Source organism: Hydractinia symbiolongicarpus, chromosome 9, assembly GCF_029227915.1.
Source record: "Hydractinia symbiolongicarpus strain clone_291-10 chromosome 9, HSymV2.1, whole genome shotgun sequence".
In the NCBI taxonomy this organism is placed as follows: domain Eukaryota; kingdom Metazoa; phylum Cnidaria; class Hydrozoa; order Anthoathecata; family Hydractiniidae; genus Hydractinia; species Hydractinia symbiolongicarpus.
In genome coordinates, this window is record NC_079883.1 from 28,409,252 (window position 1) to 28,553,430 (window position 144,179).

At 35.4% G+C, this 144,179-nt stretch overlaps 7 protein-coding genes across 10 annotated transcripts; 4 read left to right on the forward strand and 3 right to left on the reverse strand.

Annotated features, from left to right (window-relative positions):
- Positions 1 to 4,528: 4,528 nt before the first annotated feature.
- LOC130656189 (2-oxoadipate dehydrogenase complex component E1-like) lies at positions 4,529 to 21,222 on the reverse strand. Its single transcript, XM_057459017.1, has 23 exons — positions 21,026 to 21,222; positions 20,050 to 20,164; positions 19,728 to 19,801; positions 18,225 to 18,331; positions 14,972 to 15,079; positions 14,737 to 14,848; positions 14,489 to 14,586; positions 13,449 to 13,512; positions 12,756 to 12,964; positions 12,404 to 12,519; positions 12,088 to 12,163; positions 11,881 to 11,969; positions 11,314 to 11,591; positions 10,796 to 10,978; positions 10,256 to 10,392; positions 9,825 to 9,981; positions 9,333 to 9,433; positions 8,905 to 9,006; positions 8,370 to 8,432; positions 7,977 to 8,156; positions 7,131 to 7,194; positions 6,791 to 6,876; positions 4,529 to 5,704 (listed from the first exon to the last, which is right to left on the reverse strand). The coding sequence occupies exons 1-23, from the start codon at positions 21,153 to 21,155 to the stop codon at positions 5,603 to 5,605; spliced, it is 2,751 nt and encodes a 916-aa protein (XP_057315000.1). The 5' UTR covers positions 21,156 to 21,222; the 3' UTR covers positions 4,529 to 5,602.
- A 2,141-nt stretch (positions 21,223 to 23,363) lies between these two features.
- Positions 23,364 to 31,737, forward strand: LOC130656197 (uncharacterized). Its single transcript, XM_057459025.1, has 9 exons — positions 23,364 to 23,476; positions 25,909 to 26,120; positions 26,402 to 26,449; positions 29,332 to 29,445; positions 29,611 to 29,700; positions 30,111 to 30,209; positions 30,289 to 30,397; positions 30,746 to 30,795; positions 31,367 to 31,737. Exons 2-9 carry the CDS (start codon positions 25,987 to 25,989, stop codon positions 31,413 to 31,415), a joined length of 693 nt encoding a protein of 230 aa, XP_057315008.1. The 5' UTR covers positions 23,364 to 23,476; positions 25,909 to 25,986; the 3' UTR covers positions 31,416 to 31,737.
- Positions 31,738 to 31,871: 134 nt separating this feature from the next.
- On the forward strand, positions 31,872 to 34,581 carry LOC130656192 (probable NADH dehydrogenase). Its single transcript, XM_057459020.1, has 4 exons — positions 31,872 to 32,580; positions 32,739 to 32,942; positions 33,435 to 33,587; positions 33,980 to 34,581. Exons 1-4 carry the CDS (start codon positions 31,872 to 31,874, stop codon positions 34,255 to 34,257), a joined length of 1,344 nt encoding a protein of 447 aa, XP_057315003.1. The 3' UTR covers positions 34,258 to 34,581.
- A 1,652-nt stretch (positions 34,582 to 36,233) lies between these two features.
- Positions 36,234 to 39,825, forward strand: LOC130656200 (rRNA-processing protein FCF1 homolog). Its single transcript, XM_057459029.1, has 9 exons — positions 36,234 to 36,304; positions 36,709 to 36,776; positions 36,893 to 36,958; positions 37,517 to 37,665; positions 38,211 to 38,283; positions 38,843 to 38,930; positions 39,202 to 39,296; positions 39,440 to 39,474; positions 39,674 to 39,825. The coding sequence occupies exons 1-9, from the start codon at positions 36,302 to 36,304 to the stop codon at positions 39,685 to 39,687; spliced, it is 591 nt and encodes a 196-aa protein (XP_057315012.1). The 5' UTR covers positions 36,234 to 36,301; the 3' UTR covers positions 39,688 to 39,825.
- Positions 39,826 to 41,079: 1,254 nt separating this feature from the next.
- LOC130656194 (transcriptional adapter 2-beta-like) lies at positions 41,080 to 74,060 on the forward strand. Of its 2 annotated transcripts, XM_057459021.1 has the most exons (20): positions 41,080 to 41,236; positions 46,333 to 46,424; positions 47,482 to 47,541; positions 66,530 to 66,624; positions 67,174 to 67,214; positions 68,201 to 68,251; positions 68,420 to 68,473; positions 68,607 to 68,710; positions 69,002 to 69,074; positions 69,318 to 69,381; positions 70,043 to 70,089; positions 70,758 to 70,788; positions 71,378 to 71,457; positions 71,751 to 71,822; positions 72,082 to 72,146; positions 72,226 to 72,290; positions 72,521 to 72,552; positions 72,815 to 72,900; positions 73,187 to 73,249; positions 73,829 to 74,060. In XM_057459021.1, exons 1-20 carry the CDS (start codon positions 41,194 to 41,196, stop codon positions 73,946 to 73,948), a joined length of 1,338 nt encoding a protein of 445 aa, XP_057315004.1. In that variant the 5' UTR covers positions 41,080 to 41,193; the 3' UTR covers positions 73,949 to 74,060. The 2 variants fall into 2 exon arrangements, with proteins under 2 accessions (XP_057315004.1, XP_057315005.1); XM_057459022.1 differs by lacking the exons at positions 41,080 to 41,236; positions 46,333 to 46,424 and adding an exon at positions 46,993 to 47,179.
- LOC130656195 (homeobox protein ceh-33-like) lies at positions 63,394 to 65,708 on the reverse strand. Its single transcript, XM_057459023.1, has 2 exons — positions 64,832 to 65,708; positions 63,394 to 64,471 (listed from the first exon to the last, which is right to left on the reverse strand). The coding sequence occupies exons 1-2, from the start codon at positions 65,395 to 65,397 to the stop codon at positions 64,117 to 64,119; spliced, it is 921 nt and encodes a 306-aa protein (XP_057315006.1). The 5' UTR covers positions 65,398 to 65,708; the 3' UTR covers positions 63,394 to 64,116.
- Positions 74,061 to 77,769: 3,709 nt separating the features above from the next.
- Positions 77,770 to 101,548, reverse strand: LOC130656188 (E3 ubiquitin-protein ligase HECTD1-like). Of its 3 annotated transcripts, none has more exons than XM_057459016.1 (39): positions 101,201 to 101,548; positions 100,191 to 100,425; positions 99,731 to 99,958; positions 98,961 to 99,221; positions 98,251 to 98,521; positions 98,043 to 98,122; positions 97,410 to 97,508; positions 96,773 to 96,896; positions 95,967 to 96,346; positions 95,384 to 95,560; positions 93,986 to 94,478; positions 93,665 to 93,867; positions 92,839 to 92,979; positions 92,591 to 92,700; positions 92,273 to 92,375; positions 91,916 to 92,050; positions 91,533 to 91,675; positions 90,592 to 90,735; positions 90,416 to 90,496; positions 89,841 to 89,939; positions 89,591 to 89,766; positions 89,335 to 89,502; positions 87,192 to 89,211; positions 86,897 to 87,038; positions 85,977 to 86,133; positions 85,668 to 85,878; positions 85,517 to 85,586; positions 84,841 to 85,023; positions 84,022 to 84,202; positions 83,625 to 83,701; positions 82,841 to 82,968; positions 82,589 to 82,727; positions 82,293 to 82,352; positions 81,828 to 81,953; positions 81,025 to 81,569; positions 80,799 to 80,877; positions 79,558 to 79,651; positions 78,973 to 79,181; positions 77,770 to 78,646 (listed from the first exon to the last, which is right to left on the reverse strand). In XM_057459016.1, the coding sequence occupies exons 1-39, from the start codon at positions 101,338 to 101,340 to the stop codon at positions 78,422 to 78,424; spliced, it is 8,637 nt and encodes a 2,878-aa protein (XP_057314999.1). In that variant the 5' UTR covers positions 101,341 to 101,548; the 3' UTR covers positions 77,770 to 78,421. The 3 variants fall into 3 exon arrangements, with proteins under 3 accessions (XP_057314999.1, XP_057314998.1, XP_057314997.1); XM_057459015.1 differs by having other exon boundaries at positions 86,897 to 87,035; positions 92,273 to 92,390; positions 101,201 to 101,547; XM_057459014.1 differs by having other exon boundaries at positions 92,273 to 92,390; positions 101,201 to 101,545.
- Between the last annotated feature and the right edge of the window lie 42,631 nt (positions 101,549 to 144,179).

Genomic DNA, 144,179 nt, shown 5'->3' on the forward strand with positions numbered 1-144,179 from the left:
TCTTAAATGACAATCCTCGTAAAGTAAAGAACAAAAAACCTTTTTTAGTCAAAAAACTCTATAAAGAAGACAATTTATTTTGCACCGATGATTTCTGCTTTAGAGAGATTCCATGAGATTTTGTAAACACCAAATAAATTTGATCTCGATCATTTTCACTTTTACAATTTTTTTTTTTTTTAGTATGTTTTTTTTGGCAATATGAGTCTCAGCAATATGCTCTTATATATTCACTGGTCACTCTTTAACGCTGGATAGGACATCAATTAATACCTTATCAACCGAAACATTGTAGTCAAAATTTCGTCACTTACAACGACTTAAAAAATTGCCATCACTATCTGAATCTAACAACACTATTAAAAGTGTGTCAAAGTGGAAAATCAAACATGGTGACTGCGAGCCAAATTCGCTGCCTCGGCATCTTCTCCACAATGTGCCAATTAATCAATTTTAAGAGTGAGCGCTGCTATGTTCTGATATGAAGATTCGTGTGCATATGCATGTTAAAAGTAACATTTCAACCGACTGATAGCCTTGTGGTAGAGCGTTCGCTTTCAGTGCGGGAGGTCTTGGGTTCAAACCCCGGCCGAGTCATGCCAGAGACTATAAAAGTGTGAATCTATCCTTTCTGCTTAGCGCTCAGCATGAGAATAGGATTGATATCTTAGGCGGTTGTCTAGTTGAGCGATTGCTGTGCTTCCACGACTTTCGTAGCTCAAGTGGGAGCTTTAAATGCGCTAGGACCCCCTTCGCAGGACCCTCGTTGATAGCAGTACCAATAGGAACTGAAGAGGCTATCCTGGGTAAATAATAGTAATAATAATAAATAATTGATTGAAAGTTGTTCCTTAGGTCCCAAAATAGCTTATACGCAAATTTAGGCTTAGATAGGGAAATTTTCAAGCTTATGGTAAGCAAATTGCCCAGTCTTAATTAAGTTAATTCTTCTGGTGTGTTTTTTTCCCTGTGGTTTGGGTATTATGATTAGACACGTACTAATTTCTTCTAAACACTATACTGTATACACATTATCACTATACTGTCTGAACTTGCTTCGTGTATTTATAGTAGTTTTGTCGCTGTTCTAACGTAAAAACGACACTATTTCATCTCATCTGATAAGGCAAAGTTTAAGCTAAAAATTTATTATTTAAAAAAACATCGTAAGCATACTATTATGTTTTTTTCGCATCAGCATATTCCAGGCTGATTAGGAAATTCACTTGCTTATAAAAAAACATGACAGCATTTACTGATTCTTAAATTTATCATTCACTAAAAAGTAAATGGTTTACGTAACTAAATTTCTTCTTTTTATGCAAACACAGCATTTATTGAGACTTTGAAACCATGACGACAAGCTGTGTCAATGAGTTTAACACGCAGTGTCGTCAGAATAAAAATATTTACAATTCTGTGTAACTCTGTGATGGAGAGAGAATTTGTCAGATTTTTTTATATAAAAGGATATCTGCAATTCGATCAGACATAATAGTCGTTGGAAGAAGAAATAATGGCAATAAGTCCAAGTGGAAGAAGCGATGTGTATTGGGTGGATGGCAAATTACAAGTTGGGGATGACATCTGTCCACCATTATCGCCGAAGCACAAAGACAAGACATATAAACTATCCCAAGCTACCACATTAATCGTAAGAAAAGATCGCGTGGTAATAATACATTTTAATAAAAACCGATGGAATGAATTAAGTGAAAATAACAAAGTAACAATAGAACTTAATTCGGAATAGTTGGATTGCGTCAAAACTCTTCTAGATGTTGTGGCAGATGAATTAAAAAACGTGAAAAACAAAAATGTTTTCCAGCATCTTCTTCCTGATAATGTTCTACTTCGTGTTGGTGAGTTTGAACACGATGATAAGACTAAAGGTACCTATAAAGGAGTAAGTATTGGAAAGTCTCAAGATGTAAAGCAGAACGGAGAAGCAACTCCATTAAAAGAGGGAGTAACACTTACAGAAGAGGAATGGAAAAAGTTTTCCAGATCAATAAGAGAGTAAAATGGACAAAAAAACAAATTGTTTCCAGCAACCTCGTTACCATTGCTTTTATACTTACTACATATGAGATTGCATAGGGTTCAATCTATTTTTTAAGAATTAAAATCCTAAAAGAAAATTAAGATTTGTAATAGTTTTGTAGATTTTGACGATAAAAAGAACTTTTTATTTTCTTCCAAATCAGAATAATCCAATCCTATAAATCGACCTAACCAGGAAACATCCCTTCTCGTTATGTTTCTTCACACGAGAACAAAACACGCAAGTTTTTGTAATAGTTCCATTAATTAATTTCCAATTTGATTTAAAACACAGCCTATAAAATTACAAGTTATAAAATTTATTGTGGCAGGCACAGGATATTTCTCATTGAGTGGATAAACTTGATTTTTAACAAAAATGTTTAACAACCTACAATCATAGACAATTATAATAAGGCAACACTTCTTATTTTTAATGTAGCCGCCACATTGTTTACAGCGGACTTATTGATCAAATCCATACACTTGAAATATGCTGATTACTGCTGACATCAGCACGGCTACTTACTAGAGAATTTTATATGCTCTCTACCTAGCTTAAATGTGCGCAAAAGCGGCAACTTTGTGGACTGGCGGCTGCAGAGTAGTAACCATTTCACGGTTTTCCGCGTTTGAAAAACGACTAAAAAACTACCTATGTTTCATTAACTTTGTTCACTATAGTAACTTTCCATGTTGTAACTGCATTTAACATTGTTGTAGCCAACTGTACTTCGCTACTTTCACTTCCATTAATCGATATAACTTCATGTTGTATTCATTAAACGAACAGGTCACAAAGCGGACACACAAATATCGTAATCAAAATGGTGTATTAAAAAATAGCGATTTCCAATTAACCTCCCCCATGTTTCCACTTTGCCACAAAATATGGCGATTATTAAAACGGAGAAGATACCAACGATACTCCCACGAAGTGTCGTATTAGTATTTTCTCTGACTGCATTTTGTTATGCACGAAATACCCTGGCTACCTCAACCTTGTCCCCAGGGTCGCTTGGGGTTATTACAACGCAGTAATAAGTTAATCAAACAGGCAAAACGAAAGAGGTGGGCCTTACCCATTAGTCGATTCATAGTCGAGTCTGTTTATTATATCGGCTAGTCGCGTTTCCACGTGGGCTAACTCTGTTGTCAGTGTGCAATCTTGGTAAAAATATGTTGAGGCCAGACAGCATTCTCATCTCTAGACCTCTTTGAGATGGCAAGACAGCTAATTTTGAAGTTCGCCATCACAAATAATTGCGTAGACTATTTTTTATTTTAGATTCATACATTTTGAACTTGTCAAAGTTTACAGTGAACTTAGGACATAAGTTATTTGGTAAAGTCTAAATTGTTGCTGACGTCAGCATGGCCATTTTTTACGATTTTTGTGGTCTTCGCGGGCCCCGACATGGAATATTCAGTAAACGCGCGTGCCTAGAGAATGTGACCATCAACTTTTCAACGCTGTCTGCATCGCCTACGCGTGTGCACAAGTAGCGACTTCGCAGCCACTCCACGTTTGACATCTTTGTCCAAATTGGAGTTTAAGTCTGATTTATTTCAAATGCTTTCCTGGGTGTGTGTGTACTCGCCGATTAGCACGAACCCTCCGCCTTGTTCGATGTTTGCTGCTCACAGACTTGGCATTACTTCATTAGCCCGGGGCGCAGTTGTTTTCTCAACCATCATTTTATATCATTTTTTCAGGTCCAATTTACCTAGCAATTATAATTTAGCTTACAGTCACGTGATTTAGTAACTTACTTGGATGATGAATAAACACTTTTTTTTTCTTATTTAACTTCGCCACTGACCACACGTCAATTCTATTAGAAGCAAATCCGTTACGGCCGACAACAAACAAATTGATAAAAAATATTGGTAATTCTTTATCAAATTCTTTTTCCCTATTTCCTAGAAACATCATCAAATTTCCATACATTTTTCCCCTGACCGCATGGACTTCTTTTTCTTAGACAATATCTGCGATGGCCTTCGGCAATACTTCTATAGTCAGTTTTATGCCTATCCAACCGCAACAACGAAACGGAGGGAGTGCGATTCAGCCACCAGTTTTGAGAGCCCCTAAATAGCCTAGCATTACTTACTAAATCGCTCCGAAAATAACATTTATTTTCTAAACTTCATGCGAGACAATAATAACACGGTATTTAGTAGTGTAGTCTTCCTAGTTGGAGCGAATCAGCCCCTAGCATTAAGAGCCCCCAAATAGGCCAGCAGAAATAGGATTAAAGGATTTCTTCACTGCGTTGAGTAGTAGCACGTGTCTAATAATTCCTACATAACGATTGGATGCAATTTAAAAGCGGAGTTTTTAATCAATTATTGATTTGTTTCATAAATAATGAATGTAAATATATGATAAACATTTGTATATTTAACATGTAGAACATTAAAAGAAGTTTGGATCCAAAGTTTATGTAACGACAACAACGAGTTCCATATAAATTTTCATATAAAATTTAAAAAAAAAAAAAAAAAAAAAAAAAAACAGTAAAATTTGGTTCGTAGTCTAAATTTTTAATACCTTACAGGAATTAATTTCCGCGAAAATTAATTCCCTTAAATTAGGACAAAGTTTATTCTAGGTATGCGCAGTATGCACATGGTAAATTTCCAGATCGCCAGAAATTGTAAAAATTTAGTGACCACACACATGCGCCACACGAATTTTAATGGACGAAGTTATGTTTCGCCTAATCTTCATATAAAATATATATTATTGACATAATAACAGACACAGAAACACATTAATGCAATTTCAATGATTACTGAAGATTTCATGAAAATGAAATAAAATGACCGCCTCTCTCCAGAGAGAGATTTTTATGTAATGGTGATATATTCTCTATCACTTTAAAAACATGCTTAGAAACATTTCAGATGCATTCACAAACGTTTTTTTATAAGCTACCCATTTTTGGAGTCATGCCTTAGGTTCCTAAGAAAAAATACCTTTTTGCACCTAGAGTTGCTCAGTAAGTTGCATGGCACCTAATGCTTTTACCGATACTGTACTGGTACCGTGCAACTAAAAATGTCTTATATGACTTTTGAGGTGTTTTATATTGTAATGAAAATTTCAAAGTTTTTCAACAAAGGTGTTGAAGCAAATAGATTCCTGAAAAAACTACACAATTATCTATAAAATTATTCCGAATTAAAAATTGTTTTTAATAAACTTTCTGTTTTGTTGATAAACGAAATATAAACATCTAAAAGATACACTTTGCCGTAAAAACAGAAAAATTTTCATACAAAAATTTTCATCACAAAAATTGAAATTTTTTCGAATGTTATCATCGATGTTTCCGGTATTAGTAGTACTCAACAGTACTTTCGTTGGCGAGAAATTACATCAGCCAACCAAAGCGATCAAAATGTTTTCGCGAGAAATCACATCTGCCACTCAAAACGTTTAAAACGTTTCTGCGGAAACTACATCAACCAACCAAAGCGCTTTAAATGTTTTTTCTGCGGGAAATTACATCAGCCAATCAAATATTTAAATGTTTCCGCCAAAAATTGATCAACTGAAAATATCTTTGATGAGTTGTTCGCACTCCATAGTATGCCATTTACCAACCCCAATTGCTGACGTTGCAAGAACCTCGCGACCAGAGTAGGTAAGCTAAATAAATATAAAACGACTTCTAGTATAAAACGCATTAGAAGTCTTAACATTAGATTACTCGCAGATCAGCTTTGTTGGACTCACTATAGCTTCCCTTACTTTATGAAGAAAAAAGCTCATGCGGAGTGAACAAGTACGAGATTCACTAATAGCATTTGATCCATAACGGTGGTATGGAATGGAGTGTTATTGTTCTGCCCGGATAATAAACGCTGCCCTGATTATGTACGGCAGCTGTCCCCGATTAAGAACAGGGCAGAAAATACATAATCAGGGCAACAAAATAAGGACAGGCCGGCTTATTACTTACCACAGTTCAAAAAATATTATTAATATTAAATTATCTATATTATAATACCCGTATACGTCCGTCTGTCTGTCACGCAAAATGGTAGCTTAGCTTCGCGAGTAGCAAGACGCACACAATGCAGTATAAAAAGGACGGGCGAACCCGTGGATTTTCCACGGGCTAACGACTAGTTAATATTAAATGGCACTTATAAAAGGAAAATAACCAGGACATTTGGTATAGGTGTTTAAAAACATAAAATAAACTTCTTCGGGTACATAAAGCACGAAATCCGTCATTCTGTGACAATAATTCGTGAATGTTTCATTTACAAAAGTTCGAAGAAAATGTCAATCACAGTCTGCCGGGCCAGCGTTCATAATCCGGTTGCAACAACATAATCAGGACAAAAAAACATAATTGGGCCATGCGTACATAATCCGGCCGTCCTGTTTATAACCAGGCCTTTTTTGCAATCCGGGCAGAACATTATTAGGTGCAATAATTTCAAGGCGGAGTTGATTAACGAAACGCTCGCGTGCTTTCGCATAACTGCCAGCAGGGACGCTTGGTGATAAAATGTAGGTAAGATGAATGTGCAAAATCAAACTTAACGATTGAATTTTCCAAAATAACACACGAGATCGTGTTTAGCGTTCTAAGAAAAGTGTATGCGCTCATTAACTGGTTTTATCCAACAACACTAAGTTACCGAAACACCCATTCAGTGAAACTACTTTTTCGAGCAGAGCTATCACAAGTATGTAACAAAAAAGTAAGAATAAAATTGGTACATTGACGTTGAGAAGATTTTTAAACCGTGGGTTTACAAATGACCAAGCTCCTTGATTACGTTGTTCTTCCTGACACCAGATGAAATCTAAAACATGAAACGATAGCGTGATGTAATCTATTGTTAATATATCAGGAAGCTGAAAGTTGAGTGAAACGACATCGGTAGCGAAGGGATGTTTCAACTTAATTTTAAGAGTTTCGATATAATGAAGGGGAGAAAAAAGCAAAATATTTTGAATTGAACGAATACACCTTCTATCAAGCGTCTTATATAGTTAGCAAGATATAATAAATTTCTTTCCGATGGAATGAAGATCTCATGTTGAAATACAATCTTACCTTTTGCATTTTGATATTTTTGTAGTTCTTCTTTTAATTCTTCTGCAGGGAAAGGTACAAGAGACTAAGAATAAGAAAAAAAACAACTTCCAATATACAATCAATGAATTTATATGCGTTGCAAAAAGCTTAAAAGGTGATGCTTGTTCAGTTCTCTCATACAAAGTTTTGGTTGATGGCGATGCTAAATTGCATGCAACAATATGTGAAAAACCTTTTGTATCAGACAAACTGAAGACACACTTCTCGCTTTTTTTATGCTTCAACAGGGTGACCACTAATAAAATGAGAACAAAAGTAAGGATATTAAGGAGAATGAAGGAGACAAATTGACATTTTTAAGGATATTTTGCTGCGAACGAGAATAAAAAAATAAGGATAATTAAGGAAAAAACCAATTTTAGTTCTCTATCTTAATGTTACATACTATGTTCTATGATAAGAAAATTATACATATTATACAAATATACAGGTAAATTATGCCCTGAAAGAAAGAAAATATAGGATTTCAGGTAACAGAGAAATATGTCTTATTTCACTGATGATGAACAATCCATGAACACATTTCCAAAAAGTTACGATCAGAAAAATTAAGAAATAAGGAGAAATTTAGGAGAATAGCTAAAATTTCAATTTTTTTTAAGTATATTTAAGTACTTTTAAGGAGATTTTCTTTTTGCAAGGTTATATAGGGAATTTAAGGAGGAGTGATCACCCTGTTCAAGTGTTGTTCAAATAAGCGTCCAGATGTAGAGAGAAAGGGGCGCTTACTCTGAAAACATGGAAACGACCGACCGAACGAACGAAGGAACAAAATAATTGCATAAGTAAATAAAATACACTCACCTCCAGTCTAATAATAGCGATGTCGTCCCTCTTAATTTTTTCTCTATGTTTCTCCAATTCGTAGTAATGTTTTCCGGAACAAAATAATACTTTTTCAACCGTACTGGCTTCAACTTGAGCACCAATGACAGGTTGAAAGTACGTCCCGTTAGTCATTTCAGACAAAGATGAAGTAGCTTTCTAGAAATTTTAAAAATGGTAGCAATATGATATTTTACATATCAATTCGTCGTTTCCCTGCAATGCTGAGAAAAATGGGACGCTCAGAGGACTAAGTTTAGGACTTTAACCTTTACCATTCCTTCTAACCAACCATTCATTTTTACTAATTAGTCCACAAACTTGCCTTGATTGCAAGTTATAAGAAGAAAAATAGAACAAGCAATAACTTACAGACATCCTCAAGATTAGTTTCGGAGATGCAACTATTAGCGGTTTGCGGAAGTTTCGTACTTGCTGATAATATAAAAACAAAACATATGAAAACATAATAAAAAAATTATCAATGATATATCCTGCATCCTGTATGTATCCTGTATAGTATCCTGCTTAAACATGTACGAAGATGTGCTGTTTCTTAACAAATTGTGACAATGACTTGAAGAAAACCAGCAGTAGATGATTTCTTATAAGAAACTTGGTGAAGGGTCCAGTTCTAAAAGTTTCTTAATTTTGGTCTTAATTTAAAATGTTAGTTCTAAAAATTTCTTATTCGTTCTCTTTTTTTGCTGAAAATATATATTTAATGAATGATGTTCTAAATAAAGTAGCTTGCTTCATTTTCAAAAATAATTTGTAGCTTTTTAAATCATTCCTTTTATTTAACCTAAAAATAAAAACATTCGACCGATAAACAACGGACAAACAACCGATAAACAACGGACAAACAACCGATAAACAACAGAAAGGAAAATCACAATAAACTCACTTGTCTTCTAAGCACGTGGAAATACTGCGCAGGCGTGGTTGGATTCACAATCTGCATGTTTACATCGTCACCATCAATCAAGGTTTCACTGCTATCTGATAACTAAAAAAAATGTATTAGATTCTACAAACACGCCTTTTACATTTACCTCAAGAAGAAGTTATAGTTAAGTTACATTTAAGTTGAATTTTTACGGAATTTCTTTTTATGATGTTGGATTTTATTTGAGAAATGAAGTTCTCATAACTGCAGTTTTTAAACTTGATATTTTACAGGAAGATAATAATACAGGAAGATAATAATACCTATGATCTATGAACTCGTGATTATAGACATATTTTCCTGTATCAATTCTCTCTAAGTACTGAGATGCAAAAATTCTCACGCGCTACAGAAAGGTTATCGTTTCTAATGTAATGAAGTTTTACCTGTAGGAATCTTTCAATTTTACATGTCGAGTGATCAGGTCCAGCTCCGTCCATACCATGAGGTAACAACATAACCAACCCGCTTTGAAGAAGCCATTTTGCTACAAAACATTGTACACGATGCAAGACATGTGACAAAAGCGTGTTACTTCAATGACCAGCATATCAATGCAAGTCAAGGTAAAACATTATTTTACAAGCATCATATCACCAGTCAAAAGAAATATTATAGACCCTGGAAACGCTTAGTAGTGGGACTTGTTAGAGAAAAAAAGGGAATTATCTGGTTTAGGTCCGGGAAAGGTGACCCAATGCCGGAAAGATTGACAGAGTATTTCGCACACCCTTTTCTTAGTTTTATTAGTTATGTTACAGTCACCAAAACAATGCTATGTCCACCAAAAAAATAGATTTAAAATTCTAATTAATTATACCAAAGTTGAAAACTTAACTGTTAATTTTATTCCAACTTCAACAAAAAGTAAAACATACCTTCACCATTACATACGAAGGTATCAATTATAATTTGTGCGCCATTGAAAAAATCTCCAAACTGAGCCTCCCATATCACCATGTTATTCGGATTCTCAATACTCATTCCATATTCATAAGCAAGCACAGCCTCTTCAGAGAGTGGACTGTTTACAACCTGTGGAGTTATGAGATCTCATTCAATGAAAAAATGTACATAAGAAAAATGCATTGAAGTTGAATCAACCCCGTGCACATTGAGATTTACTTCATCCGACAAGTTACAAATAATTTTTTTAAAGGATATTGTTGGCATAAATGCAAATCTCTTTACTGAAAACAAAATATTTAATCATACACTAAAAATTTAATGCAAGTGTAAGATTTTAATTACATCTGAAATTTGTTAGGAAAGAAATTTCAGATTTTTTAATGATTATAGCTTTGAATACCTCCAAAAGGTGTTGTTCATCTTTCATATGATTGAGAGGAATGTAGATTTCTTCAGTTTCTTGATCAATAAACATAGCATGGCGATGACTGAATGTACCTCGTCCAACATCCTGTCCACAAATTCTCACATGATTGCCTACACGATGGTTATATACAGAATCAGAATAACACATTCATATTTTAATAATGTCTATGTAAAAATTAAAAAAACTAATATAATAACAATATTAACAATTCATAAGTATATGAGAAGGAATGTAGTAAAACGTGGTTCAGTGGGATAAGCTTGGCCTATCTAAGCTTATTTGTAAATTAATTCCAAAAAAAGGTTCGTATTTGATTTTTGGTCTGAATTACGAAGTTTCAGTCATTATGAAAAGTTTATAAAATTGCAAAAACAATTTTTTTACACTTTTATTGCGTTTGCTAAAATTTTAAACATTTTGTTTTATTCACCCAACAGAATAAGATGGATTTATACCAAGAAAGCAGTAAACATTGACCACAAAAGCATCCATTAAAAAGCCAATATTTTATACCTTCTAACAATAGTGTACCGATTGCTAGAGCTTCAGCCGTCGCCCAATCAATGTTCAAGCCAGACTCTATTTTTTTCATGCGGCTTTGGCATTGAGTTTTCTCCAAATGTGGATGAACGCATACTTTTCCTGCTATGTCAACTGATTGTGCACCCACAAATTTCAACAGATCAATTTCACATCCTAAAGGAGAGAATGCAGTCATTTCATACTTTATGTATATTCGCTTGGTTATGGTTATCTGCTAATTATGTCACGAAAACTTAAAGGCGTGACAAATTTTAGTTAAGGGGGGTAATGTTATGAGAGAACATATCATTTTTAAACAGTATTTATTGCAAGTCATAGGTCATTGTTATACACACATGACACACATGACAAACAACATAACATCCGTGCAAATTCTCTGTCAACCATCGAAATAATGAACACACCCAATCGTATGTTAATATTTTTAACGTTAACCGACTGCATTGCTAGCTAAAACAAATCGCATTACATATGAATAGAATACAGACCTGTATCCCATAAAGTGGTGCTTTCATGATTTGCTTGCTTCATGTTACCCCAAACACCTTCAAATGGAGTCCAAGTTGGTTGAAAATTTTCAGACTTATTCATCTCTTCACTCAAGAACAGTTCATAAGCTGAGTTAATATTGTCCGATTCATTCAAATTCAAAACACCTTCTTGTGAGAGTCTCTCTTTAAAAGAATCAGTGACCGACTGCTTGTGATCAATAATCTTGTACATGGACGGATTGGTAAAAGTTGGATCATCCAGTTCATTATGTCCCCTGTAAAAAGGTAGCCAAATTGCTGTCAATTACATGCATACCTAAACTTACATTAAAAAAAATAGTTTTAGTCTTCAGAAATATTATTTTGCCAAATAAACATCGTCTTTTGTGAGTTATCATTAACTCAAAAGTAGTGACTTAGCGGCAGAACCTTGAGAGGGGTGAATTGATTAAATAGTGAAGTTTACATGTTGTGCAAATCAAATACACATATCACCCTATTTTCGATAAGCCACCATGGGGTTGCTAAATCTTAAATAAGTGTACCACAGAAATTCTTACTGACCAACGTCGGAAGCAGTGCATATTGATAAAGATGTCTTTATGATACAATTTTTTATAATCCAACGCTATTGTCGCTGCCATGGCAACTTCCTAGAATAACAACAATGGAAATGTTTTAGAGTCAATCAAAGGGATGAACCATTATTTTCTTCTAAAAAACAAAACACGATGATATACTAGAATAAAAGAAACTAAAAAACAACAAAACCTCAGGATAATCGCCATTCACATGAATTATTGGACATCCAATCATTTTGCCAACGTCACTGCAATGATCACACGTGCTAAAACAACAGGGAGGTTTAGCTTCACTCTGTTGTTATCTTATACGAATTCAATCAAGTTACGTTCTGCCAGGCAGCACGACTAAGCTAGCCTTGCTGCAAGCCTTAACAAGTTGACAAAAACTTAGTTTATATGCTTACCAAGCCAAACCAAAACAAATCTCAAATATTTTTATAGGGTTAGTTTGATTTTACTTAAAATACTACATACTACACACATATATATCCACTTTATTATACCTTGCACGCTCCTGTGGTGTGGTGAAACCAACTTGATTATTGACAATCAGATGAATGGTTCCACCAACATCAAAATGGGGCAGTGATGAAAATGCTAATGTTTCAGTTACAATACCCTAAAATTTACATAAAGTACTTAGTGCACTTGTGTAAGCTCTGATTTATTTTTTGTTCTCAATAACAACTATCTTTCATAGTTATAAGTTAAAAAGAGCTTTAAAGTAATATTGGACTCTTTGTCGTACTCTTTAAGATTGCCAATTCAAATATATTTAGAGATACAAAGATTCAACACCAGAAATATTCAAACAAAACAAAACAACAAAAACAATACAACAAAAAAAAACTGCACCTGTCCAGCTACAGCTGCGTCCCCATGCACATGAATATTTACAACCTTGTCAACATCATTCATTTCACCATAATGACCATAATTTTTTGATAACTGTCTACTCCTTGTTTTTCCTGACACCACAGGGTGACTAGCTTCTAAGTGTGAAGGATTTGGAACCATAGTTACATGTAGTGTTTTATCGTCAAAATAAAGATCTGTTGATTTAGCTAAAATAAATAATTATTATTAAAAGACAAACAAATTGTGACAGAAAATATACAGACCCAGAATATGCAACCAACTACTCAGTGAGTTATGCTAAACCAAATCACATTAATGATTGTATGGTATATCTTAAAAAAAACTCAACGCATTCACAAAATCAGTTATGGTTAAAGTGAATTGTAACACATTATGTAATATCATGCAGTCAGAAATATGTTAAAAGCACACTAAAAATGTTCTGGGTTAAATGTAAAAGAACAACTCATACACTTTAAAATTAAATTTATTTCTCAAGTCATTAGTCATTTTTACCTATCCTTGGGTACTTATCCATAAAAATATAAACTACTTTTTTAACCTTACGGTTAGTTTCGCATTTGCTACACAAAATGCAAGTGCAAAACTTTTGTACACATTGCTTACACGTGCACTTATATTAAACAAAATTCCGCCCTAGACTTCTCTAAATCAGTTAAAACAACTTACTTAAATGTGAGATCACATCGCCAACAAATTTGTATTCTGTTGAAAACTCTGGGTTCCCCTTGATCTGAACAATAAATCATTCACAATATGAACATGGTGCATATACCATATGATATAATTTAACGAATGTTTCCTGGTAATAAAAAAGGCCTGAGTAATAGATTGTGATGATTATAGTTACGCTCTTACCTTCTCTCAACCACCTCTCCCCAGTTTAGCTATTTTATTGTTGAACAATTTAATAGTTAAATTTAGCAAGGGATAGCTACATGACATTAAAGTTTAGCCAATCTTTGACAGGTAACTGACTGACAGGTGAATGACTGACAGGTGACTGACAAAGGTATGAATTTCTAGAGGAGCTTTGTACTTGAGGGGACCTAATATTTTCTAGGGGTGGCGAAGTTAGGCATTTAATCCCTTGACAAATTAAATTTTCTCCACTTTAAAAGCCCAAGATAAACCAACAGGTTCCTAAACCTTAATGTTCTATAAACAGAAATTTTACAGTTGGGGTTAAACTGCAATTTAATATTTCTACTATAGTCATTGCCTTTCAATGACATTGAATTAAGAAATTTTATTTGCATTTAGGATTGAGGCTGAATTATTTAGAAATTTAATTTCATTCCTCACAGCTGTTTTATTATAAAAGAACTGATTTCATTAATACTTATGTTTGTTTTATTTGGAGTAGGACAGATGAATTGGAACATTTTAGCAAAATTGAAATTAAATTGCTTGAAACCGCTGCAGAAGAGTGATTCAATACATATTTGAGGTAACCAGAACAGTATAAGTACCTACTTCTTCAGGGGTTTCTAATTCTTTAGATGTAAATAATTCTTTTTAGGCAACCTAAATTCTTAAGGGAACCTGGATCCCCTCTAGATACTACACATTTGATATACAAAGTGAGGCATAATACACAAAATAGTTGACAGTCGCAAAACAACTGCTTTAGAGCATTATCGACACAGAATGTGGATCAATAAAATAAATTTTCAAGCCATCGGAATAAAATTTGAATATAAAAATACCTTTCTAAACAATTGTGAGGGTTGGTAATTTAACATTCCTGTTAGTAAACTAAGTCTTCCACGATGTGGAATTGATATTAGCAAATCTTCTACATCACCTAAAATGAGCATAATTAATAATATAGTTCGTGTTTGCAATATATTTAAAGGCTGTGGTATGACATAACATGTCTTTACATCAATTCCGAAATCCTTAACTATCCTTTGTATTCTTCTACCAAAATTTTTACATACTTTTAATAATATACCTTTTGCACATTCAGAAAACAACTGTTTGAAGAACGAAAGCATGCTGTCTGCACCTTCACCACCATAACGCTTTAATGTCGGAAATTTCTTTGCAAGAAAGTTCTCAAATACCTAAAGTGAGAAAAGAAACAGGTTATATGACTTAATAGCGACATTGTTAAAGAAAAAAAAAGTTCAAAGAAATGTTAGAAAAACTTTATATCTTTAAATGCCGTTGTGAAAAATCGTACATACCTGGGCTTTTAGCAATTCTTCAGCTATGGATCTTTTTGAAGTATTATCTAAAATATATTTTTGTTTTTGCTCTGCAACTTCATAAAACCAATTTCTTTCAATTTTATTCTAAAAACAAAAATTACAAGGATCCCAAAGTGAAAAGGCGTTGAACTTATATCTTAAGTGCTTACAAAGTTAATTTTTTAAAGTGCTCTTTTTGTTCTCTAGTTACTCGGATTAAATTATTTTCATATTCAGTGACGTATCGAGAGTTTTTTTGGGACTTTTTTGTTCTTTTATACCCAACTTTTGTTTAGGTTAGTATCTCCGTGAGGCACCACCAAGGTTGGTGCAGAAGGGAAAATTTTGAGTTTTGAGGTACCTAGATCGCTGGAAATTGGGTTTGCGGCACTCAGAACAGCAAAATTTTGTACAATTATTACTTGCATTTTATTACATATTTGTCCAACTAGCTCTCTCTGTTTTAAGATAAACTGATTAGGAAGTAAGTTGTACATGTGCTATTTACAAACTGAAGGTCAGGGCATCATTAAGTTGAATATCGCAGAAGTCACCGGTGACATGCTTCAAAAATGCTTGTCACAGGCACAGTTCAATGCAAAGCAAAACTGTCCAGGAGACTCAATTGTTAGAGTCTTTGCAGAACATCTCTTCTCACAAAACTGAGGGCAGGACTGACTTATTGCCTGCTGTGTCGTGTGGGAGACAGTACTTCTGGACTTCTTTTTAATACGATATACAATTTTTTTGATTAATATTACTAAACATATTCTCTTTCCCCTTTTAAAAAGATTTTTTAAACTGTATTGAACATGTTTTTTATTTAGTATTATATCACGAGAACATTTGTCCGAAAGCTGTATTAAGGTACAGGACACCTAACCTGTCCCATGTTCAGGTTATATTTGACTTGCATGGGTGGGCACTCTTCTTGCAGTATTCTCTGTGACGATGAAGGTCAGATTGACTTGTGGCATGGTTCCAAATGGTCTTCCGTCTTTCGTTCGAGTCTCAGTGTAATGTAGCAGCCGAGCATAAGAGTGTCAGCATGAAGGAAAGGGGCCGACTTTAATGTTCTCTAACTTTACGTTCTTCATGATAAAACCATTCATTTAAATTTCACAACAAAATTACGTCGGCAACTTTTTTGCCAACGAAACTATGGTATCTTTGTATTTTACGTTGACAGTGCCGAGTCGATGCTAATTTTAAGGGCTGATCATTGATAGGAAGTTTTGATACGAATTACCAACCAATAAAATTGTGATTATCAACCTTGTCCCAGCGCTGTATTGATTTCGACGGCAAACCATTCACTAGCCTACGTTCACAGACATAGAGTTGGGTCTATAACATAGGCTGAAGCTATTGTTCACTCAATTTATTTTAAAAAGGTCGAGTGGGTAAAGATGGTGGTCGGCTCGTGAGTTCAAAACATTCAAATGTTACGTGATTTCATGTATGTCAAGCCCAAGCAGTTTAATTGTTTTGAAGGATCACAAATTTGCTGAAGAAAAACATTCTACTTAAAGCTTATATTTACTTAATTTACTAGTTTTTTTTCTCTGCAGTTCTATTTTTTTGGGATAAGAATTTGGGATCCCCACTGGTGAACCGGTAGCAAAACCCCTCTGCATACGTCGGTGACATTTAAGTTTGCATAGATGATGTCACATTTAAGTGTATGATAACTTTAGATCTGTTGAGGGACATGGATTTAAATTTTATCAATGATAACTTTAGATCTGTTGAGGGACATGGATTTAAACTTTATCAATGTAAAGATATTTGCACGGTGGGTTAACTAACATCAAAAATTATGCACCTGCTTGTCCTAAACTTCACAAATTTCAGGTAACGACCCTATTATGTTCCAACAGAACTGTAAAATGGCTATTTTTTATCAAGTTTAAAAAAACGAATTCTCCTTTTTTAATCTTATATCAGTAAAATCCACCAAGTGTGTGTTCAAAATGGTAGGTAATTTGCTAATTTGTGCTAAGGATACATGAAATCAACCAGACCTTTCACTATAGTATGAACAAATAAATAAGAGTCTTACAAAATAAACCTTTTTATACTGGACTTTTTAGGTACCAAACAAATAGACAGTGTCATCAACAGAACTTTATATTTAAATCTAAAGTTTTGTTGATGACACTGTCTGTGAAACTGTAAAGCTGTCCTAAGTTCTGTTGATGACACTGTCTGTGAAACTGTAAAGCTGTCCTAAGTTCTGTTGATGACACTGTCTGTGAAACTGTAAAGCTGTCCTAAGTTCTGTTGATGACACTGTCTGTGAAACTGTAAAGCTGTCCTAAGTTCTGTTGATGACACTGTCTGTGAAACTGTAAAGCTGTCCTAAGTTCTGTTGATGACACTGTCTGTGAAACAGTTTCACAGACAGTGTCATCAACAGAACTTAGGACAGCTTTACAGTTTCACAGACAGTGTCATCAACAGAACTTAGGACAGCTTTACAGTTTCACAGACAGTGTCATCAACAGAACTTAGGACAGCTTTACAGTTTCACAGACAGTGTCATCAACAGAACTTAGGACAGCTTTACAGTTTCACAGACAGTGTCATCAACAGAACTTAGGACAGCTTTACAGTTTCACAGACAGTGTCATCAACAGAACTTAGGACAGCTTTACAGTTTCACAGACAGTGTCATCAACAGAACTTAGGACAGCTTTACAGTTTCACAGACAGTGTCATCAACAGAACTTAGGACAGCTTTACAGTTTCACAGACAGTGTCCTAAGTTCTGTTGATGAAACTTGGCATATTATAACATAATAGAAAAAGATTGCAAGGCATAAAAATTTGCTGATGTAAGCAATTTTTTAAGATTTTTTTTGAAAAAACTGTTTTTTCGATGGGATGGGTCTAATGAGTAAATAAATTTGGTTTGCTATAAATGGTTCCTACGCAATTACTCATCATAATGCTAACATTTGGGACTTGGGACATTAAATGACTAATAACAATGCTAAAAAAAATCTGAATAACTTTCTTGCAAAGCACAATTACTAACATTTTTGGGATTTTAAAAACTTTAATAAAAAAATAAATAGAAAAATAATGACATCATATTTTAGCCCTATCGGAGCAATACTTTATAGCTATAACGAAGAGTGGGTGATGGAATCCACCACCTCACCCAGCATAATTAGCATAAAGTTTAACCATAGTGGCAAATTGGTCATTGAGTTGGAGAAATACCACAAGAAAATAAAAAACCTACAGTCATATGGCTAACTTCAAATGATATATTTCCACAATACATATCTTCTAAATGTCTCTGAATATCACAAAATGTGGCTTTCTGAGCATCACCAAGTTGAAGCATTCCTAAAACAAAAGGAAGAAGCATTAAAAATTTTATTCCTATGAAAGATATATTGCAGACAAAACATAAAGAGCTGGTGTTTTTAAATTTGACATATGCTAAAGTAAAAGCTTCTTTGCAGTTAAGTACGCTAATAAGTGATGGGATAATTTAAGGCAGTAATAAGATATTTTGTTAAAATTCTAGTGTGTAACTCATGGCTTAATGCATATGTTCACCTGTCCTTTCTATATTGCATTACTGTGTCTAAGGCACGATTATTACGCAGAGAATGACCACAAGTATTACTGATATATAGAAAAAAGTTTACACAAAAACAAAATTATGCTTGTACATATATACGAAAAATATACAAATTTTATTTTTGGAATACTAGAGGTAAAAACAAAAATGATGTTAAAAATCAAATAGTTTTGTAAATTGATTAAGTAAACAGTAAGATAAACATAAGATTATACCTAACTAGTCGATAAGGCCGTGGAGAAATCCACTTAGGCTGGAGGGGCAATGTAAAAATTGGTTATTTTAGACCTTTTGTGATGTCAGTAGTACTTATGCGAAAACAAATTGACGAAATTCAGTTTATCCGCTGTCTCTATTGTGTAGAGCTCGACACGCTCACGAAGAGAATGTATGTGAACATGTGATTTTGATGATTGGTTAATGATATATAAGGGTATAAAAATTATGCTGATGCCAGCAAAGACCCGCAAAAACAAACAAAATTATTTTTTAGAAATTTGTATACCTGTTGCCTTTAACATATAGGTCTTTACACGCTGATCAAGAAAATGTATAGGATCATGTACTTTTGACAAACGGTTACGGAGATATGGTGGTTTAAATGACTTTTGATGACGTCATCAACCCGTCCATTCCGAAACGGATTCGGGGACCCAGGTTTGGGAAAATTACCCAAATTGGTCATAGGTGGTCCCTATTTACCCACACGGTAAAAAATCATTGACGTCATCATCTCGTTTCCAAGTTATTTGGCCTCAAAGTTTTAAGTGCACTGTAATGGCTTCAGTAATTTAATATAGGATATTGACGTAAAATTATTGTTATTGACGTTGCGTCGTAACATCATAAAAATTAACATTTGAGACATACTTTTTTCGGTGACTTCAGAGAAAATTTCGGCGACATCAAAGGAAAACGACGATATCCACTATGACCGTCACATACACTCCGTATTATTATATAAGATTTATGTAGATGTAAATAAGCAGCAAAAAATGAATAAAATAACATTTTTTATTTTTCAATATGAATAATTACTTTTCCTTTGTACATGTAAAATTTAGTATGCAGTCTTTCTAATCTTTGTTGAAGTTATACTTACAGAATACACATACAAGAATGTACATGCAAGACTTCCATAATTTTGGTTATTACCTTGTAAGTCAAACACATCAGTCATTGCTATATCGCTTAATTTATGAGATATCAAGTTCGAAAGTTTGGTCTCTCTAAACAAAAACATTTTAAGATACATAATAAAAATTAAACATACATAAATATATTCTTTGCTGCAAGATTTTTCAGAAAAAGTTTAGAAGGTGTGAAAGGAGCACAGAGAAGTGCTTTTGGGTGTGCTTTATTGGTCAACTTTTCACAAAGATGGACATTTCCACCTAATCATCTGTGTGTGTGTATCTGCCCATACACACCTCTTTTGGAAAAACTTATTAGTTATACACTTGGTATGAGCCTATACCTATTTAACATTCCCAATGGATCCTTTGTGGCATATTTAAAGCCTTCCTCTCTATATGTTTGAATAATCTTTTGTACTTGGCAATGCTTCAAACAGTCTTTGACTTTGACAAGATCTAAACAGTGATAAAAGTGCAGTTAAAACATTTATGAGTCAATCTAGAAGTCGACGATAGCGATTGTCTATAATTCAAAACAGCAAAAGAGATTTAGTACAGTGACATTTTTTTAATCTTAATTCCTAAATTATGGTGGCTAATATGTTCCCTATCAATGTTTCTATAAAATTCTCAAAAAAACTCAAATTCTTAGCATAGTTACTTGTTTCTCTAAAACAATTCAGTATGTTTAAAAACAGTAAACTATAAACTTAGTTTGTGAGAAAATATTTCAAAAGCTTTCATGATAGTGTTTTGAACAGAAAACAGAAGGTTTATTATATCTAGTTATGAAATGTAAAACTTGCATACAAGTAAATTTACATCTTCACCTGTTGCATATTTTTGCAATAATAAAGAAATGTGTGAAACACTGAAAGTAAAATTTATGCACAATAAATAAATTTCGAAAACTTTCTGATATGCCTAAAAAAGGAAATGACTTGCGCATCATGTTTCGCGATCCGTTAATTCAAACGCTGAATGGGTTGACAGCCCTAAATAAAACAAGATCCCACAAAACTTAAATTTTGCATTTTTTGTTTTTAACCTAAGGGTGGTTGATGTATACTAAAAAAAAAAAAAAAAGAAAGACACTATTTTCAATAAAATATCAAGCTTTTCTTTTCTATGTTTTTCTCTGAAAAAGTTCTGTCCAGTGTTGTTTTACAATAGGATTAAAATTTGCCACTGACACCCTACATAATCAGTTAAACAACGCAACTTCTGTAACTTGTTGCTAAAGCACAAAAAAAATGAAATGAAATACAAATATATATATATATATATATGATTACATTGAAATTTGCAAATTTCTACCTTGATCTTGCTCCTTGATGTCTTTAGTCAGTGGTTTAAGGCCATGTACACCAGTAACAGATTTGTATGTACGATAAAAATTTGTCAATGGTTTGAAGCGTTGGCTTTGTAATTCTTTCAGTCGAAACATGGTTATTGTAACATTCAGAGGGTTTTTTTCCAATATTTAATAATTGTCCTAAAAAGGAATAATTTTTTTTAAAATGACGAAAAGTTGAACAACAACAACATTAAACAATAATAAAAATAAAAATACAAAAATTAAATAAATTGGCCTTGTTACAAAAATGAAAAAGGCGACTGAAAAACATTTTAGAAACTTCCAGGAAGCCTTGTGGGTGCCAGTCTTAGGATATTGAGGTTTTTGCTCTTATTGACATGGTATTTCCTAATTGGAAATACCCTCTTAGATATTATATCTAATCAAATGTTTTACGGCAAGATGGCTGAAATTCACATTTACTTTGGTTGACATAGAATATAAATGTATACGACTACGGACATGTACAACCACAGACAATTTAGTAAATCAAAGTATTCTTCTTTCTCCCACTTAAAGCTAAAGCAGAACATAAGTTTTGTTCAGAATGGACTAAAAAATTGTTCCTTTTTGCTGATTTTTAGTCGCATGCAACAAACTTATTCTAAAAAATCCTTTTATAACTTTCTAATCAAGGAATTATTTTAATTACTTTTGTTTATTTTTATTATTAACAACTATAGTAACATAACAAATATAGTTGAAAATGTTATGACAGAACCGTGCTTTTTGCACACAGTTGAATAAGCGTAATAATTAAACTGTTATAATAAAATAAAAATGAGTGTCAGGGATCGTTTCCATGATCATTTCAAAAATATATAATCCATTATATTGCATTTTTTAAAACAAAGTCAATAGATAAATTCCCTGTTTCTCGTCAATAAAAGTCCTAAAATGCTAGTTGTGAGAGGGGGGTTTCTGTCCCCCCCCCCCCACCCCTCCTATGTAACTTTTGACAGGCTTACGAATTTGTTAATTGGATTAAATTTGGCACACTTATAGTACATCATGTAAGAAAATCGCAGAAATAAATTTTTTCTTATCTTAACACTTTTTCTGTGTAGCTCAAAATGGGTCTGCGTAGCTCAAAATGAGCATTAAATACTCTAGGACTCTCCATCTACGCCATGGCTCTTCCTGGAAATAAAAGGATATATCCCTTGATATTTGTGAGGCTAGACATGTTTAATATGCACATCTAGCTATCTATCTATTTAGAGGCTTGCTTTAAATATGCAACTGGCTAGCTCTTATAGTTGCTATCTGTATATTTCAGATATAACTAGTTAAAGAAAAACAAAGTTATACATAATTAGTGGGTTAATAAAATTTTATTTGTTGTCAACAAGCTTAAACCAGCAAGCTTGAATTGAAACCAACAACCCTTGAAACATTTTCTTGGATCTTGGAGCGTCCGATGCAGATTACGTCGCTGAATTTGGTCTTTTACATCTAGGTCCGCAAAAAATGAAATAGGTGCATATAGTATGTAGTAGTATGTAGCATATAGTAAATCTCCCAGAGGGGCACGTAAAGTATACATGAAAATATCAACCCAGGGTCAATTTCGTTCGTTGAGCTTCTTTCTTATTTTTGCTGGTAACTAGCCACATATCAGAAAGCCAAAAGAGGCTATGGGGACAAGATTAGACCCAGGGTCACCCTTGTTCCGAAGCAAATGGAGAAAGTACTAGACTGCACGCAAAAGTAAATCTTTGGGTATTTTACACGCACATGAAACATTTACAAATGCTTAGAACAACTATAGAGTTCACCGGCAAAGAATAGAGATTAAGAGTACGTCTAAGGGTAATTTTGTTATAATAATAAAACAATTTGTCAACGATTATGCAAAGAGATAAATAAATATTACAATGTAATGGGAAAATAAATAGTAAGAATATTGAGTTTCTTTTGTGTTTCGTAATAAAAATATAAAAGGTAGCTACAAAATGGTCTAAAAAAAGTGGGAAAGGTAACATCTGACGATTTGAAGACTACTACAAAGTACAAAATTTTCACCGTGGCGAAACCTTAGTGGTGTCACGGAAGGACAGCCACTATCTAATCCACCCAACCTTATCTCCAAGACTTGTTAGGAGTTTTATACTTGGAGGCATGGACAGGTGACTAGTTTTAAATTTTGAGGGAATGGCTTCGACGAAGGAAAATATTTCAAATGTAGCAACAACTAATTGAATAAAACCAAAACTATGTCTGATCCATTGATTCTCGACCTCGAGCGCACGCACACGCACACACGTGAAAAGTCAATGCGGGATATTGCGACTATGCTATATTCATCCGCCACCACGGAACTAAATGGGGTTCTAGTTATTGAAAAAATTTATTCGATCGTGGTCAGTTTGTTTTCTGCTCTGGTCTGGTGCAGTGGGACAGTGTGCCATGTGAGTATAATTGCATCATGAAACGAATTAAATGTTCATAGTTTTTCCATGAAACGATTTTATAATTTTCAATAAAAAATGAAACGATTTTGAAACTATTCTGAAACGATTTTATAACAATTTTGAAAAAAAAGGTTGAAGCAATTTGATACGATTTTCAGATAGATAGATAGATGTGCATATTTTACATGGCTAGCCTCACAAATATCGAGGGATATACCCTGTCTATTATTTCCAGGAGGGGCCATGGCGTAGATGAAGAGTCCTAGAGTATTTAATGCTCATTTTGAGCTAAGACCCAATTAGAGCCCGCGCTCACTAGACAACTCCCGGCAACATCCAACGGCCCACACAGTGTGCCATCTTCCCAATTTCCCTCACATGGCTTGGGTTAACCCGGGGCTATGGTAACATTCACTCGCCCATGTTGAATCGCCGTCAAGAGGAATCGAACCCTGGTCTCCCGCACAGAGTACGAGAGCTATAACCACTAATCTACGGCGCCAAAGTATCAAATGTAATAATACAATGCTTAAAGGTGCAGGACGCATTATTTAAACGAATTTTGAAATGAATGAACTAATTAAAAACCAATTAAATTTGTGAAACAAAAAATTTTCTTTTCTTTAAAAAGTTGCCATATTCGTTTTAAAATGACAAGAAAACCTATATATGAGGCTTTAAAGTTGCTGTATTTTAATCTAATGTGGCGTAAAAAAATTTATATAAAGCTTTAAAGTTTCCATATTTCATTCTACAATGTAGAGAAAACATCCCTGCGAAGTTTTAAAGTTGCCATATTTATTAAGTGATGTAATGAAGTAAACCACCATGTAGATGTGGCCTGGGAACACCTTAGATCAATTACCATTTTTCTATCACTGTTCTTCGTTCTTAAGTTCTTAAAATGCTATCTAAAACAGCATTTTTATTGCTGCTTTTCGTTCTTAAGTTTTTAAAATGCGATCTAAAAAAGCTTTTCTATCGCGGTTTTTCGTTCTCAAGTTCTTAAAATGTGATCTGTAAAACCCTTTCTATCGCCGTTCTTCGTTCTTAAACTTTTAAAATGCGATCTAAAAAGCTTTTTCTATTGCCATTCTTCGTTCTTAAACTTTTAAAACACGATCTAAAAAAGCATTTCTATCGCCCCTTAAAATATTCAAGTCACAATTTTATCATTTTCTTCACAAAGTGGTTCCCAAAAATGGCATTCTGATTCGCAAATTGCAAATTACGAACTGCTAATTCGAACCCTGGCAAGTTTTATCAAAGTTTATGGCCAAGAGTTTCAACCTATAAGTAGGAATAAAACGTTTCTTTCTTTCTTTTATTTAAGTTGTTTTTAGTTTAATATCCAAAAAATGACAATAAAACAATTAAAATATTGTAGTATTGTGCTTATATATAAAGCTTGAATTATACAATCACAAATACTCTACTGAACAGAACATAAACATAACGTATTATTTTAATATTTGAAATAATTAGGGGATAATTGTGGCGCCGTAGATTAGTGGTTATAGCTTTCGTACTCTGTGCGGGAGACCAGGGTTCGATTCCTCTTGACGGCGATTCAACATGGGCGAGTGAATGTTACCATAGCCCCGGGTTAACCCAAGCCATGTGAGGGAAATTGGGGAGATGGCACACTGTGTGGGCCGTTGGATGTTGCCGGGAGTTGTCTAGTAGAGCGTGGGCCCTACTAATTGGGTCTGCGTAGCTCAAAATGGGCATTAAATACTCTAGGACTCTCCATCTAAGCCATGGCCCCTCCTGGAAATAATAGACAGGGTATATCCCTCGATATTTGTGAGGCTAGCCATGTAAAATATGCACATCTATCTATCTATCTCTAGCAGCAAATATAAACAAATTGAATAAATAGACTTCCAAAAAAAAAGAGAAAAAAAAAGGTCAACTATAAGAGTTGCAAAGCTTAATTTAATCATGACTACACATTGTGCTTTTTTCGTATTTTCGCTAATTTGAAAAAGCTTTCGCAAACATAAGAAAACATTAATTAATCACACGCCTAAACAAATTTGCGCCTGTAGAGGGAAGTATTTCGTACGCTTCTCTAGAAATCGTCTGTCACACTTTAACCTTATTTTTTTGCGCAGATAAAAATGCTCTTGACACATGTCACACAATTTCTTTATCACATATTAATAAATTTAACACCATTTTAATGTCATGTTGATAAAATAACAGGTTTTGTGCAAATGTTTTGCTTTTTCCAAATTTTTAATTTTCTGGTTGATATTGTGAATGTGCAAACGTTTACTCAAATACAATTGTGGAGATCACGTCTGATTACTTGGTCTGCCAATTTAGTGAAAATTGTACATTGAATGTTGTCTCCCTTATGTAAAACTAAAGAAAAAGAATTAGTTAATTATTCCCAATTATAAAATTGAGTTATTTTATTATAGCAAATACACATGTATGAAGGTTATTTTCGACCAATTCGTCCACTGTGGCCGGTATAAATTGATTGTGCATGAGTGGAGATGGAAGATAAACAGAACTGCAAGAGTAACCTTTATCCATTTCTGAGAACAATGACAGCTCCATCAAGCTCTTACAACAAAGATTTCTTGGTTCAAAATTTCAATAACTCATCATCTTCTGACTACCAGAGGAGGTAACGTTTGTGGTTAAATTTTTGTTGTTGTTGTTGTTGTATTGTGATTAAATTTTGGTACTTATTTTGATACACTTAACTTTTGCAATAAAACAGTTTTTAATAAAATTATACATATTAACATGAAGCGCACATAGCACCAAATTCTTATTGAATGAACACATACCTCTAATTTTTAAGGACAACAATTTCCTGTTATTTTGTTATGCTAAGTTTGACTGAAAAGTGGTGAGGCAAGGTGTTAAGATGTTATTTAAAATATAAAGCTTATTGCCTTGTAGATTTAATAGGACACAGCTTCATGGTAAACGAAAGTGTGCATCTGAAAGGTACGAAGTTTAGATTACATACAGGAATATGTTTTATTTACTCTTTGTTAATATAACTTAATTTTTTCATGACGCAGCTGACCCTAATTTTGTAATACTTTGTAATACTTGGACAAAATTTGTTGTCTATTTAAATGCTTTATTTATGACAAAAGTTTTCTGGTCATTTAAATCTTTGTAATGGTTGTTACAAGCATTCTTTCAGGCTTATCATGCCTCCTGGAAACTCACTGTGGACTTTTTATTCCACTAAAAGTAGACTTTTTAATCACTTTTTCCTCAAATTTTCTTATTTCTTATTGTTTCAAAATGCATTTCATATTTCTTTCTTTACACATGCGATAAGAATATACTTCAAAATTTCTCAATTGCTTTGGAAAAAATGAAAATTTTTTCAAAACTCCTAATTAAAAGTCCTTAAATATTCTCTTGGTAGCCTTATCTCTGTTTTACCAGGCCTTTGTAATGTGTGTTGGGTATTATATGGTAATTTATGCCATTCTATTGCCATTCAAAACCTGTCCAATGTATTTTTTCAAAATGTCCAACAAATTTTGATGCAAACAGTTATTATGTCTGGTAACTAAGTGCTAATTAAGTAAACACAAAATTGCATTTATAGTTTATTATATTCTAATTTCCAAAGCTGCTTTAATTAAAGGTTAAACTCTGATCTAATAAATGAAATAATTGAGTAGTGAAAAATTACTTTACAAATTTGTGTTTTTTTAACGTGACTCTTTTTTTTTTCTGTGGAAAGTTTATCATTTCTTGAACATGATAGTTTAGTAGGCGAAGTTTCGGGAGATCCTTCTCCCATCATCAGGCAAAGTAATGGTTCCATTTCAATTTCAGTGTATTGTAAACCAACACACACTGACCAGTACCTTAACTTCGAATCAAACCATCAGAGATCTTGCAAAGAAAGTGTCGTATCTTCATTACTGAATCGTGCCAACAGTGTTGTCAGTGACAAACAGGAGAGGAAAGAAGAAATTCGACGTGTGTACGTAGGCAAAAAAAAAGAAAGTTTAAGCAACGAATACAAGAAAATATGCGCCCAGTGAGAAACGGAGATGTGAAGAAAAACAAAATTGCGGACCACAGCTGGAGCAGAAGTCATCAGTTTAATTGGGATGAAAAGAAAATCATTGACAGAGAATCCAGAACAACGGCCAGGAAGATTAAAGAAACCATCAACAGTGTAGCACGTAACAAACACATAAACAGCATCTCGTATCAACTTCCTGAGATTTGGTTACCAGCCCTACAGAAGAAGTAGTTACCTACATCTAGGTCTGAAAATGTTAATTACCGTAATTAACTGTAATTATCAGCTCCTTTCTGATTGGTTAATTTTTATGAATTTCAATCCTCTGCAATTATATAAATACGCTCCCATCATCTGGCAAAGTAAAATGATGTTGAGACGTCGCCTACTAAACTATCATGTTCAAAAAATGATAAACTTTCCACAGTAATATGAATACTGAACAGACAAACCGAAATAATATCTTCAATAATATCTATTTTTTTCTATTGCTTTTCAAAGTCAATGCTCTTATATTTAATGTGACGTAATTTGTGACAATTTTTTAAGAGGCGAGACATTACAGTATATACAGTTCTTAATTACACTTGTGAAATACATTCATCACAGTATTAGATTTCTATGTGATGTGTAGTTGTGGTGCAGTAAACTGTGGCAATTCTTTCCCAAAAAAAAAACGATAACTGATTTGAGAGGATTCAGGTGATTTAGAGGAAATCAAAGCAGTATTTATCATCACATATCCTGGTGTGAGTCACAATGGGTTTAATACATAATTTTTAAATTGTTTTTGCATTCGCATTTGAGAGCTCATAATGACTTGGTTTACTAAGTGAATATACTATACTACAGGGTTCGAATTAGCAGTTCGCAATTCGCAATTTGCGAATCGAAATGCCATTTTTGCGAATCACTTTGCGAAGAAAATGATAAAATTGCGAATTGAATATTTTTAGGTGGCGTTAGAAATGCTTTTTTAGATCGCATTTTGAAAACTTAAGAATGAAGAACGGCGATAGGAAAGGTTTTTAGATCATGGTTCAAAATATTAACATGAAGCAATTTTTTTCCTGGATTTGAAAGGAACTCGCTATCCTATTGTGTTTTTGAATAAAAGCAATTATTTTTGCAAATTGAGCGTACGCGCACACTTTAATCTGGACAGTACTGTAAACAGTATTTTACTGCATGACTCATGTTTGAAACAAACATATTTTTTGTAAAAGCGACTTTAATCAGTATACTGTATTTAACTTGCATTTTAATGTTCACAAAAACTGGTTAAGAACCTCTGAAACATTAATTACATTTTGAATATTTTTTTACAGCATGCTGTAAAAATAAACTTATTTCATTTTTGCAACATTATTTTGGCTATCACAGACAGGAAAGTTAAAACTGAGAGAGTCGCTAGTTCAGACGCTCAATTCTTGTGTTTGGGGTTAACGAGTTTAAACGTCCCCCACTTGTCTCCAACAAAAAAGTAATAACGCAGGAAAAAGTAAAGCTTGCAATACAAATTCTCGTCGATAATGAACAAGCCAATGGTAATTGATCTATGGTGTTCCCAGGCCACATCTAGATTGTGGTTTACTTCGTTACAGAGTGCCAAAAATTTTGCGAACCGACTTTACTTTTCTAATTCGAACCCTGTACTAAAAGTGAATTATTTGATCCCTGTATAAATATATTTTACCTCTCCAACTGACCTACCAATGATGTAAGCATTTGTAGGCCATGAAATAGATAATGAATTGCATTTGTCTGACAGTTAACTTAAATATTCTGCTGTTCTATAAAATATCCTTATACAATTAACTGTCTCTTTTAGTTTGTTCCATCCTGTGACAAAACAACAAATAACAGAAGCAAGAATTGCATCTTCCATGCAAAGGTTAAGTTTACTCAATGATGACAATTCTGCTGCAGTACCAAACACAAACAGGTGTGTATTGAAACTGAGTTTTCGCTGGCTTTAATTTTTTTTTCTGGAAATGCACTAATAGTATATTATTATACACATTAAAAACACTTCTTTGATTCAGTGCATTTATCAGATGTTTCACAAAACTTGAATAACTTTGAATAACGTTTATTAATATTATTTTAGAAATTCTGATGAAGGATTTTTTGAAGACAGCGAGAAGTATGATTTCAACATTGAGTCAGATGAAGAAGATCTGTCAAGTGAATCAAACAGGTAAAGAAAAAAATTTGATTGCATTGCAATAAACTGGACTCCTGGAAATGCTTTACATATTTTTTTAATTTTTGAAGAGATTGTGTATGTAACACTGTTGCTTTAATAGCGATTTTGACAGCTCAGCTTCCAAAGTCAAAAGTACTATTAATTCTTCTATTACTACAAATTACTCTTTATTGGATTATAAAGTTGTGACTCAATCAATTAAATGTGCTATTGATAGCACATTAAACATGCCAAGTATTGTAAGAGGTTATAACCAATGTAGTATTTCCTGAAAAAGCCTAAGATACACAGACAAGTAGACTTACAGAAGTACTGTATTAATTTAACTGATTTTACCCAACTGTATTATTTTGGATATTTTGCTCTTATGCTTAATAATGTTAGATGTTTTTATTTTTTAGTCCTTCTGAACTTCCTGGATTTAGACTTGCCCCAGGTGTGTTAAAGCATCTAAAAGAGAATACGCGAGATATTTTACCAAAACATGTTTTTGATTCAGTGTGAGTAAAATGATTTTTTAACTCTGAAAAAATATGTATCTTTGTTATTTTAGCTGATGCATTGAATTCATTTATTTAGAAATACAAATTATTTGGCAGTCATACCTTACACACCACCTACCGATATTCGTATAAATTTCCATAAGAAGAAAGACGCAACTAATGAAAAACAAGAATCAGAAATTGCGGTATTTGTTTTATATGATGATTGAATTAGCATGTGTTTTTTCATGCTTTTTAGTATTGTAAAAAGCCAAGAGAAGTGGGTTAATAAAAAGTTTTTCGCTACTAAAGATTTCTATTTTAATAATTCAGTGCACTTTCCTTTAAACTTCATTAAGGTAGAGGTTACTTCACTACCAGAAAAATGACAAATCCAATTTGACTTTGGGCACAATCGTTAAGAAAAAAACATCTAGTAGAGATCTTAAAAATTTTATTTGCAATGTAAATAATAAAAAACAAAAGATATTATACTGAACTTAATTCTGTATGCATTAGAAAGGTTGATTATAAGCTATTAAATTTTATTTCAGAGTGCTACTGTTGGTGTATCTCCAAAAGTGATTTCTGAAAATGACAATGAGTAAGTTTGAAGTGTTACTGTATGTATTAAAGAAGTGAATGGTATTAAACCTATCCATGATAAATTTCTCCCTGATAAAATTCTCCCTGATAAATAACTTTAAAGAGCTCTTTTTGGTCCCAAGATATAAACATTTGACAGTTTTTCCATAAATTATGTTGGTGCCATAAATATTTTAGGCCCATGTAAAGAAACAACATGAAAACACATGGTTTCAGAAATGATATCTATTTACTTGTTCAAGGCTCCTGAAATTTTTGCTGATTTCTTTTTTTAATTTTACACTTATATATTGCTGAAGTTTAAATGTGTACCTTTTTTAGGTCTAGAATTATGAGTATAGGATCTACTTGGTTGGTCCACTATTTCGTCATCATTTTTTCAGAATAGCTAAATCTAGTTGTCTGTGACAGGACCTCTTTTATAAAAAAAGTTTAATATGAAGCTTTACAAAATAACTTTAATTTGTGAACCCCGTAAATAAAAAACTGAACAATTAGTATTAAGTACAGAAATATTTCTAAATGCTGATACATAGCCAAGGGTTCTTATATGTGAGTATTTATTTCAGGATGTTTGCAGCATGGGAAGAGATTGAGGATGTTGACATGATCAGTTGATGAATTAGCTTGTTTAAGTTCTAGACAAAATTATTCTTTATTATCAAGGTCTTGAATGATTTGCAGGCAACAGGAAGGCTGCAGAGTTATTGCTGATGCTACAGCTAGCAACAAAATGCAATGTAACCAAGTACATAAGACATGGAAGTGATAGAGACATGCTTGAAACTTGAGCAAGACATTTTGCCACTTATTATAAAAGGAGTTAAAATATTCTAGTGATTTCTAATATTCTAATTTATGTTTTTGTAGAATAAAGTTACACAGAAAAAAGACAATACTTTTAAAAAAATATGCAATATATAGCAGCATTGAACCTGTACCGAAATTTTTTAAACTATTCTTTTGTTGTACTTACAATATGGCTTCCTTTATAGACTACCATTGAAGTAGATGTCATTGTATTTTTCAAATCATGTTTTTACTTTGTTTCTAATTTACAGCTAGTGATAAATTATGACCTTAATAAGATCCATGTTACTGCGCAGTCGTAAATTAACACCAATTCAGGACTGTGTTGTATGTGGCTTGAGGTTGCAATCAACGTTACAAGAACCTCAACGACAAAGACTTGTTTTGCTTGGTACGGGTTGGGGAAGTTATAGTGTATTAAAGAGTATAAATAAAAAACTTTTCGATGTGATAGTTGTCAGTCCAAGGAACCATTTTTTATTTACACCTTTGTTAAATAGCACAACTGTAGGCACTTTAGAGTTTCGCAGCATTATTGAACCGGTGCGAAACTCAAAGTTTCGAGATGATCATCATTTTCAGCTATCTCAGGCAGTGGGTTTGAAACCAGATGAAAACATTGTGGTCTGTAAAGCAGAACTTACCAATGAGGAATATGAATTAAAATATGACAAGTTAGTTATCGGTGTTGGTGCAACTAGTAATACATTTGGTATCCCTGGAGTAAAAGAAAATGCTTTTTTTATGAAAGAAATTTCTGATGCAAGAAAAGTAAGGGATAGAATAATTTCTAACTTTGAGTTAAGTTTATATCCGAATGTGAGCAAAGAAGAACAAGAAAGGTTGCTGCATTTTGTAATAGTTGGTGGTGGCCCTACTGGTGTTGAATTTGGTGCTGAACTATATGATTTTATTACGCAAGATGTAACACGGTTATTTCCAGAAGAGAAACAATATGTTAAAGTAACTCTTGGTAAGAATAGCACCTTTTTACTGAATGTAATTAATGCTTATATCTTGAGATAGATTTTGTGATTATATTTCTGTTTTTATTTTTAAACATTATTTTTATTTTTAAACATTATTTTTGTTTTTCTAGTACTAATTTTTCCCAAACATCAATATTTTTAGTTGAGGGACAGTCATTGTTACCAAGCTTTGATCAACGGTTAAGGGATTTTGCTGAACGTAAGATCAAACAGAGGCAGAATTTTAACATTTCTAAAGATTTTGTCGTTGAAGTTGGTGAGGGTTATGTGAAATTGAAATCTGGTGACGTCATTCCCACTGGACTTGTTCTTTGGTCAACTGGCCTTGCGCCAAGACCATTTATAGGTACCTTTTAGTTTATTGCAAAAGATTTTTCCAATCAGTTTTCTTAGTTTTAGTATGGCTTTTAAAAGAAGCTTATGTTGGCACTCTTTCTGAGATCTTCCCAATTCTCAAATTTTTAAAGTTTTTTAAAACTCATCAAATCATCTCTAAAAGTAGATTTTTTAATAACGCTCTCACCAAAATCTCTTTAATTTTAGTTATGCATTTTATTTCAGCCTTTTAGTTGCTACATAAATTGTTGTCTATTCCTGCTATTACCTTTTCTCCTCAAATATTTCTTTCAAAAAATATAAAAATATACTCAAATCAACTCAATTTTTTGATGAAAATAGCAGCATCCCAAAAAGGTTGAAAATGTTTATTAAAAGTGAAAAAGGTAAAAAAATTTAGGTGTCCATTCTGAAAAATTTTGTTGACTAAAAAACTAATTTAAAGGCAAGAACCTCCTGTTCTAATAAGCATCCAAATCTAGCATCTTAACTGTCTTTTTAGAATCTCTTGATCTACCAAAAAGTAAAAGCAAGCAACTTTTAGTTGATGGACATTTGAGAGTTCAAGGTTATGATAATATATACGCCATAGGTGATTGTTCTTATATTGAGGATAATCCATTACCCTGTACAGCTCAAGTTGCTGAAAGAGAAGGTAGGCTGGGTTATTAGTGCTGAATTGCATTTACATGTCTTTCTTTGATTGAGCATATTCTAATATCCTAATCTTGTGGGACAATTATTATTATTTTTCCTGGTGTTGACATGTCACTTTGATAAAACGGTTTTTTATCTCCTGTTGTTGAAAGAAATTTTGAGTCAATGATATAATTTCAGTAGCGGGAGGCAATATAAAGCACAGTGTCAGCAGGCATGTCTATTATACGATAATATTTGTTCAGCTGTTTTTCTTCTCCCCTTGTACTTAGTTAAATTATACTCATATCATTTCTGTTGAATATTTGAATTTTCTAACATTTATTTCCTCCTTTTAGGATTCCTGTTGAATATTTGAATTTTTTAACATGTTTTTTTACCTTCTTGTAGGAAGATTTGTAGCAGATTTTCTTGCTAAACAGATAACTCACGACGCTACTTCCATAAAAGCTTTCGCGTGGGCTGACATGGGAATGTTAGCTTACATAGGCGATTACAAAGCTGTTGCTAATCTGCCATCGCAATATGGCAAACTCACTGGATTTAAAACATGGTTGCTATGGAGATCAGTATACATGACAAAGCTTGGGAGTTGGAGGAACCGCATGCAAGTGCCATATGATTGGGCAAGAACATTTTTCTTTGGTCGAGATACCTCCAGGTTCTAGCACTGTTATGTTACGTTAAGAAATTCCATGAGTACGCTATCAGATCTTTTAATAAAAATTAGAATGGACTGATGCATAATTCATACAGTCTCGTATGCATACCTGGGGGCACTGTGGCATGTATTAAATTTTTTTGGATAACACAAAGATTCTTATTGATGAATATCGATGATTAGTGCATGTAGCAATTTCATCAAAAGGCTCAGGATGGAATCACGCAGGGGAAAGTTCCTGCACTAGACAGATATACAATATACATACATATACACACATATATGTATATATATAAATAGTTTTTATTTCAATAATACATTTTATGAGTGATTTACGCCTTAATATCCTTTCACTATCTTGGATAAGAATTTATACATGTTTGTGATACTATTTATTATTTCAGTTTAGTTATTATTTTAGTTTTTATTGTTTTTTGTCATGCTGAGCTTGATAATATCATTTGAAAATACATACATATATATATATATATAAACATTTAGATATATACATATAGCTTTTTATGTACTTGTGTACGTACTGGTTAATAGACTATAAATGCTGAAGAATGTTTAACTATGGCTTCTTACAACGTATGATTTGTTTGAATGTTACTTTTGTATCTATGCATTATGATGTTCTAAGCATAAACAATCATCTTTTACTAGAGTTCACAACAAATGTTTACCGTTCAACTAAATATAAGTATTCATGTAAATAAGTTCAAATTATCAAACATAGGAAAAAACATGCATACAATTTAAAAAAAAAAAATTTTACTGGCTCCCGAGGCATTCCAGGTTTAGCTTATTATGCAGAATCATGACATCATTAGTTTGATGTTGGTATGAATGATAATCAGGATAACTAAGTATTAATAATAATGCAAATATGTTCAGAATATCAAACTCGATAGGTAAAAGCATGTCGACATCACCACAAACCTTAACAAACCCTTAGGGGAGCATCTCATTTTTTCTAATACATGACATCATGCATTAATTAGCACAATTATCAGCAAAAGATTCCTACACAACTTTTCAACTACACAACTTTTCAACTACACAACTTTTCAACTACACAACTTTTCAACTACACAACTTTTCAACTACACAACTTTTCAACTACACAAGTTTTCAACTACACAACTTTTCAACTACACAACTTTTCAACTACACAACTTTTCAACTACACAACTTTTCAACTACACAACTTTTCAACTACACAACTTTTCAACTACACAACTTTTCAACTACACAACTTTTCAACTACACAACTTTTCAACTACACAACTTTTCAACTAGACAACTTTTCAACTAGACAACTTTTCAACTACACAACTTTTCAACTACACAACTTTTCAACTACACAACTTTTCAACTACACAACTTTTCAACTACACAACTTTTCAACTAGACAACTTTTCAACTACACAACTTTTCAACTACACAACTTTTCAACTACACAACTTTTCAACTACACAACTTTTCAACTAGACAACTTTTCAACTAGACAACTTTTTAACTACACAACTTTTCAACTAGACAACTTTTCAACTACACAACTTTTCAACTACACAACTTTTCAACTACACAACTTTTCAACTACAAAACTTTTCAACTACACAACTTTTCAACTAGACAACTTTTCAACTACACAACTTTTCAACTACAAAACTTTTCAACTACACAACTTTTCAACTACACAACTTTTCAACTACACAACTTTTCAACTACACAACTTTTCAACTAGACAACTTTTCAACTAGACAACTTTTTAACTACACAACTTTTCAACTAGACAACTTTTCAACTACACAACTTTTCAACTACACATTTTTTCAACTAGACATTTTTTCAAGCTCTTCATATGAGTCAAATTTGTTTTTTTTTTTGCGAGCGTTAGACTGTAATTATGTAGAATCTTCTGTTTGTTTTATGTGGAATTGATTTATATTGGATTATTGTTAGGAAATGAATCTATCTTTTTTTAGGGAAAAAAAGAAACTTAAATAATGTACTTGTGAGGTTGTGAGAGTTTCTTGGTTTCAAAAATGGTACGTAAAGTTGATGCAATCGATTTTATTTTTTACTTGGTCATAGGAAGCGAGTAATTAATTTGATTAATTCTCACAAACAATTATCTACAAATCTAGTATTTTTTCGCAATTTTATTTTATGGCATTTTACTAGGACAAGGTAGCCATTAATTGAACTTACTCATATCACAGAGGCTGGGAATTATTTTATCAACTACAGAAAAGGAAATTTTCTATGAAAGTCTAGAGAAGAAAAAAACGATAAAGTCCTTTTTTATTAATTTAAGGAAAAGTCATTTCTAGTAATTTTGCGAAGATTTTTTTTTTCGCAAATTAACCTTCTACGGATTTTGGCGCATGTAAATTTTTCGGAATATAGATAATAGTAACATTTTTTTAAACTTGGCAGTGTTTCTTTTTAGGGTAAAGCAAAAAAAGCGAGAAAGTTTGCAGCTGTGAAACGACTTATCAGTCCGAAAGATGCGAGAATGTAAATTTATTTAAAATGTTGTAATAACTGGTGTTGTTGCCGCGTCATCGTCATGTCATATTGTCATTGTCATCGACCTTGTTGTTTTTCTTTACACTTGCAATTTGTTTCACTAGAAAAGAGAATCAGAAAAAAAAGGAAGCAGAGCAAAAGAAGAAGGAAGAAAACCAAGTTAGACACCTGTGAGTTATTTGTTTTATTTGTCTTCTCTTAGTTCATTTTGTTATATATTTTACAATATCTGTTTCTTATTTTTTCTTAACACTCTAACCCCATGTCTTTTGCGGATACAAATCGTGATACTTTCTTCAATTATTGCAGCTTGGTAAAGCTTCCAAGTAAGCCTGCTTATACACACGTGTACTAGCATGTATCAATGCAGAGTTTTTTTAAAATAACTTTATAACGAAATAAATGTTTTTTTTTCTTCTTCCTAAAAAGACAAACAAAATGAAAAAAAAAAATCGAAAAAAAAAGTAATTTGTAAAGGACATCTGTTTGTGGCTGAGCACTCCATATTTGCTAACGCCTGCCTCCCCTAAGGTGCGTACGTTTTTTTTTTGATGGCCTATCCTGGAATGTTTTTGGGCAAAGTAATTGGCACAATACATAGAATATCAAGTGATGGCAAAATTTTGTTATCCTTTCCCTATTCGTTGCAAAAAAAATACCATTTGCTATTTCACAAGCTTTAATATATTTTTGCTGGATGTGGTTATTTTTTCATATTTTTCGTTTAGAGAACAAGTGTCGTCAGCCATGTTTTTCCAGCATAACAATCAACTTGGACCTCCCTATCGAGTGCTAATTGATACGAATTTTATAAATTTCTCCATCCAAAATAAGCTCGATATATTTCAATCCATGATCGACTGTTTATATGCTAAATGTGAGTGTTTGTTTGTAGGTGTAACATAATAGCCTTATTCTGTCTGTCTGTATGCGATAAAAAACGTCGTGCTACGGGTACACGAAGTAGCGTGCAATTTGAAGACAGGCGACCCCGTGGATTTGTCCTCAGATTAAAGGGGCTTTGAAACGGCTATGGGTTTTCGACATTAGTGACTTACACGAACGTTGAGCTAATGGCGGTGGAAACGTTTATGATCACTGAGGACAAAAAACAACAAATTATATCATCTTAAATATTATATTGGGCATCCAATTATAACCAAAACTGACAGAAAAGTTCCCTATATATATATGATATCTATGATTTATTTTTGTAAAAAGCTGAACACCCTGATTTACTCTTATCCTAACAAATATTCACATGGTCATTCAGCAACATTCTAAGAGACCATTTCTAATTTCCTCATTTCGCAGTAAAAAACAGGCGGTTTAAAATCGACCCTATTTTTTGCGGGAATAAAAACTGTGCGACTTTTCTGAGAAATGTAATTCTAATTTTAAGGTTTTTTATTTTCAAAACAGGCATACCATACATCACTGATTGTGTGATGGCAGAGATAGAAAAACTTGGATCACATTACAGGGTGGCGTTAAGGTATGTAAACAAACTTCACAAAACATCTTATGCATGCTATTTTTTGCACTGAACTGATTACTTATGATCTTAATTATATCATGTGAAAACCAATACGATATTAAAACTACAGTCTTCTCAGTAAAGATATAAAATGTTCCGCTGGTAAAGAGTATGTTTATCATCATGTATTTGGTTCCATTATTTACAAATGGTTCTTCTCCATAAGAAAAGGTTAAAAGTTATTTGCAAATAAGTTATGATAAATTTATACATATAATACAATTAATAAAATACTATAAAATCCTACACTTAAGATAAGTCAAGACACATGGTAATTGGAACAGAACGCTGAGAAAAGGCTGAAAACAGGGAGACAAAAGAAAATTGGAACGTGGAAAAAGTAGAAGACAAAAGTGCATAAGTTCGCCAATTAAATTGTAGCTTAAATAAATTGAATAAAATAGACATTAGTAGGCACATGTAGCTAAGTAAATTGGGGTAGTAGACACAGTAGTATGTGACTTTGGCTGACCATCACATCGACCTGTAGCATTTCTGTGTACGGACTTTCGTTTAGGATAGCGAAAGATGAACGTTTCGAGCGATTACCTTGCATGCACAAAGGCACTTATGCCGATGATTGTCTTGTTAACAGAGTGAAGCAGGTATGCAAGAACTTATTCCCTTACCACAAACAAAGTAATTAGCCTCCAACTGTTTAATGCGCGATATAAATAGTTGTATTATTCCTTATGTTATGCAAACTATAAAATGGTTCGTGGACATCTGTGTAGTCGTTAGTATCTTACCGGATGGGCTGCGTTTTTTGTGCCCTCGGACTAACGCCTGCTCCGGTATTATGTTAGCGATGTACAATGTAGCACTGTTTTAAATTTATGATTGAAAATGATCATTCGTAATCTCGTTGTATTTTAGCATAGATGTTACATTGTTGCTACTTGCGATAGAGATTTAAAACGAAGAATTCGAAAAGTTCCCGGTGTACCGATTATGTACTTATCGAAACATAGGTTGGTTGTCATAGCTTTTTTCTACTGCTAACAATGCTTTATGAAGTTATGTAAATAATCAAAAATGCGTTTGATGCATACTATGAGAATAAATAAAACGCCCAATAATAACGGGCGTAAAATTGTTTTTTAAATATCTTTAGGTACAGTATCGAAAGAATGCCAGACGCTTTTGGTGGTAAGTGACTTCTTATATTTTTCTTATTTCTTGTCAAATATTTCGTTCTCGTCAAGCAGGAAAAGGTTGCTTTTTTTTACTCTTCCCTTTCCGTGCTATACTATCTCCCAAGAATATATCTCTGCAATGGCAAGAGTAATTTTTTTACATCGTAAAGCTGATTTAATTTTTTAATTTGGAAATAACTTTCTTCTTTTAGCACCCCGGACATGATGATATATTGTTGTTCCAGATTTTATCGTCATTCTTTTTTCAATATTTTTTGTGAAAGAAGACAGTAGTTTGTAAAATTATTTATTTTTTAAAAATATGCATGTATACTGTGTTTTTAAAGAAAATTTTTGATCGAAATCTTTTTTTCTCGTGGTGTACGTTTTAAATTTTCCACAAAGACAAGTGAGATTCCGTCATATTTTTTCCAAGTCGGATTTAAGAATCTTAGGGATCGGCGAAGTGAATGATGAAATAAAAAAAAAAGAGGTTTAACGTGTCGCTCATATATGTACAAAAAACTGCTCGTCGAAAAATGCTCCAGTAATACATTGTGAGGTCAATGATAACTAACACTCCTGTATTTCCAGCATTATTGTTACTATTAATATTATTGTCGATTATAACGAGTGCTTATCGGTTTAAACGTTTTTATCTTAGGGCACAAAAATTTAGACAATGCACGTAAAAAATGTTCGTCCACCGACATATTAAATCATATAAAATCCGACATTGCACATTAAAATATTTCATGATCCAACTTTGTTGTTACTAGTAGAGCTGTCTCGATGTCGCCCATTGCAAGTAGCAAAATTTTTCTCAATCAAGACTTTTAATCAAGTCGCTCGTTCTAATCTTTGTTTTTCTGCTTTAAGTAAACCGAAAGTTCGTTTCAATCATGCCACTATTTATCTAAAAAAAAGCTGAAGAATTTCCGTTTGCCATATTTTATTTATTGTAATAAGGCGTTCATACAGTGGGATCGAACACTATCTAAGTATGTCGTCTGACCATTTAAGTAAAAACTATTGACTGTAACATCCAATCTAGCATCATCCCCCTTTTTGCCGTCTACAAATTCTGCATCGGATACTGGTTTCACTTCAATTTATTTTTTGCTAACTTCGTATCATAGCCAGTCAGATTTACCGTGTCGTTGTATAACATAAACAACTTTCTTTCGAGACATGCGCTAAACGTTAAACTTAACCCGACATGCACAACAAACTGACAGATTTGGGATGGGCTATCCATGTCTCAAGCGTTTTGCAACCCAAAACTCGTTAACCAATTTGAAGAAGCCCCCAGTAGCCTTCTGGTTTTCACTCAACTGATAGTTCAGGTTTCACTGTGTAAATCCCTCATCCTATTTTCCATCTTTATTATTTCTTTTTTCAACCCTGACACTGTAAACTTTATCTGAATTGCTCTGATTTGCAACATGCAAAAACATTTTGGTGTTTTTTTTTCTACAACTGCTGGAATCTATCTTCGACTTACGCCGTCGAAGAAGTCGTGTCTTGTCAAAATGTTTGTGAATTTTAAAGCAGTTTTTAATCCCTTTTGGTCGAATAAAAAATGAAATGCAATAAAAATATTAGAAACGTTAGCGCGCGTCAACCTAAAGAGTATTTTCAGTCAACAGACGAATCCTCTTTGCTTAGAACTCTTATCGTTTATGCGCAAAATCTCTAAACGCCATTGTGTAAAATATATTTTAATTTTGTAATGGCAAAACAAAGGAAAATGGCTTCTGGACCAAGCTCTGATGGTAGGAATATTGAATAGTATTTGTTTTATATCAGCTGTGAAGAAGCTTTTTTTAAATCAAACCATAGTTAAGAAATATTAGAAAAAAAACCCAGGTAGTTATATTTGAATGAAACCAAAGGGAAAAGGCCAACAACAACATAGCTAGCTAGCTAGCTAAGTAGATAGATAGATAGATGTGCATATTTTACATGGCTAGCCTCACAAATATCGAGGGATATACCCTGTCTATTATTTCCAGGAGGGGCCATGGCGTAGATGGAGAGTCCTAGAGTATTTAATACTCATTTTAAGCTACGCAGACCCAATTAGAGCCCGCGCTCTACTAGACAACTCCCGGCAACATCCAACGGCCTACACAGTGTGCCGTCTTCCCAATTTCCCTCACATGGCTTGGGTTAACCCAGGGCTATGGTAACATCCAACGGCCCACACAGTGTGCCGTCTTCCCAATTTCCCTCACATGGCTTGGGTTAACCCGGGGCTATGGTAACATTCACTCGCCCATGTTGAATCGCCGTCAAGAGGAATCGAACCCCGGTCTCCCGCACAGAGTACGAGAGCTATAACCACTAATCTACGGCGCCACAATATAGCTATATATACAGTACACAACACAGATCTCATAGATAAATAATTGTATCTATTTCAATAGATTATCTCTCAAATGGAATGTTTTCTTGCTAAAAACGCACATTTAATAGCCTTCTCTTTTGAAGTTGTTTTTTTGTCTCCTAGCAACTGTTTTTCTATGGCAAAACAATAGCTACCTAGCTATTACGAGTCTTCTTTCTTCTTATCATAATTCAATTATAGTAAATTTAAGTCCTTGAGAATAGGTAAATTTCGAGTCGTGGAGTTGGGTAGTTAGGTAGTTGCCAAGAGGGGTGGGGGGGGGGGGAGAGTTAGAGAGTTGCTAAATTTCACAGTAATGAAGTTGAAAGTCATATTTGCTTTCTTTTGTGGAGCCTATTATTTTTTTATACTTTTAACACATAATGTGTGAGGTTGCAATGGGGATACACAACTGTATTCTGAAGTAACCAACGGAGAACCAGCAGTTTTTTTAAGTGTCCAAAAGAGAACGACCAGTTAAATAGATAAACAAATTAAACGCAACTACCGCTTTGAATGTGAAACATTTTATAATGTATGCAACAATTCACGACCCATTTTTGCTGAAATGTTTATGCCTGGTGTGAGTCTGGCTTGACGCAACAGTTGAGACAGAAGGCTTTTAAAACCACACACAGGAATTAACAAAAACAAAATTAATATTTTAAATAACGAACTAATATCTGAATTGTAAACCAAATATAACGAAAAACATGAGAAGTAAGAGGAGAGTCCAAAAAGAGACATTGTTTTCTTGTGGTAGACGTTAAAGTTTGAATGAACTACTGCTGTTGTATCCACTGTTGAGGAATCCATATCAAATTTTAGTTTATTTTTCACAGCGATTTTACACTTCCTTCAATGTTTCCTAAAAAATTATTCCGCTTCTATCAGATTATGTATTTGACCAAAGGATTTTCATTTTGCAATTCATGTATTGTAAACCAAATAAAACGCTATACGGAGGAGGGTCCAAAATCAGACATTTTTTTCTTTTAGTAGACAAAGTAAAAGTGGAAAACGTTGTGGCTCTGGGCAGAATATATATGTCTATTTTTCTCACATGGTTTCTATTCAAGTAAATAAATTATGCTTTCGATATGAACGTTTTTCTTTGAAATGTGTTACATTTTATTTCAAGGAATAAACTTTAATCCTGAAAACACTATTTTCGTTTTGTTCTTCTTGTTTCCATTATTTACTTTAGGCGAAATAAATAAGTAAACAACTTATATATGTTGATTATTTATTGGGAATTCCGTGAATTTCATTCATATTTTTGAAAATTAATATTCGCGGAATTCATTTATTGGACCTCATGAAAACCACCTGAAAGTGGTTAGTTAGCAAGAGCATAAAGTATCAGAAAAAAGCCCTGGAGACTAGGTCCCCTTTTATTTATCATATTTGGTAGTTTTAAGGTTAGAAGTGTTGTGAATAAAAATCACAGCACCTTTGTGCCGCTGTTGATGCCTTATTTGGAGTAAATCAATAATAACTGTTGGTTCTCTTGTGGTTACTCAAAAAAACAGCTGGTTCTCTGGTGGTTACTTCATAATACTGGTGGTTCTCTGGTGGTTACTGCTGGTTCCTACTTTTAGTATCTACATGGGATTTTAGCCAAACTAGCAGAATATAATTCCTTATCTGTTTTCAGGAATTCTCCTGAAAATTATGACACAGCACAGGACCCTTTGGCACAGGTGTTGACAAAACTGAGATTAAAAAATACTTTCTCCTAAAGTATTTTTTTCATGAGATCACATTGGAAAGGGCCCTGGAACTATAAAAATTACAGGTTTATTAATGGCACTTTTAACCTGGAGATTCTGTGCTTTTCTGGATTTTTTTATTTCTGTTTGTTAAAAAGAATAAAGTTTGACAATATGCAACGGCGAATAAAAGTTCATGGATTGTACAGTCTGCGTGCTCTGATTGGTCGAGAATGTTGATAAAAGTTCTCATACACAAACTCAATTCTGTACACTTCTTAAGACAGCAGTACAAGGTGTTTGACTTTATAAAATTGAAGCTTTCACTCCCAACTAAGTTAACCCTAAAATGTTCATAACATATATATATATTATATATATATTGCACACAGACAAACATTTGTTTTGTAAAAAACAGAAATTTAACCTTAAATGGGGAGGGGGGTAATTTGTTAACATGGGGTACCCCAATTGGAGTAGTAGTTTCATTGTACAGACCAGATGACTATGTGCTCTCTTTTACAGATGACAAGTTTTGTAGATGGAAACCGTCCCATTGGTTTGGCCTAAATGGTTTCTATTAGCAATAATTTCACATGTTAATAGCTTAAAAAAAGGCTTATCCCATGCAAGGTTCTCACAGGAAATCTTTTAGTTAAAATGATAACATGGAAATGAGGCTGGAAATTATTTTTAAATGTGAGTAATTTAGAAAGGAGGCTTTACCCCAGCAGGGTTTTTTCTCCTTATGAACATGGTCGTCTTTCTTCTTATATCTATGTTATGAAGTTGTCTTCACAATAATTAAATAACATGAAAACGAGGCATTGCCCAATTTTTTGTAAAAGATTTGAGATTAAGTTGTTTTGGCTGAAGGTAAGCTTCAAATTTTCCCTTCTTTATGGAGACTTGGAATTTTTGCATAAACACATAATACATATTAATTTTTGATATATAAAATTTCCCAAATGAGACCTGTGCCATGAAGAAAAGATTTACTACACTAGTTTGATTTATGTGAAGCCATCTTCTGGTCAGTGAAATGATTGAGAAACATTATTTCTCAAGAACAGGATTAACGTCTCCTGTTCAGGTATAACAAGTAGTTGCATGTCATGGGCCATTTTTAATAAACTGGCAAAAAAGTTATTTTCTGTCTGAAATACTTAGGGACCATGTACAAATTCGATCTCATGATATACAATTTGTTTCCCAAAACAAATTTTAATACATTGTAGACAGTTTTAAACATCTCATTGTTTTGATGTGGGACAATTTTTTTAAATATTTTTCAAATTAGAAAAAAAATTAAATTAGATTTGAGACAATATGAGACGAATCTAATTGTGTATAATAACTAAAAATAATTTTAAATGATCATATTTTATTCAAAACATCGTGATATTTTTAAGCTTTAATAGACTATGTGATTGTCATTTCACAACAAAATTTTCAATTTTCAAGTTTTCTACTGATTCAGCTTTGTACATTTTTAATGAATTACAGCAAAGTTCAATTTTTATAAGCCCCCGTGTATGTATTCCTTATTTTGATTAATTTAAAGGTGATTTCTGTACTTGCTGGGATTAAATGCTAGGTTTTTTCAGAAAAAGTATTTCCACAAATCTAGTATATATTTTCGTAATTTCAGGCCGATTTATTAAAAGAAGGTAGCCTTTAATTGAACTTGCTCATATCACAGAGGCTGGCCAATTATTTTTATCAACTAACAAAAAAAAAAACATTTACCAAGAATAACTAAGTTTCACATAAATTATTTTAGCGAAATCTTTGCACAGACAAATTTTTGCAAATATGGATAAAATTCAGTTTCGCTCATACAGTTCATACAGTTTCTCTCAGCTGATACACTCAATGTGTCAGAAAAATTCCTTAATTCAAATCAATGCCCTCTTAAATGGTAGTAGATTTAATTATGCTTTTTGAGTGGGGTAGAACATTTCCCTCGAAACATTAAAGAAGAAAGAATTTTCGGACAATGATGATGTGCCGAAGAACAATAAAAGTACCTAATAACTAAAAGCGCAAAAAATTGTTTGCGATTTAGCTTAATATTTCTCACCTAAACTATCTCAATTTCGTGGAGGTAAGAAAAATGATGGTGGTTCTCCTGGCTAATTCGATGGAAGAATTAGTTGAAACATTTGAGAAGTGGAAGAAAAGGTTTGAAAAGAAAGGTTAACTAAAGTCTAAAGTCATGATAATTAGTGGCATTGAAGCTAAGCGTGACTTTGTTCGCAAAAATGTTAAAAGGTGACATTCAGTTTGTAAGTAAACGTTGTAAATGTCAGGCTTTATACAATAAATTATTTCCAGCTTTAATGATGCACAACAGTAGCTTGTGAGAAATAGTTGGGAAATTCTGTTCTGATAATATGTGTAACAAAAAGTTGAAATTCTTTTATTCTTATTTTTTCACGTACATATTGATCAAAGAATCAAGCTTGTCCAATCAGATCAAGTGAATCTAATTCATAACACACCTGACTTTGATTTAATGATTTTGATGCAGAATGCTCTCATGTCTTAATATTACAGACACATTTTTTTATCAAATTGATTTATGTATACAATCAAAAATTTTGCACTGTTTTAGTATGTCTTACTGCTGTTTTTCAATTCTATCACAGCGATGTCAACATTCCAAACCTTAATCATAAACATGTACTTTTATACTGTGTTGCTAAAATTTAAATTCTTGTTAAAGTTTCTTTTGTTGTTAAAAACAATATTTTTTTCATACTTGTAGGAGCCAAGTATCATTGCAACTACTGCCATGCAGACTGTTCTGGTTTACGCATCTCTTGTGCAGAATGTTCTGATTTTGATGCTTGTCTTCAGGTATGTTGTGTTATATTTTTATATTCTTGTGTATATTTGTTCTGTCTTATCCATGTTTTATCATGTCTTATCTTTTACATAGAAGGGAGTAAAACATTTCACATATTAAAAAAACGCTGAACTGCAAGGAAATCTTTTGACGTTTTTTAATTTTTTTCTAATTTAAAGCTTTGGACATTTAAGATATACCAATAATGAAAAAACATTTGAAATTTGGTTAACACTTAAAGGGGAATTAAGTCCAAATATTTTTTCTTCGGAAATATTTTTTACAAACCCTACATATTTTGATAGTATATAAAAAAAATTGAAATCTTTTGAATTTACATCACTTTTCTAGCATAAAAGTTGACAACAGTAATCGCCATGTTAAAATCAAAACAATATCTGCGATGGAGATCTATGACGTATTGTACATTCATTTCAATTTTTTGATCTCTTCGTCTTTTTTAAAGTTGTTTACACAATGTAAACAGGGGTGGATCTAGGAAATTTTCTTAGTAGGTCATGATGCTAAGAAGGTCATGATGCTCATTCATGTAACATCCTGTTACTGACGTTTCACTAGAGTTACTTGGATATTCTAAAAATAGGAGAGAGTCAGAGCAGGAGCTTAAATTTTCCATATCTCGCTGCTTGCCTCATCGCAAGCTTATGCTTCTTCAGCATAAGATACGTCATGATGTAACAGTCTCCAGAATCAGTCGTAAACCTCAAAAAATTTAAATGGGGCTTACTGTTCGCATATAGATGGGGTAAGTTTTATATTAAAATCAATCCAAATAATATTTGTTTTTCAAAATTTTGACCAGAATTTGGGAAACGAACATAATGTTAACCAAAATAATGTTATTTAAGTTTGAGGCTTAATTCCCCTCATAAGCTTGAAAGAAGAAGCAAGTGTAATGTACAAATCAATTTTGTTTATAAAAACTCTTAGTTGCACGACAAAGAATAATATTATTGACCTGTTTACACATTTTTATCAAAGCCTTTTTTACCTAAATAAATGTGAACAATAAAGTTAGGTCTGATGTGTGTTTTTATTTGATTTTAGTGTTTTGCATCAGGTGCAGAAATGGGTAACCACAAGCGAGGTCACAATTATCAATTAATGGTATTTTTATTACTTATAATAAAAGAATGTAATCATTTGTCTTGTTTATTTTAAGTAGTCGTTTTGTTGACTGCTGTAGCATGAGGCCATTTGCATGTGAAAAAAACAACCACTGGTTTTCCTGGTGACTTAAGTTGTGTTGATTTTGAGTGTGAATACTTTTACCAGTATTTACATGTTTATGTCTCTTTCACGAGAGCTTATTTTTTTTACATACTATGAATCAGTCATGAATTGCAAAATTTAGAGAGTCCTTGCTTGTTTTTTTTTGTCTCTTTGTTTATTTACTACTAGTCGATAAGGCTTCTGGAAAAATCCACTCAGGCAGGAGGACAATAAAAAAATAGGCTGTCTTAGATTTTTTGCTGACGTCAGCAGTGCAGGTACAACAAAAATTTGGCGAAGTTTAGTTTTATTCGTTGCCTGTAATGTGTGGAGGTTAAAACGCTGATCAAAATAATGTATAGGATCAAATGTTTTCGACAAACGCCTAAGGAGAAATAAGGGATCAAAAATTTTGCTGATGTAAGTAATGGCCCGTCAAAACCCAAACTTTTTTTTTAGAAATTTGTATACCTGTTGTCTTAATTGTATAGATCTGGAAATGCTGATTAAGAAAATGTATAGGATCATGTACTTTTGACAAACGGTTGCAGAGATATTAGGGTTTAAAGATTTTTGATGACGTCATGAATCTTAAAAGGCGAAATATGTGACTAACCTGAAAATCTTTGTAGCTCTGACTTAAGTTTAACACAACAATCATTAAACACAACAGCAACACAACAGCAACGCAATGTTGTACCAAGGTATCAGATCTGCACCAAACAGAACAAAAACCCCATCCAACACTATTGTAATTAGTTATACTGTCTAAACACGAACAGTAGATTAACAATCTTCCCCACTTTTCTTCAATCTTTATGTACACTATTTACACATCACCAACTTGAGATTAATGGAACCCACCACGCTGAAGGGTTCTCAATAGTCCCTCAGCAGATGCTGAGGGACTATTGAGAACCTCTTTTCGTCAGACAATTTGCAATTTGTTTCTTGCTATCAATCCACTTTACATCTGTTATTTCTTCTCTGTCAATCATTTCTTTAAGTATAGACAAATCTATCCATAGTCGCTTATCCACAACAGATTAGATCGAATGAACTGCTTCGAATAGTTGTTGACTGTCTGTGTAACATATAATGGAATTTAAAACATTACGACCACATACTTCAGTCAGTAAATTTGATAACCAGAATGCTGCTTCTGCAGCTTCAACTTGAATCAGAGTTTCTGCAGCCATTGTACTCTTTACTACTCTTTGCAGGCGCTTTGACTGCCACATAATGGGTGATAGATTTCCACAGTCGTCTTTCAGAAATATTATATATCCGCCTTGAGATCCTCCGTTTCTAATGTTTGCAAAGGATGCGTCATTGTAGACTTCAAGATTCAAATTTTTCATAGTACCTTTAAACTGTAAAATAACATTTTTGTTTTTGGCTTTTCCCAGAACTTTGTTGCCTTTCAATAAATCATCTATTGTGGCTTCCTTTACTGATGCTCCTAATTCACAGACTTCAAACATGATATCGGGTCTGGTCTGTCCACTTAACTAGCACAGCCGTCCTATTAAAGCTCTGAATTTCCTGATCTCATTTTCATTCAGTGGATAATTCTTCTTCCCCTTTCTTTCTTTTTCTATCTATAACAAGAAACACTCTCCGTAAAGGTTCTATAACATTTTCGATGAAATCCTCATTTCCGCCCCAACAAAAATCATCAACATGTGTAGCCATTACTCCTGATAATTGTTGACCATGATGCCAGTAAAATATTGCAGGATCACTCTTGCTCACCGAGACATTAAGATTTATGAGCTCTTCTTTTACCAGCAAATAGCAACAGCGAGAAGCATCCACCAAACCATAAATGCATTCCTTAAGCTTCCACAAAGAATTTCCATTATCAGCTTCTTTTGGAGGTTTTAGGTAAACAGTTCTTTCAATCTCCTTTCCTTGTAAAAATGCAGATTTGATATCAATAGAACTGCACCTCCAATTATTGTAAGCAATGAGGGTGAGTATCAAACGCAAGCTTTCCTTTGAGCAAGTTGGGGAGTCTTTTAAAATGTCATTATCTATCTCCTCGAAGCCCCCCGCAACTAATCTGGCTTTCATCTTTTTCTTCCCATTTAGTATTTTCTCAGTCACGACCCATCTCACAGACAATGCCTTTTGTCCATGGTTTTCAACATTTTCATAAACCTGTTCTTTTTTTTCATTTTTCCAATTCGTCAATTTTAGCATTCAAGACGTCAGAATCTGCAAATTTTACTTGCGAAAGAAGTGCCTCTTCTGTGTTTATTGGCTGCCAACTTCAATTTCCTCCCAATCAACACATGACAATGAATTACTATCTACATCTCGTATATTCAAATAGGATTTATATTTTCCAGTTGCTTTACCACCTTTTGATATAATTTCCACATCTTTAACTGTATCACAGTCCTTGAACTTACACTTTACAAATGACTTAGCTTTGGGTTTAACGGAACCATCAAACCACTTTTGGTCTTGTGTGTCACTGTTTGTTACATCTAAGGAAAGTCGACTTATGCTATTGGTTAGATTATTTATATCATTAATTTCATCTGATGCAACTTGTCTCTCCTTTCTAATGGCATCCCTTCTTTCTTGTTCATCACTTTGGAAATTCTGCAAATCAATATCAGAATTTTCAGCACTGTCATCACTATCTCCATCACCTACTACTTCTTCATTCACAGGATTATCGGTGTCGGTTAAAGATGTTATTGGTTTATTTCTGCAACTTTCTATGGGAGTAGCATCAATCAGAGAAAAGCCTGTGTCTCTTTGGATACGACAAGGGTGCACACGGACATACGAACTGCCATGTTTTATTAAAACCTGTTTGCCATCCTGTCCTATGACACTACCTGGGCCTTTCCAAGCATTGCTTGTGTTTCTTTTGTAAAATACCTTGTCCCCAGTTTCAAATCTATCATCACCTGACGTTCTTGTTTGATGCCTTAATGCTCTTCTAACCTTTTCCGCTGATTCACTTTGTATGAATGCCTTTCGTGCAGCGTTCATAGCATTTAGATTTGTTGCAACAATCTCACTGGAAGTCTTTCCTTCTAAAGCTGGTAACTTAGCATTATCGCAGTTCAGAAGATTTGGGTTGAATCCAAAAACAAGTTGGTTCGGACTGTAGCCATTGACATTTTTCAGGGAATTTTTGGCGCTCACTGACCAGGCTACTGCCATGTCCAAATCGACTGTAACTTTATCCTCCATCATCTTGCTAACATTATAACCAAGAATAGCATTATGTCTTTCCACCAAACCATTGCTCCAAGGGCTTTCTGCAGCTGTTGTGCATATTCTGATGTTGGCATTTTCACACATCGATACAAAATCCTCATTTGCAAATTCTCCACCGTTATCAATAAGAAATTTTTCAGCAGAACCAAATATGGAAATCCATATTTGAAAGATTCGTTTGATTATTTCTTCTTTCCTTTTTGTTTTGATGATGCACGAAGTACTGTAGCGAGTAAAATGGTCAACTAAATGCAAGAACCAAACCTTTGGCGAATCTGACCATTCTTTCAGATCTAATGCTACTGTTTCATTGAATCGTCTTGCCATTGGAAAACCTACAATCGGGGTTGGCTTTGGCTTTTTGAATTTCAAACAAATTTGGCAGGAATGCTCAAGCTCATCAAGATGATTAAAGATCTCAACATCATTAATATTTGCATCTATCAGCAACTGTTTTAGTCTTGAACTATTAGGATGACTGAACTGTCGATAAAGTTTGACTGCAGCAGCGGTCTTTTGCAGTGGTGTTTTCTGTTGTAAAAAATTACATATAGCAAGTGCTTCTTCTTTAATGTCTCCTTCTTTGAACTTTCCAACCCTTCCTATTGGAATACAGTAATGACCACAGGAACTGAAAGAAACTGGTATATCTGTGTTGAAGATAATTATTTTATCGTTGGCAATGTCTATTCTAGTATTTGCCTTTTTCATAGCTTCCTTGCTTAGCAATAAGGGTAATGGTATTTGCACCACATCTGTGGATAACATCACGCTTTGTCCAGCAATTATTGTAGGTAAGGTGACATTTTTAACAGATGTCACATGTTTACCACTTCCAAACTTGAATATTGTTGCACTTTTTCTTTCAATCACAGACTTTAACTCTCCATCATTCAATGTGTTCAGATAACATTGCAACCAATCTTCGCCACAAACTGTTTTGGTACACCCAGAGTCAAGTATCGCCATGCTTAAAGTTTCTCCAACAAGATTTGTCATGCATTCTTCAATAAGGGCTACCTGAACTTCATCTGGTGCTTGTTTTGTTTTGTTTTCCTGTCCCTGACGTGTATCTGAGCATGACTTTGCCCAGTGAAAAACTGATCCACAGATAGAACATCTACTAGGCTCACCATTTTTATCTAATGGGTTCAATCTTCTATTCCCATCTGCAAATTTTCGGGTATATGTTCTTCTGTTGTCTCTAGATCGACTTTAAAATTTTATTTTGTCTGTACGTAACTCCATAGTAAATGTCTTCAGTCTTCTCGATTTTGATATCATCACTACCTTGACCAGTCATAAAATTTGAAGGATCACTAAAAATCTTTTTTAGCTGTTCTTTGGCTTTGGTGTATTTTAGTTCTGTTAAAGTTGCTCTAATAAGCTGCTTATGACTTTCCGAAATATTTGAACTGTTAATGAAACGATAAGCTAAAACTCAGGTAATTCCATATCGTAATTCTTGAGCTTGTTGTATAGTCTTTCAAACTCAATAATATAATCATTCATTGTCATTGATGAAGGTCTACAAAATTTTTCAAACTTTTCATATGCTTCATAAGCTGAATGGTGCGAGTCCTTAAGATACAAGGAGTCTAACTTCTTCACGAGTTCCTTAAAACCATCATCAGAACTTAACACTTCAAGTTCCATCTCTAAAATTGCTTCTCGTGCTTGACCAGTCAAAGTCAAAAAAATAGCAGGTGCCTGCTTCTTCTTCTCCAACGAAGTAAATAATTGCCATATCTGTACTTCTTTTTTCCAGTTCTCATAACACATATTAGTGTTATCACCAAGTGTCGGTGGGGCTTTGTAGTGTGCCATCTTTAAAAGGTTAGTACACCCTCTGCTACCAGTGTTAAAAGGCGAAATATGTGACTAACCTGATAATCGTTGGAGCTCTGACTTGGGTTTAACACAACAATCATTAAACACAACAGCAACACAACAGCAACGCAACGTTGTACCAAGGTATCAGATCTGCACCAAACAGAACAAAAACCCCATCCAACACTATTGTAATTAGTTATACTGTCTAAACACGAACAGTAGGTTAACAATGAACCCGTTCATTCCGAAACGGATTTGGGGACCAAGGTTTGGGAAAAGTACCCAAATTGGTCCTAGGTGGTCCCTAGTTACCCACACGGTGAAACATCATTGACGTCACCACCTCGTTTCTAAGTTATTTGACCCCAAAGTAACTTTCCTTTGACATCAGTACTATTTTAACGTTAAAGTTTGGTAAATTACGGAACAATTTTATAGGCGATGTTTTATAGAATTTGTTAAAGAAAATTGTAAAGAATATAATCCACTTTGCAAAAGTCACAGACAGACAGAACTGGCGTATTATTATATAGACTAGTCGATAAAGCCCGTGGAAAAATCCACTGCAGCAGGATAAAAATGAAAAAGAAGCGTCATTTGAATTTTGATGACGTCAGCAACACATCCACAAAAAAATAAATTGAGAAACTTGGTTTCATGTTTCTTCCAATGTGTACTGCTTAAACTGCTGATCAAGAAAATGTATATGATCGTGCGCTTTTGATGAGCGGTTAATGAGATATAAGGGTTCAAAAATTTTGCTGACGTCAGCAATAGCCAGTAAAAACCTCAAATTTTTTTTTTAGAATATTGTATACCTGTTGCCTTCATTGTATAGATCTTAAAACGCTGATCAAGAAAATGTATATGATCATGTACTTTGGACAAACGGTTGCAGAGATATCAAGGTTTAAATGTTTTTTGATGACGTCATCAAGCCGTCCAGTCCGAAACGGATTTGGGGACCTAGGTTTGGGAAACTTACCCAAATTGGTCCCAGGTGGTCCCTAGTTACCCACGCGGTGAAAAATCATTGACGTCACCAACTCGTTTCCAAGTTATTTGGCCTCAAAGTTTTAGGTGCACTGTAATGGCTTCATTAATTTAATATAGGATACTAGTCGATAAGGCCCGTGAAAAAATCCACTTAGGCAGGATAACAGAGAAAAACAACCGTCATTTAAATTTTGATGACGTCAGCAGAGACATGTCAGAACACAATTCTTTTTTTTAGAAATGTGTATGCCTGTTGCCTTCATCGTATAAATCTTGAAACGCTGATCAAGAAAATGTATAGGATCGCGTATTTTTGACAAACGGTTCCAGATATATTAGGGTTTGAAGGTTTTTTGATGACGTCATTAACCCGTCCATTCCGAAACGGATTCGGGGACCCAGGTTTGGGAAACTTACCCAAATTGGTCCAAGGTGGTCCCTAGTTATCTACACAGGAGATGACGTCAGTTATTTCCACCCGTTTCCAAGTTATTTAGCCTTAAATTTAAAAGTGCAATGCAATGGCTTCACTAATCTTAATATACTTTCCTTTGACGTCAATATTGCTTTAACGTCAAAGTTTGCTAATTTACAGAACAAATTTTTAGGCGATATTTTATAGACTTTATCAAAGAAATTATATCCACTTTGCAAAAGTGACAGACAGACAGAACTGGCGTATTATTATATAGACTAGTCGATAAGGCCCGTGGAAAAATCCACTTAGGCAGAAGGACAATGGAAAAGTAGGTTGTTTTAGATTTTTTGCTGACGTCAGCAGTGCAATTACAAAAATATTTGGCGAAATTTAGTTTATTTGTTGCCTGTACTATGCAGATGTTAAAACGCTGACCAAGAAAATGTATATGATCATATCTTTTTGATAAGCAGTTAATGAGACATAAGGGTTTTAACATTTTGCTGATGTCAGCAATGGCCAGTCAAACTCCCCAAATCTTTTTTTTAGAAATTTGTATACCTGCTGCCTTCATTGTATAGGTCTTGAAACGCTTATCAAGAAAATGTATAGGATCGCGTATTTTTGACAAACGGTTGCAGAGATATTAGGATTTGAAGGTTTTTCGATGACGTCATCAACCCGTCCATTCCGAAACGGATTCGGGGACTCAGGTTTGGGAAAATTACCCAAATTGGTCCTAGTTGGTCCCTAGTTACCCACGCGGTGAAAAATCATTGACGTCACCACCTCATTTCCAAGTTATTTGGCCTCAAAGTTTTAAGTGCATTGTAATGGCTTCACTAATCTTAATTAACTTTCCTTTGACGTCAATACTATTTTATCGGTAAAGTTTGGTAAATTACAGAACAATTTTATAGGCGATGTTTTATAGAATTTGTTAAAGAAAATTTTGAAGAATGTAATCCACTTTGCAAAAGTGACAGACAGACACACGGAACTGGCGTATTATTATAGAGACTAGTCGATAAGGCCCGTGGAGAAATCCACTTAGGCAGAAGGACAATGGGAAAATAGGTTCTTTTAGATGTTTTTCTGACGTCAGCAGTGAAGATCCCAAAAAAGTTAGAGAAATTTATTTTATTATTTTATTGTAATGTGTAGAGGTTGAATCACGCTGATCAAAATAATGTGTAGGATGATATGTTTTCGAGGAACGCAAAAAGAGATATAAGTGTTTAAAAATTGTGCTGACGTCAGCAAAGGCCCGTGAAAACACAAAAAAAATTTTTTCAGAAATTCATGTACCTGTTGCCTCCCTCGTATAGATCTTGAAACGCTAATCTAAATTTTTCGGCAACATCAAAGAAAAATGAACACATCCACTTTGCCTGAACAAAAAACATTGACGTCACCGCCTCGTTTCCAAGTTATTTGGCCTCAAAGTTTTAAGTGCATTGTAATGGCTTCACTAATCTTAATTAACTTTCCTTTGACGTCAATACTATTTTATCGGTAAAGTTTGGTAAATTACAGAACAATTTTATAGGCGATGTTTTATAGAATTTGTTAAAGAAAATTTTGAAGAATGTAATCCACTTTGCAAAAGTGACAGACAGACACACGGAACTGGCGTATTATTATAGAGACTAGTCGATAAGGCCCGTGGAGAAATCCACTTAGGCAGAAGGACAATGGGAAAATAGGTTCTTTTAGATGTTTTTCTGACGTCAGCAGTGTATATACAAAAAAATGTTCTTAAAATCTTACACAAAATGTCAAATATCAAATCACATTAAATCCTCCACAAAAATCTTACACAAAATAAAAAAGAACAGCTTGCAAGATGTAAAATCTAGTTGATAAAAAGTTACAACAACGACACTCAAACATCGACACTAACAACACTAAACTCACAAAACCGACAGTAAGAACACCGACAGTTACAACACCAACAGTCACAACACGGATAATAACAATTTCAAAAATAACGCATCTCAAATATTTACATCTTATAAGTGATTATGTTAAAAACCCTCAGTATTTTATTCTGAAGTGTCAAAAAGGAGGCCTCTAAGAGTTAGCAAAAATAAGTTTTTTACACATTTTAAATATTGTTTTTCCCTTACGCTTATACAAAAATATGAAAAAGCCGTAGTTTGGAAAACATAAAATTTAATTCTAGAAAAGTCAGTCATTTTAGTTGCATTACCATCCTCTCCCACAAAAATTTACACAAAATGTAAAAATCAACCAGTTAAGAACACAAAAATTTTCTCTTTTAGTTCCACACTGCCCTTTACCAACAATTTTAAACATAAATGTCAAAAAATTAATGAGCAAAGAATAAACTTGAATCAACAAAGATTATGTGTAGAGCTTGAAACACTAATCAAAATAATGTTAGAATCAAGTACAACACTAACAATAATAATAAAGTCAGAAATAACACATCTCAAATATTTACTTCGTTGAAAACCTTTAATATTTCAATCAGAAGTGTCAAAAAACATCAAATTTATATCTGGAAAACATTTATTCAATTACATACTATCCTGTTTCCCAAAAATATACACAAATTGTAAAAATTAACAGGTTAAGAACACAAAAAAATTTTCCTTTGTATGATGATCTGTAGTTACCTTTACCAACCATTTTAAACGTGAATGTCAAAAATAAATAAGGAGTAAATTTGAATCAACAAAGATATTACTTTTGGAAAACAGAGTGTATATACGGTCCGTCCTCACACAAGTTAACACAAAATGTAAAACAGATCGGTTTTTGAGGAGCACATCCAAATCAACAAAAATCAGTTCATTTAGCATGTTCTATATTGCTATTGCCCATAAATCTTCCACAAAAGGTTATGAAACACATCAAATTATAGAAAAATCAGGCATTTCATAAAATATAAAAAACAAAAAAGTTTTTTCATCATCACCAAACACAGTTATATATTACCACAATTATAAAATTCTTAACAAAAACGTGAAACCATGGAATTTTCTTCCAGCAAAAATGAAATCACATAAAGTTTAGTTCTCCCCAACAAAAGTTTATAATACGAACTATGAAAAAGCCATTAGCTTACACAACAGCCTTTAGTGGAGGCCAATTCTACAAAATTTGTGCTTTCAGTATATTGCATGTGGTCTTTTTCCCACAAAAGTTTACGGAAAATTTTAAAAAACAGCAGTTTGCAACACAAACAAAAACACGAACAACCTTCCCGAACCGAACGACCATCCTCTCATAAATTAAAATTAAGTCAAAAACCCATGTAAATTTCCAATCAAATGTCTAGCTACACCCCCCTGTAAAAATAACCTGGCATTTTACATGTAGGCTGACGAAAGTTAAACAGGATGTCAGAAACAAAACAATAAAAAATAACTTAACACACACGCTTTAAATTCTGGAAAAAAAAATATTCCACTTGTCATATTGCACGTGGTCCCTTTGTAAAGTTTACAGGAAATGCGAAAAGAAATATAAAATACATCTGCAAAAGTTCAAGTCTTTAAAGATTTTGTAGGTAGGTAGCTAGCTAGCTTGTTACATCATAATTCGTGCAGAAAGAAAAGAAGTTTGGAAACTAAGGTAGCTAGCTATAGATAATTAAAAAAGAGGAATAACAATATAAGTCATAGGTTAGAGCTAGCCCATGGAGGACAACATTAGCTAGCAAACAGTAGCTAAGACCCCCAGTTAAATATACTTAAACTGGGAACACTTAGCTAAAACTAAAGCTAGCTATTTATGCTTAGTAAAACACATATAAAGAGAAACAATAGTAATGTAAAAATAATAACATTACAGTGATCAGTAAGTTCAACAAACCAAAGTTTTCCGTTTGTTAGTCATCTAACAGCTTTATGTAGCATTTTGAATTTTAGGACAAACACATTAGTTACGCACCAGGGGATACATTAATTATGCAACAAAAACATAAACAAATATGGTGGCTAGGTTTGTTTTTAAAAAAGCGCTTAAATATAAAACTTCAAGAATTTGAGGCTTTTCTTGGAAAATGCGAGTCTGCTTGCTCCAGTGACATAAAAACTAAGCGTCTAAAAACATCAAAGTTCTTACTATTTGTGATTTCAAATCCACTTCAACCTCTAGCTTCTATTTTTTTCTTCTAACTTTACTACTTTACTTCTAGCTCTAGCTACCACTTCTCACTTCATTTCTTGGACTTTTCTTTCTCTGAATTACTTTTTGCAATTTTTCAAGACGAAGGGGCTGTTTTCTTGTTGTTGCTTTTGTGTCGAGGGTTACCATTTTTCGGGAGTTAGCCGTTAAAATTTTTTCAGCAAATCAAGTTGCTTCATTTAGATCACGTGATGTAAACAAAGTAAACCCGCTGGCAAAATGGATATAACTTTTTCGGAGACTTCAAAGGAAATTTCGGCTACATCAAAGGAAAATGAACACATCCACTTTGCCTGTCACAGACAGACGGACACACTCTCCGTATTATTATAAGAGACTAGTCGATAAGGCCCGTGGAGAAATCCACTTAGGCAGAAGGACAATGGGAAAATAGGTTCTTTTAGATGTTTTTCTGACGTCAGCAGTGTATATACAAAAAAATGTTCTTAAAATCTTACACAAAATGTCAAATATCAAATCACATTAAATCCTCCACACAAATCTTACACAAAATAAAAAAGAACAGCTTGCAAGGTGTAAAATCTAGTTGATAAAAAGTTACAACAACGACACTCACAACATGGACACTCACAACACTAAACTCACAAAACCGACAGTAAGAAGACCGACAGTTACAACACCAACAGTCACAACACGGATAATAACAATTTCAAAAATAACGCATCTCTAATATTTACATCTTAAAAGTGATTATGTTAAAAAACCCTCAGTATTTTATTCTGAAGTGTCAAAAAGGAGGCCTCCAAGAGTTAGCAAAAATAAGTTTTTTACACATTTTAAATATTGTTTTTCCCTTACGCTTATACAAAAATATGAAAAAGCCGTAGTTTGGAAAACATAAAATTTAAATCTAGAAAAGTCAGTCATTTTAGTTGCATTACCATCCTCTCCCACAAAAATTTACACAAAATGTAAAAATCAACCAGTTAAGAACACAAAAATTTTCTCTTTTAGTTCCGCACTGCCCTTTACCAACAATTTTAAACATAAATGTCAAAAAATCAATGAGCAGAGAATAAACTTGAATCAACAAAGCTTGAAACACTAATCAAAATAATGTTAGAATCAAGTACAACACTAACAATAATAATAAAGTCAGAAATAACACATCTCAAATATTTACTTTGTTGAAAACCTTTAATATTTCAATCAGAAGTGTCAAAAAACATCAAATTTATATCTGGAAAACATTTATTCAATTACATACTATCCTGTTTCCCAAAAATATACACAAATTGTAAAAATTAACAGGTTAAGAACACAAAAAAATTTTCCTTTGTATGATGATCTGTAGTTACCTTTACCAACCATTTTAAACGTGAATGTCAAAAATAAATAAGGAGTAAATTTGAATCAACAAAGATATTACTTTTGGAAAACAGAGTGTATATACGGTCCGTCCTCACACAAGTTAACACAAAATGTAAAACAGATCGGTTTTTGAGGAGCACATCCAAATCAACAAAAATCAGTTCATTTAGCATGTTCTATATTGCTATTGCCCATAAATCTTCCACAAAAAGGTTATGAAACACATCAAATTATAGAAAAATCAGGCATTTCATAAAATATAAAAAACAAAAAAGTTTTTTCATCATCACCAAACACTGTTATATATTACCACAATTATAAAATTCTTAACAAAAACGTGAAACCACGGAATTTTCTTCCAGCAAAAATGACATCACATACAGTTTAGTTCTCCCCAACAAAAGTTTATAATACAAACTATGAAAAAGCCATTAGCTTACACAACAGCCTTTAGTGGAGGCCAATTCTACAAAATTTGTGCTTTCAGTATATTGCATGTGGTCTTTTTCCCACAAAAGTTTACAGAAAATTTTAAAAAACAGCAGTTTGCAACACAAACAAAAACACGAACAACCTTCCCGAACCAAACGACCATCCTCTCATAAATTAAAATAAAGTCAAAAACCCATGTAAATATCCAATCAAATGTCTAGCTACACCCCCCTGTAAAAATAACCTGGCATTTTACATGTAGGCTGACGAAAGTTAAACAGGATGTCAGAAACAAAACAATAAAAAATAACTTAAACACACGCTTTAAATTCTGGAAAAAAATATTCCACTTGTCATATTGCACGTGGTCCCTTTGTAAAGTTTACAGGAAATGCGAAAAGAAATATAAAATACATCTGCAAAAGTTCAAGTCTTTAAAGATTTTGTAGGTAGGTAGCTAGCTAGCTTGTTACATCATAATTCGTGCTCATAAAAGAAAAGAAGTTTGGAAACTAAGGTAGCTAGCTATAGATAATTAAAAAAGAGGAATAACAATATAAGTCATAGGTTAGAGCTAGCCCATGGAGGACAACATTAGCTAGCTAACAGTAGCTAAGACCCCCAGTTAAATATACTTAAACTGGGAACACTTAGCTAAAACTAAAGCTAGCTATTTATGCTTAGTAAAACACATATAAAGAGAAACAATAGTAATGTAAAAATAATAACATTACAGTGATCAGTAAGTTCAACAAACCAAAGTTTTCCGTTTGTTAGTCAGCTAACAGCTTTATGTAGCATTTTGAATTTTAGGAGGACAAACACATTAGTTACGCACCAGGGGATGCATTAATTATGCAACAAAAACATAAACAAATATGGTGGCTAGGTTTGTTTTTGAAAAAGCGCTAAAATATGAAACTTCAAGAATTTGAGGTTTTTCTTGGAAAATGCGAGTCTGCTTGCTCCAGTGACATAAAAACTAAACGTCTAAAAACATCAAAGTTCTTACTATTTGTGATTTCAAATCCACTTCAACCTCTAGCTTCTATTTTCTTCTTCTAACTTTACTACTTTACTTCTAGCTCTAGCTACCACTTCTCACTTCATTTCTTGGACTTTTCTTTCTCTGAATTACTTTTTGCAATTTTTCAAGACGAAGGGGCTGTTTTCTTGTTGTTGCTTTTGTGTCGAGGATTACCATTTTTCGGGAGTTAGCCGTTAAAATTTTTTCAGCAAATCAAGTTGCTTCATTTAGATCACGTGATGTAAACAAAGTAAACCCGCTGGCAAAATGGATATAACTTTTTCGGAGACTTCAAAGGAAATTTCGGCTACATCAAGGGAAAATGAACACATCCACTTTGCCTGTCACAGACAGACGGACACACTCTCCGTATTATTATAAGAGATTGACGTTAAAGTAGTATTATTGACGTCGATAAGGCCCGTGGAAAAATCCACTTAGGAAAAAGGCCAATGAAAAATAGGTTGCTTCAAATGTTTTGCTGACGTCAGTAGTGCATATACAAAAAAAATGTTCTTAAAATCTCACACAAAATGTCAAATGTCAAATTGCATTAAATCCTCCACACAAATCTTACACAAAATCAAAAAGAACAGCTTGCAAGGTGTAAAATCTAGTTGATAAAAAGTTACAACAACGACACTCACAACATTGACACTCACAACACTAATACTCACAAAACCGACAGTAAGAACACCAACAGTTACAACACGGATAATAACAATGTCAGAAATAACGCATCTAAAATATGTACATCTTATAAGTGATTATGGTGAAAACCCTCAGTATTTTGTTCTGAAATGTCAAAAAGTTGGCCTGCAAGAGTTAGCACAAATCAACAAAAATAAGTTCTTTACACATTTTAAATATTTTCTTTCCCTTAAAAACTTATACAAAAATATGAAAAAGCCATAGTTTTGAAAACATCAAATTTAAATCTAGAAAAATCAGTCATTTCAGTTGTATATCATCCTCTCCTGCAAAAATTTACGCAAAATGTAAAAAATCAACCAGTTAAGAACGCAAAAATTTTCCTTTTTAGTTCCGTACTGCCCTTTACCAACAATTTTAAACCTAAATGTCAAAAAATCAATGTGCAAAGAATAAACTTGAATCAACAAAGATCATTATTTTGGAAACATTGTATACGGTTCGTATACAAAAGTTTACACAAAATGTAAAACAGATCGGTTTTTGAGAAACACATCTAAATCAACAAAAATAATTTCATTCAGCATGTTGTATATTACCATTACCAATCAATCTTCCACAAAAAGGTTGTGAAACACATCAAAATTTAGAAAAATCAGTCATTTCAGTGTATACAGTTCTTGCCTGTTAGATTACAAAATATAAAAAACAAAAACAGTTTCAGTCAGAACATTAAGTATTTTTTTATCATCAGCAAACATTTATATATCCCTAAAAAATTTTGTAAAATTCTCAAGACAAACAAAACCGTGAAACCTGGAATTTTCTTCCACCAAATATGACATCACATACAGTTAGTTCTCCCCAACAATAGTTTATATTACGAAATATAAAGACATCAGCTTATACAACAGCTTACAGTGAAGTCCGATTCTACAAAAATTTGTTCTTTCAGTATATATTGCATGTGGTTTATTTCCACAAAAATTTCCACAAAATTTTAAAAAACAGCATTTTGCAACACGAACAATATAAACTGACTTAAGCCAAAGTCATAAACCATCGTAAATTTTCAATCGAATGTAAAAAAACCCTGTAAAAAAAAGTAACACGCAACGTCTGAATATATCAACGTTCTTACTTTTTCTGAATTCCAATCCAATTGAAACTCTAGCATGCATTTTCTACTTCTAACTTTACCTTCCTACTTCCTAACTCCACTCTTCACTTCCGAAGTAACTTCTTGTGGCTTTATTTTTCTACTTCTACTTCTTTACTAAGAGTTTTCTTTCTCTGAATCACTCTTTGCTCTTTTTTCAAGACGAAGGGAACTTTCTTTTGTGTTTTTTTCGGTGTCGAGGGACACCATTTTTGGAAAGTTAGCCGTTGAATTTATCTCAGCAAATCAAGTTGCTCCATTTTAATCACGTGATGTAAACAAAGTAAACCCGCTAGCAAAATGGATATAATTCTTTCGGCGACTTCAAAGAGGAAAATGACGATATCAACTTTGCCTGTCACAGACACACGGAACTGGCGTATTATTATATGGATTGACGTTAAAGTAGTGTTATTGACGTCGCGCCGTAACGTCTGAATATTTACCATATTAGACATGCATTTTTCGGCAACATCAAAGGAAAATGAAGACATCCACTTTGCCTGTCACAAAGACACAGAACTGGCGTATTATTATATAGATAAGCCAACAAGCAAACAAATAAAAAAACAAAACAAATGAAAAACAAAACGAAAAACAAATAAACAAACATATAGGAATGCTTTGACCTATAATTTAAATTTTTAATTTTTTTAATTAGAGGTACAATGCAACACATGGTTCTTGTTAACTTGTTTATCACATATTTGATAGATAATAGATGGTTACAGAATTTCGTTCAAGTTAGCTAATCAAAAGATTTGATAAATGAAATAAGAACTGGGATATAAGTAAACCTGCACATTAGCTTTCAAAATGTTGCAAAAATGATAGATCAAGTTAGACTTGAACCCACGACTCCTCGCTTGCCAGGCCATTACTCTTCTGATTGTGCTATCAGTCCGATGCTATCTCCCTATGACAAATCAGTAAAAAAGGCGTGGATACTACGTCTGTGACATCCCGCAAAAGCGATGCGTATTCCTCTTTACGACATAGCTTTCTATTGACACGTAGTAACGAGATATGAACAACTAATGCACAGCCAGAGTCCAAGTGGCAAACGACTAATTAAATCCCAGATATATGGGATACTTGACATTTGATTGACAATTAAAACGGCCTGTCATTTAAATAGAGACTGTCATTTTACGTCTTGTATTTCTATTTTACACTATTTACATCTTGCAAGTTTTTTATGTACAATAACAGAGTTTAGGATTAAAAACTAAATCTAAATCTGTCTTTAGAAAGCTCCATGTTGCATGTGCACGGAACATACTTCACGTGCGATTCAACTTTATTGTGATGAAAATATTCTTCTGTAGAGCGCGAGCGGTTATGGTTTTGTATAAAAGCTTGATGCGATGATAATGGAATGGGTTGACTTTTGTGTCCTATTGGTATGAGAGGAGGATATTGTCGATATATTGTAGCATACGGTCTCCTTGCGTTGTATAAAGTTTCTAGCGATATCGGTCTCGGTTGAAGTACGATTGGTCTGATATTTTTTGTGACGTCATTGCTAAAAGAGAATCCTTTCTGTCTTTTTTCTTCGTCTTGTGTGAATGTTAACCTAAAATTAACAGTAAAAAACAGAAGTAAGATATCTTTTCGTATTTGTTTAATTCGTACAACTTAGTTGCAAGGCCGTGGAAACATTCACAGGAATTTACCCGTCCGTGCTTGGTGCTGCCACCTTTGGTTCACCGACACGACAGACACATACGAAGAGAATTTTAACATTGATAGCTTATACGTTACATTTGAACTATTGAATATCAAGTAATATCCCAACATGACAATACAATTTTTTTGTTTTTTAATAATGGTATTGATAATGACCGATATGTATAAATTAAAGCAAGAGAATTATTCAAATTTATCATATTCTTATAAAAGAAACGAAATAGATAAATAGAATGGAGTCACGTACTTGTCATTTTTGCCTTTATTCGCTCTCGCCCTTTGACGTTTATTTTTAAACCAGTTGCTTACTTGTGTCACAGTTAAATTTGATTTCTCAGCCAGCGTCAGTTTTTCTGTAGCCGTTGGGTAGATTGTTTTGGCGTAGGCTTCATTTAAGATGTCACGTGCTTCATCTTGAAAGCAGTAAGACATGTTCTCGCCATCCCAGATGGTTTTTGGGAGAGGATGCTTCCTTCGTATTCTGTATTTGCCAACTGCTCCCAACGGTTTCCCTCGTTGTAGTTCAGCTTCCATGTAATGTGCACTCCTCCACAAAATTTGTAATTGGCGGTGGTACCTTTTGCTGAAAGCATTACTCTGTAATAGCTGATACAATCTTTGAAAGTTGCGTTCTTTAAATGCAAGAAACGCTTTAGCGATAACGATAATTTCTGTTTGATCGAATTGCTTTCCCTGTGGTAACGCCCACAAAAACCTTTCAAGTCTTTCAAAATGTTTCGAATTTATCAAAGCTTCACATACAAGTTGAATATGTTGCATTGAACATGTGTTTTTGTCGCTTCGACTCCCCATACTGAACTTTTATTGTATCCGCAGACACAAGCTCTATGTGGAGCAACACATATAATATGCACTTATATATACCTTTCAGATTTGTTGTGGGTTATTCTATACAGAATTAACATTGTTCTTGAATTGGTTAAAAGTTTGTTATACATCGTTTGTGCGTTTGTTTATAAAACCTGGCTGCCTGTGCTAATACCTTCCCTTTGAGATGATCGACTACAAAGAGAGTGAAGTTTTAATTACGACGTAGTTTGCGTTACTTTGGTCAGAACATTCATGAAGTGGTTTTGTTGTATTTCTTTGTGTTTGTTGTTGTTTTGAAATTAATTTGTTGTTAAAAGAGTTGTTTGAACAGCTTCTTATGAATAGATTTCAAGTTCATGTCGCATTGTTCATGGATTTGTTTTGGTAAATATATAAATTTAATTGTTTACACCTATGCGTGAAAAACAAACAGATTTTTAAATTCTTCTTTCTTGAATATCGCTTTTTCTTCTTCTATATATTGTTGTTAGGTTACGAACGCGAATTCGTTTTGAATATCCATCAGAAAATTTTTTCTGGAAAGTTTTATTTTTTTAAAAAAAATTGAAATAGAATGAAATTATATGTGATTATTCCTTTTTTATTTTTTTTGTTATAGTTGGTTTATTGTGTTGAAACTTTTCAGTCTTTTTTATAAGAACAATTTTATAAGAACATTGAGGCTGAAAAATAAGAACAAGATAAGCAAGGCTGCAATTTTACTGATTTTTATTAAAAACATGGAGAAGCACGACATCTCCGAAATCGGAAGATGTAAACTATGAAAATGAAGATTGAATAATACTTGAATTATGTTTTCTTGATTTTAAATTAACGTAATTTCTCTCTGTAATTCGAATTTTCACTCTCTGAAACTGAAAGTTCGAATTACAGAGACTTTCTATAATTCGAATCCATCTAACAAAAATTTTTCCCCGTGGGAATTCAAATTAGGGAGAGTTACCTATAAAATGATTGGTGACAATGCTAAGACGATCAGTAATCGTTAGCTAAAAATTGTTTTTGGGAAGTCAGGGATATTACTTCTTTGCAAACTAAGGTAACTTAACTTCTACGGTTATATTTTGAGAAAAAACATATTCATTTTTACTAGGATAATGGCACTTTTCGACTCGTCGTTCCAGAGTGGACAGCAGACGAAGAAATGTTACTACTCGATGCAATCGAACAGCACGGGTTAGGAAACTGGTATGTTGATCTGCAGCTAGATGCAACCTTGTTTTTGTAGGAGTAGAACCCTTGTGCTGTGCTAAAGCGTCAGTAGGTTGACCTCTCGCATTAAGTTTTCTATTTGTGGAAGTCTAACAACGCGTAGGATTTACGTCAGAGGTACTTCATCAGTGAATGTAAATTTACGCATTCGTATACCGTAATAATGGCAACGGTAATGTTAAGTTGTTTAGTAACCTTTTGAGCGAAAATCGTTAATGCGCTAAATTACGCGGAAAAACCATGTGCGAAAATTTATACGCGCCAAATATATTTTTTTCAAGAAAAAAAAAAAGAAATGCATTTATATTTTATCTGCATTTATTTAATGCTAATTGTGAAGGAATTTAAAGTTGTACGAGAATTACTGCGCGCGAAGTGCGTCTATATTGTTTTTGCGCGAAAGTTAAGACGCGCAAAATTAATTTTAATAAATAAGTACGAACAAGTATACCGTGAACGATGACGTGAAATAGAGGTTGTTGTATTAATCGTAATTTCGTCTACTTTTTAATATTGCATTTTCAGGGACGATATTTCGGATCATGTTGGAACTAAAACTCCTCAAGGTTTGTGTGTTTTCAATCTTCTGTATTGTTTAAGAATATTTTACTTTAATTTTGTAATTTGGTTTTTGAAATTCCGTTGCGGAAAATATGCACGACAGGAAATTTTTAGGTCCAACCAACCCATGCATCCATCCACGGGCTGGTCAGATTTTTATCATACTAGCCCTATTTTATCAAAATGGTAGCCAAGTCGCCACTTTATAAAGAGAATACACGAAATAACTATATCCGAGATATTCACAATAAGCAGAAATCGGATACCCGATATACGTTAGTCGGAATCGGAATTTCCACGGGCTGACGACTAGTTTATAATATTTTAAGAACATGACACATTTTCAACAGCTACCTCAAAAGGTTTTTGCTCAAGCGAGTTGAACTGAACACTTGCTATTTAACGCGAGAACGATCCAAGATTACGTAAATTTTACGTATTATATCTAATAGAAGAAAAAAATGTGTCGTAAAGACTTCTAATCCCAGTAAAAATGTTTAATTTTGCGTCGTCATAAAAAGGTTTTACTAATTTATAACCTGTAACTTGTTTAATTTTGTTTTATTTTTAAATTCTAACTTAAGCTATAACAGTTCCGCGCCTTGAAAAACAATCACGCTGGTCACCGCGCGTCGAAACAACAATGACGCTGATCACCGCGCGTCGAAACAACAATCACGCCAGTAACCCGCGTCAAAATAACAATCACGCTGATCACCACGCGTCAAAATAACATTCGCGCTGGTCACCGCGCGTCGAAATAACAATCACGCTGATCACTGCGCGTCAAAATAACAATCGCGCTGATCACCGCCGGTCGAAATAACAATCACGCTGATCACCGCCGGTCGAAATAACAATCACGCTGATCACCGCGCGGACTTGCTGACTGCTTGCGTTGGATTTCAAGCGTTATAAACGAACTGCTTATTTCAATTCAAGTATTTCCTCGTGCGAGTTAACTTTGCTTTTTTAAGTTTTCACTTTTTAGAAGCGAAAGACCATTTTGAAGATATATACTTGTGGAAGAATATCGGGAATGGTAAGCAGAGTTGCATGTTGTTTCGTGGAATTATTGACGCCGATGTTTTCTGCTAAAAATTGCGACTCTATCTAAACATTCGTTCGAATTGTGTAATAATCGTGTTTTTGAATGTTTTTTTATTGTTATTGGTTTAATTGATCGATATAACTAAATAATATTTTTTAGTAACACTTCCACGTACGACTTCAGATATACCTGACCATGCAACAACTGCGAGCGGTAACATCTCTTTCATTTTTTATTGCTATGAGTAATAAACAACCTTTTCTTTCATATTTGTTTGATACTTTGTTAATTTCATGTAGAAGAAAAACGAGAAGGACACTCATTAATATTTCATTTAATTTTTCAGGCCAACTTTCACCGGGTATATTAAAACCAGTTGAACCACTTGATATTCCTATACAAGAGCAACAAGAATTAGGATATATGATGTATAGAGACGACTTTGAAAGGGTAACGTATTTTATTCTTGTTGTTGTTGTCGTCTTTGTTGTCGTTACTGTTGTCGTTGTGTCGCCGTTGCTGCTGCTGTTTTTGTCGTTGTTTCACCGTTATCGTTATTAATACTGTTGTAGCACATTAAAGTTTTGTTTTCACGACGTTTTGCGTTGATTATGTTTCCCTATTACAAGCATTCTCACACCCCCTGTATGTTGCTTCATTTTTTTTGAAAATTATATTATTTTCAAAGTTACCTTATAACATTGCTACCCGCCCTTCCGAAACTCCCTTAATGTTGTTTAGGAACATGAAAATGATGGTGAAAACTTGGTAAAGAATCTTGTCTGCAGTCGAGACGACGATGAGCTGGAAACAGGTATATATTAACTTTCAATCATGTAGTTAAGCGTAACTTTTTCATCCCCAAAATAGTACCTGTTAATCTCCCTATTTTCAATGAAATCTACTCCTTAAATATATGTTATTCTCACTTATAATTCTCTCATGTTTTCCCCCATAAACTCAACATTTTGAGACTCTTGCTTTGAGTTTGCTGAGCAGACAATATTTTAGCTGTTTTTAATTTATCTAAATTTAAAAATAACTCTTTTATTGATAGCTTTAAAATTATCTGCAGCAGATATGTACTGGAGGGTGTTAAAAGAACGAAGTCGTTGGAAAAAGTATGATATTTCACACCAATGAATTTGATGATCTTCTTCACTCATCTTACTTACTTATCTAACTTGTTTAATTTAAAGGCTATTTTTGTGTAATTATACACCGAAGCCAACTTCATCCCCAGGGCTATTCTACGGGTATGCTATGCTGGAAAGGAGATATCCTGGAATTTTACTTTTACTTCATTTTTAACGCTTACGGTTTTGACTTTTTGCTGTGAAATACTAAGCCTGAGGAGATCAAATATACGGTCCGTGCCCCTTTAAAAAATTGAACCCTAACATAGTGTCATGTTAGGGTTCATTTTTTTATTATTATCATATAGCGTCTTGTTAGTTACTTTTGATGGAGATCAACATTTTACGATAATGAAAAATTGATATAGACTTAGTAAATCAAATTAAGCCTTGTACTGATCTCAATAGCCGTGAACCTATTGAACCTGTTTTGAATCAGTTTTTGGGTATCGGTCAGGTCATGAACATCCTTGCTTAACTTTGATGTTTGTTAAATATACATCATCAGGAGTTGACACAGGCTATCACGGATGAAGAGTGTAATTTAATGCTATTTTCCATGTTAGCTTTTGCACTGGAATTTTTCTTTTTAGTAAAAATACATTATATAAATGAAGAAGCAAAATTATTATTTTTGTAATTCTAGAATTGCACGCCAATATGGTTTGATAACAAGTAAACACAAACTTATTGGTGAGTTTTGAATAAATACAAATAAGAAATATAAATAAGAAATATAAATAAGAAATATAAATTAGAAATAAAAATAAGAAAAGAATAAGGGGTTAATATAAAAAAAAATTTGATTGTATTTGATAGGAATTTACTCATGTGTATTCAGGGCCAGGCTTTGAACTGTTCTAAAAAATTATTGTTTTTTAAAAAAATCTGTTGACCGCCATGTTGCTTTCAGCGTAACTCTTTCAGTATGCACCTGTTTTTGAGAAAAGCTCTTTTTGATCAAAAAATCACTTTCCGGAACTTGAGCCGCAATTGGTGGTTGGGAAGAAGACTGAAATGGTTCATGTCTCAACTCATCAAACACGAAAGAATTTTTCAGTCTCGGAGATTATGAAGGATTAACAAGAAGTCTAGTTCTAAATTAACAATTTTTGATAATAAAATGTCAGCCATATATTGCATACTGTTGAAACGTCAAATTCAAGTTCTTCTTTAACCTAGCATAATTTAGTTGGCGCATGGAAATTTTCAACTTCTATTCTACCGTGAAAATTGTGCAAATGTGTTTGGGATAAAAAAAAGTGTCTGTGTGTTTTTTGCAGCAGCATTTGTCGAGTTATCATTACTTATTGTTGAACTGTTAAAAAATTACAGTTTTGTTTACATTTTGTCTCGTTTAGCATCCAGACGAAAATTAAGCAAAGACGATAGGTGAGAAGGGTCAAAATTCCTCTTTCTACATTAATCCGATCGTCAGTTAAAATGTCGTACGTCATTGCTATGCAACAACACTGTCGAACATCCAAGGTTTCACGGCTAATATTTTTTACTATTCGTTAACCCGTGGAAAAATCCACGAGTCCGGTCGTCATGTATATTTCGTTCATCATATTTTCGCCCGTCGTACAAATCAAGGGCACCGTAATTTTGTGCTTCTTAACACGACTTAATTTTTCGATGCACTGTATTTCAGAAACTATAATTCTTTTTTCGAAATCTCGTTCTGAAAAAGCAAGGCAGACTTTTATCTCATTTGTACCAAAGGGAAAAATTATAAACGGCTTTGAATAAATTGACGTCGCCGGGTCGCAACTTCACTATACGAGTTTAAAATTAAATTTGAAAACTGTATCCTTTTGGAATTTGGCCTCGTTTATGTTCCATCGACACATATCTTATAATCTTCTTAAGCTGTAAGCCTACTGCACGCACTAAGTAAAAGAACTCTCTGTTATGTAAACTCTGCCGCAGATGTTATATCGTTTACAGGTGTGATAACTCTACTACGGTTGCTTTGTAGGGAGTTTAAAGATAAAATACGAGTTTTTGCTCAATTTTTACCATCACAACAATGGGAAGAACTGGTCACCAACAAAATAAGTAAGACATTTCAAATGCTGTGGGTTTTTTTGTTTCAAATGTCGATGTAAGACTATCTATATTCCCATTGAAAAACACTGTTGCAATTTAGTGACTTCAGAGAGCTATCGCTAATGATCGCCTTTGCTTCCATTCGGTTGAATATTTGTTATACTGTTATAATAAACCATGCAGCAACCCCTTGGAATCTTCGTATACTTTTCAAATACTCGTGAAAATGCAAACTAATGCATACAGGTATTTATTTTTGCCTCGTATGGAATGTAAAAGAACTCAACTCAAAATGTTTTTAGGAGAAAAAGAACTAAAAGAAAAAATTAAAGAATTAATTCGTTACAGAAGAAATGGATTAAAGAAAATAACAGGTTACTTATTTTGGTATTTGTGTCTTGATTGTTCAGTTTACGGATATTTTGTCTTGATTGTTCAGTTGGCGGCTGTTTATGTCTTGATTATTTAGTTGACGTATGTTTTGTCTGGATTGTTCAGTTGGCGGGTGTTTATGTCTTGATTGTTCAGTTGACGAATGTTTATGTCTTTATTGTTTAATTTACGCATGTGTATGTCCTGGTTGTTCAGTTGGCGGATGGTCAACTTTGATATATCGGTGTTATATTTGTTTAGCTTGCCAAGAGTATGAAGATGCGAAACTTCAAAGGGAAAAGAAGAAAGAGCTGAAAAAAAGAATGGTTGGTTTTAACAATTCGCATTTCTTTATGGTTGTCTATCTGTGCAAAAAGTAGCTTCGTTTATTTTTTTATTTTTTAGCAAGTAATTTCACCACCCAGGGCAACAAAAACATCCGGGAAAAAGGATAAGGAGATTAAGAAAGAGTAAGCGATATGAACAGTTTATCTTACTAAGTTATTGTTTTTCTTGTTCGTTGTAAAATGTTCCAGTCCGTTTGTGATCGTTATAATAGCACTCATAACAATACTAAGAATTTAAAGAAAGTTATTGCTGAATGTGAAAAAAGATTACGATAAAAATTAGTTTAAGGTATTGAGTGTTTAAGAAATATTTTGAAAGCAGAGAGTCAAAAAGCTAACTTACTTCTGTTTAGAATGGAAGATGAAAAACGACTATCAGAAAAAAGTAAGATAATGGCAGTTTATATTTTTACCTTTCAAATTTCTTCTTGTTTTTTTTTTCCTAACGAAATTAGGAAACATATTTGGGATCATTCAAATCACTGCATTTGTTTAAAATGGACCCAGCCCCAACATTTTTGTAATTATTTGTCACTAAAACAATTTGGACCCTACTTGTTCCGTGGTTACATGACTACTAAAATCTAACCCGCTAAGTTGTTTTTTTCCCTGCAAAATAAACATATCAATTTTTTACACGTATCCAGTTACTGCTGCTTCTGTATCAGCTGAATTTAAAGAGAAAATGAAGAATGATCCGTGCTACTATCTTCTGTCAGATAAAGAAAAACAGGTAACTCTATGTGCGTGTTTAGCAGACCTCTCAGATGGAGATTTACGGTTTGTCGCTTACTTTATACACAAAGGCAATAAATCTTTCTCAGGTCACATCTATGTTCGTGTTTGTGAGACCTCTTAGATGGAGATTCAGAATCCTTTCTCAGGTCTACAAAAGTGTTAAGTAGGATAGTGAAGGAAGTTTCCATGTTGGCCCACATGTTATTTGTGTGTCGCAGGTCCCAGTGATCGAGTATTATTAGGATTCTGGAGTAATTAATTTTCCTTACTTTGTGTTTCAGTTATGTTTCGCGATTCAGTTACAATGTTGCAGATATTTGACGTTGAAAACTTTTCTACTAAACGTACGTGAGTTATTATCATTGAAGATTTCGTTCCATCTTGTCTTCTGCTTATACTGTGATCGCATAGACTCATTACTACGATTTTTTTCTTCGAAAACAAAACAAAGAAACGTAAAATATTAAGACCGTTTTTTAAAAAGACAAATTTCTTAGATGACAATGAGATGTATAATTCGTGCGTATAGAATTTTGAATGGAATTTTTTTCAATGTTCATCTCATAAAAAAGAGCGTATTGTTTCAGGAGGAGGAAAACACCCCAAATTTGAAATCAAAAGCAACTATTTCTTTTTGACATCTTTATAAATAGATGACATTACAGGGTAGTATTCTTAATTTATGTCAAATATTTTTATTGTTGACATGGTTACGCCTTGTTAAACAAAACGGAGATGTTTTGAAACAACTGGAGAAACTCTGGAGAACTCCAAAATGTCGCGTTTTAGATTTTAAAATATTTTAGAATTTTAAAATATTTTAGAATTTTTTCCTCTTCAGAGTATTTTAATCTTCATAAAACGTTTATCTGACAGGAAAAAAAATTCAGCCTGTTAATGGGACTATTATTGATTTTTTTTAGGAATATGCGTCTCGTCGAATGAATGCTCAGTTTAAATCCAAACCACCACAGTATCTTTCTTCTATTCTACGGAATTCATTGCAAGAATTTTTTTTACAAAGTGGTTGGATGTGTGAATGAGTAATATATTTTTACCGAAGATTTTTTTTTAAACTTTTTTATTTATGTTGTATAGCTGTGTAAGAAGCAGAAAATAGAAACAGGTTTTAAAATAGAAATATGCAAATTGTCAGATGTTTGTGATTCAGTTGGCAGTGACTTCATAGCGACATTGATGTGGATTTAGTTTGGTGATTTAAGGCGGGAAAAATTAGTCCAACTTCTTACCTAACAATCCCCTTTTCCATCCCTGTGAAAATTTCAGATCCCTTTTATATCGCGTATTCAATTTGGTGCATTTTTTTGGACAAGACTAAAAAAAACCGTAGCTTGAATCTTAAACTTTGTAGCGACACAAACTTCAATAAAAAAGAATTTATATATAATATTTCACATCTTAAACGTTAGTTTATTGGTGTCATTACTTTACAAGCTTCTGAGTTGTACGTCCATCATTTTCTGCGTTTTCCATCTTACTCTTTCTGACGGCTTTGTTTTCCTTTCTTGCCATTGTTGCGCTTTTTGCCGCCGTCATTATTGCCGTCGTCGCCGCCATCATCATCAGTATCGTCGTCGTCATGGCTGCTTGTTCTTTTCTTGCACCTGCAGGTTTTACAACCAGATCTGTCCAACTCATATCCATCTTTACATTGACGGCACCTTTTATCCAGACAACACCAACATGACTCGTCGCCAAGAATTTTTTTATATCCGTACCGACAACGTCGCCGACATTGCACGTCACACTTACAAACTGTACATCCGTTAATCTTTTTTACAGGACATCCACGTATGTTGCAATACTGTAGCGACTGACAGTTCGGGTTTGCTTTGCATCTACAAACCGTACAGCCATTTTCTTCGACTTTTATTGTGCCGTAACGACAATCGGATGGACATTTATTGCGAGATCGGCACGAAGATATGCATACGCAACTTTCACATCCCTTCTCATCGATAATCTTAAAGTGTTCTGAACAATTTGCGGGACAGGGTACGTTTTCGCAGTGTGCAGACCTTTCTATACATTTACAAACTCTACAACCCACATCGTTAACAACTGTTTGCATACCAAAAGCACATAGCGGACACTTTACTGGTCCGCACATTGTTTTTGCTTCTTCTCTACAGGCGCACACCTTACAGCCGTCTGCTTGTGTCTCCGTGAAGGTTTCTTTAGTGCAATTCGTTGGACACGAAAAAGGTGGGCAGCCGTTGCACGTGCATTGTAAACAACCATTTGAAGTCGCGGTGTAACCAAAACCACCTCTACACCACGGCGGACAAAATGGTTGCTGACAACAATCACAAGTTTGACAGCCGAGTGTATCTTTAGCAAAACCGAACGGACATTTTTTAGCACACTTTTTGTCAGGACAGTAAGCTGCTGACGGAAAAACCTAAATTGTAAAGAAGAGATTTAAATTGACTACTCAAGTGGCAAAGATATGTAAATTTTTTACAAACAGTACAAATGTAAATAAATAAAAAAAAAAGTAAAAAAAATACTTAAAGTGGATAGCCCAGAAATTCATAAAACCCTATAGTTGTGGATTGTTTCCACTGGGGGCCACTGAAATAAAAAAGAAACAAAAATGATAAACTGTCTCAGCTCAATCAAACATATTTTATGATCTGTGAAAATTGAAACAAAAAAGAATTAAAAACAAGTACATTAAAGATGGAAATCTTAAAAGGAAGCAGACTTCCATTCAATTGTTCACTTGGTCTGGAAGTTTAACCCACACTTTTGCAGCTATAAACGATAAGGCTTGTTTGCCAAAAAATTCTGTCCTGACCAAGGAAGTGTGAACCTGTTTTAAGAAGCTCCCTCGGTACAACGAACTCTCGAAATAACAAACTTTTTTTCGGTTCCATTCGCGTTTGTTAAACCGAGAGTCTACTATACTTCTCTGAATTTAATTTCCCGATTATCCTGAAAAACGCAAAACCGCGAAACCTTCTTACATAAAGCAACTTTAAGATATACGAGCTCTAGAAGATGTTAGAAAAAGCTACCTGAACGCATAACAGTAACAACACAATCATTTTTGCTTAACGAACAGATTGGTATAAACATTTCTAAAAGCTGTGAACTAAAACACAAACGGATGAACCTTATCGATAATAAAACGACTAAATTCTCAATGATAAACAGTTAAAATCAACCTTTTCCCCAGGTCTCATCGGTGCTGCGCATATAAAAAGCTTTGACAATATACGGCAGATGTATAAAAAGAGACATGGGATCGAAGTTCAGTTAAACTGTTTGCAGTACGACTTATGCTTTAAACAATTTAAATTCTTGAATTTAAAATAGTACTTTATTGACAGAGGATTGGGAGCTAAGTTGTCCAGGAGAAACAACACACCGGGAAAATTATTGATTTTAGTAAGTTTTTAATACTACTGATGTGATTTCATTTCTTTGACATCGCCATATGGATTTCTACTGAGACGAATTAATCTTTTGAAACGAACAGTTCGTCCGAAGAATTATTCTTTCCGGCAGTGTAAATACAGTACAAAGTCACCAATCCTTTTTCGCATCTTAATCGGGACGGTATTAAATTTCTTCAGTTTAAACAATCGATGACATTTTAGATTGTAAAATAACATCCTTGCTATGGATGTTTTGTTATCGTTTTTATTGATTATGCTTCTAAATTATCACAGAAATTTTTTGCTTGTAGACGTGGAACGATAAATAACCGATCTTATCTACCATGCCATATCTGTCACAAGGTGAAAAACTGATGATTGAAGTTTTCTGTCAAAATATCGACTTATTATTACGACTTGTGCTGCCAAACTAATCATCCCTGGTGGTTTTTTGATTAGTGCAGATATTCCACCTTAGGAAAAGAAGATTTGACATCAACTAAATTGTGCAATTGGGAGACTTTCAGCGTGAATTGAAAGTTGCTAAAATTAGCGTGAATTTATTTTAGCGAATGAACGTTGGCAATTAAGTCAAATTTAGTAGTGAAAAAAACCCCAAAACTCAAGACCTACACGTCATCATCGATTATGTTCTGAAAGCATTGCACTTAAAATTGACCAAAAACATTTCTAAAGTTGTTTTTAATTTAAGAATTTATAAATTTATTTTTGACTAGGATTTTATTTCTCAAATGATCAAATATTTTAAATAAATCTTAGCTGATAACAATGAGTATGCCGTTTTAGGCTATTTTAGAGGTTCGGCGTCGCGTAGCGCCAGCGGGAATTAAAAAAAAGATTTTTAAAAATAAATAATCTAATCCAGGAATCTAACGAGGCACAAAATTAACGATCATTGTATCAACACCGACTTACAAAACATGATCAACATGTTTATTTTTACTTTGAGAATGGGATCATTCCTTGTAGCATTACTCACAAAAGGTGAGTGAATCGTATCGACGATACTCTTTTTTTGCGACAAAGAAGAATGTGCGTGAGCTTTGTACTGGGATTCCTAAAAAAATATTTATTTACGTTACACTTTAATAAAGCACATTTAATTAAAGCGAATTTTCAAAATTCAAGGTATGGCTTAGATTGATCATTAAAAATCTAACATTCCGACTATTTCCTGATATTTTGTCAATATTTTTAAAATTCCTGACATTTTGCATTTACGACTGGCAGATGAAAAACGAGTTTTACAGCAACGAAAAACGTCCTTATCCTAATTGTCCTGGGAACGAAGTTCCTAATCATAAAATTTAAAAAGAGGCTGTGGACCATATCGTTGTTCCTTACAATGCTTGTGTAAGCTATATAAATTTTCCAGGGTCCTAACAACAATTATATTTCATTCTAACTTCATAATGGCGACAGAGAAAAAACAACTTCGATGGTGACTAAACAATTTTTTTATTTATTTGTTTATTTATTTTCATAAAATGTCAAACCAAGTTTTCCTATAATACAAAAAGATTTTTAATATGCGCGCCTCATTTAATCTAACAGTGTTGCCTTTGCACGAGACTTTTGCGCATGAAATTCATAAAAACTCTCTAAGATTCTATCTAAGAACTTTTAAAATTTATTTATTTTATTTATTTTAGAGTAAGCTTAGTATGCGCTTTTTTTATAAGAATACCAAAATTCTAACCAGATTTCTCTATTGTTCTAAACAATAGATCTATTGTTTTAACCTGAAGTTTCAGCTTGGTATTCTTAACGTTTACATGCGAGAATGAACTGTAAAATACGCACAGATAAAGAGTGAACTCTGAAATAAGAATAGAAGAAGTTACACCGTGATGAAAGTAAAGCGTCAGGCTAATCCAAGTTCATCTTCTGCCAATAAAACACGGTGTAACAAAATATTTTCCTAACCTATTAACATGGTACCGAAAAATTTATACTATATAAATTTAAATAGTCGCTAAATATAAGAGTTTCATAACAACGCAATTCTATTTCTTCCGACAACGTCATGATTGACTGCTGAGTCAGCTCGAACTACACGTCGGTGTTAAAGCCTGTTCCGCTTACCAGCTTTTAATTCAAATGGAAACCCTTCTCCTTGGTGGCGGCGAGTAGTTTTTCACGCAACACTTCTTCTGATGAGTACTCGGGTAGTTTCAAGTAATGGACACATGTGTTGACTGATGGGAAGCTACCATCTCCTTCATCTTCTTTTTTAACAACCGTTAACCGAGGATGAAGGTTGGCGATACCACCAGGTGGGAGAGATGAGCAACCAGTAGCAAATTGTAAGAAGGCCTGCAAAATCAAACATAACACATGGTCATTAAAAACGTCAAGAAACCTTAACCCTCTTCTTATTGGTGGAGGGGGGTGGGCACAACGTCCCCTGCCAGTTTTTTGGCTATAACTTTTGATGAATTCAATCAATTGGTCTAAATGTTTTCACTTTTCCTAAAATTTATTTATTAAAAAAAATTTTGGTCCCAAGACTAAATTCTTGACATAACAAGATCAAAATTTTTTACCAATGTCAAATTTCCATCAGATATATGAGTATTAGATATCGTTGGATTGCAAATCATTTGGAGATTACAATTACGACATTTAATATAGATCCTTACTTTTCGTTCGCTACCATTCATGGCTACCAGCACTTTCAACAATCTTAAAAACCCAGGGCTGTCTTTATGATACCCATATTTAGGTTCTGTATACAACAAGAGTTCATCATATGTCCACTTTGGTACTTGCTCGCCACATAACATGAGTTGAATTTCACGTGGTTTGAAAGCATGAAGTTTTTCCATTGGAAAGACACGATTAAAACCAGCTGAAAATCAGAAAAAAAAACAAAATTTTTAAGTCAATATCGTCTCAGCGTATCAAACAACAAACTTAGGTCCAACTGGGTGCCTTCTTTTGTTGATATCAAAAATTTAAAGCGATCCAATTATGAATTCATAACGGCGGCCGATACATTACACTATTGACATTTTTGTACCTAATTTCGACAAAAACTTTGTAAGCATATACTTCAAAACTTAAGCTTGTTAAAAAACACTTCAGTCTAAGAGCGTAGACGTTTTAGTGAAAAAAAAGTGGAAAACAAATTAAAAAAATATGTTCTTTAAAACAAATCGATTAATATTTCTGAAATGCGTAAGTAGTTTTGCAAAAGGGATAGGGTCAAGATTGATTCGGTTTACCTCTAAAAGCTTCCAGTTGTCGTGCCACACCCTTATGCATAGTGAAATCTGTCAACAGTTGAATGTATTCTTCTGCATTTTCTCCAGCCAACATCTAAAATGAAACCAACAGGTATAAGGTGCAACACTCGCACGAAAATAACATCATCCATAAAATATTTCGCACCCTAATCAAGACAACTCTTTGTACAGAACAAACGTGTTTCCTCTTGTTTTTCAGAACAAACGTGTTTTCTCTTGTTTTTTTTAAGAAAACAGTTTAGAAGAAATCAGAAATTTAACTTTCTAAAAAGAAACGCTTAGTACCGGATTTTATAACGTACACAGCTCATCACTTTTTTGTGCAAGAAAAAATGTCAACATGCAAAATTTAACTCTGTTCATGATGGGAGGGGAGAGTGGAGGCGAAAATTGTTAGAAAACTTTCAAGAAGGTTGTATGCAACGCTCATTCGCATTTTTTTGAATTTCGGGACATATTAATGTTTTTTTTCATTGAAGTTAATATTACGGGTTCGTACAATTTACACCCCTTGCTACAAACCCCCATTAACGCTCTCGAATTAATGTATTCCTGAAGTTACGCCCTTACACTTATTAACAAGTCATATCAACTTTTCGGGGGAAGTATGGTTGCAAATTCCATCGCACCATGCCTCATGGTTGCAAAGCTAGGTGTAGTGGCGTGCACCTGTAATCTGGCTACTCAGAAGCTCCGGAAGTGGTTGCGAAGGGTAGTACCTTAACTATAACATCTCAAAGCATCCTGACTGTTGTATCCGTGTGTCACAAGCGTGATAAGGGTTACAATCTCTTTTCACATACTGATAACCCGAAGAAAAGCAGAGGAAGAACGGTCATCGTGACTACGGACCTGCGGGTAGTATTGGCAAAAACCATTCCGGTCCAATGATCGATGTGGAACAGGTGCACTTTTACAGGTACACTTTTCTGTCTTTAATTGGCGCCTCAATAAGTTAATGGATTATCGCGAAATAGACACGTCATTTAAAGTATCAAAATAATACATAATTTAGATATTTTTAAGCAGATATTGCCAAAAATATATCTGAAACAGTATATCTTCGAAAAATTAAAATTTAAAAAAAGAAATGGTGACGCCAGCATATTGCAGGCAGTCATTATTTAAGGGATGATTTTTAATTGTCATGTGACAAACTTTAGTCGTACCAAGTTTTTAAGACAAACAACTAACGAATAAAAAAATGTTAACTTAATTACCTCTTCACCGCCATTCGGCTTCAACTCAACAGAATCAAACCCAAACACATTCGACGACGGTACATACTGGAATGTAAGACTAAAAAGGAAAAAAAATTCCATTAAACACAATTACAAAAACAAAACAAAACTGTGCACGTGACAACGCGTTTTCTTAACTTTTATCGTAGATGGTATTTGTAAAAATTGACCCGGTAGGCATTTTAAAATCCATGGTCAAACTCACCCTAAATCTTCTAACTTGCATGTGTGGCCATGTTCGGTGAGAAACAACAGCTCATTAAGTTTCTTCTCACGCTGGTCATCACTTAACGTGTCATCACACAGCACTGCTTGCCTCTCTTCAACATACTTTTTAAGTTGTTTCAAAAATTTCGCTTTATTCGGATGTATTAACTCAAAGTCACAATCCGTTAAAACTTCACTAAAATAATGCGAGTCCAATTTCTCGACAGACGCCGTCATTGACGCATCAAATACATCGTCAACGGATTCGTCGTCGGAACAATGAGTGTCTGCTGTTAGTTCTGACGTGTGTGATAAAGTTCTCGAAAGCTTGGCGTATTTACCCTTGCCAGCGCATAGCATTTTAAAAAAAGGTTCCGATAAAGGAATGTCCACCAAACGGCTGTCTTGTAAACATTTCGCCAAAAATATACCCAAAAATGAAAATAATCGACAAATTTCATCGAGATTGCTGTTATCACTTGAAAAGGGGGCTGGAAACAAGCCATTTGGATGCCGGCTATACTTCATCAACGATTTTTCATCCTACACAGCAACAACAACAACAAAAAACTGTCAACATTTTATCTTCATAACGCTATAGCTGAATAATTAACTCTCAACCAATCATAGGTTGACAAGGCCAAGACGCAAAGATTTACTCCAAATAGCGAATGTATGAATTAGCAGATGTACAGCTACATAAATATATAAAACAGTATCCAGTAAGCTCACTTTTTGTCACTATAACTTGTAGCTATTGCAAGCATTGCATTCCCGTTTTAATTATAATCACTAACTTACGTCTGATGTAATTTCATCAATGGAAACCCAAAGGTTTAAATCATTTCGTTGTATAGCCATCGATATCAATGCGTAAAACTCCAAACTTGGACCTAAACCGGTTCCTTCTTCATCTTTAAACTCGATCTAGAAGGATCAAGTAAAAAATGATTGAACAGGAAATAACATGGAGGAGTTGTTCTTTGGTCATAAGCAGGTCAAAATGTTTTTTTGTGATTTCACACTGACACATTTAAAAATTGCATTTAAATCACCAGTCACACAAAACTCTCTAATTTTCTTACAGATTCAAAAGTCAAGGAAAACATGCCGATTTAGTTTAAAGACAGACAGCGCTAAAGTATTCCTAAAAAAAGGATTCGCTGATATTCTTAAAACTAGTACTGTTCATCAAAAGTAAAATTGACTCTATTTAGGTATCCTGTTATTTGTAGAAACAAAAAAACAAAGAACGCAATCACCTACCTCAAGAACAGCTTTTCTTTCTGCATGAAAATCCATCAATTGTATGGCTGTTTCAAGCAACTAAAAGGAAGGTTAGATTACACGTTCTTATCCTATTTAGAAAGTAAAAAAAACTTATGGATATGAAGAGCAGCAATAGACAGAAGCAATAAGAAAAAAAAATTCAACACGTGCTAATTTGAGAGTGAGCAGACTGTTTTATTTTTCTTAGTACCTAACGTAAAACACTATCTATTTCATAAAACAATGAAATACACTCCTTCTCAGTAATTTTTAAACAAAAAGATTAATCATACCTCCTCCCCACGTGGTACAGTCACTCTCTCGTGTTTCAATCTTCCAATTCGAAATTCTTGTGTTTCCAATCGTCTCGTTGGATGACCTCTAGTACGTTCCAGTGCAGCGTCTTGCATGCTCTGCAGACATACTATCGATCTGAAAAAAATACATATCCTCAGAAATACAAAAAATATTTATTGTTCATTTTTCAGATTGATATATTTTCGGGGAAAACATGACAAAAACACCCAAGCAGACAATTTATTTACCTCGAACATCCAAAAGCAGTCGCTCTAAAAAACATCTGTCGTGTTTCGAACGGAAACAACGTGGGATAATTAATGACGAGATATTCACACCACAAAGGTAACGAACCTGAAGCCAAGGATAGCGGATCCTAAAACAATAACATGATATAGCGAATTTACTACTAGAAGATGTAAAGGAGAAAGTTCCACTTCAATCTTTCAGCACGGATTAAAATGATAAAAAATTGCGCAATATTTAGGAGGGATTCCTTTTAAAACCCCTGCGGTGTCCAACAACGTAATTTTATAATTTTGACCAATGAATTTGCTTGAATCGCCGCCATTTCGAGTTTGTGTTTTCGCGCATTTCTGTTTTCAGTGGAGATTGCTTCACTCGAACGCACAATCGCGCAACGTTAAGTACGTCGTGCTTTGCGATCACCTTAATAAATCGTAGTAGTATGGTCTGGGAACTTTAAGTTCAGTTGCTAAATAAAATAGCCTTGTGCAAAAACAAGAGATTGACATTGAATAAAAGTAATTCCACGTTTTATGGAACCTGATAAAATACATTTACAAATTCACTGATTATTTAAAAAATGATGTCAAATATTTCTAGGCATTTACATATTTTTTCTTTTTAATTCAAAAAGAACTTAATATTAAGAGCGATAAAAAAAGAGCCCTTTAATCTGCCTGTACTGTGACTGATCTACACAACTACCAAGCTCCAAAATCTATAAATTTATGACATGGAATAACATTCTTTTAACTAAAAATACGGCTGACAAGAAGATGTTCTCACTTGTATTTGTTGTGCTAACTTTGTTGTCAACTTCTTTGAGAGAAATTCTTCAGCAGGAACATCAAATAAATACTCTCCTACAATACAAGCATGAACGTACACAAATACTACACAAAAACTTCATCAAATTTACGAGAACCGAAAAATTACAGAGGCAGAAGATAGTTGGTAGAGATCTAAATTATAAAGACAAAAATAGTTGTAGCTTAAATGTTGTTTATTTCTATACAGTTGGACTGTATAGAAATTGGATGGAATGAAACTGAAACAACACACCAATGAAGTTCCAATTGAGACTGGAAAGAAACCAAGTTAGTGTCAAATGATTTTCTTGCTTTTTTTCAGGGCTCACAAACAAATCTAACAGACAGCAAGCAAATTCAGTCAAGATAGCTACCTGATAAGCTCACAGTTTCACTGATATCTTCAGCCAATTGGTAGAGCGATTTGATCACCTCTAACACCTGTTGTATTGCAGAAATATCTTCAAGTGATTTCTGAACAGGTTCCTCGATTTGAAGAACTTTTTCTTTACTCTCAGGCTTCGATGCTTCCAATAACTTTTGCTTCGCAAATTCCTGTAAATAATAGGGGAATAAAATACTGAACAGTTCGACTTAGGTGCGATAAATTCAAGGTAAAACAATCTGAAAACCAATTACAAATAAGTAAATAAAAATAGTCGAAAATAGGAAATTGCTTTTTATGGTATGAATTAAATTTGGCGATGAAAGTAAAAAACAAAATTGATTTAAGTTTAATTTGGTAAACCAAAATCGTCAATATTCTGCATGCTAAAATTCTTACTCATATAGAGCCTATATAAATAAAAAATACACGCAAAAAATATAAAAACAACAACAAAACAAAGTCATTTAAAGCCTAGAGTCTTTTTACTGGTCAATGAATGCTACTTCGTGTAAACAAGAGAAAAGCCAACAATCATCTGACATAAAAGTTCTCTCGTTTTCTATCTAACTCGACATCTTTTAAGTTAGGCGTATTTCTGATGGTTTATAATAAAACAGTAATAGAATTAACTCCAAGATTGAACAAGAAACCGGAACTGTTACAAAGCAGTAGTTAGTTACGTTATGATAAACCACGATCGCTGCCTAATAACAGCGCAGCCTGGATAGAATGAAAACATTTTGTATTTGGAAACATTGAAAAACTCAAAATAGGTAAAAAAATAAAAACTTCGAAGAAATATAACCTTGTAAGCTGCTGTTAACGTTGAGCAGTTTCTTTGCTTTCGGCATAATTTCGTGGTGCCTGTTAATTTCCATTTCTTCAGGAACTCTGCATCACAGCTTTGTTGCAAGTAGTTGATTACATCTGATTTGGGTAATTGAAGTGAACCAAGATGTTCTTTCACATAATCTATACGCCACTTGATCTAATGAAAAGAAAGAAGTATGACTATACAAGAAGAAAAAATATTATTCATTCATCTGTATAAGCATCAAAATACTTAAAATGTCCAGTAAGGGAACGAAGCGGGCGACCACGTGTCTTTAAACGTGATGAAATGTTCAGGTGTTTTCTAATGTTTTCACTTTGAAGAAAAAAGGAAATTGGAGATTTTGCAGGGCAAAAAGGTTATTTGAAACAAAGCAATGTGAAACGTAGAACGAATGACCTTACTTCTTCTAAATTATTAAACGATTTTAATTGGCCTCAAATAAGGGCTGAACCATAACATTAACTTCAAATGGTAACCGTCTTTTCCTGCACTTATAGAAAGGGACCGCAACATATACAGTGTGCTCGACTTTAGTAACTTCATGAAAGTCGATTGAGGAGAGAGAAGTTTTTCTTTACATTGCAGTAGAATATATTGTGACAGTGGGTGAGAAGTTGTGAAGTATCTAAACATTCAAATAACTTACCACATCAGTTTCTTGTGGTGTGTTCACCGCATCGTCAGCACCGCTTTCGTTTCGTGATTTGTAAACAATTCTAAAGAAATCAAAATACAATGACTACGAACAAATTAAACAAATTAGACAAATTAAAGTTCAAAAGTGAAACCAGACATACGTAAAGTTGGGTTCCCAAACTCTCCTCAAGCGATCGTTTTTGTTCGGTCCAGTCGCTCCATGGAGAACTAGCGATTGCACATATGAGAAGACAGTAGCATGTGGATTGTCCAGAGGTACCTCTACTTCCTTGCCTCCCATAGAAGGGGATCCACGTAGATAAAGCATCATATTGGAAGATACAGAATTCGAATGGATAGTCTGAAGTGCATCTACATATCAACAAGACAGAGATACATCCAACTACAACTGCATCGAATCACTTCAATTTACTGGAGCTTAGCAGAAACGACAAAAAATCTAAACAAACCTGCAGTAGGTATTTCGATATCTTGTGTCTGTTGAACATTAGTTCGACCGGGTCTGGGATCAAATGCTGGAACCAAGGCAGCATGTTGACACTTCAGGACGAGGTCATCATCCCACATTTTACGTTGATGATCGTAATGTCTTTCGTGGTGGCGAGTCTAAAGACAAGTTTCAAAAACGTTACATATTCTATATCAAAACGTGGTGTCAACAATAATGCATAAAAGTGTCAAGGTAAAAGTGACGATTCGTCTCATCGAAAGCAGTGTAAGATATCAGTCATAGAAAGTTTTTTTTAGTTGAAATCGGGACGACTGAAGTACCAAGGTTTGCGTCCGAATCCTACTAACATATTGTAGGAAGCACTTACATATTAAAAGATACCAACCTCAATCCTTAACAGTCTATATTAATAATATCTGTCCTGTCTGTATGCGAGACAAAGTCGTGCTACGGACACACAAAATAGTAAATGTAATCTATTTTTATCAACTTTGCTGCAAAAGGAAAATATCTGTGGAATTTTCACAGGCTGACGATTTGTTGATAAAATATAAATTTCCACTACTAAGAACAAGATCAGAATCCGAAACTAAACGAAACAAAAAAAAACACTGCTGGAAAATCCCGAAATATTTCTGCAAGTGAGAAAGTCTTTTCCCATGAAGTTCGCTTTATGCCGCTGGGACTCGCTCAGAGAAAAAAAAAACAAGGAGTGTTTGCGATATTTTTTAAATATGCAGTTGGTAACAATTATAAACACCCACTTTGTGATTTCAGGGAAAACAACGACTTTGCTAAATCACGAGCCCTCAAAATTTAAATTTACACTTACAAACCATCACTCACTAAAAAAAGCTAAAAAGTTTTATCCTCCTTCAGCGAATACTTCAGAAATAATACTTATTGGACAAAACTTACATGCATGGGTTCATACATGTCCTCTGCTTCGTTTTCATCATCATTTTCTATGTCATCAAAGTCATCATCATCGTCTTCATCATCGTCATCCTCATCTTCGTCCTCGTTGTCACCATCGTCTATATCCATCATCACTTCACTGCTAAACAAAGAACAAATAGCTTTACTCTCACAAATGTCATACACATACTTTTACACTGTCTTCATGTCAATAATAGCAAGTTGAGAGTTCCTCACCTGACATATATAAAATAAAAATCAGCCAAAGAAAAAAGAAATCCGAACTAAAAGTTACCTTGCTTTTTCTTTAGTTGAATATTCTAAATCGGCCTTCATAGCTTCTGAAATCTTTGCAACGTTTTCATCGACCTTTGGTGTGGATATCTTACTTTGTAGTGTGTTATCGCCATCCTTCTTTCGGTGAACCTCAAGGATTTCTTCCAGGGTATACATGCGTTTGTCTTCCTCGTTGCTCTTATTGCTTTCACTAGAATCGCAGTGTGCCTCCTTCTTGTCAGTTGATTTAGAGGTCAAACTCTCACTTGTATCAGTAGGTTTAGTTGGTATAATCTCACTGGAGACATTGGAGTCAGCTGTCAAGTCAGTACTACATCCAGTTGGTTGTGCAGTATGATCTGTAGTAGGGTTTTTGATATCTGCACCTTCACTATCTTTTCCAGGGGGATTACTTTCCAAATCATGGGTAGTGGACACCTCTGAAGTAGCATCTGAAGTGTCAGTACTTTGTGAGGGTTGTTTTGGGTCAGCAGTAGCAGACTTTTTCTTAATATGAGAATGAAATTCTAAGTTCATGCCTGGCTCAGTATTGTCATCACCTGATTCAGATTTTTTAGAATTATCAAGGGACGTTTTTTTGTCAAGCACAGTATTGTTTCTATCAACATTCACATCTTTACTATCTTCGTTTTGACCATCTGACATAATAGTATTAAGTAAATCGCTCATTTTTTCACTGTGTTGACCCTTATGACCAGATAAAAGTTGTAATGCTTGCATTGTCATTCTGTCAATATCTTTTATGTCTTCGTCACCAGCAACTAATTGCAACATAGATTTCACAGCCTCTTCTGATACCTCTTTAGGTGATGAAATGTCTGTTTCGAGTGTCGAGGTATTGTCATAGTTATCTCTGTAGTCCTTGTCTATTAGAATGTTATCTAATTCCTTACTTTCTGCCAGTAGCTTCGTTATTTCATTTTCCGTTTCACTTTCATTACCTTGTTCTATTAGCATCGAACCGGTCTGTGTCTTCTCTCTATCTGCATGTGGTGTATCGTCACCATTATCGCCATCGTCATCATCGCTCTGACTGCATTCGTTATCATTTTCATCATTCAATATAGCAATAACATTAGGCTCTAAGGTGCTATGATTATCATTTAAAAAGTTATTTTCTGCAACAGTGAATAAATTTTCACTCTGAGCTGCAGCAAAATCATCATCAAGGTTTCCAGAGGGGAAATTACCATTTGATTCACTCGCAGGATCTGTTAAAGTCATGGCTTCGAGGACTTCCGACATTGACGAGGTTATTTTTTTAATTTGAGTCAAACATTCCTCTTTGGACATATTCATAGAATCAAAATCTTTATCAGATGCAGCTGTCGTGGATTCTAAAGTTAAATTACTTTCGTTGTCTACCGTTGAAGTATGATCTTCTTTTTTATCTGATATCATGTCATCTGTGGCAGTTGCTACAGATTCTTTAGTTATTGTTTCATCTGTTTCATTTACTATAGCTTCCGCTACAACAGGAACACTTAATTCGGACGGAGGGGATTGGCTTTCTCTAGATCCCTGTGCACTTGGTGTTGGTCGAGATCGTGATGGTTCAAGTAAGGTGTTTCTAAATGACTGCGTTGCTAAACGAAGTTGATCCACACGCATGCTGGCTGCTTCTGCCAAGGCATTAGCTACTAAATCTGATGACGAACTGTCTAATAAATCCTCCACTGCCATTAAAAAACGTAAATTAGCTAAATCAACCTCAGAGCCAGCAGAGTTATTTTCAGTTGAGAGTGGATCATCACCTTTATTCAGATCTTCTTTGGTTTTCTTGTCTGTAGTTGTGTCTGACGCCCGCTTTCCAAATGACATCACAACTTGTTTTAACGCATTATCGAGTGTCGTTTGATGCAAAGCCTTATTATTTTCGTTCTTTCCTCTTTTCTCAGCCTCCAACATGGCCGCCTGAACGGCTGGATCAGATATGTCTACAACTTTCACATTGAATGCATTTTCTTCGTTTGTTTTAGCAGCTGAAGAACTTTGTGGCCACGTGACATCAACCCATCCTACACAAAATAATTTATTGACATAACGTTTTAAATGCGAGATAAACATAATAATAATAACATGAGAGTAATAACAAGAGAGAACAAAATTTAAAATTAGTCAAAAACATTCACAAGTCATACCAGTGTTGTTCTTGTTTTCTTCTGCCATTGCCTTAGCGCGAGCATGTTCCCGTAATAACTTCCAATCAGAACCTTCCTTAGCACCTAGTGCCATGTGCCTCAGCATTTGTGAACGAAAAACTCTTCTCTGTCGTTTCAGAGTGCTCTCAGTTTCGACTACTGCTGGTGCTTCAAAATATGAATTAGATGAAAAACATTAAAGACAGTAAATCAGTAACACCAAAAATCACATAAAATATTGATACAATATATGTACCTTTAACCTGCTCCATAACTCCTGTTACTTTTCCATAAACTTCTAACCCAGATACAGATAAATAATACGTTTGACGGCTTGCGTTTGGACCGTTCTGTTGAATACGCAACATATTCCATCCGTCCTTTACATCCTTTAATTCTTCTGGCATTTCCAATTGCCATGTCGATGTTGAACTAAGCGAAACAGAAATTAAGGTATTGAAATTTCATTCATTGTTTAAACTAATTTACGAAGAAAAAACACATACCCTGGCTCTTGAAGTGACTCGTCATTTTCATGTGTTTTTAAAGTACTCCATGTTGTACCATCCTTGGACATTTGAAACAGCCAATTTCGCAGAGCAGACCTGTATATATAAAAATAATTATAAAAAACAGAAGCACTTCGTGAAGGAAGTGTGATCATAATCTAATGTGAAATACAAAGGTTTTGAAAGAAATAATACAATAATAACCGATTACCCCGGGCTGTACCGCAAAATATCGCCTGAGGTCTAAGTGACGACAGAGCTTTTGAGGTTGGCGTAATGACTTAGGGGGGATATTTACGACGCTAAATCTGAGTACTTTAACAGTAAAACTTGACATTGTTGTTGTTTAAATGTTGTCATCCATAAATGTTAGATAGATAAATATTTCCAATGCTTCTTGAAACTTGTTTTTTTTTTCATGCTTGTTTACATTTTAGGCTACCATTTTTCTTGATAACAGGCAATACCGTTTCATATCGTCCCGTCGTAAAGAGCGCTAAGCCAATCCGAATGCCTAAAAACCCGTACTGGCCGCTTACAAAATCCAGACAGTTAACACATGAACTACTGACCTTCCATAACCTCTGGAGTGTCTTAAGGTATAAGCTGTAGGTATGACATTCACACCAAGATCAACCATAAACCAAGCAGATCTAAAATATTTACATAGCATTGAAACTTTCTTCAATCAATTAAGATATCAATTTAACATTTATCAAAATTACCTAAGTAGTATGTCGCTACTTACTTGTCGTCATTGGTATGGCAGTTAACTGCAGCTGAATCTCTACTGATAACATCCTCCAAACGACCGTAAGGTAAACTTCTTCCTTCAGAAGCACTTACATTGACAATATTGTGTCGTGCTGGGTTCACCCAGTCTTTGACAGTTCTACAAAACATCATAAATTAACGAATAAAACGCCCATCGCAGTCGTAAAAATATTATGTTAATAGCAATTGCTCAAGTAAGCACATAGATATTTATGTATAAATTAAAAACACTAATAATTCAAAATGGGTAAATTTAAAATAGATGGAAAGAGATAATTTTTTTGTGACAAATGTTTTTCCTACAAATGTCCACAAAATATATTGAGACAACGCAGCAAATTTCAAAGCTCCACACCACAAGTAATAATATACACGTTTTTTTATAAGCAACACTTAAGCAACACGAGGCTGAAATTTCATGAAATTTGAAGCAACTAAATAGCAACAAGCCAGCCTTAGTTGTAATACAATCCACATAAAGTTTAAACAATTTATATTCATTCCCAGGACTTCTTTCCTTTACACTTATGCCAGACTCTTAACAGAAGAGAAAAAGCATGATATAAGCGTGATGAAAAGAAGTTCTAGGACAGAGGTTGGAAATAACTGGTTATTTCACTTGGGATATTTAAGCTTTTTCCTAAGAAAAACAACAACATTATTTTCAATAAAAGACTGAATAAACACCTGGGCTAAAAACCTTGATATTTAATAAGCATTTACGATCAACATTGATAAAACCTGCTAGTCCTAAAAAAACTGTGGTTTCACGCAAAAAAAGAAAAGAAAATTATTTCGTTTTTTCTGCAGAATTTTTGTCATACAGTTAAAAAAAACCTTTTAGAGAAACTTTGCCATGACATTGGGAAAAACAAATCTCAATTTTCCAAATTTATCAGGAACAAACAAACTTACTTTCCATTAGTTCCAAGCCAATAAATAATTCCATTTTCATCAAAATCTTGCTCATAAGTGAATACAAGGGGTTCATTGTTTTCTTTAAAATACTTCATAAATTCAAACGAATCGCGTTCATAATCAAACCATTGTTTAGCTACCTAAAGATATTGTATATAATATGGCAATGCATTTAAACTAGAATTGTCATCTATAATAAAAATACTCATATTCTGTACGCCACATTAAGTGATGTCGTGCTAGAAATAGCAATCCTAAGACAGGTGAAAATCTGAGGACCAGCGGACCCATGGAGGTATAAACTATCACACGGTATTTCAAGCACTCGCGCAACAAGGAAGCCGTTGAAAATAATATATGCACTAATAATTACAACTTACAGCTTTTAGCAGATACTTTTCAACCTCTTTAACGGTCGTTAATGGTTCCATCTTAATAAATCGACCAGTTCGGTCAATGAAATTCCCTGATTTATGACCTCTTTCCAGTTTAAATCGTAAACGGCGCAGTAAAATCTAATAATATATAGAACTGAATAGTCAATAAAGAAGTATATACTGAGATAAAGCTGTACAAAACTAGCCTTTACTTTGGCTTTACTTTAAGATGGTGTAACGTAAGTAACAGGAAGTTTTAATGTCCTTGGGGATTCCATGCCCTCCGACTGTAACTATGTTAACCGCCAGAGATACATATAGACTTGCTCTAAAAATTAAAAAAAGGGATAACATACATACCTGCAAACCTGATCCACCTCCAAGCCCTTCATATGTCAGTACTGGTAATCGCTCAGTGGACTCGAGTACCATGATTAACTTTCTCACCAAAGTCACAGCCGGGCTATATAAATGTAAACTACACAAAAAATACAACGAAATGTTCACATATCTATCGCTGCATCTTGTTTAATTTTCAAAAAAACAACAAAGTTGGTCTACCACCCTGTTAAAAATCAGTTTTGGCAGCTCTATTTTTATAAAAAACTTGGGTTTTAATATTATTTTAAGCTCAAGAAAAATGATCAGGTAAAATAAACTAAATTTTGAAGCTTTTACCTTTCATCAGATGATACTTGTTTTGAAGCTTGGCCAAACACATTTTTAAACACCTCAACTGCATATGAATGCTCTTTCATCATGGATAAACTGCTGGACACAGGAAGAGCCTAATGATAAAAATGTTTGTGAATTTTATACTATACATAATAACGCTGACATGTAATAGAAATTCAATTGTTTACACTAAATAAATAAAAACTTAAATGATCAAGAAAGCAAAAAATAACTTCATAATATATGTTTACTTTATTGAGACAGTTATTTAGAGCAGTAACCAATCCACTTGTTTGAATCTCGTAAGATGATAACATGCTTTCTTCTTTTAGAAGGGTACACAATTCTTGTAGAGCTTCATAAACTTCTTTCTTTTTCTCCTCTAGGAATGGCTGCAGCAAACAAAATAATAATACTTAATATGCAGGAGAAAACCACTAGTGAATTATTAACTACAATGTCTACTGGAAGCTGATTACCTCTTCACGGGTCAAATTCTGATGTACTTCTTACTGTTAATTTACCTTATTTCTCTTTGAAAATACAGACGCTAACACTGACTTATTAGCTTATAAAGTAAAAAATAAAAATGCAGATGTTCTTTCAAGTAGAAGAAATACATAAACTCAGAAGACCAATGGCAGTCTTCAATTCCCCGTTCATTTAAAAATTAATCCTTCCAAATTCATATTGGCACTCGCAAACTTTAACTGTTGCTTTCATGTCGGAGCATGTTAGAGCATACAGGTGCGTATAAGAACTTCTTTCTTTTCCCAAAAAATCTGTATCTTTACTTTTCAGACCTTTATAAATCCCTTTTTGAGAGGGGGTAGTGAATATATGTGTACGTATGCAGGGTTGGGGGGCAGGGTAATAGCTTAGAAGTGTGTACCAGAGGGAGGGAGGGGGTGTCTTACTTTATGGATGCCCCTTATCATAAAATAAAAAAACATAGGCAAAGGGAATTTCACATAGGTAGATTTGAAATAAATTCAATAAACAAGTTGAAATTACTATTCTAACATTGAATATTAGTAAGTATATATGTCAAAGCAGAAAAAGTTAAATTTGTTTTACCTCATTAGAGCTGGCACATGAGTTTAAGGTCTCACTAATTTTGTGAAGTGTTGCCATGGCTCCGTGGGGTGTCATATCTGCATCTTTAAAGTATTTACAATACAGACTGTGTGCCCAGGTAGATAGTTTTTGTCTAATTTGTTCCTTCTTAGATTGAAATTTCTTCCCCGGTTTACCATTCCATGAAAATGCAAAATCTGGTCCTAGTGGTGAAGAATACATCAATGGTTATAAACAAAATTTTGCAAAGGTAACATTGATCAAACACAATCAAGAAAACACAACAAGTAAGGAAATAAGGAAAATTTAAAAACAACACACCTAATGATGTTTCAGCAGTAAACGTATGTTTAGTCCCACGATTTGATTCAAACAAGAATCCAGGTAGATCTTCTTTCAATATTGTTGCCTGCTGACCATCAGTATTAATTACAACAACTTGGTCATCTGTTTTGCAACTTAATGTCCAGTTTCCAACAGTAATACTTTCTGTTTTTGTGGATGATAAAATTGGTTGACTAACTGTACTTGAGGGGACAGCACTTCTTGCACGTTGCAGCTTATCTAAAAATTCGGTTCTACTTTCAGATGAACTAGAACCACCTTCAGGACTACCACTTGAATACATTGTTGCTAGTTTTCCATCAAGAACGAAACGAAACCATCCATTGCTTCCATTTGATAGTTCAATTGCACAAAAATCGCTCCATAAATACAGACAATCACGTCCTCGCACAACACACCAGTCATGCCAATGATACGGACGACCTGGCAAGAGTTTGGTGGCATCCTGTAGCGGTATTGTGCACTCCTCCTAGATACATTAAGGCCATTTTTTTTAATCTGTGGCAATTACCATGAGCAAACATTTGGTTCTTTAGTAGGTTCCAGAACATTTGAAACTACTTCCAAACTATCTTGTGCAGTACTAGCTATCCAGCTAGAGTCTTAAATTCCTACTAGCAAATAGTGACATATTTTGTTTGCAGACTGACAAGTTTTAAACTTTTAAACCAGTTTACTTTTAAGTCTTGCTAAAATATGCTTGATAATAGGTTAGACGTAAATAGGACTGATTTTTGCAGCTATTTAATTTCAAAAAATATGTTTCACAATATTAATCACAAATGATGACAACAAACGTTATCAATTTTTTTTCTAGAATTTTAAAAATTTTAGAGTTGTGTTAAGAAATTTAATTTAACTAGAAATAAAAAATAGTAAACGCATTCTCCTCTAGTCTGTGGCAAAGATTAACCAATCATTATGCTTTTTTAGTATTTTTGAGGGTTTTTATTTTTTGCAGGTGGTATTTTAAAGAAAATATAGCAGGTATTAAATTTTTGAATTTCGGAAAAAATTGAAAAACAAAATTAAAAATAGTACCAGGTAGTTTTTTGTTATCAAAAGGCGCATACAAGCATTGATACTTTTCCTTAAAGTCTCTATGTGTCAGGATGATGATGACACATGTGTATATAAAATTTTATGTTATGCAATATTCTTTTTTAAAAGAATTTATTTGCTGTTATGGGATAGACTGTTTTTGGAGGAGGAATTTTAGAATATTATAGTTTAAGGAACAAAATATTTTCCTTTTTCCTTTTTTGAAACCCAAAAAATTAACCATTAACAGAGAAAAAAAATATTCTTACAAACTACCAAACTACTACTAAGTGGGTAAAAAAAACAGAAAAAAACAAAGAAAATTCAAAATACCTTTTGAACTATACCATCAATTAAATCCTCTTGGCCAACTTCTTCAGATTCATTGGACATCTCTGTTATTCTTTGTAAGACACCAAGCCGTATGAAATGAATTAAAAATATGTTTGGCCCTTTACTCATTAAATCTTGCACACAATGAAAAGCTGACAAATGTCCTTCATCGTCACCCTAAAAAATCATCCAATTTATAGACTGTCCTTAGACAAAGTTTGGCTTCTTGTCTGTGGTAGTGGGTTTTTTTCTGGATAAAAACCAGCCAAAAATTTGATCAAACTTTTAATGCTTTTACCAAACACATAAGAATTTTTAAACTGTTTTTCATAGACAAAACACAAAAAACATCAAGAGATACGATGTTGAAAAAAACAATTTTTAAAAGTCATGATTTTTTTGTCAATCCACAGACAGAATACAAACATTATTTTAAGACGGTCTTATAAACAAAACATTAAAAAGTTAACAGGCAGATCATTAAAAAAAATAACACACTTTTGCTTGTGACAATTACCCTAAAAGTGACTCCAATCAATAATTAAAATATGGTGACAGCTATAAACTCAAAACTCATACTCACTTCAGCATTAAGAGCAGTAGCAATGACATCAACCAAGAGTGGAGCAACATTTCCTGACACTAAATCTTCCATCATAGACACTGGTATATAGTGAATCATCTTCTTTAAAATTGACAGAGTAGCTTTTTTAATGGAAGGTACTAAAGAAGCTTGGTATGTGTTAGCAAATACTGGAACAAGCCTCTTCACATAAACAGGTGCCATTTCGGGATCACCTTTTACAGTAACAACATCTGTATCCTGTTCCGGTTCAGTTTCAACTGTATCTCCCCCAGACTTCCCACTTTCCTCAGTTCCTTCTGATTTTTTCGTTTTTGTATTTTCTGTAACAATGGGCACTTCTGTGGGTGGAGGTTCTGAAGAAGCTGCCATCCATTCTCCTAAAATCAAAAGATAATCCCACAACATGAATACCAAATAAAATCTGTTACAAATTATACGGCAGATTTCTTTAGCTATTTTATAGCTATAGCCAAATTAGAACTCTAGCAGACTCACATAACATATAATAACATCACTGAATTTAAACAATTGCCAAGATATATTGCACTTTCAATCTTGAAAAAGACTGGTGACCAGAAATTCTTTTTTTAAAAAAAAAATCAGCAGCGAAATAAGCAGGGTGCCAAAAACAGAAACCAACAAAGTGTATACCCCATCCCTGCTAGTTTTTCTACAAATTTTACTTTAAAATAAGAATAAATACTCTATCAGGGGGTTAAATATACAGATGAAAACAAGATGTCTTTAAAGCATGTCTGCAACCACTGCCCCATAACCTGAAATATACCTTTTTAAGCATTTACCTGGAGACTGCAAAATACGAACTACTTCTTTATGCCCTTCGTCATTTCTTTCACGGGCCTTGTCAAGTGGAGTTTTGCTATCTTCATCCCGCAACTCAGGATTTGCACCATTAAGAAGTAAAACCTAAAATTATGTAAAATGAACATTTTACACAGTAAGTAATGCTGCTATATTAGAAGTCAAAAAAAAATATCAATCACAAATGTAAACACAACTGTAAGTAGAATCTTATACAGATCCAATAAAAATAACAAAACATCAAGTACACATGTTGATCAGGTTTTACATACACAATATAATCAGGTAAATGGAAGGGCAGATTAGTTCCAACCTTGTTTGCAAACTTCGCCCACCTGAAGGTTTGTCAGTAGGGTTTGATTAAAAATATGATAAAATTTTTAAAACAAACAAAATATGCATGCAATACATACAAAACCCAAGAAAAAAACACATAAAAAATACATGTTGGAGTGTTACACACCTAAAAAAAACACAATAAAATGAGAAGACTGGAAGCTAAATTAAAAAATCTTATAACAAAATATTTTTTGAAGCAAAATCACTTCTTGAAAATGGATTGTGTACAGTGAGGTCACTCCTTGAAAAATGGATTGTATAAAAATATAAACACAATACCTTAGCAACAGCTGGTCTACCAAAACAAGCAGCATAGTGCAAAGACGATGATCGTTGTCCACGATTAACATCAGCACCTCGTTGACATAAAAATTCAACCTAAAAAAATATGTGTTTTTCTCAAATGCCTTATAACAAATAGCAAGAATAATAAAAAATATTTGGATGGTTAGTTCTAATGTTTTGAAAGATTTCATGCAACTTAAGAAACCATTTAAAGGACTGTTAATTATGGAGGTGGGCTGGCTCCACTTGCTGGGCTGATTTTTGGATTGTGTTTTATGCAAAAATTTTGGTTAGGTGGGCTGGCTTTGAACAATAAAACACTAAACAAATTGTTATAACAGAAGTAATAAATCTTGTGAGCATAAAAAAACATCTTGCCTAGGCGGTTGCCTTGGTCGACTGTGCTTACATGGGATAAATTCATCCTGTCTGTGCTAGGATCTTGGCAAATTCAATCAAAATTTAGGCAACGCTTTCTGACTAACTCATTTAAGCGTGTTTTACTTTTAGTAAAGGTTAATTACAGTAACTGAGATCTCACCCAGCTCAGCAAACCTGGTCAACCGGACCATTACATTACAAAGTAAACGCAAATAGAATACAATTGTTTATAATATATTATTGTACCATTTCCAATGTTCCGAAAGCTGATGCCCAATTTAAAAGTGTTTGTCCCACATCATCCATGAAATTCACATCAAAAGTACCTAAAAAAGTTAACAACACAATTAATTCTATGTTCAATAGTTTCGTTATGTCAAAAAAACAAACATAATATGATATCTACTAAAACATTGCACTATGAATTATGCAAAAAGTATTAGCTTAGCCTTACTTGAATCTATAGCTTCCATGAGAGCATCCGTATCTTTGCTTCTGATACAATCAATCAACTGTCGATGAGATTTATCTCCAGCACTGTCTGTCTTACGAAGAGTACTTAACGAACCTCGAGTTGTAGTTAAAGTTGATTTTGGTAAGGCATCTCTTCCTTCAAATAATAAAACTAGAAGAAGGTCAACGAGTCTCATTGTGTCAAGCACACACCTTTCATCCCCTTTCATAGCAGTTTCGATAGCATCAGGAAGACTTGATCGTAACAAATCCTAAACATGAAGGTGTTGAAATGTTTACTTAATTGTCCATGAAATGTCAAATTTATACTTGCAACATATCCATGCACTATCTGATTATGTGAATACATTATCATTACACTTCTACATATGTATCACACTGCACCTAAGTACAAATATTGCATTTTAACTATATTAATTCTGTCGTAATCAAATGCTCAGTAACAGCTACAACTAACTTTTAAACTTTATAGAATATGTTTTTAGTATTTTAGCACTTTCCCGATTTAATAAGGTCAACTACTTTTGTTCACTTTCATATCACACAATAAAGACAGTGATGTGCTAAACACACAATATTTCTAAAGTTTAATTGGCACTACTATGTTCACATTAGTGACAACATTACTATTCCAAAAAACATATAGGAAAGTATATACATAATAATTTCATTATTAGTTCCCAGACTTACGTGTGTGACTGTTGGAGAACCACGACACAACATTGATAAGACACTAACAATAATTGAAACATTTCCAGAACTACTTCGAGATTCTGTCATGCTTGCATTAAGATTAGTTGATGTATTTAAATTGCAAGCTAATGCAGAGCTGACAAGTTTTTTTAACAGTTCTTCAGTCAAGCCATGCTTGGCAAGGGGTGCAGGGTCAACACCACGACGAGTAAACCGATCTGCCAAGCAAGCGAAACATTTGAGTGCCACATCTGCTACCTATGAAAGAGAATGATTGAAAAAATTATACATCTGGTGAATTCCATGGTATTTTGAGATAAAAAGGGACACTAAAAGATTAGGAGCGGAAAGTGAGAGGTAATAAACTTTATTTGTTGATAGGTTATTGATAAACCATTGAAAGTTAGAGTTAACTATTTGGTGAATTCCATGGAAAATTAGATAAAAAGAGAGACTAATATTTTAAGGCCACAAAGTAAGAGGTAACAATTTTATTTCTTGAGATATTACTGATAAACCATTGAAAGTTAGAGCTTACTTTCAATGGTTTAATTTTTGCTGCCTCCAAAATGTTAACTAGATCAGCCTAGATTTACAATTTGTCCAATGAAAGAATGGCTAAGCAATCTACAATCTTGGACAAGCCATTAAAACAAAGGCAGTTTTTTCATATTTTTCAAATATGGACAAAAGTGTCAAACACTTAGTTAACATTTTAGAGGCAGCACTAATCAATAGACAATAATGTTTTTCAATTATTAACGTACATAGCTGTCCTCGTGCTGTAACAATTTAGAAAGTGAATCCATGCATCCTTCCAGCGTTTCATCTGCTGGTTCCATTTTGCTACATAAACGTGCAACAACAGACATTGCAGAATGAAGAGTATCTTTATGAATTTGTGAACCATACTCTCTAATGAAGGTTAACATGCAATTAAGCCCACCAGCCTCGTAAATGGCACCAGCTTCTCTTGTACACATCAACTCAAGAACCTGATAAAAATAAATCAAAATTCTACTGACCTGGCAACATTTTAGGTATACATAGAATGTGCCACAATATGTTTTTCCTTATTTTTACACAATTTCTCTTTTAGTAGACATCAGTTCTAACAAATTTATTCATTTATCATAAAACATTTTATGTCACATACAAAATTAACCTATAGTTTAGGTTGGATAAAAACCTGACTTTGTTTTGACTTTTCTACAGTTTAGTACTTACTTTTACACATTGTTCTGCCAGATCCCTGCTAGTTCTTGAACTAATATCCACAACTACAAGACGGGTGCATAATGCTTTAACAGCACCGCTCTCATTAACAATTCTTCTTGAACATTCTGCAGAAACGTCAAGATAGTAAGTAATCGCTCTTGCAGTCACTTCCAAAATGTTGTCTGGGGCAGTTTCATCCATAAATATATGACATAATGCTGGCAAAAAGGATCGAGGGGGACAACTTAAAGAAGAAATAAAAAGTAAATACAAAAATACAGATACTACAGATATTGGACACTTATAATACTCTCATAAACAGGTGAGTGTAAACAGCTTTGTTGTTCTGTTCAATCATCACATCCACACATGTTGTAAACAGAACTGGACATGCTGTTTTCAGGTCTTAATATCACAAATGCAGAAGTTTTTATTGCATGCCTGAACACTGTGATAGGAATTCTGCATGTACAATTTGCTGCATGTCTAGCCTTTTCTTTATTGACAAGACTGTGTAATGAATATGCATGATAAAAGTGAAACAGTGCTTGTGCCAAAAACGCTAACAACGTATGTACGCTAACAAATTATGCATATAAATGAAGCATAATGTTAATCATGGCTCATTTGTGTAGATACAAGAATTCAACTAATATAACTCTACAGGAAGACCAGCTTGAGGTTCATCGTTAATGCAGTCAAAGGCTTTTTTCATACAGTTTACCATCGCATCCCTCGTTTTCATAAAATAGTTTTGCAAAATGTTAAAAGAAACTGTAGCAGTTTATTTATTTTAATATTTTTATTATTGCTAACTTCTGTATGGTGAATTGGGCTACGTTAATATCTACAGCTTTGTTAACATGTGGCCCAAAAATTACAATGAGTGAATGTGGTAAGTATAGAGACTTCATTGGTTTTCCAATTGTCAATGGAATCAATCTAAAAATTGGCTTCGATATTAGCAGCTATTCTGATATAAACAAAGGTACAATTGTAAAAAGAAAAAATATATTTACCTTTCAAAACATCGATCAACATTATCAGACATGAGTAACAGCATACATAGCTGTTCTAATGCAATCATTTGCATGTCCCTTTCATCACCTGCACCCATAGTAAGCCATTCCAGCAATGTGTCTGGATCTATATCCGCCATTTTGCCAAGCAACTATCAGTTTACCATTGAAAGATTTTTTACAATGAACTTGGTGTTTTATTTTTTATTTTTATTTACGTTTGTGATTGTGTATTTATTTTCTAAATATTCAAATTTATATTACAATGATTGTGATAAATTTAAATATTGAACAGTAGCCATTAGAATCAAATTGGGGTTTTTTAAGGATCTTTTAGAGAATGTACCATATCTTTTAAAATATGTGTAACATGGTTGTTGAGTTGAATAAATTGGGAAATTCAGGATGAATTTTAACTGAGAAATAGCTGTTTAACGGCTACTGAGAAAGCTGGATTACACCCTGACTTCAAGCACCACTAAAATAATTCAATTAGGGAGCATACAATTACAGAGAAGATTTTCAGCCAGATGTCAAGATTTCTATATGCAGCATGTAAGCATGACTGTATATTTTGAAAGAGAAAAATCACAACTATGTCCTAGCCTTGTCAGGAATGGCGTGCGATCGCACGTGCACACGCCCACACACGCTATGTTTGAATGTTCCCGTGCGATCTTCGCATGCCAAAAAATGATTGAAAAGTATCATGGCATGCGAAGCTCGTATGCCAGCATTTTTCTTCCTGACAAGGCCTGATGTCTGAAATTTTTTAAGACTGTTATTAATTATTTATTTTTCTGTTGCTTCGGTAGACAGTATGCTGGTTAAAATATTTTATACTTGTGTATCCACCCATGTGTGACTTTTGCAAAAAGGATATTTTTTTTTTAAAAAAAATAATGTTATCTAGATAAGAAGATTAAATTCGCTGGGGCACCTGGAAAGAATGGAGGAGGATTATGTAAGAAAGTGTAGAGAATTTATAATTCCAGGGTTAAAGCCCAGAGACAGACCAAGAAAGACTTGGCAGGAGGTTATAAGGACAGACTTGATACAGAGGATAGATAGATAGATAGATAGATAGATAGATAGATAGATAGATAGATAGATGTGCATATTTTACATGGCTAGACTCACAAATATCGAGGGAGATACCCTGTCTATTATTTCCAGGAGGGGCCATGGCGTAGATGGAGAGTCCTAGAGTATTTAATGCTCATTTTGAGCTACGCAGACCCATTTTGAGCTACGCAGACCCAATTAGAGCCCGCGCTCTACTAGACAACTCTTGGCAACATCCAACGGCCCACACAGTGTGCCATCTTCCCAATTTCCCTCACATGGCTTGGGTTAACCCGGGGCTATGGTAACATTCACTCGCCCATGTTGAATCGCCATCAAGAGGAAGTTGAGTTTAGATCTAACACATTCTAGATCAGATTGGAAAAGGGTCATTAATATACCCCGTCCAACCCATGCTAGCATGGAAAATAGACGTTAAGCCAAAAATGATGATGATGATGACTTAATGGTATAACATATTTGTATGATTTTATGGGTTTTTTTCCAGTTTTCTTCTTACCAGTGGTAGATTTATAGAACAAAGTTCCTGTACCTGCAATCAGCACACACATATTGCTCAGCCATCATGATTTCTGGACATTATATATTTGTTTTTAGTTCTTATCACGCATGCTCACTTTTTTACGGTGGACAAATTATGAATAGCTTCTTTTTCAGCTCCTATGTTCAATGAAAAAAATAATATTAAGAGAAGTGGCAATAAGTTGTGAGGAACTAAATGCCGGGGATAGTGAACCAAAAGTGTCGTATCTTTAACGAAAAACAGTCATAGGTTGTTACAAACTCAATGCACTATTCTCGTGCATAGACTCAGGGTAAGGGGAAAGGATGCGCAACGAGTGCATTTAAAAATGGTAACCTTGCTGAAAGAAAATCGACGAGCGTTCAACAAGATGTTAGTCCCACAAAGAATACGGCTATAAATCAAGGTTGTTTCCATGGCTTGATGTAATGCTTCACATAAATGTAAGAAAATGCTATAAATCGCATCGTATTTTTCCCCACTTTTCATTTGTGGAAATAAATATTATTTGACTTAAATTAGAGTTAGAGGACCCAAATATATTTAAACACATTCCTTTATTTGGTGAAGCATAATCTAACAGACAAAGATGACATTTTCAGTAAAGCAATTTTTATAATAGAAAAAGTGTAGCTAGGGACGACGACAAAGAGATGCCCAAAATAAAGTTACTAGCTAGCTATCAAAGGTAAAAGGTAAGGTCAAAGGCATAGCTAAAAAAGAGTTTTTTGACTAATAATTTAGTTAGTAGCAGTAGTAAGAGTTAAAAAGAAACAGAAATTACTTGTGCCCTTGTACTTCACTTCTATAAATCGAACACCAAGCTGGCTGACTAACTATCAACTTTTGTTTTGCCTTTTCCTCTATTATCGCTTTAATTTTAATCGGTCTCGGTATTTTCAAATATAAACATTTGATGTTAATTTTACAGACCGACTCGATAGTTACCCTGGAAAACAATTAATGCCCCCGAAAAGAAAAAACAATTGCCGGGTAACTTTAATAATTAATTTATTATTTTTCTAAGTTAAGACATTTCAAGTAAACTATGACTTAATTTGTTCTTAATAAATTCGATTTATAGCTACAGATCTTTGTACCAGGATATTTACAGCACATTCCCGGAAATTGAAAATATCGTCATTTGAATCATCATCTGTATATTCAGCAAATTACAAGCGAATCCTAAATTACGAAATATTACACAAGTTATAAAAGTTATACAATTCATAAAGCGACAACTGATATATAGCAGTTACAAAAAATTGATAAATAATGTAGAGAAATGTTGTATTGTTCTAATCTTTCTTACCAATGTCAAACCGACTAAAACCGAAAATTAAAATTTTCGATAGTCCTTTCGGAACGACTAATTTGTCGTTAATAGTCGGGAGATTATGAGCCAATCACCATCAAGATATTCAATATCGTGGTTGGACTTTCTATGTTATACTTTTTGATGATAAGTAATCGTAATTTGTTTAATGCGGCAAACCAAGGAGGGTAAGTAACATAAACATAAAAATTCAAGTTTTCTTCTTTCATTCATTTTTTATGGCTCAAGTTATTAGGCAAAGATAAATATAAACCAAAAGTCATATTGCATTTAATCTAGCCTATTGTAATGTACTTAGCTTGTGCATAAACTAGGTAAAGCCTCCACACCACAAAAGCTTATACAAACGTGTTTATTAACGAAAAAGAAAAATTAAACGTAGCCTTGGCTTGGAACGATATCATGTGTTGTTGTGAAACATCATTTGGGAAAGTAATGAGCAGAGAACGCTTCCTAAAAACAGCTCAAAGAAAAAAGAATTTAAATAAAAAGAAGGCAGAGCCAAGTATGAGGGTAGAAGCTCTGTTGGAATCAACATGCATAAGAATTCGTTCTGAAACGAACCAAACTCGTAGAGATTTTCCAGAGGAAGATGAGGATTTTGTAAAAAAGAAAAGAAAGCTTGATTGCTTTGCAGACGACGAAAGCAACATCGAGGTCCCTTCTTTTGAATCTTATACAATGGTTGATGAACGAGACTTAGTTTCAAAATCATCCTTTTTATGGGATGACCCACAACAAGTTGAAGACTTTCTTAAGCAAGTGTCTGCTAATAACAACACTGAAGAGAATATAGATGACATTGATAAAGAAAGTATACAATTCGATGCAGACTTTTTTAACTCCAGTGAAGATATGCCCGTTAATTTATCAACTCTTGTAACAAACTATGACATCAACTCATTTACAATTGAATTTGATAATCTGTACAAGGAGCTTGTACAAAACTTGGTTTCTGTTGAAACTTATATGAGTAGCAGCAACCAGACAACATGTGCTTAGAGAAATGTTTTAATCCCTGGAAAAATTATCTTTGTTTTTTTGTTTATATTACAGGTCATATTTAGAATACTGCTTCAGACCGATGGTAGATTTACATTATTTCTTGCGCTAACAATATGGCTTTTATTATCTCTAATTTCATAATACCTAAATTACATCTGTACTATACATTTTTATGTAGAAATATTTGCCTTTTTTATTTAGTATATATAAACATTTTTTTATTTTTTAAAATTATTTAACGTAATTATTTCAAAATTCATATAATTTTTTAATGCTAAATTCTGTATTGTGAAGAGGATATATGAAATAGGACACTTGATAGAATGCACGAATAAAACAAAAAAACACTTGACAATTTATTGTATACAAATTAATAAAATTTTTATTTGAAACCTTTTTAGAATATTTCTCAATAGCTTGTTTAAGCTTTGTATACCTCATGAAAGATTTAAGAGTAATATTTTTGCATAAAATGTGCATCTTATGAATGCATTACTCCACTGGGAGGGTAAAAGTTTTGTTGCCCCAAGTGTATACATAGTGTTGTAGTATATTTAATAATGTTATAAATGTCATATATGTGTTAAAGTATACTATGTTTATAATCAAATATTTTAAATTATCAACCGAATCATAGTGAAAATGTTGTTATTCTTTTCATATCTCCGTTCATGTATACAAATAAATAATAGTTCAAACAGGAACTATCAAGGTGAAGTACTCTAAACCAAAACCAGAAACTGTATGAAGTAAGTATAAATAACTTGTAAACGAAAGCAAATAGTGTTTTTCTGATTTTTTGAAGGCTTGACAAAAAAACAAAAAAAATGAAGAATCAGGATGGACTTCCCCTTTAAGCAAAATTTTGTGACATGTTTTGCTGCATATGCTGTATATTGTTAGAGTTTACTAATAAATACTGGCATGATGTTAGAAGAAGAATCCGTTTCAGCGGTTTCCCTCACAACGCTAAAAATTTCCCCCTGGAATTTAGAACTAAAAACAGTCGAAAACTGGAAAAACCCTAGGGGTATTTCTTAGTATTTTATTCTATTGGAAATTTAAAACCATGAATTTAACCTCAACTAACATGTTTACCAGTTGCAAAGACCTGTCTCGAACGTCTTTGAATCTGTGTTTACAAAAATGAATTGTTTACGTAATTGTTGTAAGTCCGTCTACGTCATTTTGTTGGCATATTGAATAACGACTAACTACTTTTTCCGCTAAGATATCAAATGTCAAACTAAATAGCTGAAATTTTTGTTCTTTGTAAACCATCTGTATTATACCGTCCAAAATTTGAAAAATTTCTGATGTTATAAAAGGCCTGAAGCATATGGTCAATTCTTTTGTTTTCTAAGCTTAGCTTAAATTTTCCAAACGTCGTCGTCAAGTGAAGAAACTCTCGGCGCTTTGCTCGACAAAGCCTTATCGCGGCGAAATATTTGTTTGAACCATGCCGACACAGTTAATTCAGCGACCACGTTTAATAATAGTCACCGCCTCGTGTCAGTAAATTGGCCTGTACTTTAGATTCACCCTTTTTATACAGTAAGAAAATTAATTAGCTATAGGCCAGTCACAATAACATAGTTAAAACGTAATTAATTAGTGCATTAATTAGTAGAATTATGCAAACGTTAGCTTAATTGCCACAAAGCATGAACGACCTTGCTTGACTTTTGATTCTTCTGCATACACGTTCTCCTATAAGAACCTTATGCAATGCATAGACGACCTTTTGAAAACTTCCACCCCAGGGCATCATATGAAAAGTTTTTGAAAAGCAGAACTCTTGAGAATGAAAGAAAATATAAACATTATAAACATTTGTTTGAAACTATTAAGAGGCGCTCCAAGAAATTTTACTATAGTGGACTGATAAATAAACATAAAAACGATGCGAAGAAAACTTGGAGTATAATCAATGAAGTAATAGGTAAAACAACACTAAGCAAAGAAAAACTTCCAAAAAGGTTGAATATTGATGGAAATAAAATCGAGAACAAGTGTCTAATAGCTAAGGAGCTTAATGATTTTGTTTGTGAAAGTTGGTTCAAATCTGGCATCTCAGATTGAACCTAGCAATTTGAGTTTTAAATCCTTTCTCACTGTTAATAACGCACAAATGGAAAATAACGAACTAAGTGAAAATGAATTATTAAAAGCGATCGACTCACTACAATCAAATAAAAGTCCAGGTTTTGATGACGTAAATAGTAACGTTGTAAAACAAACAAAAAATGCTATAAAAATTCCACTAATGCATATATTTAACCTTTCCCTGCTGCAAGGATATTTTCCTGAAAAACTTAAAATTGCAAGAGTTTTACCAGTATATAAAACAGGCGAAAAGACTAATGCATCTAATTATAGACCAATATCAGTTCTTCCATGTTTCTCAAAAATACTAGAACGCATAATGTACAATAGATTTTACTCTTTTTTAACTGCTAATAATATTTTATACGACAATCAATTTGGCTTTCAAGCAGGTCATTCTACTGATCATGCAATAGTTAAACTTGTTAATGAAATATCAAAGGGGTTTGACGAAAACAAGTATACATGCTAGGAATTTTTATAGATCTAAGCAAAGCATTTGACACCGTAGATCACAAAATTCTACTAGAAAAACTCAAAAACTACGGTATCCGCAATTCCAACATTCGCTGGTTTGAAAGTTATTTATCCGAAAGAAAACAGTACATTTCCTTTGACGGTGGAAGTACAAACTACAAAACAATCATATGTGGAGTTCCACAAGGTTCCATATTAGGACCACTCTTATTCCTTATATATGTAAATGATTTAAACAAAGCTTCGAATATTTTACATTCAATTTTATTTGCAGATGATACAAATCTGTTTTATGCACATAAAGATGTAAAAACATTATTTCGCACAGTCAATTATGAACTCTCTAAGCTGGCAGAATGGTTTAAGGCAAACAGACTGTCCCTAAATATTTCTAAAACAAAGTACACACTTTTTCACAGGCACAATAAAAAAGATGATATGCCATTGAAGTTTCCTGATTTATCTATTAATAATATAAGTATAAAAAGAGCACAATCCATGAAATTTTTAGGAGTTATTCTTGATGAAAATGTTACTTGGAGAGAACATATAAATATTTTAGAAGAAAAGGTCGCAAAGAATATTGGCATCCTATTTAAAGCAAAATTTGTTCTAGATCAGAATTGTTTAAAAAAAATATATTCTTCTTTCATTCACTGCTATCTAAATTATGCAAATATTGCGTGGTGCAGCACCAACGCTACAAAATTGACAAAATTACAAAATAAACAAAAACATGCAATCAGAATTATTTTAAATGTTGACAGGTACACTCACTCCAGAGAGTTATTCAAAAAGATCAGTGTACTGAATGTATACCAACTAAACATTTATCAAACTCTTATTTTTATGTTTAAGCTTGAAAACAATATGTTACCAAGAGTATTTAATGATATGTTTCAGAAGATACAACATAAATATCCATCCAGATTTTCAATTAACAGTTTTTTTCAACCTAGAATTAATTATACAATCACAAAGTTCTCTAGCAGAGGACCTAAATTGTGGAATACATTTCTTGATAACGACATGAAAACTATTACATCACTTAACGAATTCAAACATAAACTAAAACATAAACTATTGACTACTGACAATCTATATTTATTTTAGAACACACGACAGTTACAACATACGACACATATAACACAACTCCTCATCATCTTCAATGCTAACCTTTTATATAGGTTGGGGGCTTGGTGATAAGGCTATTATAGCCTTCTTCTCGCTCCTGCCATTTTTTTACCTCTCTAGCTAATATTTTTAGCATATGCAATCCTATCTTTAGATTATACGATATAATAGCTTAAGATTTGTATTTTATTCTTACGGAAAACTGTAAATTCTTCAACGGCAAAATAAATTGAAAAAAAAAAAAAAAAATCTCGTGTCTTATCAATATCGTATTGCCGTCCCGATGTCAGAAAAGATACAAGACGCCCTGGGGATAAGGCGGACGTTCTGCATAAAAGTCACGCTTTTTTATAAGAACCAGTGAAATCCGAACTTAACCGCATTGAATTTTTATTTATGATTTTTGTTCTCCGAAGAATTAGGTCTTTTCATTTTTCCTAACGCAGCATTTATAATATGAATACATCCGTAAGTTTTTACAAGTAGAAAAAAAGATCGCAAAGCGCAAACAAAAAAAAAAATAATAAACATCGGATCAGACACTGATTAGAGGATTCGCATTCTGGGTTGTTATTATTTTATGGCTTAACTCAGACTTTGGCTGTTCTTAGTTTTAAAACAATGATTTAAGCCTGTGTTCTTATTTTTTGGCAAAACCTGAGGCTTATGTTCTTATAAAATTGTATTTATAAAAAAGCGTGTACCACCCTGGCCCTTCCCTCTTTTTAAAGAGTTTATACATTTAGGCTCTGATGTAAAAAGACAACTAAAAAGCCCTGAGAGAGATAGGAAAATGTTCCTTCTGGCGCAGTCGCGTGCGGGCAATGCACTGACGTCACAGCAAGTCCCTGAATATCCAGTACCATCCAGTACCATGCAGTGTATAGCTATAGAATTCAAGGGGTAAGTCCCTATCATACAGCTTTGAGTAGGGGTTATTCCCTAATAATCAATGACGTCATAAAATCATACAAATAGGAGTAAATTTTTAGCGCAGAGAGAATTCACTATATAATGTTGACGTCATCAAAAATCAACGCATAAAATGAATGAAATCCACCGACAAAGTAAAAATCCATACAATAAAGAAATGAATACATATACTGTGAAACAATTACGTGATGAAGCCAAAAGCCGTGGACTTACGGGCTATTACAAGCTACGCAAGGCCGAATTGGTTACTATTGGAGAATGTACCACAATAAGCCCCGAGACCACCTAAAGGGCTTCCAGTTAAACCAACGGGGGATGTACCGCAGTATGCTTAGAGGCCACTTAAACAACCGGCTAAGCCTATAGTATGGATATACTTGAGAAACAGGAGATGGCGAAGGTCCGTCCTATTGGGGGTAAAATCAGGGAGTGGCAAAACTGGGTATTGCCCCCATCTGAGATGGACGTCTTCGAGAAACAGGAGCTGTCGAAAAATCGTTCTATTGTAAGAGATGCTATGAAGGGATTTTATAATTGGCTGGTAGACGCTGCCCCCAAACTTATAAGAGAGGGGGTCAAGAGAACCTATGCGACCATCAAACGTACGGTGACAACACAAGGCCTACACTTCACGACGAGGTAGAAGAGAAGCCGGGGAAGACTATCTATATGAACAGCCGGGGAAAGATTTTACACCCCAAGAACATAAACATGTCATCCGCAGGACTTTTCGAAGTTTCCGAATTCCCGGCATAGGAGGAGCAGACCTTGACGGGTATATAGGAATGGTGAGACCCAACATGAAAACCTTGGTTGAGAGGCAGGTAGGAGATATGGGGTCGGCGAAGGTACAGTTTTCCCTCTGGATTATGTGGAAGAAGCCGCCAAAGAATCCAGCACTATCCCAGAGTGGATTTATGATCAGTCGCATCCTACACCTCGATGTAGACTTTCACAAATTGAGGCTAACAAGGGGTTCATCGTACATCGAGCTACCTAAATGGATAGCCTCAAAGAAGGCTATTATTAACCCAAAAAATAAGGATGACGAGTGCTCCAAGTGGAGTATCATAGCATCCTTATATCATGAGGAGATTGAAAAAGACCCACAAAGGATCGGAAAGCTGAGACCCTATATATACAATTGGGAGGGTATAGAGTTCCCAACCAGCACCAAAAGCATATACAAATTTGAGGCAAATAACCCCGACAATACGGTAAACGTATTGTATATAGAGGGAAAGAAGATCAATATCCTACGCCGATCAGTGCGCAACGGACGTACTAATGTGGTGACTCTATTGCTTATCAAGGATGATAAAAAGAGTCATTATACGGCCGTCAAAAGCCTATCGAAGTTCCTGGGCAAGGAGACCTCGAAGAACAGGAATACAATGCATTTCTGTCTAAACTGCCTGCAGGGCTTCCCCACGGTTGAATCGAGGGATAAGCACTATAGATATTGCGAGGATCAGGCTGTTAAAATTACGACACCAACAGAGGCTGAAAAATGGCTATATTATAGGGATGGACAGCAGCAATTTAAGGTACCCTTTGCTATCTATGCAGATTTCGAGAGTCTACTCATCCCGGTAGAAGATGCAAGAGGTAAAAAGACCAAGAAGCTGAGCAAGCATGTACCATCTGGATGTTGTACCTGTTGTACCTTTGCCTATATGGACGTACCAGACCCCCTAACAGTCTACAAGGGTGAAGACTGTGAGACGAGGTTCGTCAACCATCTGGAAGATGAGGTGAAACGTCTCTACCATACCTACCCGCAGAAGAACATGCTGCCTCTAACAGAGGTCCTAAAAAGGGAACATGACGAGGCCACTATACAGGACAATATCGGGGCGCGGCGCATAACAGCTGCAACCTCAAATATAAGATACCCAGCCATATACCCGTGATCTTTCATAACCTTTCAGGGTATGATGTCGATCTCTTCATACGGGAACTGGATGAGAAGTACGACACTCAGAATATCGTGAGTATCCTCGTTAGACAAATTGGCCAGCAACCTCATTCGTACAAACGCCGTAGGTATGAAGTGTAAGCAGTGTGCAGATACCTGCGTTGAATTCCAGGGCATAGACACCGAATACATGTCAAAGTTTTGGTGTAAGAAGTGCGGCTTAAATACAACGAAGGAGGTTAATCAGGACCGGGTAAAGGCAAACGTACCATCCATGGCAAGGTTCATCGACAAAGATAATACCTTCAGGCTGTTGCTTCGAAAAGGCGTGTATCCGTATGAATACATGGATGGATGACAGCGATTTGAGGAGTCGGAGCTACCTCCCAAGAAGGCCTTCTACAACAAGCTGAATATGAAGGGATCAGCGATAATGACAATGAATATGCCAAAAAGGTATGAATGTCATTACCCCAGAGGGTGATAACGTCACCATGGGGGATTACCATGACATCTACCTGACCATAGACGTCCTGCCATTAGCCGACGTTTTCGAGACATTTCGAGGCGTGTGCTTGACGAACCACAAGCTTAATCCCGCACACTTTTACAGCGCACCCGGCTTGACATGGAAGGCAACGCTGAAATTTACGGGGATCAAGCCAGAGCTCCTTACAGACCCGATATGCTATTGATGTTCGAGAAGGGCATAAGAGGAGGTATAACCCAAGCCGTAAATTGTTATGTGAGGGCTAATAACAAGTACATGGAAGACCAGTACGATCCGGAGTTTGAATCATCCTACCTGCAGTATCTGGATGCCAACAACCTATACGGCCGGGCGATGCATTAAGACCTGCCAACGGACGGCTTTAAATGGTTGTCAAACGTCAAGGCCTTTACAGAAAGGCGATCGGGAAGCTCGTTGAGGATAATAAGCATGGGTATATCCTGGAGGTAGATATCGACTACCCCAAGAGGCTACATGATAAACATAACGAGCTACCATTCTTACCTGAGCACACGACGGTCCACAAAGTCCAGAAATTAGCACCAAATATGGAGGACAAACAGAAATATGTGGCACATATAAGGGTATTAAATGAGGCTATAAAACATGGGCTTGAGCTAAAGAAAGTACGCAGGGTCATCCGCTCAACCAGAAGGCATGGCTGAATGGCTATTCCGATCACAACACGAGGCTAAGAGCAAACGCAAAGAACGAGTTCGAGGAGAACTTCTATAAGCTGATGAAGCGTGTTCGGCAAGACCATAGAGAATATACGCAATCACCGCAATATTCAGCTGGTCACAAACGAGGACAAGTATACGAAACTTGTAATGAAGCCAAATTTCAAGGGCAGAAGCAGGTTTAGCAAGCACCTAGTAGGCGTTTAAATAGGCAAGACCGAGGTCAAAAAAAACAAGCCGGTGTATATAGGACAGGTCATCCTGGATATGTCGAAGTTAGTCATGTGCGAGTTCTGCATCCCAAATATGGTAGTAAGTTGCAACTCTGTTACATGGATACGGACTCGTTCGTTTACCACATTCGAACCCACGACCTTTATAGGGATACCCCGCAGGATGTTGAAGCACGCTCCGATACAAGTGCCTATAATCCGGATGATGGAAGGCCTTTTCCTGTAGGGACAAACAAGAAGGTGGTAGGACTCATGAAGGACGAATTAGGGGGTAACATCATGACTGAATTCATCACCTTAAGAGCAAAACTCTATGCCTATGACAGTTTAACGAAGGAGGGTGGTGATCGCAAAGCCAAGAGCGTAAAGCGATGAATAACCAAATAATCCGTCACATTTAATGACTAACGGCGGTGTCTGGAAGAGAGCGTTGACGTTTACTTCTTTCGATATAGACGTATAATAAAGATGTCCTCCAATAACACACAAGTCTTCGACAATGCCTCTGCAAAATATGAAAATATTGAAAAGCCTATCGATAAGCGTCAGGTGCTGAAAGAGGCCCTGCATAAGGGCAAGGGTCACTTGCTACCCAAAAAATGCACAGAAGGCTTCGTTGACAAGGCTCCGGAGGAAGCAATCGACAAGGTCCATACCGAGTACGTACAGCGAGAACTCCAAGAGAGAAAACAGCTAGGGCACTGTCTACCCAAGTTATAAGCCTGTATGCTAGCATGATTGGGAACTTTGAACTTTGCAAATATTGACAATGTAGATGAATTACGTCGAGATATTGAAGAAGATCCTATAATCCGAGACCCCATGACAGATTTCGGTATTCTGGTGTACTGCACTGTCAAGAGGTGTCTTACCCCGCTCCTCGTGGCAAGCCATATGGCTCGGCATATAAGTAAAAAGAAACAGGAGGAGGTGGAGAAGGAGAAGGAGGTGGAGACTGTGCCGCTATAATAAAAATGATTGAACAAGAAGGGAAACAAGAGGATAGAGTCATTAAAAAACCACCAAAGCATCCGGGAAGGGTTGCGCAGGGACACAAGGTGGCAGCACTGACAAGGAAGAGGAAGGAAGAAATGAAGCAACAAGAGCGTACTGTAGAGCCTGCAGTCAAATCCTCTTCTGAGACCAGTTCCGTACAGTCGATGGACAATGTATACCTTTATGGAGTCGGAACTTTAGCCGTGCTCGCTATAGGAGTAGGCGTCTGGTATATGTTTGGCGGAGGTAAAAACAAACCCCAAAACACCACACCGGAACCTCGGCAAAACTCGGCCCAAGAGCGATATTTTCAAAATGCAGTAATATAATAAATGACCACAAGCAACGTAACACCGAAGGAAAAGAAGATTTTGGATATGTTGTACGAGACAGTCGTGGACCTTGGTTTCACATTTGCCTATGCCATGGCAGGTAAGAAATTTTTGGGTATAACAAGGCCATCTACAAAAATGGACACCAACGACGTCCTTAAGATGGTGGCCTATTTTGCAGCAGGCCGGACGAGTCGTTAAATGGTCGTCAAAAAGGAGTGGTTACCTGCGAGTATCGTGCCAAAGGCTAAATAAGTGTCCAGTAAAAACTCCTGTTTGTCCTGAGGACAAACCGAGTCAATATGGAGAAGGCCAAGATTTGCCCGAAATGCAAACACTATCTTTCTTTGGACAATTTCAGGATCAAGCGTAATGGTCAACTAAATAAACAGTGTATTAAATGCCTCAATATTGGCAATGCATCATGTGAGCATACAAAGTGCCCCCATCAAAGGGTGAGATCTAAGTGTAAAGATTGCAATGGTAGCCAGATCTGTCATCATTAAAGACGGCTGCAAGGAATGTTAGGAAAGCCAGATTTGCCGTCATGAGAGATTAAAGTATCAATGCAAGGCTTATAAGGGAAGCGGGATTTGCCCCCAAGAAAGGGTGAGGGTTTTTTGCAGAGATTGTGAGGGAAGTCAGATTTGCAAGCATGAAAAGCTAGGACGCCAATGCCCAACTTGCGACCCCCCGGGCCATCTCGCTCATAATGTAGGCAGCCGAACCCGCAAGGCTTTACAGGAAAACAAGGAGCTCGGTTCCTAGGAATATCTCAGTTGCGACATGGCTAGCCAGCGGGCCCATATTGAGACCCAGTTTGTGGAGGGTATGACATGGGATAATTACGGCAAGGGGTAGGCACATTGATCACAAAGTACCAATTGAATATCGAGAAAATGGCGATGATCCTTCGCTTGATGAGGTTGCCAGGAGATTGCACTACACCAACACCCAACTCTTGTGGGCAAGTGAAAATATAGCCAAGGGCAAATCTCTCCCCTTGAACCTTTTCAAAATCAGGGGCAATGGTAAAACCACAAGTACATGCATTCCCTGCCTTGATCTTAAGATGCTGTCAAAGGATCGCCCAAGACGCCGCACCTATAAGCAACCATTACATGAATTAATAATCATCCTCCAGGACCATGTAAAAGGCCCAATTTTCAGAAGGGTATACGTGGGAGAACTTCGAGTTGCATGTACACCACACAACACCCTTCAGATACCAGGAAACATTTAAGTCTCCAACGCTGGCCGAGGTGGCGAAAGCATTACAGAGGGCTCTTGCCGCAATAGCAAATGCAGAACAAACATTATAGATGCTGTAAAAAACTACTTTCCCCGGAAGGGTTCAAAATCAGGGGGAATAGTCGAATGAAAAGTTGCATGGGTTAAGCTAAGGCGAGGCGGGGTGTCAAAAATAAAGACATCGAAGACATTGAACACAAGGTAGACCCTCTTGCCATTGATAGGGAAATTAGGGGGCTTAAACAGGATGAGAATTACCTGCTTTTCTATACTCTATTAACATACAACATTACACCTCAGTACGTCGAACTCATCGGAGAGAGCCCAGGGAAGGCACTACTCGTCGAGAGGTATCGCAACGCATTAAGATACCTGTAAGGCAACTTAATATATCCCCCATTACCCATCGAATACCAAGCTAGAAATACCAAGCTATGCCCTACCTGTCAAGGGTCCTTGGTAAACAATCACGGTGGTGTATGGATTTGCGAGACATGTGCCGCAATATACCCCAAAATTCATGACAGTAAGTGGAGCAACTATTAGTAAATGGACGTTATTAAAGAGGCGCATACGGCAATTTTCACAGGGCCTACAAGTTGTGGCAAGACGCAACGTGTTTTAGACCTCCTCAAGAATGAGTTTAAAAAGAAATATCACAATTTCATCATCCTGTGCCCGACTATACGGTGGAACACGACCTATCTTGAGAGGGTCTCACTTTGGAAGAATAATTACGTGTTCCTTATAGACCCCAGAAATGAGCTGTTTGAATGAATCCAAAAACTGTCCTCATTGTTGGAGGGTGAGGAGAGTCTCTCCATAGTCGACGACGTCATAGCCGACGAGAGCCTAGATAAAAAAGGCAGCCCTTGCTTGAATTGGCTATTTCGGGAAGGCATCGCAAACACAGCTTGTGGCTATTAACGCAGTCGTATACTGCTCTCACTAAAAATTTGAGGAGGCAAAAGAAGGCCCGGTTTGTGTGGTACCCTCACGAAAAAAGTGACATGAAACAAGTTGATGAGGAACCGAATTTGATCCCAGACTGGAATGAGATTAAAATCGAACTGAGGAAATCCAAACACGCTTGCTTATACGTGAGATTGGAACATCCTAGGACTTGGAAGATCCTTGAGTGAAATCCTCTGGCCGAGCATCTGGATATAGACATATGTCGTCGCAAGTTATGTTCAATGCAAAAGCTATCGAAACCCTGGCCAACAACCGGGATCAACCTATGTTCAAACGTGCCGATTTGGGACGGTTTCTGGGTATTGATGATATAAGGGCAACATATAGGAACGTGAAAACCATACATCGCCGTGATATTATGAGGGGTGCGTCGGACGCATCCCTGAAGGAAGGTCAAGATGGACATGACGCTTTTGTGACATTAGATGATGCGTTGGAGATTGTGCGTATGTCAAAAAAGCCTAAAGCGTTGGGATTAATCAAATGGCTTGACAGAGCGGTTGTGAAAAAATTACAGGACGAACTTGAGAAGCAGCGCCAAGTCCTTGAGGACAGAGAGATGGCTTTGGCACTCCTCAATGATGAAATTGAGGATAGAGACAACCAGCTCATAGTATTGGGGATGAAATTGAGGACAGGGATCGATAACTTGCAGCCCAGGCAGAGGAAAATGCAAGGCTTAGAGGAAGACATGTACCCAATGCTTAGGACTCCGGAAAAGACAACGTCATTATCTCACCGAAAGCATACTACGCGGCATGATGACGAATACCATCATCTTCCTTATTACTGCACACGCGTGCAGAGGGGCGACATTGCCAAAAAGAGGAAGCCAACTCCTGCACATCCTGGGGCTTAAGAGTCTTTCGGCGAGGACCTTATTGTACGACTCCAAGAAGGCGGTAAACTTATGATGGTACTTGGTAGTAGATCTTCTAATATCGGCACCTTTACCCTCCCATAGCTTCGTTATATCCGACTTAAATTCGCTACCATTGTCACATTAGAATGTTTTGGGGTAGTGCAAAGGCCCTGCCTTGTAGATGTCCTTGATCATATCCGCGACCTCGCTTGCTTTCTTTGTCCTTAGGGGACTGCTACCTTGTATCTAGAGGCCACGTCGATGCCTGTCAGGATGTACTTGTAGGTGTTTCCATACAACCGATCATGTGGCATGTACAACAGATCGAACTGGTGCATCTCATTCGGTGTTGTAATGGTGAAGTGCGGATAATCGATCTTTTTCGGACCCTTAATATGGCCGGTCCACAGGTGTTCCGGCATATAGTAAATTTGGCTTAATATTTCGTCCTCTTCTTCCGTAAAGATATGTGGTGATTTTTCTGATATGTTTATTTTATGTTTATTATATGTCAGAAAACGTTCTTACAGATATTTATATGCCATGAACCCTAGTAGAGATAGGGAGCCAAGGACAAACGTGAGTTCACCATTTTGTTGCTGCTTCGAGGGTACGTAGAAATCTTTCAATTGGGGGGCTTTTTTATCTGAAGCAATATAATACTGATATATATTATCGTTTAATTCTCTCAGGATTTTGCCTGCTTTGAGCTGCATCTCCCTTTGTTTAGTGAACCAATCGAGCTTATCTTGCCTGCTTGGGCTTCATTTAGTCGTTCTATCGCCCGGTCATGACGCCTGCACTCCGCCTCACCGTGTCCCAAGAGCTTGCTAAATAGATAATTTGATCCACTGAATGCACGTGCATTTATTGCAGCCCCGGCCACAATAACAGCTATTGTCGTCATGTTTCTTTATTCTGAGACGAAACGATTGCCCTTTGACATGTTTTTACATGTCCACATAGGTTGAGTGTTGGTGCAGTGCAATCTCCCAACCTCAACAAGCGTCGGATCATCCCCTTTCATGTTCACACATCTCACCTCCCAACATTCCTTGCAATGGGATCTCTGCCTTTGATGCAGGCATTTTGTACGCTCCTTTGATGGCTTGGCTACGTTCAAGCACCCGATGCACATTGTTGTTGGTTGACCGTCGCGTTTGATCCTAAAATTTTCCAAAGATAAAGAGAGTTTACATTTCAGGCAACTCTTTTCCATGTTGACTTGTTTTTGCCCCTAGGGACAAACACGAGTTGTGGTCATTTAATACACCACATCATCGAGCCTACCGTCCAGGATGTTCACTTGGGCGTCCTGTAAATAGTACACATAACATCTAAAATCACCGGTTCTATCAGCCTTTTTTATCATATGCAACGTGATGCTATCACTAACCTTGGCTCTTCTGCCACCATGTAAAATATAATCGGGAGAGGCCCGAAAATCCACAAATAGGACATACCTTTCATTGAAGAATTGGCCAATCGTGAAATTAGAGTCATGGCTGCCAAATAGATTCATGACCTGTTTGAGGTGGTCTTGTGGATGCATGGCATGTGAGTAGAGCTCGTTGGGCTCTCCCTTAACGGTAATACTGATACTCTCGATTCATTCATTGAAATTCATTGAAACCGAAATAGGGTTTAACTTTTCCAGGGTCTATGAACAATAGCAACACACCTTTCAAGGACCTGGCAGGAGTATCAATCTGGAGGTTATAGCTGGTATCCGCCTTTTTCACTATGACTACTTTGCTACGGAGTATCCGTTCGTAGGGCAAAGCGAGACGGCTATATCTTGACATCATAGCGCTTGCCAGGCCTTCATGAGTAATCTTGTCAAACTTGAGCTTGATGTTGTTTATTTTGTACATGGCATCGGCTGCTTTGGCCGCCGTGCTTCCCGAGGATGCTGTCCCTGCATCTTTAACACGTCGGCATGGGCTGCGGAATGTAAAGCAAATTGCAACCTGTCGTGGAATCCCGCTGGGTAGAAGGGTAAGTCCCTTGTCATTTCAAACATTTTCCCTAGGGGGATGCAGAATGTCTTGCCATAGGCCGCAACGATGGCTTTCTCTTCATCCGTTCCAACATAATCGCTGGCTTTGACTTGCAGGGCCCTGATGGTCCCGTCATTGGGATTGATACCTTCGAGAATGAGGTTGTTTTCACGGTCAAGTTTCGGCAGCCAAAGAACTCGGTACACTACCAGGATATTGTAATCCGATATATTCTGGACCTCTTTGCCATTCAGGGTAATACGTAGGTTTTTTACCAGGCGTTTGCCAATGTTACTGACAATGGTACGCTTTGTGTTACTCCCTGTTAGGGTCAGATTAAATAAGAGCTTGAGACTCCCCGGAAAAATGACATCATTCTGAGGCATGTTGGAAATATCCACATAGAGGTCCTCCTGTTGACTGATTGTAGAGGGGATGTGGCTAATCTGAACCCTCTGTTTCCTGCCTTTGATAGCGAAGAGTTGTTTCGTTACCGCATATGGGCCTAGGGTCTTTCCGAATATGCTTATGCTTATTTATAGGAGGAAATCTTCTAAATAAAGATACCAACTAATCCAGTATTTGATCACGATCTTCTTGATGAGGATAAGGGTGGTGGGAGGGATGATAAACCAGATGATGGTATGCAGCAATTCCACGCCAGGGCATTGGGGACTTCAATGCCGGGACAACAACAGCAACAACATAGAGACACCACGACTACGGGTATTGATACGGCCAGGGAGCTGGTAAATCAAAAGGTCAACGAATTATACGATTAAGTTAAAATTAAATTAAAAAGAGTCCTAAGGTGTGATCCCCCATGATAGATTTAAAGTGAAAGGAAAAAGTTTTCTTATTGGGGGGGGGGGGGGATATTACTAGGGAAATATAGAAGAATACTGGTGATATGCGAAGCATCGGGGCTATTATAAGTTTAAGGGGCGGATTTCATACGGGACTTGGGTTTTAAAATTTTTGTCACCACGCCGTAAGGCCCAGAATCTCATCCGGGATGTTAATTTCCGTGTTAATAGGGATGAAGAGGAGACCCCGGTAAAGGAGAGGAGTGGGATAATTTATCTGGAAACAATAGACAGCATTCATAGTTTTACGCATGATTTATGTAGATACTTCATTTGCTGGCATCGACTATGAGGAGGATATTAATATGGGAGGATTAAAATCCGAAATTGAAACCTTGCAGAAGAACATCAAGGAAGTGAAGGATAAAGTTATAAAATATGGTAGTGAAATAAATAAAAAGGAGCTTCGTCTGAAAGAACTCAAGAAGCAGAAGGCCGGGGTGCGAAAAATTCAGGACACCGCCGAGCTTGAGAAGGAGATTGATAAATTGAAGAAGGATAGGAAGGTTGCTTTGGGTAGACATGGTCTGCTTTCCTCCGAGATTTTTAAGCATCTGAAGAATATTAAGTCCGAGTTGATGAAAATTGTCGGAAATGACATGCCCTTGCATGAAAAGCTTAAAAGCCTTTTCCGGAAGCAGGGTCTGACTATAGCTAGAATAGTGTCTGCTATCGGTCTACTGGTTTCCACCATTGTACTTGCCGTTACAGGAGAAGGGGGTGCAGTGGCAGGTGCTACAGGGGGAAGTGCATGAGGAGGTAAAGGCTTTGTGGAGAAGCAACTTGAAAGGCTTGGAAACTTTCTCAAATATCTGGCAGACAAGGTAGGCGGTGCATTACCCGGAGTCATCGGTACCGTAGTCTCCTTTTTTCTGAGGGTAGCGTCAACTATCGTGAAATATGCGGCCAAGCATCTGTACATGGCTATCGCGGCTGCTGCCCGGTTTGTCGTGCTCTATATCAGGAAATAAACCTATTCTTTAAGCCATATATAGGCAATGATGATACCTACCCTTGTCGTGATTAATGCAGCCTTGGTATCCTCATGCTGGTTTTGTAGCGGTTGTTTGGGTATAGGAGGCGTAGCATGTTTGGGAGGTATAGAGGGTATGCCCGTATGGTATCATCGGAAGTATGTATAGGGGGTGCAATAGGTGAGGTATGCTTTAGAGGTATAGGAGGCATGGTAAGCTTGGAAGGTATAGTATGCTTGGGTGGTGTAGTATGCTTGGGTGGTGGTTTGATGGTATGCTTGAGGGGTGCGACTGCCGCATGCCTCACAATAGGCTTGTTATTCAAGTCAACCTGTACCCCCACGTTTACATTGGCGGGTGCTATGAGGACATTGTTGTTGTAACCCACAATCTTTCCTATGCGCAGGTTAATGTCGGAAGGCAGCATGTACACGCCGGACATGACGGCAAAATTTACCAGAGTTTGGGCACCTTCTGGAATTCAGTGATATCATGGCCCACGTTCTCCTCACGTTGGATCATGGCCTCGAACCTTTGCAATAGAATCTGCCTTGCCCTGTAGTTTTCAGCACTGGAGCCGAGTAAGGATGATTTAGCCCCTGCTTGGGACCCCAGTAACAAGATCACGTATACGCTATTACTCTCGCTTAGCTTGGTCAGACCCTCCGATGTCAAACCTTGACTTGTGGGAATGATAAAATTTGCCCAATCCCCATCAACCTGGGGCCACAATCTACCATTTGGCAACGATGATATGACGGCCTTGAACTTATATAGAGCATTAGCATACTCGCGACATACTTTGGCGTATTCGGAGGTTAAGTAGGGGTTTGTGTACTGAGAAAAACCGTCATCATACGGTATGGGAACCTTCATTCTGGCAAGAATACGATGGTAGTACACATGGAATTTAAAGATTGAGTTGACAACCGGTACGGAGCCCGTCATGTGCTTGGCACAGATGCCTAATGCGGTAGTTGCACAGTGTGTGTCAAAATTTACCTGAATGTTCCAATAGTCCAAGGCCTGTCCTGCCCACCCCAGTTGAACGGGGTCATCAAGGTAGGTTGTTGAGACCTTGATAGCACATTTGGTAAACTCGGGAAAGACCACGAAAATATGCAACTCCGTCGATACGTACAGGTTTGTACAGGTTTGTACAGGACAGAGGATATCGCGACTATTGTAAACCATTGTTGCAGCATATGGTAACACCTTCTGCATACCTCTGGGCAAGATTTTTGAACTCACTACCCTTTTATCCAGCGGGTTTATATGACCGCCTTCAATTTGTCCTACATTTCGCGCCGCATAGCAACATCATCAAAGATGGGGGTACATCAAATTAGAATTCGACAAAGTGAGCCATGAAGGCCTAGCAAGTGCCACGATGTCAAAGTATGCTAGACTAGCCCTACCCTATGAACGGATCCTAAGAAGCAGGGTGGTGACCATGAAAAAGGCTGATACCAACTACAACCTTCAAATCGATACCCCTGCAAAAACTCTCAAAGGTGTCTTACTACAGTTCGTGGCCCCTTCAAAAGTGAAGGCTCATTCCGGTATCAATGAGGTGTTCTATAATCATTAAATTACCCAGATCAGCGTCACCGTTAAGGGTGAACCCAACCAGCGGTACTCGCACGCATTGCTTCCCCAAGGATCATCTCGAACAGATCGTGAACCTTTTTGGACAGTTTTTTAACGAGAGGTATGCGTTGTTTGTGGACTTCAGCACCTTAGCGATGGTATAACGTTGCACATGACAAAGAAAGCCGACGGAACCGGGGATATTAGGTGTTACGTGTATCTGCTTCTGGACGCGCAGTTGAATATCTTAGACGGTAGATTCCACTCTGTGGAGTACTAAATAAAATTGCAACTATCGCTGTTCTTGTTGCAGGTGCTGCGATTAACGCATTAGCCTTTAGTGGGACCAACTTCTTGTTTTCTAAACTCTCAGGACACGGCGAGGCGGAGAGGAAAAGGCAGGACGAAGCTATGGAGAAACTCCAAAATTCTCAAGCACAGTTGGTCCGAGACAGAAAAGCCAAGATTGACTGGTTTAACAAACAAAGGGAATTGCGACAACAAGCTGGAAAAAAGCCTTCGGGAGCTGGACGACGACATGTAAAAATATTACACAGTGTTAAATAATAAAGTTCCGAAATTGTCTGATTACTACACACCTTCTCCTCAGCAAGAAAGCGGCGAGCTTACTGTTTTCGTTGGCTCCCTATTTCTGCTAGGATTTTTAGCATACAAGTATTTGTAGATTGTTTTTGACATGCATAATAAACATGTCAAAAGCACCACCACATATTGTTACCGAGGGTGAGGCGGGGATTTTAAGCCAAATTTACTATATGCCAGAACATCTCTGGGCTGGACGCAAAGCTATTAGAGATTACTCGCGAAGGAGAGCAGCTTATCGGAAAAGCTAGTCACACACTGGTTGTCTAGGCAAGTGTTGTGGCTGAGACACATCAAAGGCCCGAAACGTATCGATTACCCCCATTTCACAATTACAAGACCGAATGAGATGCATCAGTTTGATCTACTGTATATGCCCCAAGACCAACTATATGATAGCACCTACAAGTACATATTGACAGGGGTCGACGTGGCTTCAAGATATAAGGTAGCTAGGCCATTACGTACCAATAAGGCCAGTAAGGTCGCGGACATGATCAGGGACATTTCAAGGCGGGACCTCTTCGATACCCCAAAATTTTTCAATGTGATAATAGTTCTGAATTCAAATCAAATGTAACAAAATTGTTAGAGGATAAGGGGGTGGTGGCCACCACCAAGTATCACCATACATTCCCAGCATTCGTCGAGAGCTACAATAAGGTACTCGCGAAAAGACTCTTCAAGCCCCGGGATACACAGGAGTTGGTCTCCGAGGATACTAGTAGTATTTGCGTCAAGCACTTGTATGCCATAGTGAAAAGTCTCAACAACACAAAGACTGCCATGATAGGCATAAAACCTAGCAGGGCAATAAAGCTCGAAGAGGTACCACTTGCAAAGGGACAACAATATCCCGAAGAAAAACCCTAACCCGAGGATGGGTTGTATTTGTATTTGCTACAGCCTGGAGAAGAGCATGGTGATCCAAAGAGACGTGCAACTGATGTCTTTTGGAGCAGGAAAATATATAGATTGGACCGCATTGCGGCGGGTAGCCGTGTTTTATATTACTTGAAGGACGGTCCTGATCGTAGGTTCGTGTGGGAAGAACTTATGATGTAGATGTCGAAGTACCTCCGGAGCATGTTAAGGATTGGTGAATTTTTTATCCCTCTTCCAAGGGTCACTTTTACCTATAATTTTTACTATTTACAAGAGTAGTAAAAATTAGCGTCTGCCTAGTTCTCCAGTGCTGGAACACCAAAATCATACAAGTCATCCTAAGTAAGGTCTATAAGCCCAAATGGTTTCTGTAACGCTCTACATGTCCATCCTCTTCAAACCGATTAAAAGCGTGTATACCGTTTGGGTTTCGATGACAACATTCTGCTACGCTCCTGAGTAGTTGTCCTTGAACCACAATCTCTTCTTCCCAATATTGCACCTCTGAACACGCGTGCCGTAATAGGGAAGATGATGGTAGTCATAGTCGTCCTGTGCGCTGTGCTTACGATGAATTATAATAATGTTGTCTTTACCTATATCTTGGGCTTGTGGTGTCTTTCCCGAAGCCTTGTATTTTCCTGGGTCTGTACCTCGAGTTGTCGATTTCTGTCCTCAATTTTATCTCCAAACATCATGAGTTGGTTGTCTCTATCCTCAATCTCGTCCCCGAGGAATGCCAGGGCCATATCTCTGTCCTCGTTAGTCTCTTGCAATTTTTTGACACCTTTTTGAGCTAACCATTTGATTAGTTGTGCTGCCTTGGTTTTCCTAGAACGGTGCATAAAGAGATGAAGACATCATGTGGATTTTTCCCCCTTCCAAGGGGGAAAAATCCACCTGATGACCCTCCATACCATGATGACCCTCCATACCCTCTATTTCCGACCTTGATGCTGTCATATGGCAATCAAGACCATAGTGCCTAGCATTTGGAATACCTATGAATCTCTCGAGATCGGCTCTTTTGAAGAGAGGTTGATTTTGTTTGTCAAATAGAGTCTTAATTGCTCATGCGGGCATTGTGTTAAAGAGTTAAAGTTGCAAAGACATTTCTGATATAGCGTTATAAGCCAGAAGATTTTATTCGAGGATTTTCCAAGTTCTTGGATGTTCTAATGCTTGGAGTTTTTCAGCTCAGATTTGATGTCCGCCCAATCGGCAATAAGGTTGGTTTCCTCGTCTATCATTTTCATGTCACTCCTCTAATGCGGGTACCAGAGAAATAGCTGTTTCTTCTGCCTTCTCAAAGTTCTAGGTAAATCAGCATACGCTTTAGTGAGTAGCCACAGGCTATGTTTACGATGCCTACCTGAGACCGCCAATTCAAGCAAAGGCTGCCTTTTTTTATCGAGGCTCTCGTCGGCTATACAGTCATCCACGATGAACAACGTCTCTTCACCTGCCAGTAACGATGATAATTTTGCTATCCATTCAAACAGTTGATTTTTAGGGTCTATCAGGAACATATATTCGTCCCTCCAAAGCGAGGACCTTTCTAAATAGGTACTGTTCCATTTGATTGTTGCGCACAGGATGATGATATTGTAAAAATGCCTTCTGTATTCTTTTTCAAGCAGATCCAAAACACGTTGTGTTTTTCCGCAGATTTTCAGGCCTGTAAAAATTGCCGTGTGGTAGTCTTTTACAACATCTAAAATTTATTGGTAGGACCATTTTTTGGAATGGACGTTTTTGTACATGGCGGCGCATATAAAACAAATCCATACGCCCCCATGGTTACTAACAAGAGACACGGTAAGCAGGGCAGAGCTTGGTCTTTCGAGTATGGTATTCTGGAGGTAGTGCGTCAAACGATAGCTTACCATATAGATACCGCAGTACCTTGCGGTACCTCTTAACGAGCCGCCCCTTTTCCCAAAAATGGGGAAAGGGTTAAAGAAGGGTATTTTTATTGGTGTTTTTAACAGCTCAATGTACCGAGGCACAATGTCATGGGAAAATAGGGTGTAAAGACGTAGAAATTCTCATCTTGCTGTGTACCTTTAATTTCTTTATCTATCCTGATGGGGTCTAGATCCATTTATTATTTCGTGTTGGTGTAATATCTTGGCAACTTCAGCAAGCGTCGGAGAATTGCCATTTTCTCTATATTTAAATGGCACCTTGTGATGAATATGCAACCACTCGTGATTTTCCCAGGTCATTCCCTCAGAAAACTGAGCTTCAACATGGGTCCACAGCGTTGCTATGAGTTCCCTGTTTTCATGTAGAGCCTTTCGTGGTCGGCTGCTTACAATGCAAGCGATATCACCACCGCCACATTCTTTACATTTGTATCTTTGCCTTTGATGCTGGCACCTTGTGAGCTCCTTTGACGCCCTGTTAGCAGCGAGACATTTAATACAATGTTTTGTTCGTTCACCATTGCGCTTAATTTTGAAATTGTCCATAGATAAAAAATGTTTACATTTTGGCAGCTCTTGGTTCCTTCCATATTGACTCGTTTTTGTCCTTAGGGACAAAAACGAGTTTTTACTGGAGGTATCATTTATTTAGGCTTCGGGACTATACTTGCGGGAACCAGCCTTTCTTGACGGCCATTTCGCGACTTGCTCTCCATGCAGCAAAATAGGCAACCATCTTGAGGACATCGTTGGTATCCACCTTGGTAAATGGTCTTGTTATACCCACGAACTTTTTACCTGCCAGAGCATAGGCAAATGTGAAGGTATGTCCACGACAGTCTCGTACAACATATCTAAAATTTCCTTTCTGTTGGGGTTACGTTGCTATGCATGTGAGCCTTGCTTGTAGTCATTTATTTAGTGTAATTTTACCGAAAAAATTCAATGCATCTTGAAGATGTCAATCTGAGGCTGGGCTTTGCCCTGTTGAGGCTCTGGATGAGTCGCTGGCTCGTGAGATTCTCCATCATTTTTGCCTCTACCAAATTTATACCAGAACTCCTATGGCAAGCACGGCTAAAGTCCCTACACTATAGATGTAGATGTTTTCTATTGACTTGTGAGGATCTGGGACAGGTTCTTGATCACCTGGTGAAGAACCTTTGCCCACGTTCTTCTGTAAGTAGGCCTTGTTCTTTCGGTTCCATTCCGCAAGTCTCTTGCCAGCAGCAACACGACATTCGTTCTTCTTGGTTATGACTTGGTTAGTAGACTCCTCACTCATTTTTTATAGCCCACTACACGCGCTGCTCATCTTTGTTCTCTTTGATCTCCACCCCATCGTCCTTTTTGCTCATGTGTCTCGCGGTATGCCCGGCCACCAAAAGTGGAGCCAGACATCTAGCAATTGTGCAGTACACAAGGATTCCGAGATCTGTCATGCTATCCCTAATTATAGGATCCTCTTCAATGTCCCTACGTAAATCATCGACACTTACGATATCCACGATATTTCCAATCAAATTTGCATACAGGATGACCACGTGAGTAGTCACCACCTTGGCCGTTTTCTTCCCCTTCTCCTGTAATTCCCGTTGTACGTACTCGTCATGTACCTTTTCTACCGCCTCATCAGGGGCCTTGCCGATAAAGCCTTCTGTATATTTTTACCTTTACCTTTCCTCAGGGCCTCCTTCAAGGCTTGGCGTTTATCGATGGGTTTCTCTACGTGCTCATAGGTTGATTCTGCAGAGGCTTCGTAAAATATATTCGCGAGCTGACTCATCCTATTTATTGTACGACGATATCGAAAAAAACAAAATGGAATCAGGGCATAAGGTGGAAGTATAGCTATTAGTAGACACACTTCCATGGTTTTTATTCACGGGCGTCTACCGGCGGCAGTGGCCACGGGCCAGTGTTGAGATTTGATCCTGTTGCACAAGCCTTTTGTCATCTGCCCTGTTAAGTGCTAATTTGTTCACCTCTTGGGTGTGATTAGATGGTTCTTGTTTTAAATTAACACCTGACTTTTGTATATGTCAACACGTTCCTCTAAACATCGCCTATAGTCGTCAAAAGTGATGGATTTCTTGGTCAAACATCTCTTTACGCCCTTCGCTTTCCTACCACCGCCCTCTTTTGTAAGGCTCTCGTATGCATATAACTTTGCCCTCAGTGTTATGAACTCAGTCATAATTTTTCCAGTTAACTCATCCTTCATTAGACCCACAACCTTCTTGTTTTTCCCAATAGGTAGGGGCCTGCTATCTTCCTTGCTATACGCGCTCGTATCGAAACGTTTCTCGACATCCTGCGCGATATCAACATAGAAATCATGTATCTTGATATAGTAAACGAATGAGTCCGTCTCCATGTACAGAAGCTGAATCTTACTACCATATTTTGGTTGCATATAGTCATAGTGAAACTCGTATATCACAATTTTTGACATTTCCAGGATTGCCTGGCCTATGTATACAGGCTTGTTCATTTTGACCTCCGTCTTGCGCATCTCTACACCTAGGAGGTCCTTACTGAACCGGCTTCCACCTTTAAAGTTGGGCTTCATAACAAGCCTCATATACTTGCCCTCGTTGGTAACCAGCTGGATGTTGCGGTGGTTTTGGATATTCTCCATAGTCTTCCCAAACCCAAGAGGTTCATCAGCTTGTAAATTCTTTCTCAAAGTCATTTGTGGCAGCATTCCTCAGCCTCGTGTTGTGATCGATGTACTCTTTAAGTCATGGCTTTTGATTAAATTGAATGACTCTATGTACTTTCTTCAACTCAAGCCCGTGCTTTATGGCTTCGTGGAGGGCTCTAATATGTACCACGTACCCACGCTTGTTTTTCAAATTAGGTACCAGTTTCTCGACTTTGTTGATCGTCATGCATTTAGGTAAAAATGATAACTCTTTATGTTTGTCATGCAACCTCTCGGGATAGTCGATATCTACCTCTAAAATGTACCCATGTTTATTGTCCCTAATAAGCTTCGCAATTCTCTTTTCGGTAAATTCCTCGATATTAGATATCCATTTGAAGCCATCCGTTGGGAGATCTTGATGCATGACCCAACCGTACAGGTTGTTCGCGTCAAGGTACTGCAGGTAGGAGGTTATACTTGTCTCCCATATACTTGTTGTTAGCTCTTGCATACCGGTGTACCGCCTGGGTTATACCTCCTCGTATACCTTGCTCAAACTTTAATAGCATGTCAGGGTCTGTGAGGAGCTCTAACCTAATCCCGGTATGCTTAAGTGCTGCTTTCCATGCCAGGCCGGATGCGGAGTAATAGTGCGTAGGGTCAAGCCTGTAGTTTGTTATGCACACGTCTCGAAACGTTTCAAAAATGTCGGTCAATAGCAGGACGTCTGTGGCGAGGTAAACATCATAGTAGTCGCCCATAGTGATCTCATCATTCCTGGAGAGATACAATTCCATACCTTTTTCGCATGTTCATAATCCTTGTCGCTGATAGCCGTCATATTCAGCTTGCTGTAGAATGCTTCCTTGGGAGGCAGCTCCACCTCCTCAAATCGTTGCCAATTATCCATGTACTCATACGGGTATACACCTTTTCTACGCATGAGTTGAAACATTTTTACACTGTTCATCGGCAAGATTGCTTGCCAATTTTTCCAGGCTTGATGCCATGAACATACAGCTATCGATAAACCTGATTTTGATCTTCTTATCTTCTTGTATATTTGTCCGTCATCATACCCCCTACCTGGAAGAGGTACCTTGATTTTAACATTGAAGCTGATATATTTTTTAGTATTCTCTGCTGTGCAACCAATATTGTCTGTGTCGTATTTTTCTCCCAATTCCCTACTAAACAAGTGCGCGTCGTACCCGCTTAGATTGCGGAAGATAATAGGCATATGACTAGGTATCCTATACTTTAGGTTACAGCTGTTATGCGCCGCGCCTCTGTACAAACATGTGTAGTAGCAATGGCCCGAACTTTACGGTTATTCTCGTCATTAAAGGGCTTCATGCATAAATGGCATTCTGTGGCCTCGTTTTGTTCCCTTTTTAACACCTCTGTTAGTTCTAACATTGGATGTTGCAGGAATGTCCTATATATGTCCCCTTCACCTCATCCTCCAGATGGTTCACAAATCGCGTGACACAATCCTCACCCCTGTAGACTGTTAGGGGATCTGGAATGGATCCGTATGGAAATGTACTAAAGGTACACCAGCCAGACGGTACATGCTTGTTCATTTTTTTCGTCTTCGTTAGGGTTAGACATTTGACCATCCCTATATTGTAACCATTTTTCAGCCTTTTTGGCATTGTAATTATAACCGCCTCGTGGTCCTTGCAGTAACCATAATGCTTATCCCTCGATTCAACCGTTGGAAAGGCCCGAAGACAGTTCAGACAAAAATACATTGCATTCCTATTCTTCGAGGGCTCTTTGCCTAGGAGTCGCAATAGACTCTTGACGGCCACGTAGTGTGTCTTTTTATCATATGTGATAAGCAGCAGGTGAACCTGCTTGTTACGCTTAATGTTGTTTTCTGATCGCCGCAGGATGTTGATATTCTTTCCCACCGTTATGTATAGGACATTCACCGCGATGGCCGTGTTGTTCTTCTCAAATTTAGTTATTCTTTAATACACTCCAAATTATAGAGGCCTACTCAGCTTAGTGATTCTTTGTACATGTTTTCCAATTTCTTCATGGTGTAGGGATGTTATAATAGCCCACTTGAAGCACGCTTCGTCATCATTTTTTGGGTTGATGGTGGCCTTTTTCGAAGCTATCCATCTAGGTAGTTCTATGTACGAGGAGCCCCTCGTTAGCAAGAGTTTATGAAAATCTGCATCCAGTTGAAGGATTTTATAGATAGTAAATGCACTCTGAGGTAAGGCCGGATGTTCTACGTATGTTTTGATTTGAGCAAACATTTTATCCAGTACATCATTCACGTCGCTACCCTGAAAAAATTCGGTTATATTGCTATTAAATGAATTTATTTACGATTATGTAAATTATGCACTTGATAATTGCATAACAAATTATCACGTGGTTAGTAAATTAAAGTCGTTCAATCAAGTTTTCAAGTCACACTTCGATACTTTCTATACTTACTATTAATTGAAATAAAAGCAAATAAATAAAGTTATTTTTGTTTGAATGCGTGAATTAGAAAATAATGTTTTTTTTACATTGACATACTCGGCTTCTTCAGGATCCTCCGAGGTTAGCACGATCCTTTTTTTCCACATGATCCATAGGGACAACTGTACCTTTGCTGAGCCCATATCTTCTACCTGCTCTTCAACAAACGTTTTCACGTTAGGTCTAACCATCTCTATATACCCTTCGACGTCGGCCTTTTCTACGCCAGGAATGCGATAACTTCGATATGTCTTGTGCAGGTCGTGCTTATGTTCCCGAGGCGTAAAATCTTGCTCTGGCTGATCATATAGATTTTGGATGCCCTCGACGTAGTCTTCTTCGGCCTCCTGTTTGACCTCGTCGTGAAGCGTAGGTCTCGCGATGATGTTAGTCGCACTATCATATAATTTCATCACCTTACGCGTAGGCTCTCTTGACTCCATTTTTTATAGGTTTGGGAACAGCGTCCACTAACCAGTTGTACTATCCATGCATCTTGGTTTTCCCATCGAACGATTTTTTGACATCTCCGGTTTCTCGAAGAGGTCCATCTCGGATGGGGGTAATAGCCAGTTGTGGCATTCCCGGATTTTATCACCTACAACCGAGCGAATTTTTAACAGTTCCTGTTTCTCGAATACATCCATATCCTCTGGTGTTGGATGTATTGCCATGGGCTTAACTGGCTTTCGTTGTACATCTTCCAGCAAAGAAACCAATTCGACCTTGCGTAGACTGTAGTAGCCGGTTAACCCACGGGCTTTTCGCGATATCACGTAATTGTTTCACAGTGTGCGTGTTCATTCTCTTTATTGTATAGATTTTATTTTGTCGGAGGGTTTCATCTTGCTCAAAACTAGCGAAGCTACTGCGCATGCATTGATTGTTGATGATTTTTTACCTCTATGTGCGCCAAAACTATTTTTACTCATTTGCTGCATTGATTGTGATATGCATGGATAAGCACAGCATGACGTCGACTTGTTGAGTTTGGCTGTGGGTATGCGCTTGCGTGCACTTAAGGACTTGTGATGATGTGTGTTGCGCCAGAACTATTTTTACTCATTTACCGCATTGATTGGCATGACTAAGTACAGAGGGACTTTCCCATGATAAGCATGGATCAACACAGTATGGTAAGGACTTACCCCTCTAGGTGTTGGATGAAGGGGACTTTGTTGTGTTTAACCATGCGTGCGCGTGTGCGCGATGTGCGCTGCGCCAGAAAGAACATTTCTCTATCTTTTTTTTTATTAAAAATATGTAGCTTGTTTAACACGTGATACTAATAATACCTTGTGATTTTATTGTTTTCAACGAATCTAAAATTGGTATCAATAACTCTTTGATGTGTACGTGGAGGGGTACACAATTTCCGAAAAATTATTAGTAGTGAAGGGGGGGGGGGGGTTGGAATGTTTTTTAATTGTAATAATAGGGGGGAATGGCTTGTTTTAAGCATATTCTTAAAGCAATTGAAAGTAATATAACACCAACCTCGTCACAGGGCATTTTGTACCTTTTTTGACATCGGACTTGCCGTTCCGTTATAAAAAAGGAGACAACGGGAGCTGGGAACGAGGTTGATATAAGACAAGATGATAAGTGTTCATTACATCAACCTTATGTCTGAAAGATAAAATTAATGATGGTTAATGATAGGCAAACAATTTTTCAAATCACTTAGATTGTCCGGGGAGACAAAAACAACAAATATTAAAAAGTAACAATGTGGAATAAGTGTGTAGAATGCCCTGGATGGAATTGGATGGATGAAGAGTCAACCGTTAGAATAAAATTCCCAAGGACGTTAATTACTTAGTCACAAATAAACCTTAACAAGCATTTCCAACAAAAAGACGATGAAAAATGACTAAATTTTGTACACTTGACTAGGATTTTTTAAAAGTTCCTACAGATCGATAACCTAAAATAAGATTTTTGTTCGACTTTTTGTTAATATCAGCGTTCGACTGGCTCGGCGCTATTTAAAACGTTTGATCAAAAGGTGGTTTCTTATTCGAACTGAACGTTTATTCAAGTTCTGTTCGTGACATACCACCATAGCCATTTTAAAAATCCTCGACGCAAATTATTTCCCAGGGATTCAGACTACCCAAGATAGTGGAAGTAAGTAGGCAACGTTAGATGTACTACAACAAAATGTAAGTTTACTTAGGTCTACAAAATCCAGACGACACGAGTTGTTACAGTTTTTTGACGCATTTTAAACGCATAACTCATCCGCCTATCTAGAGACTTTTCGTACGTCCTTTTTTATGGCATATTTATCTCATTATAAATTATTGACCCATTTTTTATGTTCCGGGTGCCATCCCGGATTATTCGCACTATATTGCAGTTTGATATATCAGACTGTTTTCAAAAACATATCCCATAGCTACTTTAATGTAACCAATAAACGCCCAAAATCCTGCCCCATCCCTCCCCCGCGCTTAATTCACTCATTTCACTTCCCTCCATTTACTAATTTATTACGGAAAGCTAATTACTTTACTATTTTTCCTGTTTAATTTAGATCTGTAATCCAATTGAAACAGTGTATTTGAATGCGAGTAATATGAAGAAGAGAATGCATGTTACATTGCATTTAACTCAGTAAAACAACCCTAAGACTTTTTTTCGAAGTATCCATGTTTAATACTTTCCCAAACCTTACCCTACCATATTGTTGTGAGCAAAAAAATAGAAGGATGGTTTGTTTTTATTTTTACAATAAATAATTATTTTTTTTATGCAAAAATAGTTTCAACATTGTCTTAGTCATCTTGCTTATCCTTCCTAATATCTTAGCTAGTACCTAATTAGTACACCATACTTCCCCTTATAACTACATTGGGATGTGTTCTCAAGTAGGTCTCTCCCCCCTCCCCCTTCTACCTCTGCTTCGACCCTTCCCCCTCCCTCCGATATTCTCAGAACCTCCTTTCTCTTTTTAGTACAAGAGGAAGGTTAGCAAACAAACGGCATTCAGAAAACTGAAATCGGGATATATAGATATTTAATTTAGTAAAGTCGGTATATAAGGTCAACAAAAAAAGCATTTTTAAACATCCTTATGTCTGAAAGTAAGAGCGCGTGCACAATTTTGTGTATTCATGCACGTCGTTTTTGATTACAACATTACAAGAGTTAAAAATATAGCTATACATTATTTAAAAGTTTACCATATAAAGATTCCGGTTTTAAGTTATAACAAATTTATTTCAGTAGAACAATAATTTCGAAGATAAAAAACTTTAACTAAATTAAAAATTGAAAGTGTATTTTAATGTATGAGTATGGCGTAAACATACGTTGCATGCCGCCATATTTGTTGTTAATTAGCTATTGACGAGAAAATCGATGGTATTGTGTTTGTGATTTTACTCTGAATTTCGCAAATGTAATTTATCATATTTTTATAGCGTGTCAAAGTCAACTTCACACAGGTCAGTGCACTTTAGTATTGTTTCTTAAAAATATTTATAGTTTTTTCAACAGAAACAACAACAACACACATTTCACAAAATCTAGTTTGTGGGTATTGCAATGCCACGACAAAAGGGAACAAAAGAGTTATTATTCAATACTAGTCAGTAGCCCATTGATAAGTTCACGGGTTTGCCTGCCTTTTATATATCGCATTTTGTGTGTCCGTAGCATCCCTCCGTAGAGATAGTACTACTGTGCTACTATTTTGTGCTGAAACAGTACTGTGGTACAATTTTGTGCAGACACAGTCCTGTGATACAATTTTGTGCAGTGACAGTACTGTGATACAATTTTGCAGTGACAGTACTGTGGTACCATTTTGTTCAGTGACAGTACTGTGGTACCATTTTGTTCAGTGACAGTACTGTGGTACCATTTTGTGCAGTGACAGTACTGCGGTACCATTTTGTGTAGTGACAGTACTGTGGTACCATTTTGTGCAGAGACAGTCCTGTGATACAATTTTGTTCAGTGACAGTACTGCGGTACCATTTTGTGCAGTGACAGTACTGTGATACCATTTTGTGCAGTGACAGTACTGTGGTACCATTTTGTGCAGTGACAGTACTGTGGTACAATTTTGTTCAGTGACAGTACTGCGGTACCATTTTGTGTAGTGACAGTACTGTGGTACCATTTTGTTCAGTGACAGTACTGTGGTACCATTTTGTTCAGTGACAGTACTGTGGTACCATTTTGTGCAGTGACAGTACTGCGGTACCATTTTGTGTGGTGACAGTACTGTGGTACCATTTTAAAAACCATTTTAAAGCTCTTGTAAATGTTACTTTTTATAAGAATATAGGAATATATAAAGAATAATAGTTTTTGTATGATGACGTTGAGAAAATGTTCGAACCTTACATTTTGTTGTAGTATAATAATAACACTGTACTTGACAATTTTTATCTCCTATTATTCATAATACGACAATGGGGAATGGGTAAGAACAGCTATTTCTCTTCTATGGGTTGGTATTCTGTGTATTTTACACGAGCGTCTTACACCTACGGAAGAACGCACAAAAATGTAGTTTGCAATTTTGATATCAATTCTGTCTGACAGTACTAACAACTATGTGAGCTAAAAATACAATTGCTCTCCAGGAACTGAAATTGAAGTGCATTGGCCATTTTCCAGCAACCTCATCCCCAGGAGTTCTTGCCTTTTTGACGTCAGCTGGAAAAACCGTGATGGTTAGAGTATCTGTTATGCGTTTGTCGAAAATGCCAATTCTTTTCCATTAGTGATTGTTAAGTTCCAGTCTTGAATAAAAGAAAAGAAGAGGATAATTAGATTGTGTTTACCGATGATGTGTGGTCGCTGTCATGTAACAGGGGAAGGAGTCTGTGAACTAGTACTTTTATATACTTTTATATACATTTTCGGACAACTAAGACGCATGCTTTATGTCGAGAAAACAATCATCTTTAGAGCAAGTCTCAGATAATAGTTTTTACATAAAACGAATGTATGCGGTATATCTCGTATTGTTTCTGAGAAAGATAGCAACTGTCCTGTGGACGAGGTTGTAACTTAAAAGCTTGTTACCTAGAACAATCTAGTTCCCATGGTTCTTCTATACCTATGACATACCGTCTGGACAACTCCAAAGAAGTAGTAGCCAGCATGTTGTAGGCGTAGAAGATCCTTGCGAACGAGGTTGCACTTAAGGTGGCAGTAACCCTTTATAAAATCGGAGATATTTTTTTTTCACATAATTAGTTGCTAAATATTACTTTCAGACTAACTATGCATATTTCTTTCAAAACAGAAGTCAATGAAAAACGTGAAAGGTACTTATTTTCTTCTTTAGTGTATACTTATAAACGAGTATATCTGCTGACTTAGTAAATTAAAAATAAACAAAGCTACTTCTCTGTGCCTGAAGGTCAATATTTTCAGGAAATGATAAGAAAGTTTGTATAGATAACTCACTGACTGTAAAAAATCCATCTGTTTAAATGGCTAAGAAAGGGGTTGCTGCCACCCTAAAGGGAATTTCAAATTAAGTAACATTAAAGCTTGATTTCCACTGAACGCCTTTTCTTAACACCTCTTAACACATCTTACCCCCTCAGCTTTTTTTCAAGTTTTATTTAAAATTTAGTGGAAACGTCGTTAACACTAAAAAACATTCAAAAATTTTAAACAAAAGCTAAGGAAGGCTCTGAGGCGGTGTTAAGCATGAAAATGTATTTTATTCTTAACACTGAGGGGGAGTGTTAAAGCCTAATGCAATACGTTCAAACTTCAAATTTTGGGATGTTAAGTTTTTGTGGTGTTAGTCTTAACACTAAGGTGTTTCAACTAACACAACAAAACTACGTTGTTGTGTGAAAAAAGCTTAACGGAGTGCTTAGGATTAAAGCTGTTTTATCTCTGTACTATCTGTTATTGTCTTTATGAAATATTACGAGGTAATGAAAAGCATTTTAGTACAAATTGGTTCGCTAACCCCCTGTAAGGTTGTGGAAAGCGAGACCGCATATTAAAAGACGAAAAGTAAAATTACAGTAAGGTTATTTCTCTGGCGTTTTTATGGATATTCATACAATCTCTATATGATTTAAATTTAACGTAAATCTTCTCACTCCCTCGTTCAATGTAAAATCTCCTTCCAATTAACGCTTCCCTAACGCTAACCGTTCCTTTACTAAACTCCCTTCACCTAAACAGCCGTTTAATATCCCTTTTTATCCCTTTTGTAAACCTTTTTTTATAAGCAACATCTTATAAGCAACATTAGGGGCATATTCTTCTAACAACGAAACAAATTATAATCGACAGTCATTGTCAAACGAGTAAAAAAAACATACAACAAAGATTACAAAGAGAACAAAATTTTCTGACACTTTCTCTATTATAAAAGTCAGTCAATTTTATACGAGTAAGGTGTTTTAGGTGGAAAGTATATTTCGACCAGCCTGACTATGCAAGTGAACACTTGAATTTGATCTTCTCAACAAGATAGTAAACAAACAACAACTACGAAACAGACTGGCCTGTAAAAGCAAGAAACTCGAACAACTTTGAGCCTCACCTAAAATTTTATGTTGCTTATAAGCTTATAAGAAAACGTTTCCTTTTTTGGAAGAGATATATGTTCTGCTAACGCATTTACACAAAGTGGCGTGCACTTTATCACAAAGGTTTTGGATAGTATCATCTAACTGCTTCTTCCTTCAGCTCTTTTTGGTTGATCATTTCTTAGTAGGCACACATTCTTTGGTCGCTTGTATACAAGCGAGTTTTCGTAGATAGCCTGTAAAAATTGAAAATAGCCTTTGAAAATCGAAATACTCAGTCTTGTAAAGCACTCATATTTTTCCAATGTTCTAACTTGATATCATCAGAATTCAACTTTCCTCTCCGACAGCTTCCTCATTTGGAATTTCCAATAAATCTTCAAGGGATCTTCAGGGTGAGCACTTCGTGGGTGTCTTTCTACTTTCAACTCACTTTTCTCAATAAAGTAAAAGTCTTAGCATTGACTGCTTACAATTCCATTTTGAAATAAAAAAAACAACTCGTTTGTAAAGAAATTTTGTTAAAAAAGTTAATGCAGCGAACACGTAGTGGTAAAGTAGAAGATCAATGCGTCAATTGGATTTCGTAAGGAGTTCGGATCGCTTTATGGCTTTGTTTCTAGTAAGAACTGGACACTCGGGATCGTAGGACGTCTGGTAATAGTCGTTTCGACCATAAACTGACCACAATACCAAGATTTTGCTAACTGTTTTCAGAAATAAGATAGTTATACAACCTAAAATGTGCAAGACTTTATAATTTCAAACTTTTTGCGAAGTTCGTTTCGTGTATGTCAAGTTGAACGTGTCACAAAAATAGGGTACCTTGTAGAAACACCCAATATGGTTCATTATGTCCTGATGTGTGTTATATATAATGTCAACTTTGTCATCAATACTTGAATCATAACTGTCGAAGAGAAAAACATATGTTACTTTTTCATAATGTTTTTTGCATGTCTTTTTCGAATTTTCAGCAAAAATAAAGTAACGAAGACTTGGAAAATTAAGGCTCATTTAATGTTATAGCATTTTAGAATATAACTTTTTAAAAAACTTAAAGCTCGCTCGTCGGGCCCAACCATGGTCACGTCATTAAAATATGACCGCTTCATTACTAGTCGACGGCCCTTTTTTTTGCATAAAGGCTTTGAAACATGACAGATTTTATTCTGTCCTCAATGTGACATTCATAAGAATCCCACACAAGATATTGACAAGAAAATGAAAAAGCTCCAAGAACTTCAGGGATAGCTTAAACCAGTGTTCATTCAGGCATTTGGATGGAGATGATATTATGTGGCAATTTTTTATCTCTTTTTTGATTGCAACTGTCTCACGCTTTGTCCCTTTGGAAACAATAAATGGTGGCAATTTTGTTTCATCCGCCTTTGCTGGTGGGCGAACACAAGATTTTTGATGACAAGTTGTTTTTACCGTTACAGTCTTTTAGCCACTGCCATCAACTTCTGTGGAAGAAACCCTGCTGCCCAGACAGGAGTTTCGTCCATAGCTATATTATCAGCAGCTGTAATGGATTTTTTTGAGCCACGGATGGATTTTCACGGAACGACAGACTATATCATTTTATGAAGTATTTTAACCAGCCAGTACTTTCTCTTAAAATTTACACATGGTTCGCCTTCCTTCCACCCTGTCGACATACGTATTTTAGAAACTGTCGAAGGCGGAAAGTTTCGCGAAAATCAAAAATCACTTCCTTTGCAAGAGAAAATAGTTCGCGAATAGCCTCAATTCTCTTTTTTTTTCTTTTCTCTTATTTTTGATTTCCGCCGGCGAAGGCGGAATCTTTAATATCACCTGGCAAGATAGAGAGAGAGATAGATAGATAGATAGAGACAGCCCAGAGCCTGGACGCCTAAAACGTATCCAGGCTAAAGCTTAAATCCTCGTTTTGACAGATTTTTTTTTGAGAACGAGACTAAATTGAGTTTTAAGCCAATTATCAATTTAAGCCAAGAATCCTAACAGTGCAACAAATTGTTTCATTATCCAATGAACATTACTTTATATTAAAGTTTATAATCGAAAGTTAAAGCTCGTGCAGTGTAGCATAATGAAGGTCGTCTTATAATGGGCCATCTTTGATGTTATATAATTACGTCATTTCCTTCTGTACTACAATCTTGTAAGCACGTTGAATAAAGCTATGTTCAGCAGAACTAATTAATTATCAATGAATTTTAATTTAAAGAGGAATTGTTGAGGCTTGATATTTTTGGTGAAAGATAATGTATTAGAGCTATAAAATCGTGACATTTATGTCACGATTTTATACCTTCTTTCAGATTATTGCTAATGGCGGAAATCTTTAAGCCGCAGGGCTTCTTGTTAGTAATCACAAGTCTGAATTTATTACTGTTTCAAGGAATCGGGATATCTAAAAAATGTTTGTAGCATCAAAGAAGAATGAAAACACCAATATTGTTGTAGTTGATGATTGAAAAAGAAATAAATTACCAACTTTGAGATTTTCTCGTTTCTTAATATTTTCGAGGTGAAAAGACATCGCGTTTTACTGATTTATAAATTCCAAAGGTGTAAACTTTCGCGAAAATGACCGAAAAACAAAAAAGATTTCGCATGCGAAGGGTACTACCATTGAAGTAGGACCAGCTTTTTTCACGATGAGTTTTTGGGAAACACGTAGACCTTTACGCCGTATGCCATGGACCCACTCCAGAACAGCCTCATTCAATTTCTGGCTAAACGTTTTTCTTCCTCCTTTCTTGATGTGTTTTCTTTTTTTACTTTATTACTTTTTAAAGTTGTTGTCAATGTTTGTTTTGGTCTGCCGCCATTTACGAATTCTTTTTCTATCAAGTCTGTACTTTCTTGTACTTAAGTTCCCACACAAAAAACATTTTTTTATGTTAGATTTCAATAGCAAAAGTACCCCCTTCCTTTTACTATCTTTTCGTTAGTTTTGAATAAACACCCCTTCTAATTACTGTGTGACGAAATAACCTCCCTCTTGTGTTCTAGGGAGGGAAGACTATTTAAGAAGGGGCGCTTATTGAAAAAAAAATTTTACGCTGGGGCGGCACAAACACCGCTTGTATAGTTGCATCAATCAAAATCGAACAATCGACACATAACGGTATTCCTATAAAGAAAGGCGTCTTTTCTTACGGATCAAATAAATGATGGTATTAACTTGCGCAGTGCCTTTCCTCTATTTTTACATTTCGCTTCGGATTTGTCCCACGGTTTATGTCTATTTTTACCATAGGTTTGTAAGACGATCCTCATTTGCATGGAGACGGATTATTCTTACTGAATATTTCAACACATGACAAAACGTTAGGCATTGTTTGTGACGCTTGTTTTTATTAACGCCGGAGGTCTATTTCCGTGCTGGAAATTGCCGGCGAATATGACAACATACGTACTCTTGTTAAAAACAAATCTTAACGAAAATACTGAGATCAGATATAATAATCAAACAAGAAAACAAAATAATAATTTCTCCCACACACAGCTTTTGGCGGGAATATTGTGAAATGCTCCAGAAATGATGATCAAAACAGGAAGACCACGTAAAGGGAATTGATAAAAGAAAATATCATCTGAAACTATTATCTTGAACTTCGAATACGAATACGGTAGCAAATTAAGTTATTTTTTTTAAAAAATAATAATTTTTGTCATTTTCTTTCTACTGGCACCATTAATAACATAACGTAATGGATTTCAATATTCGATTAATTGTTAGAAACCTCTGCATTAATTCCAGCAGTAAGCTAAAAATATCTTAAGTGAACAATTTTTTGCTGGAAAAATTTTGTTACAAGCCTTATTTTCTCCATTGAAAGGACTTCAATAAAAATTTAGACAGGAGAAATTTTTGAGATTAAAAGTGATCTTGGTTGTTCTCATCTGCGGAGTTGATGAATTGCTCTTATTGTGAATTGCGAATATTTCCCTGACAAAGTGAGTGACGAGAAGAAAAAGTGTTTTAGAACAAAATATACACGTCATGGACCTAATGCTTTTGTGATTTTAGTTTCAAGAAATATCTCTATATATAATAGTAATTTCTTTTAATTCGTGTTTTCCAAACACTCTACTTTTTATGCGACCCAATAATATTGCAAACAAGCATGCAAACAAGCTTTCTTTCTTTCTTTCTTTCTTGTAACCTTATTTTTTGCTTTTTTAAAATAAAGTACATTTCAAATTAAAATTAAAGCTATTTCAGTCTCAGAGCATTTTTTTCGTCATTTTTAAACTTTCGTAACCTATCTTAGCGTCCCTGCCAAGATCAAATCACGCGACGTGATTCTTGATGCAGCAGAAGACCAAATTAACACCACTGGAAGTTTGCTACCTTTTATCCCTCCCAAAGAAGGCAGGTAACGTAATCTTTTGTCTAACAAAAGTTTTATATAAAAAAATTGGATTAGATAATAATCTTTTCACCTTATTCGGCCCGGAAAACGGGGTGCTAAAAAGTCACCCTCTCTCCTTCTAAGTCTTTTTACAATAACTTCTGAATCGTACCATTTTATAAGTTAAAATTTGGTGTCTTTTCGTGATTTTTGGTTAGCAAGCAAAAATATTTTATGTGACGTCACTTTTTTGTCATGGAGACTCATTGTTTATTAGGTCTTGTGGCGATACGATGTCTCCTTCGGTACTTCAAAGGAAGTGGTTCCACATTTGTGGCTTCTAATTTGTTACATAAAATATCACAGTTGGAAGTGATGTTTTGTTCCTTAAATAGAGTTTAAAGAAAAGCTGCCTCTTAAGACACGCAAGATTAAGACTTAATCTCATCCAGCCTCCTTTTTATCTACTTTCTTTTCTCATCTTTTCTCCACTAATCTTTCTGTTAAAAGACTTTTTGCCTCTTTTTGCTCGTAACTAAATGCTAAGATTAGCGTGATGATATAAAATGTTTTTTTATATATAGCAGTGATATGTTTATGATGATAGCACAGAAAAATACGGTCAGAAATACGCTTTGGAGATCGTTGTTAAGTTAAATTTAGAAGAACCACATGCTATGTTAATATGATATGTTAAAACAAAAACTGAAGATGTACGTTTATGTTAGATATTGGGAAGGTTTTATTGCGCATTTTTTGTCCATATAATTTACCTATATAATTTGTCTGTCTGTGCCGAAAATGTTACTACAGTACCGTGTCTTCAGGGGAGGTCTACCGACCAGTCTTATATAACATAGACATCTAATTCTTACATGGTACCTTTTGTTATAGATGAAAATTGTTGCTATAAAATGTAACCTTCCACTATTAAATTTGGAGATTCAGCGTGGTTGTTTTTTGTTACCTGGAAATTGAAAGAATATGTTTTGGAAGATGACGCTGGGTCAGTAATGATGATTTTGCAGCTAAAAAAATTGAACTCGCCTTTTAATTATTTTTTCTATTTATTTTGCTTATGTGGTCAATATAGAAAAATTGTTTTTGTTTGATTTAAATTAGGGGTTTGTTCTGAGATACACCGGTATGGGGTGACATACCGTAATATACAGGTAGGAAACGTATTGCTTACCGGTTTATTTCTCACCAGTGTATTGCTTATCGGAGTTTTACTTACCGGTGTATCGCTTACCAGTACTTACCGGTGTATTACTTACCCGGTTTATTACTTACTGGTTTATTGCTTACCGGTGTATAGCTTACTGGTGTATGATTTCCGGGATTTAACTGTAGTTGTAGATTATTAAGTTAAATGATTTTGTCCATGCAACTGAAAGGGCTGGAATGTTTTTACTAATAAACATATTTTTTATATTATCCACTTTATTAAGCAAAACTTTTATAAGCAGCACAAAGCTGTAATCTTTAAAATAACTTTTGTGTCCGCCCTCAGATTAAGTTTGTGAAATTATACAAGGATTTCTCTATTCTTTTAACTGCTTCGTGTGTAATAATAAGAAGCTCTGGGAATGAACCTCTCTTTCTTTGTTAAGGGTCATTCCCTTCTAGTGTGTAAGTATTTTGAAGATAAACACTCACTAGAGAACTTCCGTAAGATGTAAAACATTTTATAATCTCCATATTTTAAAGTATTTAATCTTTTTGCAGAAATAATTTCCTCTATTTTTAAAACAACTTC

Coding starts and splice junctions, on each gene's coding strand:
- LOC130656200 (XM_057459029.1), top strand. Junction 37,666..38,210: donor CGACTGTTTATATGCTAAAT/GTGAGTGTTTGT, acceptor TTTTCAAAACAG/GCATACCATACATCACTGAT. Junction 38,931..39,201: donor TTGTTAACAGAGTGAAGCAG/GTATGCAAGAAC, acceptor GTTGTATTTTAG/CATAGATGTTACATTGTTGC.
- LOC130656189 (XM_057459017.1), bottom strand. CDS start 21,155: ATGTTTCGACTGAAAGAATTACAAAGCCAACGCTTCAAACCATTGACA. Junction 11,592..11,880: donor ATGCACTGCTTCCGACGTTG/GTCAGTAAGAAT, acceptor ACCTTTTTACAG/GGGACATAATGAACTGGATG. Junction 8,433..8,904: donor TCCACGTGCTTAGAAGACAA/GTGAGTTTATTG, acceptor TTATATTATCAG/CAAGTACGAAACTTCCGCAA.
- LOC130656197 (XM_057459025.1), top strand. CDS start 25,987: ATGGAAGATAAACAGAACTGCAAGAGTAACCTTTATCCATTTCTGAGA. Junction 26,450..29,331: donor CGAAAGTGTGCATCTGAAAG/GTACGAAGTTTA, acceptor TGTCTCTTTTAG/TTTGTTCCATCCTGTGACAA. Junction 30,210..30,288: donor AAACATGTTTTTGATTCAGT/GTGAGTAAAATG, acceptor TCATTTATTTAG/AAATACAAATTATTTGGCAG.
- LOC130656192 (XM_057459020.1), top strand. CDS start 31,872: ATGACCTTAATAAGATCCATGTTACTGCGCAGTCGTAAATTAACACCA. Junction 32,581..32,738: donor ATATGTTAAAGTAACTCTTG/GTAAGAATAGCA, acceptor CAATATTTTTAG/TTGAGGGACAGTCATTGTTA. Junction 33,588..33,979: donor TCAAGTTGCTGAAAGAGAAG/GTAGGCTGGGTT, acceptor ACCTTCTTGTAG/GAAGATTTGTAGCAGATTTT.
- LOC130656194 (XM_057459021.1), top strand. CDS start 41,194: ATGGCAAAACAAAGGAAAATGGCTTCTGGACCAAGCTCTGATG. Junction 66,625..67,173: donor CAGCACGGGTTAGGAAACTG/GTATGTTGATCT, acceptor TTGCATTTTCAG/GGACGATATTTCGGATCATG. Junction 70,090..70,757: donor AAGTAAACACAAACTTATTG/GTGAGTTTTGAA, acceptor TGTCTCGTTTAG/CATCCAGACGAAAATTAAGC.
- LOC130656195 (XM_057459023.1), bottom strand. CDS start 65,397: ATGGGGAGTCGAAGCGACAAAAACACATGTTCAATGCAACATATTCAA. Junction 64,472..64,831: donor AATAAAGGCAAAAATGACAA/GTACGTGACTCC, acceptor TGTTAATTTTAG/GTTAACATTCACACAAGACG.
- LOC130656188 (XM_057459014.1), bottom strand. CDS start 101,340: ATGGCGGATATAGATCCAGACACATTGCTGGAATGGCTTACTATGGGT. Junction 90,736..91,532: donor TGGCTTGGAACTAATGGAAA/GTAAGTTTGTTT, acceptor GATGTTTTGTAG/AACTGTCAAAGACTGGGTGA. Junction 85,587..85,667: donor GTTTGGGAACCCAACTTTAC/GTATGTCTGGTT, acceptor TGATTTCTTTAG/AATTGTTTACAAATCACGAA.